Source organism: Myodes glareolus, chromosome 9 (assembly GCF_982192425.1).
Source record: "Myodes glareolus chromosome 9, mMyoGla1.1, whole genome shotgun sequence".
NCBI lineage: Eukaryota > Metazoa > Chordata > Mammalia > Rodentia > Cricetidae > Myodes > Myodes glareolus.
Window position 1 is genome coordinate 53,932,692 of NC_142034.1, and position 139,238 is coordinate 54,071,929.

Below are 139,238 nucleotides of genomic sequence, written 5' to 3' on the forward strand. Positions count from 1 at the left end.
CTCTTGCCTTTGAAGAAAATGAACTTTTGCTGGACCCTGCAGACACGTTAACAATATATTTTGAGATCACTGAAGACTATATACTTAACCCACTGTTCTACTGTGTACTTAGATTGTTAATCTGCCTTTAAGAGAACACTATAACCATAGGCTGCTGCTGGTGCACGCCATTAGTCCCAGCACTCAGGAGGCAGAGGTAAGCAGATCTCTGTGAGTTCAAGGTCAGCTTGGTCTGCAGAGCAAGTTCCAGGACAGCCAGAGCTACACAGAGAAATCCTGTCTTGAAAAATGAAAAACAAAAAAGAAGAACAATGTAACCAACCTACTATGCCTTGGATTTCTCTGCAAATCAGCGTTTACAACTTAAGACAAATGCATTGCCTTAATGTTAGTTAAATACTCTTCCATGCCACTGACCCAGAGTAACCTATGTGTGCATAGGTTAATTTAATGTGTAATCATTTGCTGAAAATAGCCAACAGGTTGGAATAAACCTTAAGAGCAAACATCCCACAGATATTGAAAGCGACATGGGATATAGGCAGACCTCCCTGTTTGCAGCTTCGAGTGGCTTCTGTATCATTTGGGTTAGTAATGGCTTTCCTTGTAAAACTCCTTAAAGATTCTGTGTGGAATCCTTCATCCCTTCCCCATGCCATGCTTCCTGTGCTGCTCAACTGATACAGAGCAAAGCCCTTTGCTAGAGACAGGAGGCACAGGAGAGGTGAAGTATTCAAACCGGCTCACACTGGATCAAACCAGCCCAAGAGGAAGTTCCTGTTTTCATTCTTCAGTGTGTTGCTGGTGAACTTCTTGAACTGGTTCATATTTACCTAGGAGCATTTAAAATTTGTTCTGACTTATTCTTTGATACAAGCATGTACAGATGTGTGTATTACATATATACACACATTTACTCATATACTTCATATTTTATGTGATAGACGTAAGAAAAAATATATTGATGAAGTAGTTAATCTTTGTTTGGCCATCAGTTTTTGAAGAATGTGAAGATAAAGGGCTCTCCAATCAGAAACAGTACATTTACAGGAAATTTGTATGCAGTTTCAGAAGATCCACAAATCTTTTGAAATCAGCTATGAACAAGAGGGTGTTTGGGATCAATACTGAAAACTTAGCTGTGAAGTCTGTGGGTGCAAAGTCTACATTTGTAGGAGCTACTTTACAAGGGCATGACTTGTTTTTTATAAAGATTTATTTATTTATTATGTATGCAGTGTTCTGGTGCCTGCAGGCCAGAAGAGGGTACAGATCTCACTACAGATGGTTGGGAGCCACCATGTGGGTGCTGGGAATTGAACTCAGGACCTCTGAAAGAGCAGCCAGCGCTCTTAACCACAGAGCCATCTCGCCAGCCCGGGCATGGCTTAAAAACCAAGGGTCAGGCGCTTATTTTCTTCTCTTTGAGACCCAGGGTGACCGTACAACAGACCCACAGATCACAAGACAGTCAGCTGGAGCAGCATGCTTCCAGTAGGCATGGGGTTACACAGGGCCAGTCTCTTAAAACAGGACAGCACAGAAAACCAGGAGATTTGACAGTGATACTAAACTAAAAATTTCTCTGAAACTATTTTAGACGATAATAAAAAGAATTCTGCTTATGCATCCAGTAAGGACAGAATCCACTCGCTGACCTGGGAGTGGCTGCCAAGCAACTCAGCAGTTCCTCCATGGGCTAGATCCCAACAACTCTGAGTGGAACCAATGGTAGTACTTTTGTTTGCATAGTCCATCTGACCTGAACAGAAGAAATGGGCAGCCTAGGACGGGGCAGTTCCGATGCCCATTCCCTATGGTGGGATGCCACGCTCAGCCTTAATGCAGAGGGGAGGGACTTGGTCCTGTCCCAACTTAATGTCCCATGAGAGTCCTTACCCGTTGGGAGGACTGAATGAAGGAGTGGGTTGGGGGGCTGAAGTGGGAGGGTGGGAGGAAGGGGGGAGAACTGTGGATGGAATGTAAAACGAAATTTAAAAAGAAAATTAAAAAAAACTAAAGTAGCCAGGCAGTGTTGGCACATGACTTTAATCCCAGCACTTGGGAGGCAAAGGCAAGCATGTCTCTGTGAGTTCGAGACCAGCCTGATCTTCAGTCAGTTTCAGGACAGCTGAGGCTACACAGAGAAACCCAATATCCAAAAACTACAAAGAAAGGAAAAAAGGAAGGAAGGAAGGAAGGAAGGAAGGAAGGAAGGAAGGAAGGAAGGAAGGAAAACAAACAGATTTCTATTGTCTACTTAATTTTTCTGTTAACTTAAGTTTTTCTCTGAAGAGAAATGAAGAACAAAAGTGTTGTCTGCTAAATGGTTATAAACTACGTGACATCTTATCTTAACTCACAGGGACAAACTAGGCAAGACTCACTTTGAGAAGAAAGGCAAGAATGGCATCCTCCGCTGGAGGTGAATCACTGCTCCCGGCTGGGCAAAGCAGGAGGAAGTGAAACTGAGCGAGTACTGGGGAAAACCAGGCTCCTTTGAGAAAGGACCTACTAACCTGTTTTATTTGTTTACTAGTTTCTTGGCCTTCTCATGCAGAGTCTCACCGTGTAGCTCAGGCTGGACTGGAACACACGGTTCTCTGGCCTCACTGCTGGGTTCCAGGTGTGTGCTGCCATGTCTGACTAAGACACACTCTTTTTGAACTCAACTGATCATAACCGAGACGTAGACCAAAGTGGGGGTAGGTATTGTTCACAGAAGTACTTTAAAGTAGCTTTGGTTTTACATGGTTAATTTAACTGCCCTGAGTGGAAAAGCGGTTGTCTTAGGGTCTTGGCTATGTATTGCAGCGTTGACTGTATATGTGATTACTCTTAAGCAAGAAAAAGACATAAACATCTGTGGGTGTTTTAAAAGGATTTGTTTGTTTGTTTGGTTTTGGTTTTTTGAGATTGGGCTTCTCTGTAGCTTTGGGGCCTGTCGTGGAACTAGCTCTTGTAGACCAGGCTGGCCTCAAATTCACAGAGATCCGTCCGCCTCTGCCTCCCCAGTGCTAGGACTAAAGGTGTGCGCCGCCACCACCACCACCACCACTACCCCCAGCCAGGATTTGTTTATTTATTGTATTGTATTTATTTTATTGTATTGTATGGGTGTTTTCATCTGCATGAATTTCTGTGTACCACATCCATGCAGTGCCTGTGGAGGCCAGAAGAGGGCGATGGCTATCCTCTGGGATCATGTGGGTGCTGGGAATGAAACCCTGGTCTCTGTAAGAGCAACAAGTGCCTTTACCTGCTGAGCTACATCTCCAGCCCCAACTACTGCATTTTTTTCCACCTTACCAAATGTCTAAAGAAACCCATCTGTCCATCAGCCTGTTTAAACCCGTTTTCCATGCAGATGCCAGTTTGATACCTCAAACCTTTGACACCAGTCACCCTGTTCAGAACCTTGTCGTGGTGCCTCTAAAATTGTCTCTGGAAACGTGAAAGGCAATCATGACCTAGAATTTTTACAAAGGGGGTAAAATTTTAAGAGAAAGAAATCTGGAGCTGCCACTTTGGCCCAGCAGGTAGGATGCTTTCTATGCAAGCTTTATAACCTGCGTCTGATTCCCAGAACAAGCTAAAGGAAAGAATCAACGCCATGGGTGGTCCTCTGATCACACGTGCACAGGCCCCAGTCCCACACAATGATGATGATGATGATGATGATGATGATGATGGTGAAATGGTAATAAGAAACAACCTTTGAAAGAATTACATAGTAACATGTCATCTATAGGGTGTTCTCAAATATTTGAGTGACTTGAAGCCACTGAGAAGGATAAACCAACCTGACTCTTTTTCCTCCCAGACCTGTTTTCTCAAATTTTTCTGTTATTTCAAGAAAATGTCATTATATATGTGCGCATTGCTTCAATGAGACATTTACTCAAGATGGAAATTGGAAAAAAAGACAATAAAACAATTAACAAGGAGATTTCTGCCAAGATATCTTGGGGGTAGTTCAGTGCTAAAGCAGGACTTCCCAGCATGCATAAGGCTCCAGAGTCCATCCCCAGCACAGCGTAAACGTGTGTGCCTGTCATCTACTAAGAGCCATCTGGGCGAGTTCTCTACCTCCGCCATTGTGAGTGTCATAAAAGGTTATGGGCATGGTGTCACACACATTCTTTTCAACACTGAAGATACAGAAGCTAACAGATCTCTGTGAGTTCCAGATGTGCACACACGCACGCGCGCGCACACACACACACACACACACATACACAATGACATGAAAGGAGAGGGAAGGGATATGTGGGGGAATGAAGGGAGGAAACAGTCAAGAGTAGACAGTGGGTGGGGGAGACAAATACCATGTTTCCTTCACATGCAGAATCTAGATTTAATTATATAGTATGTATTCCATATATATATATGGAATGAAAGAAGTGGGAAAACCAAGAAGGGTATCTGAGTCTAGTGATCATTGGTTGACTCTGTAGGTTTTCTTTTTGCTCTTATTATTTCTAAGAGTTCACTTAATCTCCAGAAAAGTCTTATTCATGTAGCTCGGTTTGAGCCACACACACATGCTGCTTGATCTTTCTCAGAACTCTCTACTCATTTTTTCTCAGTTCTAATCCCTGCTTCAGCTACTTTAATAATGCATCTTTAAATTCTTTATTTGGCAAAGCTCATGAAAATACTTGATTCTATATCATATTGTTCATAGTTGATACACATGTTCTCATAGGAACCAGTGTGGCTCTCATGGGTCTTGGGCCTTGCCTATTCGTGGGGTCTAGTGATCATATGAAAACCCAGACAACGACAGCCCTCCCTTGAGAAGTCCATGCCTTGCTCATAGAGGTGTATGCCCCTTTGCCTTAAGTCTCTCTCTCCCAATGATATGTTTAAATCCATGTTAAAACTGTTCCTTTTAAAAACTGTTTTTTAAGAGTTAACTTTTTTAAAAAATTAAATTTTTAAAAATCATGTGTATTTGTATGTGGGTAGTGGATGTGCACATAGGTGCAGGTGTCTACATAGGCCAAACCAAGACCCTGGAACTGGAATTGCAGGCTCTTGCAAGGTGCCTGGTGTGGGTGCTAGGACCTGAACTCAGGACCCCAGGAGGAGCAGCACATGCTCTTAACCACTGAGCCGTCTCCTTATCTCCTTAAAACTGTTTCTTAATGAACTCCTCCTTTGCTTCATTAAGAACTAACAAACAAAGAAGCCGTCATCTGGGAGCCACATGTCCCAACACCCTTTGCTATGACAGTGTCAGGTTCTTAAAAACTATTATGTGATGACGTATCTCAGCACACAGCAGTAGAAGCATTACTCCCATGTGGCTTCTTTGGAACCAGCTCTTGTAGACCAGGCTGGCCTCGAACTCACAGAGATCCGCCTGCTTCAGCCTCCCGAGTGCTGGGATTAAAGGTGTGCGCCCCCTTGTGACTTCTTATAATGACTGTTAACCCCTGCTGCATTCTGAACGAGAAGAAAGACCACTACCTAGACTCATCAGTCAAATTAAGAAAGCTCTATCTCCTGTCAGACAGGGCTATTCCTATAAAGCAGGGGTTGAGAAAATGGCTTTGAACACAGGAGAAGGTGGGGTTTATATAGCCCAAAATAACTGCAAGGCTAGGGAGTTTTCAAGGGTTTTTGGTTGTGTAGGAATTTGGCTGAGAATCTCAAGATTATTTAGCAGAAAATCTAATCCTGGGGTGGAAGTCAGGATGTTGGGTGTTGAACATGTCAAATTCCAGACTATTGATCAAGACATGGTCAAACCCAGGTTTTACAGAAAACAGGAATGAACTTATTTTGACCTTGTAATAAGATGGCTTCTAGTGTTGATATGAGGTCAGGCTGGTCCGTCACGACCCTCTTGCTTGTCCACTTTAGAACATTTAATGGCCAGAATGCTTTTATGAGAGTGGACTGCTTCTGAATTGCCTGGTAGGGCTTTCTGTGCATAGCAGGTGTAGTATTCTTCTTCACTGATTTACCAAATAGAGCATGACAGTAATTTTCCTGTAAGAATAAATACTTATTTTATTAGACATATATTTAAAAATTATACTACCCTAAAATTAATCTCTTTTGAATTTTTGGGTATTTATGAAACTGGAAAGAAGCCCAATAGTGCTCGGTGTGTCTTATAAAAGATTCCCCTTTTATGGCCCTGGCACTTATGTGGCTGTATTTCATGGCCTGTGACCCTATCCCACAAGACGTGTGGATTGGGACATGCTGGCTACATACCTGTCTTAGTCATGGTTTAGTCATGAGAACAGACACCTCCCTTGGTTTTTTAAGACAAATAAAGAAGAGCTTTAATAAGGAAAAGTGTTTCACGGGAAAGCTGTGACCCAAGCACAGGAGGATGAGGTAATGGAGAGGTTAGGCACTCAGAGGCAAGTCCTACCCCAGAGCTGAAGGGACAAGAAAGTAGTTTTTTTGAAGTGAAGTTGTGGCCAATCAAAAGGAACAGAGCTGAGAAGGGGAATTTCGTAACTGTAGCTGGAACCCACAGGGAGGGTCTGATTAATGGGTTCCTAGGCACTCAGGAGAAACAGCCACAGTTGAGGACTCCAGAGGAAACAGAATAACCCAGCCCAGAACTGTCTAAGGCGGTCAGTCACTACTGTCGCTGTAAACGCTAAAACACAATGTGAGGAAGATCCGGGGCGTGGCTTAGTTGGTGGAGTGCTTACCCAGCACACTGGAGACCCAGGGCTCTGTCTCCAGCCCCGAATAACCAGGGACTGGTGGCACATGCTGGCAAGAGGGTCAAGATCATTTTCAGCTACAGAGTAGGTTTGAGGCCAGCCTGGGCTACATGAGATCCTATCTTTTAGAAAAAAAGACTTGTACAAAGCAACTTGCCTGCAACCTTCCAAATTGTTAAGGTCAAAAAAGAGGAAAAAGACTAAAGAACTTACCTAAGCTAAAGGTCACCGGGGAGAGATGGCAATTGATTTCAATACAAGAAATATCGCAGGCGGGCTCAGAAAAAGAATCCTATACAAAGGTTATATTACGGACAATCATAAAAACAAGAATATAACTACAGCATCATTATATTATACATAAAGGTTAAATTTCTTGAGAGGGATCATTTGTTTGTGGTTGTGTTAGATAACACCCCTGTTCTCAGGAGAAAGATCTGAAGAATTTGAAGGTACAGAAACAACACCATGCTCCGTCCAGTCAGCTCCATGTAGGTGAGTGGAGAGGGAGACTGTGAGACCAAACGAGCACTGAGATCAGCAAACACAGCAGACGGCATGGATGTGTGCGGTACTGCATCCACAGCTGGCCTGGGGGCTTAATGTTCTCACCCTAAAAAGCAGGAGAAAGAGGCTGAAATCAAGTCTTCAGTTCCTGGCATGGCATGAAGGGGAAGAGACTAAATTAGCTCATTCTTGGGAATTTGACACTGAAAATTCATAAAGGATTTGCTAGCTAGCGACAGAATTTGGAGATAACAGGAAAAAAAAAGTAGAGATGGGCAATAGCAAGTTAAACTTCTTGCAAACCTAATTGGTCAACTGAAAGAGCGACAAAAACCCAGCAAACTGTTGGATAAGTCGCCTCAGACCTGCTGCTTCTCCGGTCAAGAATAAAGTCTGTTTCGAGCCAGCCCTGTGGCTTGCTTGGACCGGCAGAATTGGCCACGTGCTGGTTCCTAATCAATCATTTGGAAGTCTGACATCTACTTTTGCTCTCTTGGAGTCTGAGCTGCCCTCTGAAGAAGGCTGTCTTCCTGGAGAGACTGAGGTTAGTGTCTTTAGCTGCTCACACATCTCAACCAAAGCAAGATCCCTCCACTCCCATCCCAATCAAGCCAACCCAGCCATCACTTCATGAGCAAACACAAGGTGTTTTTGCCAATCTCTCTCAAATTACAGCGTCATGTACCAATAAGCGAAGGATGCTTGCTATTTAAACCAGCGAATGGTGGGGAGATTTGTGATACAGCCAATAGCCAAACAGAGCAGACAGATGCATAGAAATGCCTGGGAGGCAAGTGGAAAAGTCTTTTATCTTCTAGACAATCCTCTGTTTTGGCTCAAGACAGCTCCTTGGTGTGTGTGTGTGTGTGTGTGTGTGTGTGTGTGTGTGTGGTATTGTTTGCTTGTTTTTTGTTTTTGTTTTTTTTTTTTGAGACAGGATTTCTCTGTGTAACAGCCTTGGCTATCCTGGAACTCACTTTGTAGACTCAGCTGGCCTTGAACCTACAGAGATCTGCCTGCCTCTGCCTCCAGAGTGCTGGGATTAAAGGTATGAACACTTCCCATTTCTTCTTGTCCTCTGCTTACTCCCCTTGCACTGACTTTAAAATGATGTGCTATGGCGTGCACCACACCGATAGGAGGGAAGTGAAGCCAGTGGCAGCATTTACGCATGACAGGAGGGGTCGTGATAGGGCTTCTACCCACTCCGTTTAGAGGGCATGACAGCTCGTTAGAAGCGCTCAGTCCTCCTCAGCTACTGTCACTGTACCGTTGGGACCTCTGTGCCAAGTCACTGCCATTTTTCCTTTTCAGACAATAGAGCACTTAATTTTACAAAACTGGGTGGAAAGCAGTGACCTAGGAGAGGAAGGTAGGAAGCTCACACTGTCAGAGGAAGGCTAGGAACGGGGCAGCTAAACTAGCCAGCAGTCTCTGGGTGGTTGTCTGGCTTGGCCTTCTCAACATTCATTAGAGGCTTTTATGGGAAAGGTGTTGAGCAAGCCAGTGAGTAACTCCGGGAGACAGGGCTTGGCACCATGGAGACACGCAGTGACACAGGAGCCCGGGCCAGGCTTCAGATGTTTGGCTAGGCACAGTCAGAGAGACTTCCCTCTACCTGCCAGGAGAGGCCAGATCTGCATATTTCTAGACAATACACCCAGCCTGGATGAAAGGCGGGGACCTTGTATTAGTGCAGAGAAAATCCTGGCTCACACTCTAGGCATATTGACCTAGATTTAAAAGTTAAAATGATGAACTCAGAATGGCGGTATGTGCCTGTAAGACCAGCACTCAAGGAGAGGAAGGGCCACGAGTTCAAGGACAGCCTGGGCTATGTAGTAAGGCCTTGGCTCAAAAAAAGAAGAAGAAAAAAAGGAAAAAGAAAGCGAGCATAGCAATAGTGGGAGAAATGGTGATGGGAGGGGGGAGGGGCCTTCCCTCCTCCCTATACCCCACACACGCCTGGAACCCTGGGAGTCTGAGCCATCTCTCTCTGAGGGGTGTCCTCACTGCCATCCTGTGAAGGATGTGCATGTGTTGTTTCCCAGGCTTTCTTCTGGTTTGCTCTCTCATCTGAAAGGTCCACCCTCTGAGACACTCTTGAGGAAGGCTACATGAGAAGCAACGCTTACATATGGGAATTGTGTTTTTATTTTGTCCTTATAGTTGATTGATAATTTAGCTAGGAACAAAATTCTAGGGAATTGTTCACCTTCAGGATTAGGATTTTGAAGGCGTTCTTCTTGCTTCCAGTGTTGTTTAAGTCTGCGTCCCCATCCTTTGTACGCCATCTCTATTCTCTTCCCGCAACGCTCTCCTTCTCTCTGTCCCTCCACCTCTCCTTCCCTCTGTCCCTCCGTCTCTCCTCTCTGTCCCTCCACCTCTCCTTCTCTCTGTCCCTCCGTCTCTCCTTCTCTCTGTCCCTCCGTCTCTCCTTCTCTCTGTCCCTCCACCTCTCCTTCTCTCTGTCCCTCCATCTCTCCTCTCTGTCCCTCCACCTCTCCTTCTCTCTGTCCCTCCACCTCTCCTTCTCTCTGTCCCTCCATCTCTCCTTCTCTCTATCCCTCCGTCTCTCCTTCTCTCTGTCCCTCCATCTCTCCTTCTCTCTGTCCCTCCACCTCTCCTTCTCTCTGTCCCTCCACCTCTCCTTCTCTCTGTCCCTCCATCTCTCCATCCCTCTGTCCCTCCATCTCTCCTTCTCTCTGTCCCTCCGTCTCTCCATCCCTCTGTCCCTCCATCTCTCCTTCTCTCTATCCCTCCGTCTCTCCTTCTCTCTGTCCCTCCATCTCTCCTTCTCTCTGTCCCTCCACCTCTCCTTCTCTCTGTCCCTCCACCTCTTCTTCTCTCTGTCCCTCCGTCTCTCCATCCCTCTGTCCCTCCACCTCTCCTTCTCTCTGTCCCTCCACCTCTTCTTCTCTCTGTCCCTCCGTCTCTCCATCCCTCTGTCCCTCCACCTCTCCTTCTCTCTGTCCCTCCACCTCTTCTTCTCTCTGTCCCTCCGTCTCTCCATCCCTCTGTCCCTCCACCTCTCCTTCTCTCTGTCCCTCCACCTCTTCTTCTCTCTGTCCCTCCGTCTCTCCATCCCTCTGTCCCTCCACCTCTTCTTCTCTCTGTCCCTCCGTCTCTCCATCCCTCTGTCCCTCCACCTCTCCTTCTCTCTGTCCCTCCACCTCTCCTTCTCTCTGTCCCTCCACCTCTCCATTCCTCTGTCCATCTCTCCATCCCTCTGTCCCTCCATCTCTCCTTCTCTCTGTCCCTCCACCTCTCCTTCTCTCTGTCCCTCCACCTCTCCATCCCTCTGTCCCTTAATCTCTCCATCCCTCTGTCCCTCCGTCTCTCCATCCCTCTGTCCCTCCACCTCTCCATTCCTCTGTCCATCTCTCCATCCCTCTGTCCCTCCATCTCTCCTTCTCTCTGTCCCTCCACCTCTCCTTCTCTCTGTCCCTCCACCTCTCCATCCCTCTGTCCCTCCGTCTCTCCATCCCTCTGTCCCTCCCTCCCTCTCTCTTCCGCTGGCCCATTAAGATCTCCTAGAAGAGGAGATTCTGAAGTTTCATAACAATACATCTAGATGAGCTATTACCGTTCATTTTTCTCGGCCTTTCACAGAAAGGTCATTTCTGGGATGGTCTCTCTCTCTCTCTCTCTCTCTCTCTTTCCCTCCCTCCCTCCCTCCTGGGTTTTGTTGTTGTGTGGCTCCTTCCTGTTCTCTTTCTTGAACACCTGTCATTCAGCTATTAGTCCTTTCTCTCCATGTCCCTTCTGTCTTCTAGATTTCTTCAAGTAGTTCCTCCAGCTACTACTATTATTATTACTCGTGCGTGCTGTGGAAAATACGTGGAAGTCAGAGGCCAATTTGCAGGCGTCAGTTCTGTCTCCCATCGTGGGTTGCGGGGATCACCTTGTAGACCTGGCCTGCAGCCCTCCTGTTACACTTCCCGGCTCTGTTATCCTGCTTTAATAGTAAAGGATGGCTTTCCCCTCTCCATCACAATCTTGTCCTGTTGTCACAGATGTAGGTCATTCTCTTTCCTTTTCTGAGATTTTTAGCACTATGTTTAGCAACTGGGGGTTTTGCTTTTATTAGGGGCTCTATCTTCATCGTCTGAAGCAACACCTGGTCTCTTTGAAGACCTGCTACGTCTCACATTCTCAGTTCACAGGGTGAACTCACCATTCGCTGATTCTTTTATCTTTATAACATACTTGACCTGCATGGGCTTCAGATTCTTCACCAATAAAACAAGGATGATAGAAGCTGTTTCACGAGGGTTGCCCAAGTTCTTCCCTACATCATGGACTTCAGACTCATAACTGGATACAACTGGCTCAATAAATTCCACTGTCGTCAGCACCACATAGTTCAGTGGCATTCATAGCGCCTCTCAGCCAAGAAGAGGGGCAAATGGTCCATGGCTGATGAGTCAGAAAGAAAGTCTTGTTGGCTTTCTGTCAGTTCATTAAACTGGTAAAAACACAACCCCAGATTGGGGCCATGGTGGTGCATGCTTTTAATCCCAGCACTCGGGTGGCAGAGGCAGGCAGATCTCTGTGAGTTCAAGGCCAGCCTGGTCTACGTTGTGAGCTCCAGGAAAGTCAGAACTACATGAGAGACCCTGTTTCATGAACACAAACAAACAAAACCTCAAGCCCAGAACTGCTGACAGCCGCCTTTACAGCACTTATGGAAAGTCTATTAAGAGCAAAACCAACATAAATAAAATCGAGCCAAAGGCTGGGGACATAGCTTACAGGCAGGTATGAGGGACGCTGCTCAACTAGAGGGCGGTATTAGAGTGGGGGCTGCAGAATCAGGATCTACTCTTGCTGAAGGCATTATGACCCCTGAACTTTCCCAAACTATAGGTCAATACATCCCTTTTCTTTCTCTTTCTTAAGCCATTTTTAGTTGAGTTTTCAAGTTTGCTATAAGAAGAATCTTTTCGTAGTACTAAAAAAAAAATCAAGAACATACATTTAAAGGCTATGTATTTAATTTGATATGATCATATTCTCATATTATTAAAATTAATCTTCAACATTATTATCTGTCTGGGATTTTGCCTTATGATGCCCATATTAACGGGCAGATAATTTATTAAAATTTTAATGCTATAAATGAGGATGTTACTGAATTTCTGTGCATGGCATCATTGTTTCCTGAAAACAAAACTCCCCAAGGTGAACCTTCCAGGACAAAAGCTGCACAGGATACTAAGAGTTTGGCTACATGGAGAAAACTTGGCACCATTCCCCTGGAAAGGGAAACCTGCTTCGCCCTCGGGCTGTGAGCATAAGAGAACACCTGTTTTCTCTGTCATTGCCTGCTGTGGTTAATACCTTCCTTCCGCTCTGCCGGATAATCATATACACAGTGAAACTGTATCTCATTCTACTTCATGTTTCACTATTATGTGAATCACCAGCCGTGCCTAGATCTGTACTGCTGGTTAACCAAGGTGACCTGGCAATTCGTTCTGGCATTCTGTTTGCTGTGGTTTCTTAGGCTTTATTCTAGTCCTGCGAAAATAGAAACACAGAATTTAAATGTGAACAAAGGTGGACTGAAGCTTGAGTTCCATATGTGACTCTGGCCAACCTAACCCTAATCCTAGAACGGCTGAGCCTGTGGGGCAGGGGTTGAGGATCCTGCAAAGGGTGATATATGAAGCCCAAACCAAAGGAGATGCTAGAAAGGGTGCAATGAAGGGCTATGTCCCCTAAGTACCCCCTACAATCCCATTCAGGCTAAAACCTTTCCCAAGCAAAAGGCAAGCGATTTGTTCTTGGGAAGAGGGAGATGATCTAAGCTTGGAGAAATTGCAGCAGAAGGAATAGGATGAGCTATGGGGCCGACTACAAGAAGACTGAGTGAAATTCTATACTCTGAATGTGCAGCCCCCAGTCTTGCCCCAGGCTACCCCATGACTTGTCTGCAGCTCACGCTACTGTAATGTGAAGTTGGGAGCGTAACCCCAGACCCTGGCATCCATCCTAATATCTCAAGCAAGGAGTAGTTACTTAAAAATAAATAAGTAAAACTGCTGAGCTACCAAGCTTCTCCTCGCCGTACTTTAAACGACAATGGCCATCAAATAATAACTCAACTCCCATAATAAAAGACAATGAGGGAAGGAGGGAGGAAATGAGTGAGTGAAAGGCAGAATCTTCCTGCATCCCCCCTGTACCCCCCTTAACACTGCCTATTTTAGCCCTAAGTAAGCCAACCCCATCAATTCCAGCCTTGGTTTGACTTGGTTTCCCTTCCACTAACCTGTACCTAATATTTTAGGATAAAAGGGACATTTACAAGTCACAAGTCACAAGCTTTTCCTCCCTATAATAGTCTCTCATTTGTCATATGCTAAAGCAGAGCAAACACGGGGAGGAAAGGGTTTATTTGGCTTATAGGTTAGAGTCCATTATCAGGGGAAATCGAGGCAGGAACTGAAGCAGAGGCCATGGAGGAATGTTGTCTACTGTCTTGTTCCCTATGGCTCACTCAGCTTACTTTTTTAGACAACACAAGACCGCAAACCTATGGGATGACACCACCCACAGTGGGCTGGGCCCTCCTGCATCAATCACCAATCAAGAAAATACCTCCATGGGGCTGGAGAGATGGCTCAGAGGTTAAGAATGCTGACTGTTCTTCCAGAGGTCCTGAGTTCTGTTCCCAGCAACCACATGGTGGCTCATAGCCATCTGTAATGAGATCTGGTGCCCTCTTCTGGCATGCAGGCACACATGGAGGAAGAAGAAATACCTCCACAGCCAAGCTGAAGGGAGTTGTTTTCGCACTAAACCGAAGTTCCCTCTTCCCAGATGACCCTAACTTGTGTCAAATTGACAAAAACAAACACACAAACGAACAAACAAAACTAACCAACTGTGGAGAGCTGCATGGAGCTGCACCCTAAAGATGGTGCTGGCTTCTGCCTCCCGCTATCCCGAAAGCGAGTGCTCTCCGTGGTAAACAACACCATATTTGGCCAAGGCCAGGCTCATGCGTTAATCACGCAATGATCGTAAGCTGCTTGAGTATAAGTGGACCTATGGACAGTGCCCACGTGGCAATCCAGGATTGGCGGCCCAGGCCTACTTAAGGGCTGGGAGGGGCTTGCCCGGAGAGACAAGCCATTGTAACAAGGTCCTGAATAAACTGCTTGCGAGAAGAGCACCGGTGTTGCGTCTTCCTTGCTGGTCGAGGTGGTCGTGACAACCAACACAAAGTTTATTGAAAAAAATCAACAGTCCCAAGTTTGTAACTTACCAGTTCTAAACAACATTTCCCTGAGCTGAAACCTGTCTTACTTCCAAATCCTGAACTGCTGCTCACCTCCGAAGCAATCAGCTACAGAAAGGTGTGAGCCTGGCTCTTTTCTTCCACTTGTCAACTCCCCTGCAGAGGACGGCAGAAGTCCTGGGGGAGGTGACAAAGGAATGGATGGGCAGTTCCTTTGGATGCTTGGGAGACCTTAAGACTCAAATATCAAACTTAAGAATGGAACAAAAGTAGGGGAGGGACTGACTTCTCCATTTGACCAAATGTTCGGGGCACTCCTTTTGGGATGAATGAGGCTGGAATTTGCTCTTAGAATTAACACACATTCTGACTATTTCTACATCTACCAGCCATCTGTATATAGCCCATACCTGGGGACTACACCTCAATCATCGGCTCTCTTCCCTACCCCTGGAGAAGTGCCTCAGCCACTCTCTCTGTGCTGACAGCTGTATTAGGGTTCACTGTGCGGCAAGAATACCATTGACTGAATCCAGCCATAAGAATCCTGAACCTTTACTATGAGGCTTGCCTGAGTGTGGTGGGTTAAAGACTGTGGGCAAACGTGGATTTTGTCATAATCTCTGGGCTGCTTTGGCATGAGAAAAGAGATACAAGATGTAGAGGAACTAAAGGATCCAACAAACATATAAGAGATAAGATTGGAGCTCAAGAAATGGCTCGGTGGTAAGAGCGCTGTCTACAGAAGGCTGGGGTCCAGTTCCCAGCACCCACATGGCTCACAACATCTGTAATTCCAGTTCCAGGGAGTCTGATGGCCTCTTCTGACATCAGGCACACAGGTGGTGCACATATATTTACGCAGGCAAAACACTCGTACACATAAATACAAAGCAAAAAGAAGTAAGATTCACAAAGCCTGGAAAGGGGAGGCATGGATGACTCCTGTCTAGCTAGATGTATGGTGGAAGTGACTCAGACTATTGGGGGATGCTGGGATAAGGTTAGGTTTGAGCAGGAAGATCATGACTGTAGGCTAAATGTTTAAGTCTGAAGTGGTTTTTAATATTTTCAAAATAAATTTTGACATAGTGTTGTGTACCTGTGATCCCAGCACTTGGGGGTTGAGCTTGGAGGATGGTGAGTTCAAGGCCAGCCTGGGCTACAGGACAAGAGGCTGTCTCAAAAACTAGAATGAATAGCTAAGAAGATGACATGCATGAGGGGTCTGATCTTTGAAGCAGAGGTCTGGGCTGGAGGGAAATGAGGAAAGTCTCTTAATTCCCTTCCCCAGGTAATGTTGTAATTCCACCTGAGGCTCCCAGTGGCCTCTTGACAGACAGAGACTCCCTGGTCTCCTCTAGTCTTCAGCCACAGCAGAAGCAGTGAATTTCTACCAACTCATTCTGCCAATTTTAAGATAAAAAGTTCCCAGCAAGACATAGAGAACTACACTCTCCCAGCAGTAACAGAGCAGATCACAGTCAGCTTGAAACTGCTGCGAACAGGCAGCCCTTGGCAACAGACGATCAGAAAGACACTTCATTGGAATTCTCCACTGCCTTCAAACCTGTGCGTCCGGACTGCATCGCAATCTGTGTCTTTATTTTAAAGTTTTATTAAAATAAAGCTCCAAAGCTACATGGAGAAACCCTATCTCAGAAAATCAAAATTATTATTATTATTATTAAAAAATTTAAAATTAATATAAATAATATATACACAGAAAGCTGCCCATATCTTTTGTATACAACTCAATAAATATTCAAAAGCTTAATATAATTGTATAATTAACATCAAAGACCCAAAGCTCTTCATGTTGTTTTGGCTATTAGAACAATGAAAATTTCAAGTTTAAAAGTTCTCATTAAACCAGACATGATGGCACATACCTGTAATCCCGGTAATAGGAAAAGAAACGGGAGAATCAGTAGGTCAGGGCTGGAGACCGTCAGCGGATAAGGGCACTTGTGGGTCTCCTAGAGGACCTGGGTTCCATTCCCAGTGCCCTCATGGTGGCTCACAACCATCTATAGTGGGATCTGATGCCCTCTTCTGATCTCTGTGGGCACCAAGCCTGGACATAATGCATATACATACATGCAGGCAAAACACCCAGACATAAAACTTTAAAATCTCAAAAAAAAAACACATTCAAGGCCATCCTTGGCTACAGGAGACCCTGTCTCAAAATAAACAAGAGAAAGACTCTCATCCAATTGCTTAATCCATTATCAGACTTTTATTTCTCATTCCATTCAGAACTTCCCCAGAGCAGGCCTGACTGACATTCAGAACCTTGTAAAGGGGAATCCAGAGGAAGAGGTCTGGGTCTTTAATGTTTTTCTTCATTTCCTTTCTTCTATTCCTCCATTTATCAACGTTCTCTGTCTCCTTCAGAGTGAGCATGGAAGGGTGGCCAGGGAAGGGATGAATGTCGGGTGTCACCCTGAGTCTCAGTCCCCACAATGTAGTTCAAACTGCATGAGCCTTTTGTTTGACTTGTTTCATTGGCTCCACTGGCATCCAGCATCCAGAGAAGCCAAGTCTCCTCCCACGAGGCACCTTAACTTTTCTAGACTGTTTCTAGCCCGCTTAACTTGACCATGTTGAGCTACTGACTCCCACAAAGAATACTTAACACTCTCTTTCTAACTAATCCCTTTACTCTGTTAAATAGTCCAAAACTTACCCAGCCATACTTTTAAAGTATAGTACGGAAGACTTTACGCAAGACCATTACAGTAAGTACAGGGGCCACTGCAATGGGGTCTCACGGTGGCAGAGGGACGGGGCTCAATTTCAAATACAGGACAGATGGGAAGTAGAAATCTGTATCCAAAAAGCAGTATTGGAGTCTGTGAGTCAAAAGTCACTAAGAGGAAACATTAGTGTTTTGGGGGGTTCTGGCTAAATTATCCTAACAGGATTTTTGATGAAGCTACGCCAGGGTGAGCAGACGTCACTTGAGCCATGGTGGGGATGCTTGGGCAAGATCTCTGGCAGCATCCGTAGGCAGGCTCTGATTCCAGGGAGGTTCCATGAGCTGACTAGCAGAGTCTGTGGTGGGCTACTAAGAACTCACCATGCTGGTTGCTGTGTACCTCCCCTTCTCCCTGCTCTCGACAATAAATCGTGTTCTGTCATGCCCAAGCAGCTTATGCACGAGCCCCAGCTGTGTGTCTGGCCCCTGTGCATAGGCTCCAACACGCCTCCATGCATGACCCACAACACGCCTCCATGCATGACCCACAACACGCCTCCATGCATGACCCACAGCTGCTCCCTCAGACGTCAGAAAAACTTCATCAGCAGGTAGACTTTTTCTCTTCACTTTCCCTCTTTGTTTTTGATTGACTGGTGGACTGGATGATTGATTGATTAATTGGTTGCTTGGTTGCTTGGTTGATTTTGAGGTGGAGCCTTACTCCATAGTCCAGCCTGACCTTGGGATTCCTAAATGCCAGAGTGACAGATACATGCCACTGTGCCCGCTTAGGATCTTGACAACTACCTCAGCCTTGCAGATTGAAAAGAAAATGCAAAACTTCCAAATTTCAGAGAGCCACTCTGGGGACTGTAAACTGGAGGCTCTGCACACCATCCTTGACTTCCCGAGAGTGAGAAAATGCACACAGTTCTAAGGGACAGACAGTAAAGAAACAGGTTGGTCCAGAGACGTTCACCTGGATCTCAAGCTGAGTTTACTGACAACGATCTTTGCTGTGGCCGGTCAGTGAAGGCTGGAGGACATAGCTATTTCTTAATATGTGAAGTAGTTGGGTGGTGGTGGTGGTGGCATGTGCTTTTAATCCCAGCATTTGGAAGGCAGAGGCAAGCGGATCTCTGTGAGTTTGAAGCCAGCCTGGTCTACAGAGCGAGTTCCAGGAACGTCAAGATCCTGGAACAAGATCCTGACACAGAGAAACCCTGTCTCAGAAAGACAAACAAAAGAGTGTGTGTGCGTGCGTGCATGCGTGCATGCGTGCGTGCGTGCGTGCGTGCGTGTGTGTGTGTGTGTGTGCGTGCACTTTTTCTACCTCCCCTGACCTGGAAACTTGGGATACGCATAGCTAAGGCATCTGGGAACCACTAGGAGGAGGGAAAGAGGACAGAGTTCAGGATGCTAACTTCAAGGACCATGAAGAATCAAGGCAATATGGCACCACAGAAGGGAGAAAATTCAAATCCAGTGGTTCACCCTTATGAATTTCCCAAAAAGAGACTCAAAATAGTTGACATTTTAAAAGCCCAATGAGCTACAACTTGGAAAAACAGCTCCATGAAAGCAGAAAATTAACACATAAGCAACAGAGGACACTCACAGAGGCAGACACTGAGCCAGACATGGCTGAAAGGCCTGGAAGCCCGGCTACTCAGGAAACTGAGGCAGCAGAATGAGAAGTTTGAGGCCAGGCTGAGCAACAGACACAAAGAGAGAGGTGGGGGAAGACAGGTCCCCGCATCATGAGCCTTCTACTCTGAGTTCCTCAATTATATATGCCTTTTTATATGTATTTATTTATTCTGTGTCTCCGTGTGTGTGCATACCAGCATATGCACCAGGCGTGCATTTAGCCAGAGGACAACCTGTGGGAGTCAGGCCTCTCTTTCCACCATGTGGGTCATGAAGATTTGAACTCAGAACATCAGGCTTGGCAGCAAGTACCTTTACTCAGTGAGCCATCTCACTGGCCCTAGAATTCTTATGCATTTCACTTTTCTTGTGACTGCAGAACAAGAAAAGACACATCAATGCCCCCTCTAAATTTAGCTGTATTTACACATCTTGATCCCTGCAGGCAAGTTATGCACTAGAGTCACTGCATACAAATGGCTCCCCATATGCTACTCTAATTCCTCAAAGATACTGATCTGTAACCCCGAAACCATTAGATAGGGGTACTATTATTTTTTTCATGCGGAAGTGAAGAAGTGGAGGCCCAAGGTGACACATCTACTGGGAGCGTAGACAGAGTCTTTGTTTAAGTCGGCTGTGTGCCTCCACGTAGGAGGACTGTGCCTTTGGCTGCAACCTCTGCTAATTTTATTTTAAGACTAGCCAAATTTGTTTGTCTTTATAACATGTTTTAAGACGTATTAAATTGAGGACATGCCAGTGGGGATCAAGGTGTGTAAATATAGCCTTATTAAAAGTGTGGGGGGGGGACTAATGGAGGGAAGCATTTTTAAACAGAGGGAATTAGATAAGAAGAGAAGAGAAAACTGATCTTAAAAATCACACATACACACACAAACACACATACATACACACACACACACACACACACACAAAGAGAGAGAGAGAGAGAGAGAGAGAGAGAGAGAGAGAGAGAGAGACCTTAACTGAAAACCATTCTACAAAACACTAATAAATAGAACACTTAAGAGGACCAGAAAGCCCTGTAAATTCCCAGTTCCCCCCAAATGGGTCTGTGGACAAACACAACAGTCAAAATCCGATGAACAAGAGAATCTCAATTTTTAAAGAAGAAGGCAAAGAATCTAAAAGACCCAAAACAGCCACACTACCTGACCTCCAGACCTGCAGAGAGCTGGCAAATTTTATTAGTCTGTGAACATACAGCAATATGGCATCTGAACTATGTGCACAGCAAGGGATATCACCACCAGTGTAATTCTGATGTAACAGACCCTTAGGTTAACGGAACAGAGTCCAAAACTAGACCCACATACACAGTCAACTGAGATTCAAAAGGCCCTGGAGTGACCACATGGAAAGTACAAAGCACTGAGCTTAACCCCCACCTCACCACACAGTCAGTCAGAGCGGCTTACAAGCCTCAATACATGGGCCAAGCCTATAAAACTTTCAGACAGAAATGTTGTGACTTCAGCTTTGATCGTGTTTTCTTAGAACATAAAAATACGAACCATAAAAGAAAAATTAATAAAACACACTTCATAAAAATTCTAACAAAGGCCACTATCAGGACAATGAAGATGCAAGGCGTAGACTGAGGTAAAATATTGTAAAACCTGAATCTAATTTAAAAAGTTGTATTTCAGGGGGCTGGAGAGATGGCTCAGTGGTTAAGAGTTCTGACTGCTCTTCCAGAGGACCTGGGTTCAATTCCCAGCACCCACATGGCAGCTCACAACTGTCTGAATATCCAGTTGCAGGGGATCTGACACCTTCACACCAATGCACATAAAATAAAGTTAAATAAACCATAAAAAAGTTGTATTCCAAATACATAAAGAACTTTTGCAACTCTATAGCAAGAAGGCAAACAATCCAATTTAAAAACAACTAAGCCAAACATTTTAACAATAGACACTTCGCCAACGAAGATATGGAAGTGCAAATTAGTTAAAGAGATATTTAACATTATCAGCCACCAGGGAAATACAAATAAAAACTAGAATGATTAAAATATAAGAGACTGGCAAAGGCAAAAGCTGCTGAGGCTGTAGTTTATCTAGAACTCAGCAGGTGGGAAAGACAGACAGACATCTGTAGAAAAAAGCTTGACCGTTTCTCATAAAGTTCACCATGATTGCCATGTGACTCAGTGATTCCACTCGTAGGTGTTTACCCAACAGAAATGAAAACATGCCCACAAGAAGATCTGATGACATATATTCATAACAGCATTAAACTGTGTTCAAAGCAGCAGTATTTCATAAAGCTCAAATTTGGAAACAGTCCAAATGCTCCTAATAGGTAAACGGATAGACAAACTGCAGTATGTCTATATGATCAAATAATGCTCATCTATATAAGGAACGAATGTGATGGGCCTGGCGCCACAGGCCTGTAATCCCAGCTACTTAAGAGACTAAGGCAGGAGGATCACGATCATGTTCAAGGCCTGCCTAAGATACAGAGCAAGTCTTGGGCATCTGAGTGAGGACCCAACATCTTCTTCTGATCTCTACGGCCAATAAACACATGGTACACATACATAAACGCAGGCAAAACGCTCACACATAAAGTGAAAAAGTGAAATAAAAGCATCTAAAACATTTTAAGAGTTAATTGTGGTGGTGTACAACTTAATCTCATCAGCTTGAGGTGCAGAGACAAGCAGATCTGTGTAAGTTCAAGGCCAGCCTGGTCTACAGAGTAAATTCCAATCAAGCCATGGCTATATAATGAGACCTGTTATCAAAACAGATAGATAGATAAATAGATAGATAGATAGATAGATAGATAGATAGATAGATGAATAATAGATGGATGGATGGATAGATAGATAGATAGACATAGATGATAGATACATAGAGAGATGATAGACAGATAGATGATAGACAGATGATATATTGATAGATAGATGATAGATAGATAGATAGAGATAGATAGATAGATAGATAGATAGATAGATAGATAGATAGACAGACAGATATAATTTAGGAAGCAGGGAAATGAACACGAATAAGCTTTAAGTGAAATCAAAGCACTCCTTCCTAACTCTGCCACTAATATAACTTAAAGCTAGAGACATTATAGTAGAGAGGAAACTAGGCATGATGCTACACACCTTAACTATAGAATTTAGGAGGTTATAGCAGGGAGATAAATCACCCTTGGCTACATGTGAATTCTAGGCCACCCTGGTCTATGTAGACTGTGACCAAAAAAAAGTTCTTTAATTTTTTTTTTTTTTGAGACAGGGTTTCTCTGTCCAACAGCCCTGGCTATCCTGGAACTCACTTTGTAGACCAGGCTGCCTCTGCCTCAAGAGTACTGGAATTAAAGGCGTGCACCACCACACCCAGCCTTTTTATATTTTTGTCTAGTTGTTTGTTTTGTTGGTTGTTGCTGTTGTTTAAATTTGAATGGCTTATTGCCTATTCCACAGATTTATTAGTATCTACTTCACCTTTGAACTGTATACAGAGCAGGTAATCATTAAATGTTTGTTCATATATTAGAGGATTTTTAGTTTTTTATTTGTGTGTGTGCGTGTGCACATGCTATTATGCATGTGTCCACAGATGCCAGAAGAAGAGCTAGATCCCTTGGAGCTGGAGGTATAGGTGGTTCTGAGCCACTGGAAGTTGATGCTAGAAACCAAACTTGGATCCTCTGGAAGGGCAGCAAACATTCTTAACAAGGGAATTCTCTCTCCAGTTCTTTGTCTGGGCCCTATATATCCAGGTTTGGATGTTAGAGATGTTTCTGTAGACACCAGTGATCAGTACACACAAGCAAAAGTTCCCAGAAACTTTCTCAGGTCAGCAGACCAGAAAAGGGAGAGTCTAACAAGACAAAACCTTTCAGACATGTTCAATAGTGCAATAGTGGTTTGAATGTTACAGGAGCAACCAACCTCAAATTTCCATTGGATTTAAGGTCCACACCACAGGACAGAACCAAGCTTGGAACTGAGAACCCTGCCTAGAAACCATGGCTGGGAGGAGGACCTGCTACTGTTATTTTTGCTAAATGAGCCCACTATCAAATAGCCTTCTCAATACTTGTTTTGACATCCATAGATTAAAGTGGCTCTCAACCCTCATCAGGAGAGCTTCCTGATTTGAACTGAGTTCCAATTCATTCAGAGCCCTGCATATGAGCAGGGTGCAGAAGGGTGTAGGGTGTGGAACAAGTCAAAATCTAGGACATGGGTCAAGACCTGATCTAAGTCAATTTTACAGAAAATGGGAATGAGCTTATTTTGAATTTTAATCTTAAGATGGAGTCAGGTTGGCCAATCAGAGTTTCGGCAATTGAAGTCTTCTGGGGTTGGGAGAGTCAGTTTTGATCAAAGAACCTCTGCCGGGCATTCACGCTCCCATAGATGGTCCTGCACCCATGCACATAAAGATAACACTGGACTCAGTGAGTTCTCAAAAGAAAACATGAAGTTGAGAGGAGAATGTGGGGGAATGCTGGGGAGGAATTGGAGGTATGGGAGGTTTGATATGATCAAAATAGGTGTATGAAATTCTCAAATAAAGATTTAAAAACAAAACCTTTTAGACAATAATCACCCTATGTCAGCAAATACCAGAAACCAGCCCCAGCCTGTTACCCCATCAGCCAGGGCTTAGTGGGGTGTCAGACTCCTGCCACCTATGACAAACCATATGTGACATTTTCTTGTCAGGGTGATATCAGGAAGACTCAGTGGGTATCCAGCACTTCATCCTAACGTTGCAGTGATGAGGATCATCCCTCAAACTTCCGAGATCCCACGTGGCAGTGATGAGGACCATCCTCCAAACATCCGGAATCCCACGTGGCAGTGATGAGGGTCATCCTTCAAACATCCAGGATTCCATGTGGTAGAGATGAGGATCATCCTTCAGACATCTGGGATCCCACGTGGTAGAGATGAGGATCATCCTTCAAACATCCGGGATCCCATGTGGTAGTAATGAGGCTCGTCCCTCAAACGTCCAGGGAAACCCCTTGGGGATCCCTGGCTTCCATTCCCATGAAGCAGGAAGAAGGTGCTTTCCCTTCTCATAGAAGTCAGAGGCGGTCCCGTGGGAAGCTGACCCTTTCATCTGCCCCAAGGCCTCTTCCAATGCATTGCGGCATCAGTGGAGGCCATGAGAGAGCAGTGACCAGGTACTTTTCCATCTCCAGACAGATTGACATCAGAGAGGCTTATTGTTGAGTTGGGGATATATAGCATTTGCCTGTTTTGCATGAAGCTGGTGGTGGGGGAGAGAGGATATAAAAAATGTAAGTTTTAGACCATAACACATAATAAACTAGATTTAAAAAAATTTTTTTTTTGTTTTTTCGTTTTTTGTTTTTCGAGACAGGGTCTCCCTGGAACTAACTCTTGTAGATCAGGCTGATCTCAAACTCACAGAGATCCATCCGCCTGCCTCTGCCTCCCGAGTGCTGGAATTAAAGGTGTGCACCATCACTGCCTGGCTAATAGCCTAGATCTAATATATAAGAAAACATCAAACTTCACACAGAATAAACTCAAAGAAATCTATATCAAGACATAAAATGATCTAATCCTTAAAAACTAAACACAATATGTTTAAAACAATGAGAGAGAGAAAGAGAGTGTGTGTGAAGAGAAGAGAATTATGCATACAAAGTAATTTGAGAGTGGATTTTTTTCTTTTCATCAGCAACCACAGGTGTCAGAAAAGAAAGCAGCACTTTTTTCATATACTAAAATAATATAGCTGGGGAAATGGGCAAAATGCTTGCTGCACAAGAGTGAGGACCTAAGTTCACATCCCCAGAACCCCTATAAAAGCTAAGCGTGACAGAACATGTCTGCAACACTGGTACACATCTGGAGAGATGTGGAATTCCCAGAAGCTCATAGGCCAGCTAGCCTGGCCTACACAGCAGCCAACAGCAAAGAAACCCTGTCTCAAACAAGAGGGCAAGGATCAAACCGGAGATGGTCTTGACTCTCACTCAGTGTGCTATGGGATAGGTGCAGGCCCACACTCATTCACAACTGGAAATGAATACACACATGGTGCAAACACATCACACATAGAAAGAAAAGAAAGAAGGCATGGGGAAGGAAGGATGGTGGGAGAGCAGCCTGAACTATATCCTATCCGGTAAAATTCTCCTTTAGAAATTAAGGAGAGATAAAAACGTTGTTAGAAAAATTAGATGGAGTCTCATTACACAGCCCTGACTGGCCAGGAACTTGCTGGGCAAACCAGGCTGGCCTCAAACTCAGAGACCTGTCTGTGTCTGCCCACCTGAGTGCATAAGTTCAGGTGCTCCGGCCTTGAGACCCCCAACCTGGAGACTATCCCCCATCCTGGAGACTATCCCCCATCCTGGAGACTAACCCCCCAGCCTGGAGACTATCCCCCCAGCCTGGAGACTATCCCTCAGCCTGGAGACTATCCCTCAGCCTGGAGACTGTCCCCCCATCCTGGAGACTATCCCCCATCCTGGAGACTAACCCCCCAGCCTGGAGACTGTCCCCCCAGCCTGGAGACTATCCCCCCAGCCTGGAGACTATCCCCCCAGCCTGGAGACTTTCCTCCCAGTCTGGAGACTATTCCCCCATCCTGGAGACTATCCCCCATCCTGAAGACTATCCCCCCAGCCTGGAGACTATCCCCCCAGCCTGGAGACTATCCCCCATCCTGAAGACTATCCCCCCCAGCCTGGAGACTATCCCCCTATCCCCTCTCCCCCACCCCCTGCCTGGAGACTATCCCCCTGGAAACTATCCCCCATTCTGGAGACTATCCCCCCAGCCTGGAGACTATCCCCCCAGCCTGGAGACTATCCCCCATCCCTGGAGACTATCCCCCAGCCTGGAGACTATCCCCCATCCCTGGAGACTATCCCCCAGCCTGGAGACTATCCCCCCAGCCTGGAGACTATCCCCCCATCCCTGGAGACTATCCCCCTGGAGACTATCCCCCTGGAAACTATCCCCCATTCTGGAGACTATCCCCCTGGAAACTATCCCCCATTCTGGAGACTATCCCCGCACCCCCAGCCTGGAGACTATCCCCAGCCTTATTACTCTAATTGTCCACAGCTCTAATGTGTGTGTAACAGAGTGGATGCCAAGGGAATGTTTTATAAAAGGCGTGTACTGATTTCTGTGACTTAAAAGGTTGGGGCTGGCCTGAATGCAGGTACAGCTAGATCAAGGGGTTTAAATGGTGTCACCTCCTCCCTCTCCCCCTCCTTCCCTCTCCGATTTATTTCCCCCCACTTTAAAATGTCAGAGGGAAACCACACGGGGCTCCTAGACATCTATTTCCACTAAAGCAAAGGACAAGGTACCAGTCTTGCTTCTGGCGGAATCAGGGGAGGATGTTAGGCCTTTTCTCTGTGCCCCTGATAGGCCTCTCTCCAACTTCTCCTCTTTTTCCACATTTTCTGTCCGCTCTGGTAGGTTCTGAGCAGGGTGAGTCAACTGGACTCAAGAAGTCCACAGCTGAAACAAAGACTGCATTCTATTTGCATCAGAGGTCCAGAAAAGCCCTCTTTGGCTCTAGTTAACCCCTCTGGTCACGTGTCCATCACCTTATACTATCCAAGAGGGTGGGGCACCTACATCACTAGTTTCTGTGGGTTGCTGAGCAGGAGGTGAACAAATCCACCAAGCAACCTGAGTGTCATCAGCAACACCAAGGAGGACTCTCTGCTGGTTGAGTGGATCTTCAGACTCCACTGTCCCCAAGATAAGGACAAGTACCTCTCCATTAAACCTCATAAGATGCCCTGATGAGCCTGTCATGGGTTAATACTGTTCAAAATCACTTAAAAGATTGTCTGACTTGGCCAGGAACAGTGGCAAATGCCTTTGATCACCAACAGATCTCTGCTAGTTTACGGTCACACTGGTGCATATGAGCTCCAGGATAGTCAGGGCTACATAGTGAGGTCCTGACTCAAAGAGTCTGACTCAAAATAAGCGTCCGTAGAACTGGGGCCTGCAGCACGGATGAAGGGTCCTGGAGAAAGGAAGAGGCATATCCTAAGAGGGAGAGTGGAGGGCTGAACAGATTCAATGCTAAAAGGAGTGTGACCTGATTTGTACCAAACTGGTAAAACAAGACACACTGGTGGAACTCCTTTTTGCTGTTTTGATTCATAGTCTAATAACCACAAGACTGTTTTGAAGTGTCTGCTTAATCAGGAGTACAGACTGGGAGGGAACAAATCCTTAATACTGGTTACAAGACAAACTGGACACCAAATTCTAACTATAAAGACAAGAGGGCCTGGAGAGATGGCTCAGTGGTCAAGAGTACTTACTGCTCTTGCAGAGGACCTGTGTTCGGCTCCCGGTATCCATGACAGATGGTAGCTCACAGCTGCCTATAATTCCAGCTTCAGGGGACCCTCTGGACCCCAGCAAGCATCCAAACACACAGACACGAATTTTTTTAAAAAAATTTTAAAAATAATTAACCACAAAAAGACTATTATTAGCGAGTTGATCATGTGCTGCCAAATAGAGCTGCCTCTTGGAAGTCATCTAGATGAGGATGACAGGGAGCTGAGGCCTCTCACATCAAAGGGAAGACTTCCTGCTTGGCCAGGAACAGGACTGTGCCCTGGGGCACAGTAGCCACAGAGGCCCTGCCCACAGGGAAGAAGGGACATTTGTACCTGGCACACAAACTCCCCAAGTATCTCACAGCACAACCTACCCAGGGCCAGCATTCATTGGAAACATAGATGGTGTGAAAACCAGAGGGCAGGGTCGCCCCCTCCACCCACTTAGGCCGTGAAGAACAAGACAGTATTTAAAATTGCATCAGCCAAGACAGGAGAAGGAGAGCTTTCTCTCTCTCTCCAGAAAGGATGTGGAGGGGGAAATTTTTCCCACGTCCCCTCCCCCTCGCCCCTAGACAAAGACTTACTGGCAGTTACTGACTGCTGGGAGAGGAAGAATGAGCCTCTTCCAGGGGTGAGCCCGCTTATTGATTATCCAATACAAAGTGGTCAGCCCTGAAATCACATACATGCAAACAACAAAATTGGACTCAGGAGGTTGTAGTTAAATATTTCTGAACACATATACACATACATACATGTACGTAACAATAAAAATCAAAGAGACTATCAATTTGAGAGAGGGACATGCGAAGGGGCCGACTAAAAATCAAATGTCCATCATCCCATCGGGTCAGCCAATTCCTCCTCCTCTGCTATGGGATAATCCTTCTGTACACTGTGCATATGTTGCTCATTGGTTGATAGCAAAACTGCTTTGACCGACAGCAAGGCAGAATATAGCTAGGCAGGAAAGTCAAACTGATACAGAGAGAAGGAAGGGTGGAGTTGAGGGAGGCCTGAGTCAGTCACCCAAGAAGCAAGATGCTTGCTAACCAGTTAAAGCCATGGTCATGTGGCAATACATAGATTAATAGAGATGGGTTAATTTAAAAGTAAGAGCTAGTAAGTAATAAGCCTGAACTATACAGCCAAACATTCTGTAATTAATATTAAGCCTCTGAGTAAATATTCAGAAGGGGCTACAGGACGGGGCTGGGTAGAGGAACTTCCTCCACAGAAGACTAGAAGTTTATCCTCTGATACAGAAGAGCTGAACTGCACACATTAGCAGATGTGTCCTGTTAAACGCATAGAACCCAAGGAAGGCCACATGCTGATGGTTGAGTTCTCAGTCCTCTGCTTCCTAGGGCTGATGGTCAAACTTCTGTGACCCAAACAGGCATCTAGAAAGTTGATCTCTGGATAAACCACATGTTCCAGTAAAAGTACCTGCTGATCCTGGCCACAAATGGTATCCCACCAAATGACCGGATCCCTGTCCCAGTCCCCGTGACCTCCAGATACTGTTCTCTGTGTCTCATTCTTAGATGCACAGAGAATGTTATGAATCACCAGACAGTAAAGAGAGCCAGAAGAGCACTCAGGAGACAGGAATCATTTTTAACCTAACTAGTCTACTATCCAGCCTACTTTTAACCTATAGGCAGAACTATTAGGGAAGACTTATCATGTTCCTGATAGAACAGCGGAGTTTAAAACAGCACAAGACAAGACAGAGGAGATTTCATAACATAATCAATAAAAATCAACAGAAAAGATAGGCAAAGACAGGTGTAGATTAAAAGAAGTAACGACAGTACGGGAACTATACCATGAGTCTAAGTTGCTATATTTTAAAGCTCTCTTGTTAAAAAGCTTCACCTACACTTTCACCTATAAAGTTACCTTCCAAACTCTGAGTGAATTTTACTTCCCACCCACAGTCCTCTTTCTTTCATACAAAATTGCCAATAAAACATGGGTTGAATAAAAGCACATTCAAATATGAAAGATCTCAAAATGACCTCTGTAAGCATTTCTCTCAAAGAAATTACTAGAGAAAATGTCAATACCAAGCTTCAGGTGCAACGGTTGCCTGAAGAACACAGATGTAAACAATACTTCATCTCCCAATATGTATTGTTCTTCCTATTAATTAGGAAGCCATCATGCTTTGTACAGGCCAGTGATGTGGGATGTCCTGTGTACGTGTTTCTTTTATTGGTGGATGGATAAAGCTGTTTCAGCCAATGGACAGGCAAAATATAGTGGGAAGTCCAAAGATGAGGGGAGAGAGAAGGTGGAGCTTGGGAGACACCATGTAGCCATCCAAGAAGAGAGACGCCAACAGCACCCTAAGAAAAAGATGCCAGAACAGAGGCAACACCACCACCATATGACACACAGATCAGTAGAAATCTGTTAACTTATATAAGAGAGAGCTAGCCAATAAGAAGCCTAAGTCATTGGCCAAACAATTGTAAATGATAATAAGCCTCTGAGTGGGGACCCAGTGAGCAGAGGAACCTGCCAAGTAGGACCAGGCTAGATGGAAAAGAGCCTTCCGTCTACAGTCCAGTGAATTTTTTTGTCATAAGATTTTAAACATATCATTTATACATGGGCTGGAGAGATGGCTTAGAAGTTAAGAACACTTGTTGTTCTTGCAGAGGACCCAGGTTCAATGCCCAATACTCACACAGTGGCTCATGAACACACAGTTACCCTCTGTAACTCCACTTCCAGGGTATCTGTTGTCTTCTCTGGCCTCTGTGGACACCAGGCCCACAGTGGTGCACAGATATATATGTAGGCAAAACACTTACACACCTAGAACAATTTTTAATTACTCATTTATACATATAGGGGCCTACAGAAAGTATATTTTTCTGAGACCCTACACACCCTAGGGATAGTTTTAGGCAAAGGGAATTTTTAAATTTATTTTAATTTTGTGGGTATGAGTATTTCACCTGAGTGTATGTATGTGCACCACATGTATATCTGGTGTCTGTGGAGGCCAGAAAATAATGTGAGCATCAGATCCCTTGGAACTGGAGTTATAGATAGTCGTTAGCAACCATGTTGGAATTGAATGTGGTTCCTCTGCAAGAGCAGTCAGTGCTCTTATCCACTGAGTCATTTCTCCAGCCCTGGCAAAGGGACTTTTAACAAGACTGCCTAAAAAATAAGAACTGGTGAGGATCCCATTACTTTGTATGCTGACCTGAAAAATTACTTTTAAAACTGAGAAACTTCGGAATAAGCTTAGGAGTAGATTCATGACAGTGGCAGGACGGAAAGCAGCACTGAAGAGTTACAGGCAGAATTGTTGAAAACCATCCGACAGTGTGAGGATTGAGGAGAGAAACAGACGAGAGACAGAAGATGGAGTCGGGAGGGCATCAGGGAACACTGTATCCACCCAAATCACGTCTCATAGCCCTGATACACCCCAAACAAAAGGGGAGGGCAAAAGACACGGCACAGGAACAAGTGAGTGGAATTACTTCCTCAATTCTCAAAGCATCCAGTAACCATGCTTTAGATCAGACATCCTGTTTTCTGGCCTTGAGGATCAAGAATAGGTTTGAACTCTGACTTTAAGTCAAGCTGGAACAGAGTCAAATCTGTGGGTTCTCACAATTCCCTCTTTTAAGTTATTTATTAATGCCTGCACTTCTGCCACAGGACAGATGACTGTGTCTGTTTTAAGTTGTTTTCCTCAACCTTCCAGACTTACCCATCATTGGTACACACACATTCCATCATGTGTGTTCTGTCTTAGGTTAACTGGAGGCAGAAAGATATTACTCATCTCTGACTACCAACCTCTGTTTATAAAAGGTTAAGGGAGAGTGCGAAGCTTGACGCCACACACCTTTGAGCCAACTTTCCATTGAGAGTTCACAAGTAACTTACTCGGTAATCATAGGCAAGCAGATAATACTTAGTATTGCACATGCTTCTGCGACTGCAATACCTCCTAGTAAAGAAGTGCAGGACGACCAAGACATAACGGCCTCTTTAAATTGGTCCAGGATGTCTCCAGCAGTTTTAGCTGCATCAAAATCCAAATCTGACTTTTTAGTTGCACTGAATTCAAGGATTCATTAACATCATGCCAAATCCCTCTCAGATGAGTTCTAACCTTTTTTCCATCCATTAATACTTTCAATGTGAACAGAAGTGGTCAATACCATAATTCTAGTATGATAATTAACAATGGACACACAATTGGTTGAATTGCAACTCTTATAACTTTGTTCTAATCACAGGAAATGTTTTTGTGGTGAGGTATGAGTCTTTTTCCTCTCCTCAAGTCCAATGCATTGCAGCTACCAGCTTCCAAAGGCGTTTGAGCTGCTTCAGGTCCCCAGTACCGAATGCCAACAGCAAAGCTTTTATTCCACTCCTCGTATACTGAAGAGGGGCTTTAGTCACACATCACCTTCATAATAGCGTTTGATTGGATGATGTGAATCAAACTCTCGGCAGTGTCTAAGCTGTTCTACCCTTGTGTTGTGCATTTTTGACAGAATTCCTTCTTTGAGCTTTAGTGTCTGAGTATAAACTTGGGATAATAACTTCTCAGAAATTTGTAGGAGTAAATTAGACACATTGATTGTCTTAGTCAAACACATCTTAGTTCAAATGTGTGATTTTATTTGCTTGTTTTTCAGATATGATCTCAAGCCCAGGCTGGCCTTGAACTGCTGATTTTCCTAGCTCTGCCTCCCAAGCCCGGGGATTACAGGCAAGCCCCACCACCCCCTGTCTTGTTCAGTTATAGACACTGAAAGAATTTGACACCGGAGAATTTGATTTTGGAAAATCATTGGTTTAGCTGTTGTAGATGGCCTATATTTAACTTACCTTGAAGGCCATCTTGGTTTTGGAAACATGGGAAGCAAGGTAGACCTTAAAAAAGAAATAAGATTGTTTAAAAAGTAAGTTTTTTGACATAATAAAGTAATATTAGGACTTGGGTATAGTTTAGTGATAGAGTACCTGTTTAGCTTTCATGAGGCTGTGGGTTTGGTTCCTAGCACCAAAAGAGAGAGAGGCAGAGACGGGGGGGGGGGGGAGGAGAAAGAGAGAAAGAGAGAAGAGAAAGAGAGAGAGAGGGACAGAGGGAGGGAGGGAGGGAGGAAGAAAGAGAATATTAACTGCCTTCAATTATGCCATTACTGAGGAGAAGGCCTGGAAATAAACAAGACAAAGCAAAGCATTTTCAGGACATGGCATCTATAGTGTGGGGAATGTGGGTGTTGTAGATCAAATCAGCCATAGGGACATTTCTGATTACAGGAATGAGTCAAAACATTTTAAGAATATAAATGGCAGCTGGGCATGGTGTCACTTCCTTGCTGTCAATTTCACACGGAAAAAAAAAAAAAAACACCCAAGCCACCTGACAGCTTACAAGAGCTCACACCTGATTTCCTGTCTACTGCCATTCTTGGGTAATCCCTTTGCTTCCCTGTCACAGGGGAGGTGGCGTCTCCCCTGCTATTTAGGGTCACGTTTCTCTGCTCCTGGAGTCTTTAAGACATTATTTTCTAATTGCTACCTGTTCCTCATAAAAATTTAACACCTTCAACACGTTTACCTACTGTGCTCTTTGGGGGGGGCACAGACTACGGGAATAGCTAAGATGCTTTGACCTGCTCCCTTAGATGAGAAGACATTACAGAGAGCCCATTCTTCTTCCACCTATCCTCAGAATTTTCTCTCCTCCTACAGCAGTGGTTCTCAACCTGCGAGTCGCAACCCCTTTGGTGCTGAACAATCCTTTAGTAAGTATCAGCTATCCTATATATCATATGTACGTCATGATTCATAACAATAGCAAAATTACAGTTAGAAGAAGCATCAGTGGAAATTATTTTATGGTTGGGGGCCACCACAACATGAGGAACTGTATTAAAGGGTCCCAGCAATCGGAAGGTGGAGAACCGTTGCGCGACAGGGTCTTCCACCCCTTCTGCCTCTTGCTCGTCCTCCCGAGCGCCCTCTCCAGCTCTCCTCCTGTCTTCATCGTGGACTTACTTCCTGGAAGGCTCACTGCGCGTCTGCCTGCCCTTTGCCTCTGTCTCCACCAAACTGTCCTTCACCATGCACGGAAGAGCTCAGAGCTCTGCATCGCCTTCACAGACTCGTCCATCTGCACTCCCAGGTGAAAGAATGTTAGCTGTGTGTTAGCCCGGTGAAAGCAAAACCAGGTGACAAATGAAACTCTGCCCCTGCTCTGTGGAGGCATGATGGGAAAATGAAAGTTGTGTATTTTAATAGGGCATGTGTGATGGTTATGTACACGTTGTGAAATTATTGCTGTAATCAAAATAATGAACACATCTACATATCATCTAGCAGTCATTTTATTCTTTGTATACCTGTTATTATTTATATTATGCTTATTTTAAAATGAATACTGATTCCTTATGAGAACACCTAAACCCCGAGTGCTGGTTAGCTTTTTTCAATGTGACACAAAGTAGAATCACCTAGGAAGGGGACTACAGTTGAAGAGTTGCCTCCATCAGACTGTCCTTTGGGGCATTTCCTATTTTTATTTTCTTTCTTTCTTTCTTTCTTTCTTTCTTTCTTTCTTTCTTTCTCTCTCTCTCTCTCTCTTTCTTTCTTTCTTTCTTTCTTTCTCTCTTTTTTGTCTCCTTCTTCTTTTTGGTTTGTTGAGACATGGTCCTGGCTGTCCTTTGACTCAGTCTGTAGACCACGCCTCTGGGGCATGCTTTTTTTATTGCTAACTTTGCTGTAGGAGGGCTCAGTCCACTCTAGGCAGTGCTGCTCCTAGGCAGGTGAACCTGGGGTCTACACAAACGAGCTGAGGAAGGCCCAGAAAGCGACCCAGTGAGCAGCTTGCCTCCTTGGTTTCTGCCTCTGCTCCTGCTTGAGTTCCAGCTCTGCCTCCCCTCAGTGCTGGCTATGATCAGGGTAAATAAGCAACAAATAAACAAACAAAAAAAAAAACAAAAAAGAAAGAAAGTCCCTTTCTTCCTCAAGTTGCTTTGTCTCAGTGTTCCATCATAGCAGTGTAAATCAGACAAGGACATGCTAGCTCCCAGGAACCATTTTACTGTTAGTTCAACTTTTCTTTAGGTTCCATATAAGGTGGAAAGCAACTAATGAAGTCATCAGTGTCTACCTCTGCCCCCCACAGACACACATACACACACACCAACCAACCAACCGATTAACAAAAAAGAAGGAGTCAGATCTGTAGCTACAGAACTCCAAAGACTGCTGTGAGACGAGTCAGGCCACACACACCCCTTTGTCTTCGAGACAAGGTTTTACTATACAGCTTAGCCCGGCCCTGAACTCATAGACATAGGCCTGCCTCTGCCTCCCAAGTACTGGAATTAAAAGTATGAACCAACCATGCTCTCTAAGAAAGCTACAGGAAAAAAGTACACAGTATAGCACAGTTTTTTTTCTTTCTCTTTCTTTTTTCTTCCATGTTCACCATTTTACTTATTCATCTCTCATATATTACATCCTGACTGCAGTTTCCCCTCTCTTCTCCTCCTAGCCCCCCTCCCCCATCTACTCCTCCTCCATTTTCCCTCAGAAAAGGACAGGTCTCCCAGGGATATCAACTAAACATGTCTGAACCAAGCTTTTTCTTTTGGGCCACCAACCCGCTCCCAAATCATGACACAGAAACCCATCAATAGCTGCTAATGTTCGGCCTAGCTTAGACACATTTCCAGCTAACTCTTTTAACTTAAATTAACCTGTTTCTCTTTACCTTTTACTCGGAGCTTATTACCTTTCTTATTTCTGTATATCTTACACTGCTTCTCTATGTCTGGCTGGCTGGCAGTTGCCTAGCTTCTTGACCCAGGCCTGTCTGGCTTGTCCGGCATGTCCCTCGTTCTCTTTCTTTTCTCGTTCTTCCTCTTCTCTCTTCTTTGGAGCCTAGATTTCTCTTATTTATTCTCTCTGCCTAGCAGCCCTGCCTATCCCTCTTCTGCCTACTTATTTGTTGTTCAGCTTTTTATTAGAGCAATTGGGTGTTTTATATAACTAAGCAAATGCAGCATGAACAAAAGTAACACACCTTTACACTTAAAGTGATATAACACAGCTTTGCCTAGTTAAAATAACCGCCTAAAACACACGGCATATCAAGTTGCAATAAGACTAGGTACCCTCTCTTGTATTAAGGTTAGGTGAGGTAACCCAGCGGGAGGATAAGTGTCCCAAACGCAGGCAAAAGAGTCAGAGACCACCGGGCAGTGGTGGCGTGCACCTTTAATCCCAGCACTCGGGAGGTAAAGGCAGGCAGATCTCTGTGAGTTCGAGGCCAGCCTGGTCTACAAGAGCTAGTTCCAGGATAGGCTCCAAAGCTACAGAGAAACCCTATCTTGAAAAACAAAAACAAAAACAACAACAACAAAAAAAAGTCAGAGACCACCACCACTCCCACTATCAGGAGTTCCACACGAGCACCAAGCTAAACAAACATATAAAATAATTAAAAAACAACCCTCCTGGTCTCTTCCCTGGGACTTGAGAGTCCCCCTTGTTTACCCCTCCAAAGGCACACAGTGCCCTCCTTCCTGGTCCTTCCTTTTCCATGTCCTCTTCTCCACTCCAACACTCCCATCACATAGAGTCAAGTGTGAAGGAAAATGGAAGAAATCTTCTACATTGTACAATATTAAGTCCTCTCCAAAAGACTGAGACGGTCTCAGGAGAGGGCCGCATCGGCAGAAGAGCACCCATGATCCCAAGGGAGAACCCTCCACAGCTAGACTCAACTCCAGCTCAGGACACTGTCGGAAACCAGCCGACCTGTTCGAACGTGCCTGAAAGGGGGTGTAAGGATTGAGGAAAGAAATAGACAAGAGACAGAAGACAGAGTTGGAAGGGCGTCCAGTGAATACTGTATCTACCCAAACTTATTTCTCATAGCTCATATACACCCCAAGCCAAAGGGGGGGGGGCAAAAGACCTTCCTACCATACACAAAGAACAAACAAGTGTTTGCTAATTTCTTAATTCTCAGAACATCTAATAACCACACCCTAAATCAAACATCCTGTTATTTGACCTTAAGGATCAAGAATAGATTTGAACTCTCTGACCGTAAGTCAAGATGGAACCGAGTCAAATCTGTGGGCTCCCACAACACTGTGGATGGATGGACAGAACCTTGGCACAGCCACCTAGTGCCACAGTCACGCTTGGGGATCCTGTTCAAACTCGTGTGAACCCAGAGTTTGGAAGCTCCGGTTTGTGTCTCTGCTGTGGCCTATTCAAGGCATCCCAGAAGCACTAGGGATTTCACAGGGCAAAGTTTCCCCTGCCACACCACCAGACACCAGATACCAACGACCACACTCGGAGAGGGGAATTATGGTTGTCCTGCAAGTAGAGACAGGTGGGTATCCAAATTAGTAATTAGAAAAGTAAATGGTACATTATCTGCTTTGAAATCATATCCTATGGTCACACGCTTAAAATTACATGGTTAATAATGACTTTCTTATGAGCAAATGCCTCAAGAAGCTAATATGAGTTTATATAGCCCATTGCCATACATGAACTCCAAGGAACAATACAGCAAAGACAATAGAGGCATCATCCCCACCCCCCCAGAACTGACTGCAAAGTGAGGCACACTGGCACGGGAGAGAGAACAAGGATGGGACTCTTGTGTTTGGAAAAAGCTTTAAGAAGCATCTTTGGCTATAGATTCAAGGGTCACCCTGCTCGTCCACATTCCCGGGGCATAACCCAGTGAAAGAAGCTTTGATCAAGAAGTTAAAAGTTGCAGAGACAGGTCATGGGAATGTAGGAGTTGGCTTTTGGCGCAGACAGCAGGCACTGAAAGTCTGGACCAAGAGTTTAGCTTTGAAGTGTACACCTGTGCCAACGTGAACTTCCCACTGCAAAGGGCCAGACCAAACCAAGGCCTTGATCCTTCTTGTGCCAAATGTAGGTAGATCATAGCATCAGAGGACAGATTTCAAATATGGTGCTGAATTCTCTCCATTAAAAAGTAAGGAAAGGAGCTGAGCATGGGTGGCGCACACCTTTAAGCCCAGCACTCCGGAGGCAGAGGCAGACAGATCTCTGTGAGTTCAAGGCCAGCCTGGTCTATGAAGTAAAACTCTCTCAAATAAATAAATAATAAACAAACAAACAAACAAATAAATGGAATGGGCAGGAGAGAGGAAGGGAAGGAGGGAAGCATCTGAAAGGATGTATTGAAAAGTTCTTTTCTATTTCTGAGGAAGTCGTGTGAATCTACGAATCTCTACAAGTCTAGAGCCAGCTTCATTACTCAGGAATGTGCGTCTCAAGGACCTGGTAGATTTGCAGTATGCATGCAAAGGAAGACAGGACCTCTGTGTCTAAGCTTTGTTTGAGGGAGTGAGATCCTACCTAACTCAGACAGGCACTTTCTTTGCTCTGTGAACTAGTCTTCTCTCAGAAATTAAGGAGTTTGTTTTTCTCGTTACTCCATCTAGGCAGACACAGATGCTCACCCCAGTTCCCAAGTGGGTCTAGGATGTGCTGTGTATGACACCGGGCACCGTCAAGTCCTCGTCTTGTACCTGAGGCTTGGGCAAGGGGTTCATCTGTCTTGTTTAAAATTTGTTATTTGTTTGTTTATTTTAAACTTTGTTTTTATTTTATGTGCATGAGTATTTTGCTTACATGAATAGCTGTGTACCGTGTGTGTGCCTGGTGTCCACAGAAGCCAGAAGAGGGCATCAGATCCCCTAGGAGTAGAGTTGTAGATGATTATGAACCATCCTGGGGGTGATGGGAATCGAACCCAGGTCCTCTGCAAGAGCATCCAGTGCTCCCAACCTCTGAGCATCTCTCCAGCACCTGTTTGTTTTTGAATTAGGATCTTGCTCTGTAACCCAGACCAGCCTGGAATTCCCTATGTAACATGAGCTGTCTTTGAAATGTTGACAACCCTCCTGCCTTAGCCTTTCAAATATTGGCTTTCTATGTGGGGTAGTTGTCATTTCTTTTGGGGACTGCAGTGGGCTGTACCTGTGTGTCTGTATGAAGTTCCTCTCGTCTTAGCAATTTCTTCACCTGTGATGTACATCACACTCCCGTTTAAGGCTCACTCGGTAAATAAAGTTGTCTTCTTCCTCTGCTACTGTTGTGGAGAGGTTTCGAGGGTTGGGAAAAGATTTTAATATACGTGCTCCTTGACTTGAGACGTAGCTCAGTGGTAGGATGTCTGCGTAGCATACACGAGGTTCTGATTCCATACTCAGCACTACAAAAACAATTACAACTTGAACGTATCTTCCCAATCTACCACATTGCTTGAAAACCATTGAAAAATGAAGGCAGGAGCAGGACTTGAGAAATGAGGATCCTAGAAGGAGGCGGGGCCGGTGGAGGAAGCAGTGGGTGTAAGAAGTGGAAGGGACTTCTCAGAGGGATGCTGGCAGCACACAGTGAATGATAATAAGTTAGTACAGAGAGGGCTGCGTGTCAGACATTGCGCTAAGTGTTTGCACATATTAACTCACCATGCCTATGCAGCAGCTCAGATTCTCTCTCTCTGCATGCGACCTCATAGCACATGAAAGCAGCAGAAAACTGGCCCCAAAGCATTAGAGAAGCAGTTTTGAATCAAGGAATCATCTAGTAGATGCGAATCAAACTCTTCGAGAAGGCAAAACGGAATCTATAAAATGTATGTGGAAGAGGACCACATCCTGCAGGTATGAACCATGGGGAATGTACAGAAAAGGTGATACCAGACATTGAAAAAGGAGGGGGGGAGGCTGTCACTTGACAGACACCCAGTCCAGAACACAGAACGTATAAACAGAAATGGGCCTAGATGTGGAACGGTAATCTACCAAGGACCAGACATGCTTTAAGGTCTGGAGGCTAGAACCCCTGCAGACTGTCTCCACAATCAGCATGCCAGGTCCAGGAAATGGATCTGCCTGGCCCTAGCCTATCCCAAGCCACCAAACTATAGCAAAGAATTCCCAGCAGCATCGCCCTAAGTTCACGGCTTTCTGAGACCCAAGACCAGGACACAACTTGGGAAGAAAATCCAACCTGGGATCCACTGAAGAGGGCTTGCTTTCTTTACCTGAGAGGAATAAATTCACCCACCCACACCTGCTGGATGCCAGACCGCGGTTCTTGGGTGCCTGTCCTTTTCGGCACCCACTGTCTGGATGTTGACATTTGTTGTCTCTGGTCTCCCTTGAGATGTCTGGCCCATGATATCTGGCCTATTTGAAATCTTAAAGTCTTGATTGATAGTCAGGTGAGTGGGGGAGAAGCTGAGGGTGGGGGAAGAAGGAAGGGGTGGGATTTTAAGTCTGGAAGTGCTGTCTTTTCAGGCTCCAGGCAGCCTGGGGATCCCTGGGAATTTATTGAAGGGCAGATTTCAAAAGCAGTAGAGAGCAGGGACCGGGGGTGTTGGAGAACCGCAGCTGGCCTAGCAACTGGGGCGCTCCCCCAGATCCTCCCAGGTTCACCTTCTAGAAGCATTCCTCTGGTTTCAGCCCAGAAAAGAGACATTTCCCTCCTCCATTTGAAAACTGGGTTCAACCCCTCTGAAAGTTCTCCTAAAGACCCAGAGGCCTTGAGGAAGGCTCCTAAGCCTTCTTAGCTCCAGTCAGGATGCTCCAGCCCTGAGAATCCCCTATAAGTCTAGGGCAGCAGTCTTTAACTCGAGTAGCAACCCCTTTGAAGACGCTTTCACAGGAGTCGCCTAAGACCATTGGAAAACAAGATATTTACATTACAGTTCATAACAGTAGCAAACTTAGAGTTATGAAGTAGCAACAAAAATAACTTTATGGTTGGTGGTCACCACAACATGAGGAAAGTTGAGAACCACTGATCTAGAGAGTCCCCTGTCATAGTTAACTCTGGCCCCCCTAACACGCGCGCGCGCGCACACACACACACACACACACACACACACACACACACACTGCCAGAGCACCTTCAATTTCTCTCACACCATAGCTAACTCAAAGGCATAGCCCTTCCCCAAAGCCTGCTAGACTAGCAGGTTCAGGCTAGTCTAGGGCGGGGACTAGGGAGGAGTGCCTAGAAGCTGTGAGGGCGGGGACACAAATCCATCTTTTGAAGCCTCGGAATTGGCCCTGAGGCGACGGTGGCCCTGGGCGGTCTTCGAATTGAGCTTCACTTGGGTTGCCTCCGGAGTGGCCAGAGGGCGCCATGGGCCGCTACCGCATCCGTGTGGTCACTGGGGCCTGGCTCTTCTCGGGATCCCTCAACCGAGTGGAGCTGTGGCTGGTTGGAGCGCATCGGGAGGTGAAGCTGGAGCTGCCGCTGAGGCCCGCGCGGGGCAAGGTTAGCGGGCAAGAGCTGGGTCCCCCCAGTGTCCGGGCTGGGCGTGGGAGGTTGGCAAGGGACAGGAGACTAGGGGCTGTGACCTCACGACCGCAGTGGAGTTCCGTGGAGGTAGGACGCCGGGAGTGAGGTCAACCGCTGGCCTGGGTGGTCTCCTTTCCCGGACCCTGACCCAGGCAGCCTCTGATTCCTCCTGCATAAAGCGACCCAGAGCCGATGTAAATACAGGGCTTGTGGTCAGTCATAAAGCTCTTCAGAGCTCCAGTACGGTGGGAGCTCAGCGAACAGAAGGAGACAGGTGATGATGATGATGCTCTCTGGTCAGCGCACTGTCGGCTCTGGTCTCCCCACAGAAACCGAATGCCTTAGACCCACCAGACAGGTTAGGGGTGGGAGAGGGAGGGAGAACGGGAATGAGAGGTGTTTGACGGCTGCGGTAAACTGAGGCTCCCCACAAAGCGCGGCTCCGTCTCTGAAAGGCTTCTCCCAGTTTCTGCTACTAAGTCTGGCGAATCTGGTCCCCACAGGAGGAAGAGTTTGACTTCGATGTTACTGAGGACTTGGGGCCACTACAGTTTGTGAAGCTGCACAAACAGCACACAGTGGTGGACGACGCCTGGTTCTGCAACCTCATTACAGTTCAGGGGCCCGGAACAAGTGCAGAGGCGGTGTTCCCCTGCTACCGCTGGGTGCAGGGAAACGGAGAACTGAGCTTGCCGGAGGGTACAGGTGAGCAGGCAGCAATTCATCTTGGGCAGTGGGCAAAGACCTGAGGGAAAAGGCAGTGATGGAGGTGATGGGAGGAGGGGGGAAGGGAAGGCGGGGTAAGGGGTAAGCAGGGAAGAAGAACCTCAAGAAAGGATGGACAGGCGCTGGCTGGTACAGTGAGTTTCCGGGATGCAAGGGAGGAAATGGGAAGAAGTTATGAATTCCCCAAGGGTCTCCCAGAATAAGTGGTGTTGCACTTGAATTAAAGAGGGTACTACGCGATCTGGAGACCCTGTTTTCCTAAATAGGAAGTAGGTCACACAAAGAGAAGCAAAGAGCAGACGAGTTCTGAGATTTAGAACAAGTTAGGGCAGGGACAGGTGAAGAGCTCACAGAACAGGAGACTGCCAGCGAGCAACAGACAGCTAGGAAGGGATGACGGGCCCCTGGTTTGATTGGAGTAGTGGGGACTACCTGGCAGCTGAGGGCATGCATAAGAGTCACAAAATTTCAAATATTTACCATGGGAAACAAGAGAAAGAGAGGAAGGAAACCTAGGGTGGTATGGGTGAAAACGGGAAACAGCACGTTGAGACAGGTGGATCTAATCGAGGTGGCAGCAGGGACGAGTCAGTAACTGGAGAGTGGTGATCGGGTCCCGAAAAGTGAAGCCAGGCAAAGGAAGCAAGGGTGAAGGTGTCTGGATGCTTGCCGTGCGAGGTCAACCAGCCAGAGCAACAGATAGCTATGGTGTCGGGGACCAAGATTTTTATCACCTTAATTAGGGTGATTTCCCCCAATTCTAGACATTGATGAAATAAGGTCAGGAAGGAGATTATGGGCTTAAGGTACAAGGAAACATGGCAGATAGCTGGTCTGGAATGAAGATGTGGGTTGAAGTCAGTGAAACTGTGAGCCCAGGCAAGACCCGGATGAATGCCTGGGGATCAGTCAAATGAGGCAAAGCCAGAGATAAAGACAACAGAAGCCAACAGAAAACACGGACTGGCTACAAAAAGAGGGCAGGAGACAAGCGGAAGCGTGCTCAGAACCAGACAAGAAGTATGGCTAATTCTGACTTTCCCCAGCCCGCCTGGCAGGAGACAATGCTTTGGATGTCTTCCAGAAGCATCGAGAAAAGGAACTGAAGGAAAGACAACAGACCTACTGGTGACTCTCAACCCACAGCCTCCCAAGTGCCCCCACCGCTGCTCCCTGCCCCACCCCCACCGCTCATCTCAACCCTCCCCCTAAAGCGTTGTCCCCAACTTCTAGCTGGGCCACCTGGAAGGAAGGCTTACCCCAGACAATAGCCGCAGACTGTAAGGACGACCTACCTCTGAATATGAGATTCCATGAGGACAAGAGGCTGGACTTCGAATGGGCACTGAAGGCGGGGTAAGGAAAGGGCTAGGAAGCTTAGGGCATGGGAGCAGGGAGACCCAAGTGCGGTGGGTGGTATTTAGTGAGAAGCTAAGGGTCAGATGATGGGGTCATGTCTTAACACCTGTCCTAGGGTTCTGGAAATGGGTCTCAAACGTGTTTACACCCTCCTGAGAAGCTGGAACCGTCTGGAAGACTTTGATCAGATCTTCTGGGGCCAGAAGAGTGCCTTGGCTGGTGGGTGGCTTCCCCAGATCTCCATAATCTCCCAGTGGTCCCTTTTCATTACGATGCATGGTTCCCGGAGCTCCTTGGCAAATTAAAATATATTTCGCCTGATATTCTCACAGAGGCCCCCAAAAATGACAAAAATAAAAATGGCTGAGCGTAGGATATTCTAAATCCCCGAGGTCCAATGGGAAGAACGGAGACATCTAGGCTGCAGTAAATTTCCTCCTTTCTGTGCCCCACCCCTGCACACAGAGAAGGTTCACCGGTGCTGGCAGGACGACGAGCTTTTTGGCTATCAGTTCCTCAATGGTGCCAACCCCATGCTGTTGAGACGCTCTAGCTCTCTGCCCTCCAGGCTGGTACTGCCCTCTGGGACAGAGGAGCTCCAAGCGCAGTTGGAAAAAGAACTCCAGGTATTGTCCCCCTGCCTGGCATTGCTTTCTCATCACTAGTGGGGAAGACCTAGTGAGGTTGAGATGCCAACATCAGATGGCAGAAAAGAAGGGACCCCTTGGTGCATGCCTTTTGCTAGGAAAGAAAAGTGTCTGAAGAAGGGTGATGTCACATAAAAGCCACAAGGAACTCCCGTATGAATGGGGGAGATAGATGGATCCCTAGGACACAGACTGGGTCCAGAGATGTTAAAAGGAATAATAATACACTTGCTGCTATCATTTTTCTGAATTCCAGTGATCTTGGCAGGGGAAAGACTGACCACCTGCACAGGGGTCAGGGTGCTAGTGCTTGTGAGACAGACTGGACTGCGCATGCCTACTCCGAACCCAGATCTGCTACACATATCCCCACACAGGGTGTCTACCCTCATCGGGGTGCTTTGTGTCCTTAGGATTAGAAGAACTAGACCAACCAGACACTGTAGCTATGACAACAGGACTCTGGAACTGATGGACATCAACGACAAGAAGCTGGTGTGTGACCTTTGAACTCTAAGAACAGATGCATTCCTTTCTCCAGAATGGTTCCCTGTTTGAAGTTGACTTCATTCTGCTGGATGGGATTCCAGCCAATGTGATCCGGGGAGAGCAGCAGTACCTGGCTGCCCCTCTTGTCATGCTGAGGATGGACCCCAGTGGGAAGCTGCTGCCCATGGCTATCCAGGTAAGGCTCCCTAAGTACCTCATTGCTAATGCTGGTCTCTGTCACTTAAACCTCTGCATCGAGAAACCCGATTTCTAGGTGCTTGGCTCCTCGGTCCTGTCTCTTCTGAGAGACACCCTCCTTTCACACCCTAGTCCCCCCCGACTCATCCAAACGGAAGTGCTTGCCCATGAGTCACTGAAGCTGCGGGGTGTGGTGGTGTATACCCATAATCCCAATACTCTAGAAGCAGAAGGATCATGAGTTCAAGACTGTCCAAAGATAGATGACAAGTTTGGGGCCAGCCTGAGCTATATAGTAAGATCTTTAAACAAATAACAAACAAATGGCCTCTTGAGTTCTCATCCTATCCCTAACAGTGCTCAAATATCAGCGTGCGTCTCAATCACCTCAGGTACTTGTGAAAAGCACAGGTTTCCGGGCTGTGTGTAGATCAGTGCACAGCACTTACTGCACAAGGCATGCCAGGTGGGGCAGAAGGGGGACGGAAGTGTGTTAAGTCCCACCCCCAGAGTTTCTGGTTCAGTGTATCTGAGATGGATCTAAGAAAGTGCTTTCCTTACAAGTTCCAAATTAATGCTAAGATTAAGTAGCTGAGGACCACACTGAGAACCATTCTTTAACCTCAGTGTCCTCTGCTTCTAAATATCCATTGTTGCTTGACTCTTTCGCCTACTCCCATCAATCATTGACGAGCACTGTTCGGGTCTGTTGTTCTTTGAGACGGTCTCACTATATAGTTGAGTGGCCTGGACTTTCCCACGTAAACCAGACTTGAAACTACAGAGATCCACCTGCCGCTGCTTCCTGAGTACAGAAGATCAGAGAGGAACCACCACCCCTGGCTCCCATCCTCGCAGCTTTCGCTCTCCACATCATCACCCGCTCTCTGAGCCTCACGTTTCCCCCACACCACTGCTAGGACCTCCTTTCTGGACCCCTGCTTCCCATCTGTCCTGCATTCAGCCTGCCCACCATGGCACGACAGTCAGCAGAGCAGAATGACAGGTTTCTCGTTCCTTCCACTTGAGTGTGAGGCACTGGAAGGAACCAGTTTTGCTTAGTCAAGGGTTTCTCCAGGAACTGTGGCCATGCCATTCACAGAGGGGGAGTTCCATCAATACTCAATTTCTATTTCTCCCAGATTCAGCCTCCCAGTCCCAGCTCCCCAGTTCCAACATTGTTCCTGCCCTCAGATCCTCCACTTGCCTGGCTCTTGGCTAAGATATGGGTCCGAAGTTCAGATTTCCAGCTGCAGGAGCTCCAGTTCCACTTGCTGAACACTCATCTGGTGGCTGAGGTCATCGCTGTTGCCACCATGAGGTGCCTTCCTGGACTGCACCCTATCTTCAAGGTACAGACTCCACCCTCTGTCCCACCTCCCTTAGAACCCAAATGGGACGTTCTGAGACAAAGTCTCTAACTGGGCTGGAGCTCACCATTGTGGCTAGGCTGGCTGGCCAGCAAGTCTGGGGCATCTGCCTGTCTCCACCCTCCACAACTCAAAAGAGGTAGATACAACAGCAAAACTCGTCAGAGCAATCGCTGAGTGAAAAGCAGGGGACAGAAACTGTACCAACACCTTGGAACTTATTTTAATTAAGCTGAGTCATTTGACACCTCTTAAGGACCATTATGAGGGAGATCCCTGAAATTCTCAAACATCTGGCAGTGTCACTGTGGGCTTACAACATAGCGGAGACACGGTCAGTTGGGAGTGGAGGGAGCCAAGTGGGGGTGGGGGAGACGGCCAGTGGATAAAAGGTTTGCTGCTCAAGCATGAGGACCTGAGTTTGAATCCCCAGCACCCATACAAAACCCAAGCACGGTGGCTCACCTATAGCCTGAGCAGCTGGTGGTGGGAGGACAAAGGAAACCAATTCCAAAGGTTGTCCTCCGACCTCCACAGGGGCACAGCGACACACAGGGGACAATACACACATAGTCACAGGCAAACAAAATAATGTCATCAAAATAAAAAGATTTGAAAAATCTTGATAACATTTCACATACAGAGATCACAAAACTGCAAGCATATAAAAGGGGGTGATTGTCAGGGCTAGCGTAAAGGAAAACGGGGTGTCTGTTTTAGCTACATGGTGTAAGGGGGTGATTGTCAGGGCTAGTGTAAAGGAAAACGGGGTGTCTGTTTTAGCTACATGGTGTAAGGGGGTGATTGTCAGGGCTAGTGTAAAGGAAAACGGGGTGTCTATTTTAGCTACATGGTGTATAAAGCACTGTTGGAGTATTCAAGGTAGGAACGTGGTAAGGAAGACAATTAAGTCCCAAGCCTGGCCAGTCTAGCTGTGACCCCTTCGGGTAACACAGGCTGATTAATAGTATCCTGGATTCCATTTCCTCCATGATGCCACCTGCACCTGCATCTTCTAGTCTGTGTGTACAGTTAAAACCTGTATTCACACTTGACACCTTCCCCTCTGGCTCGGTCTCCTTCAGTTTTCATCCGCCCTAACGAGTACATCCCATGGCAAACTGCTGTCTGTCACGGGACACACAGCAGGGCTAAATGCGCCGATGTCCCAGGGGTACCTTACTTTGACAGTCAGGGTCTAAGTCCTAAATCATACCTTGATATTTTCCTAATGTCCATTTTCTTGTTTTGTTTTGGTTTTGAGATGGGGTCTCACACAACTCAGGCTGGCCTCCAGCTCTCTATATCCAAAGACCTCCACGATCCTCCTCTGTCCACCTCCCTCATGCTTGGATCAGAGGCATGCACACCACACCCAGGTTATGGAATGCTAGGAATTGAGCCCAGAGACTTTGTCCATGCCACCCAAGCATTTTGCTAACCAGGTTACATCTCCAGCCCGGCTGTGCACATTTTAAACTGTGAAGAGGGTCTGTTGGGTTGGTAAAGGACAAACGGCACAGGCTGTAACGTGACACGTGCTAAATGCTATCTAAAAAGTCCCTGAAATTTTTGTTTGGAGTTGTTCCCAGTCATCTTTTCTTCTCATGTGACTTGGGGCATTCTGTGACACTCAGAATCTTGTGTGAGTTGCTTTTGTATCTCAAAATCAAAGAGTTTTGATTTTGAGTCGTCCCTGTGTTTGGCTTGAGCAATTCAGATAAACACCAAAATTAGATGAAATATGAATATTAACTGTGTAAGAAAGAAGACAAAAAAGGATGTATGAGAATGAGGTGGAGGTTTATAAGAGCCAAGGAAAAGGAGAGAGGAGACTCAACAGTACCATCAAGGCTGGGGGACAGAATGGATGCTGAGACCTCTGCTGTGCAAGCAGATAGCTTCAGATACCCTCCCCACAAGCCACTCCCAAAGAAACCCAAGCGTCAAATAACCAAAGAATGGAGGTGCAGTTTTGATAAGGAATATACAGGCTAATTTAAGCTATGAGGATACAAATGACAGAATATAAGAAAATCAAAAGGCGCTGAGAGCTCCTAAAAACACCCACACTCAGGGTGGAAATAAAGAGAATGAATAACAACTACTTTTAGGTATTACAAACACATCACCTACATATTCATACACATGGGAGCAGCTCCCTCGGATAAGAGCCTACTGTTGCCCCCTGTTGGCAGGTTGGAATATTGCATACTAAACAGTAATAACTTGGTACCAGAGTGGTAAGGTGTGGTCTGAAATCCTAGTCACCTCGGCTCTAGAGGACAACTCCTGAGGAATTTAGAGAATGTGAATAAGTGACCAGAGAAGTAAGAGTCCAGCCTGCCAAGGCCTCAGCATGAACGAAAGCATCAAGAGGACAGTAGGACTTTATACTTGGTGTCAGTTCCTACAAGGAAGGTCTCGAGTACAGCCCCCTTTAATCTCCACCCCAGCTCCTAGTTCCTCACATCCGTTACACTATGGAAATCAACACACGAAGCCGGACCCAGCTCATCTCAGATGGGGGAATATTTGATCAGGTAAGGGTAGGGGGGTATGGTGCCACCTCATCGCCTGGCTTCCGTTGATGGTCTGAACACTTGGGGATGCCAGACCAACTTTGGTGAAATCTCAGCCTTAACCTATGAGTCCTGTCCATTCATATATGTGACTTCAAATCTGAAAATTCCGTGCCTGAGCACCATACAGCTCCTGGCTTTCTATCCCCGCTTTCACCCATCAGGACTTGTCAACTTTCTTGTCCCAGGTAGTGAGCACAGGTGGAGGCGGCCATGTTCAGTTGCTCACTCGGGCAATGGCCCAACTGACTTACTGCTCCCTCTGTCCCCCTGATGACCTGGCCAACCGAGGCCTGCTGAGAATCCCAAGTGCTCTCTATGCTCAGGATGCTTTACAGCTCTGGAAAGTCACTTCCAGGTGAGATCTGACTTGGGACAAAAAGTGTCTCCCCGGAGAGAGGGATGAGGAACAGGTGGAGTTAGTTGTCGGGTTTAAAAGGAGACTAGACTAGGGACAGGACACAGGCGCGGAAGGTTGTCAGAGTGGAGGCTGGGGATCTGGAAGGACCAGGGTTTTGTCCGGAGTGACTAGCAGTCATGGGCAGTTAGAATGACTAACTTTCACCACTTTTCCTTACATCAATATACCTGAGCCCTGGGTGTTACTCAATCACAGGATGCTTGCTTAGCACGAGCAAACCCTTCATTTTGATCCCTAATGCTGCAATAAATTAATTACTTGAATTTTTAAATGAAAATTAAAACTTCAAAACACAAATGTGGTAGGATCCAACCCGGGCACAGTGAGAGCCAGCTGAGAGGTGCAGAGGCGAGAGGTTGGAGCCCGTGTTCTCAGCTCAGCTTCCTTCTTTGGGCAGGTACGTGGAAGGGATGGTCCACCTCTTCTACCAGAGTGATGAGATTGTGAGGGGAGACCCAGAGCTGCAGGCCTGGTGTTGGGAGATCACTGAGGTGGGACTATGCCATGCCCAGGACAGAGGTAAGATCTGTCCCAGCGACAAGGGCCCCTCCCCAGACCTGGGGGACAGAAATCCCAGTCACACCCGCCCTTCCATTCATGACAGCATCCTCCATGCCTCCAAACACCCAGAAGCATCCTATATACCTCGGTTGTTCTTCTAAAGAGGCCCCAGCCATCGGCTCATACTCATATCTATAACCTTCCATAGTTCTATATTAGACTCAGCTAGAGCAGAACCACAGCCAGTGAGTTCTTCCCAGTCCCTGCTGGGGTTTATGGAGTTCTGTATTGATGGTTCCCTATTTTCCTACCTGGAGATATAAATGGAAAAAAAATCACACCAAAGCCCATCATGTCTCACAGTGGCTATTCCTTTCCCTCCTGCCTGCTACTGTCCACACACAGAGGGTTCTGGCATGCTGTACATTTGCCAAACTGCGATGTCATTCTCGATGCCATGACAACACTATCTGCACGCTATGGCTCAGATCTGAATTCAGGGTCCTGATTCTTGGGGCTCAGGTTTCTTTGGTTAATCTGGTCCTCGCTCTCCATCACCCCTCTCACCAGTCAGGGTGCAGCCACTGCTTGCAGTCAACTTCCATCCTCCTCCCTTAGCTCCGGAAAGAACTAGGCTTTCCTGGGCTAAACAGAAGGCCGCCTCCTCTCCGGCTCTGAGGCTTCTCCAGTCACTGCCCCTCCACACTTCAGGCTACCACCTTGAATCCCGTTCACTGCTTCTTAATGGCACAGTGGAACCACCATGGCCAGACCCTGTCATGCAGCAAACACGTGTGCCCTGAAGAAAGCCTCTTCTTGAGGAAGCATGAAGCTCACTAGCCCTACTCTTGCAGGACCAAGCTCTTTCTAGTTTCTCAGTCCTGATCCTTTGGCTTCAGATGTCCAGAAAGACCCTTCTCCCTTGCCAGCCCCTCAAGCAGTATCTACATCTTGAAATTCACAATAAATATTCAACGTCTCAGTCTGCTGGGATTGAAATAATGCAGCGGAACAGACAGCGTGGCTTACACATTAGAAGTTTATTTCTCACCATTCTGGAGGCTGAAAGTCTCAGGTCGGAGCAGCATGTTTTGGCTCTGGTGGGTGCTCTTCCAGGTGACACAGGTCACTCTCTCAGCACCACGTGGCAGAGAAAGAACAAACTAGATCTCTGTCCTGTCTCACAAGGACACCGCCATCACTCAGGAGAGCTCTAACCTCACGACCTTATACACTTCCAAAGCCTCCTCATGTCCACACCTCATCACACAGGTCAGCAATTTCAGAATAATAACTTAGGAGTGGAAACACATTCATTCCATACCATAAATATTAGCTTTATCCTCACAAGCAGCTTCTCGGCCCCTCCTCTCTCTGTTCTCTCTCAACTCACAGCTCACTTTTGCCGAAGGTGCTGCTCCAGTTAGAGGAAGTGTGCTAAAACTAACACAGGTGACAGGAGTGCCGTCGGGAACTGCGTTCAGAGTCCGTCTTTCTCCCCACTGGATAACCTCCACAAGCATTTAACCTCCCTTTGATGTTCTTATCTAGAAAGCAGATGTAATTATATGGACCAGCTCGAAGCAAAGTTCCCACACACACTGCAAAATAATTGGCATGAGGCAAACTCAGAAGTTTGTTTAGTTTTGTTGTTGGTTTTTTTTTTTTCCAAGACAGGGTTTCTCTGTAAATTCTAGTTGTCCTGGAACTAGCTCTGTAGATCACCCAGTCTAGCCTCGAACTTACAGAGATCTACCCACCTCTGCCTCCTGAGTGCTGGAATTAAAGGCGCATGCCACCACCATCAGGCACATCATTGATTCTTTTTTTTTAATTGATTTATTATGTATACAGTGTTCTGCCTGCATGTATCCCTGCAGACCAGAAGAGGGCACCAAATCTCATTACAGATGGTTGTGAGCCACCACGTAGGTATTGGGAATTGAACTCAGGACTGCTGGAAGAGCAACCCATGCTTTTAACTGCTGAGCCATCTCTCCAGCCCCTACATTAACAGACTAGGGATGACTGATTGCCCAGCCCTTAATCTTCCACAATAACAGTATCTATTATTTGCTGAGCACTATTTAAAAACAGATCATTTTGATGCTTTTTTGTTATTTGTTTGTTTGTTTAAAGACAGGATCTCACTGTGTAGTCCAGACAGTGGTGTGGGATGGCCAGGAACTCACGAGCCTCCTGCCTCTGAGCTGGGATTACATCACGCATCACTGCATTCACACTCTCGAGTGTGGAGAGGTCAGGTGACCAGTCTAAAGCAGTGGCCCCCAGTCTTCCTGACACTGTGACCCTTTAATGCAGTTCCTATGTTCTGTAACCCCCGACCACAGAATTATTTTGTTGCTACTTCATAACTGTAATTTTACTACTGTCATAAACCAAAATGTAAATATTTGACATGCAGGGCATCTGATACGGGACCCCTGTAGGGGTTGAAACCCACAGGCTGAGAACCTCTGATCTAAAGTAACCAAGATGGAAGAAATCAGGCCAGTGCTGAAACCTATATCTGATACAAATATAGTTACGTAAATTTAAACACACACACACACATCCGTTCTAAAATACAGAGCATCCTGTGTTTCTTTCCTCTTACTCTGTCTCCTTTAAGTCCTGTTCTTTCCCTGGCCAGGTTTCCCTGTCTCCTTCCAGACCCGGGCTCAGCTCTGCCATTTCCTTACGATGTGTGTCTTCACATGCACGTCTCAACACGCCGCCATCAACCAGGGCCAGGTATGGAGCTCAGGGCCCAGGGCCCGGAAAGCACGTGTCTGGACCTTGAGCTATTCAAGGGAGAGGTGGGAATTCAAATCCTAATACCTGGGTGCTAGAGTTAGTTTCTTTCCCCAGCTGGACTGGTATGGCTGGGTACCTAATGCTCCATGCACCATGAGGATGCCTCCACCCACCAACAAGGAAGATGTGACTATGGAGATGGTGATGGGGTCGCTACCTGATATTGAGAAATCCTGTCTTCAAATGACCATCACATGGCATCTGGGTCGCCTCCAGCCAGACATGGTGAGTAAGGGCCAAGGAGAGGGAAGTAACAACTGGGGAAAAGGGTGTCTTCAGGCTGGAAGCTGAATGATCCATTCTGTCTCAGGTACCTCTAGGACAACACAAAGAAAAATATTTCTCAGACCCCAGAACCAAAACTGTGCTCAGTCGATTTCAAGCAGATCTGGGAAATTTGGAAAGAGAGATCATAGCCCGAAATGAGCAACTCGACTTGCCCTATGAATACCTCAAACCCAGCCGCATAGAGAACAGCATCACCATCTGAGCCCGAGCTGCCAGCACTCAGAACAATCCCATCAGCACCAGGGCTGCCACTGCCTTCTTGATTCTGTGCCTTTTTATGTCTGCTGCTAAGATTAATTTCTCCCTCAACTAAACACACTCCACATCAGTATTCTGCCACAGGGCACTAGATGTTCTGCTGTAAAGAGGAACAATTTAGTCTCTGTAGGTCATCCACGTTCTACCACCCTTAACTAGCTCTCTCCCTGTACCACTAAAGCGGTCACTGACATTATGAGCGTGACTATGTTCCAATAAAACTGTGTGTGGACACTGAGATGTGAACCTCACAAGTCACCAGAGAGGATTTTGGCTTGTTTTCCTTCAGCCATTTATAAGCAAAAACAACGTCAGGTGGTGGTGGTGATCAGCTTTAATCCCAGCACTATGGAGGCAGAGGCGGGCAGACCTCTGAGTTCGAGGCCAGCCTGGTCTACAGAGAAAGTTACAGGGCAGCCAGAGCTGTTACACAGAGAAATCCTGTCTCAAAAACAAAACAAAAACAAAACAAAAAACAAGCAAACGGATGAAGATAAAAGCACTTTGAGGGACATGCACAATTTCAGATTAGATCTGGTCTAACCTCATATAGGCCTCAGGCCTATATGAAAAAAAAAAAAGCATCCAAGAGGCTGAGGAGAGGAAAATGATATTTCTGGGTGAAGTCAAACTAGTACAGCTAAGTCTCCTCTGCCAGGAACCAGCCCTCATGTTTGATGGCCAACATGCAAATTCCTGACTCTCTTGACAATTTCCCCTCCACCCCTACTTTTCCAGTTGGAACACATACCCCGAATATCCCTAAATAAGGGTGTTACTGGCCCCAAATAAAAAGCTTTCTCCGATAGCTTCCCTCCCCAACAGTCACAAGGAGAAGCAGAAAACCCTTGTCTCGGGCTGCTAACACCCAGCAATCACTGTGTTTCCCAAGTTATCTTTCACAACCATTTTGAGACCAATATCCACAAAATAAATTTTAAAAATGCCACAAGATTCTAGTCCATGACAGTGTTCCCCAGTTTGGTCCTGGAGTCTTGAGATTAAAATGTATTCTCGCAATCATTCTGTGACTATTGTCCTTACTAGCATGGGTACACCAATCTTGGTGCAAAAGTTTTTACTCATCAGTGGTTTTGAGCTTGAACCCCAGCCCTGGAGAGGAGAGAGTGTTTTTTAAACATCTAATTACCCCAAATAATTACTATAAATTAAAAGCTAGTGAGTGTTACCAAATTTGTTTTGGAAAGGCCTTTTTTTTGTTCTTTTGTTTTGTTTTGTTTTTTGTTTTTCGAGACAGGGTTTCTTTGCAGCTTTGGAGCCTGTCCTGGAACTAGCTCTTGTAGACCAGGCTAGCCTTGAACTCACAGAGATCCTCCTGCCTCTGCTTCCTGGAGTGCTGGGATTAAAGGCGTGCGCCACCACCGCCCAGCCTTATTCATATGTTTATATCTTCTGATGGTTTGGATGAGATGGCTCCATAGGATCATGTATTTCTGGTCACCAGGGAGTGGAACTGTTTGAAAGGATTACAAGGATTAGCAGGTGTGGCCCTGACAGAGGAAGTGTGTCACTGGGGTGGGCTCTGGTTTAAAAAGCCCATGCCAGGCCCAGTCAGTCCTGCCCTCAGATCAGGATATCTCTCTCAGCTATGGCTCCAGGCCATACCATGTGTGCTGTCACGCTCCCCACCATGATAATAATGGACTCGACTTCTGAAACTGTAAGCAAGCCCAGTTCAATGCTTCTTAAGCGGTGCCTTGGTCATGGTGTCTCCTCCCAGCATTGAACAGTGACCAAGACACATTCATCTTACATATTGTCTTACTCGGTGTGCCTGCAGCGTTTTTAGCGGAGAGGCAACAGCGACTTCTTTGTGTCTTTCCTCCTTTCTCCCCCACGCTTAGCAATTCCGCTTGCCTTCATAATGTGTCCACTGAGTCTGCTTTTCCTAGCCCCATATTTTTCCTGAACGTGACGTCTGGAACGATACTGTATTGCAAGGGAAGCATTTCCAGGGTCAAGAAGTCCGCGACTATTGAAAAGCATTCCTTCAAGCAGGATGCTCAGGCTCAAGAAGGGGCTCCTCTTCTTTCCTCTCAAAGTGTCAAAGCATCTTTCAATAGGGAGACCTGGATAGAGGCGATGGACCTGCCCGCGGAGTAATTTCACCGTCTCGCTTACCGTTTTCCTCACCACAGTAGACCACCGGAGACTAAGGTATGTGTGCGTAGGATGTGGAATTAGACGAACCCGAGCTTCTCGATCTAACGAAACAGTCCCTTACTGAAGTCAGCAGGCCCCTATTCCGATTAGATTCTTTCCAGAGGCCAGGTTAAAGCTAGTTCCTGGTCATGTGACCTGTCAAGTCGGTCACGTGAGATGCCCGCGCCTTCCATTCCAAGACGGGGTAGGTGAAGAGGAAGAATCATCAGGCCCTAGTTCTTGCATCACTCACGTCCCTGTCACTTAGGGCAGGGAGGACTTGTAGAATTGCTGCTTTGGATTCTGACACCGCGTCCTCCGCCTGAGGCTCGGCCCGCCGCGTGGCGCAGCGCTCTCTTCCAGCCGCCCCCCTCGGAGTGGTCCACGCCTAAGGCCACGCCCCCGCCGCTTGGTGCCGCGCAAGTCCCCGAATCCAGCTCCCTGTCCCCGGCGTCTCCAGGCTTCCCTCTCGCCGCTTCTGCGCCTTGCTCAGCCTCTAGCGATCCCTCCCTCTCTCCTCCATGGCGTCGCTCCTGTGCTGTGGGCCTAAGCTGGCCGCCTGTGGCATCGTCCTCAGCGCCTGGGGCGTGATCATGTTGGTGAGCGGGCTGCCCCGCGAGGATCGGAGCGGGCCTGCGGGGCTCCGGGGTTGACGGGTTGGGAGGCCAGGAACCCCCAGGGCTTTGGAAGTGACAGATAGATTAAGGGTCTGGCTAATGAGTCGCTGGGAAAGGAGACGGAACTTAGATCGAAAAAATTGAGAACTAGAGCGAAAGGGTGATGGGGCAGGACCCTGGGAATGGGTGCCAGCGCCGGTAAATTTGCGGACCCCTTGAGGTAAGCAAGAGCTAGGCCCCTGAGACATGCTTGAGTTAGATGGAGGTGAGGAAGAAGTGTGCTTGCTCCCGAAAATGCTAGCTGAGGCCTTGCTTCTCCGGGGCTCACCGGGCTTCACTTTGGAAATATAAAGTGCAGGGTTCCCCTCTTCTCTTCCGCCTAGTCCCATGATAATGACGCGTCTTGGAGAGCTGCTAGCTATGCCTCCTTGAACCCAGCCCCTCTTTCCAGTGTCCCACCTGACGCCCTATTCCAGATGGTTTTGAGGCCTCCGAAACCAGCTACAACCACCCTGCTCCTAACCCTTTCTACTGTTGTGTTGAGCCAACATTAGAAATGGGAGGAGCTTAGGGAGCGACCAAGAAGTAAGGTACCAGAATTTGATAACCTGCCTATTCTTTTGTTCTTCCAGATAATGCTCGGGATATTTTTCAATGTCCACTCCGCTGTGTTAATCGAGGATGTTCCCTTCACAGAGAAAGATTTTGAGTGAGTGATCGGGTACTTAGGCGAGGCTGGGTGCAAATGAGAGGGAGCCAGGTGTAGCCAGAATTATGTGGGGGGGACACTGCTGAAGGTCGGGGAACTGCAAGAGGAGAGCTGCCCTCTATAAAGCAGTTCCGTGGCAAACTGCTTAACATGCAAGGTCCTAGTTTCAGTCCCCAGCACTAAACCGTTTTAACAAAATGAGCAGTCTTGCAAGCCAGGCTTCCGTGGCCTCTTCCAATATTCTGCCTGCTTGCACCTTAATCTATCTCTGCAAAATGGATCCCATGATAGAGTTCGCCCGGTATGATTGTCAGGAAGTCTAAGAGAAGTCAAAGCGTTTAGCGTGGTGTGTGGCGCGCGGGACGTGCGCACTGGTGCTCTGGGTGACTGACATTTCCCTGCTTGACTCGCCACCCCCAGGAACGGCCCTCAGAACATATACAGCCTGTACGAGCAAGTCAGCTACAACTGCTTCATCGCCGCCGGCCTCTACCTCCTCCTCGGCGGCTTCTCCTTCTGCCAAGTTCGGCTCAATAAGCGAAAGGAATACATGGTGCGCTAGAGCGCAGCCCGGCTCTCCCTCCCACCCGCTTCCCCTATTTAAAGACTCCTCAGCCCGTCTGTCCCACCCATCTGGCGTCCCCTAGGACCTGCAAATTCTGCTCCGGGCCCGAGCGCGCCCTGGACTACAATAAAAAGAAGCGATTCTCCTAAGCCTGGTGTCCGTGTTTGTAAGGAGGGGGCGGGCCTGGGCTTTGAAAGGCTGAGCTTAGCCTCAACGAGCAGTCCCGACCCTTCGACGGAAGTGGACTGAAGCCAGCCGGAAGTGAGGCGACGTCTTCCATCTCGTCTTCCTCCGCGTAGCGAGGCGACGCGAGTGACGGGGGAGAAGTCGGATTTCGGCCAATCGGCTGCGAGGAGGGCGGGACTTCCTGCGCGGGAGCCTAGCGGCCGGCCGCCCGGCTCTCCGTGGTTTCCAGCTCGCGTGGTGGTGGCGGCGGAGCGTCTCCGTGAGGAGGTGCGCGGGGCCATGACGTCAGCGTCCACCAAGGTTCGACCTCCCTCGCGGACTGCGCTCCCTGGCGGCCACGGGAGGGTGGGCCCCCTGCCTGGTTCCCGGCTGGTGCGCGCTGGGCGGGGGGCGGGCGGATCCGAGGCTGGGCTGGGACGGCGCGCTGCCGGCCCCCCGTAATGCTGCTCCGCCCCCAGGTTGGAGAGATCTTCTCCGCAGCCGGCGCCGCCTTCACGAAGCTCGGGGAGCTGACTATGCAGCTGCATCCAGTGTCGGACTCTTCCCCTGCCGGGTACGTGAGACCAGCCTAGGACCTGGACGCCGAGAGCAGACGCTTGGATTCAGTCACAGACACGACCCTCTCTAGATCTGGGAGCTGTATTAAACCCCGTGTGCCAGCGCGGTGTAGTTGCTAGTCATTGTTGAGTTAGTGAATGGCAGGTGACGATACTGCCAGGTCCACAATCCCCCACTGCAGACCGACATACTGTCTCCCACCCACCCCGAGCCGTGTGGAATCCCTCGCTGCTGCTACACATCTTTCAAGGGTTCCGTTTGTAAGGCCCCTACTTGTTGCATTGGTTTCCGTGGGTTGTTTATAGCAGCTGTTACGTGATGAATGGAGAGAGATGTTTTTCAGGTGGCTCTGGATGCAATTTCATGTGGCTAGCGATTGTCTCCAGGGCTTTTCTTAGGGAGCTCCTCTTTACGAATCTCTGAAAGGTGCCCAGAGACTAGGGGAAAGAGGCTGCTTGGCTGTGGACGGAATAGCCTGTGGGCTGCCTCCACACACTCCTCCTTCCGTTTTTGCTATCACCCTTCTCCCCTTCCGACAGCGCCAAGTGGACCGAGACGGAGATAGAGATGCTGAGGGCTGCTGTCAAGCGATTTGGGGACGATCTTAATCACATCAGCTGTGTCATCAAGGAACGGACAGTGTGAGGGAGGGTGGCTGGCAGAGAAAGGGGAGGGGCGGGCAACTTTCTTCTCCTTACCCATTGTTCTTTCTCCGACTCCCCAGCTCAGCATCTTTCCTACTTTGTTGCTAGTTTCGTTAGCATTTCCTTGAAGACTGAAAGACTATAATAATTGTGGCAATTGCTCGGAAGTTCAGGAAATGCAATGGTAATTAGGACCTTCAGAGAACTTTCTTTTCAGGTGCCCAGATACTCAATGGGTGTAGTTGATGAGGGTTCCCTGGCTATTTCTATAAATCCGTTGAGACTAGCATTTCCAGGATTGCATTCTGAACCGGCTAACTGGTCAGGATCCACGAAAAAGTCTCAATCTGCCTTTATTTCACCACAACATACCTGGGGGGGGGGGCGGCCCTACACATCCATATATCTTTTCAGAGGTTCATGAAAAGGGCTTTTCTGGCTGCTCTGTTCAGGGAGGCCATTCTTCATAACCCTGAGTGGGCCCAGAGCTGCTGAGGCCCTTATTACACATGGATTAGGGCCTTGATCTGGATACTTTTGAAGAAACTCGTAGAATTCCTTCAGAGTGGCCCATTACTCCCTCCCCCCCCTTCCCTCAGTTTCTCTGATGACCGCCTCCCTAATCTGCTTCCTCTTCTCTTTAGGGCTCAGATAAAGACCACTGTAAAGCGAAAAGTATATGAAGACTCTGGCGTCCCTCTGACAACCGAGTCCCCCAAGAAAGGGCCCAAGAAGATGACATCCGGGGTCCTCTCGCCTCCAGCCGCCCCTCCACCCAGCAGCTCCAGTGTCCCTGAAGCTGGGGGTCCTCCCCTAAAGAAACAGAAGGCTGGTGAGGGCTGTGGAGTTGCTGCCTAGGGTAGGGGCTGAAGGTCCTATTTGAGATTCAATGAGAACTGGGCCTGGGTCAGAGAAGGACAGGTGGTGCTTCTGTACTCTGGTGATCCCAAAACGGGCAGAGGGCTGTGTAGAGCATGAAGCTTTGGAAGACTGGGAGGAGGGAAAGCAGTCAGGAGACCTAGAACCTAGCCTATGCCCCTCCCAGATGTGACACTCAGTGCTCTGAACGACTCCGATGCCAACAGTGACCTGGTGGATGTAGAAGGGCTAGGAGAAACTCCTCCAGCCAAGAAACTCAACTTTGACCAGGGTAGGAGTCCTCCTCCTCCCACACTGGCTGGGGTGGGGAAGAAGTACTCACCTGGACGGTAGGGGAGGGGCCAGCAGAAACCCGGTTCTCGTGCAAGGGCTTCAGAAGGGAAGGTACTCAGTGCAGGGGTCGGGTCAGTTAGTAATGATGCTTGAGAAGGTGAGGGTTTTCTCAGAGACACACTCCGTGCTTGCTCCATCCCGGTCCATTTCCTCCCTGTTCCAGACAGCCTGACCCTAGACTCTGGCCTTCTCTCCACCTCTGCTGATGCTCCTCTCCTCTCCTGCTGAGCCTTCCGACTCTGACCCTCACTGTTCAGCGTGGACCTGTGGATCACCTGGGACTCTAAGCAAGGACTGCATGAGAGAGGGTCAGAAAGCCACCAGAGCTGGCGCCCTGTTCCTGATAAACCTGTGCCCTCACCCTCTGACCTCCGTCTGCCGATGGACATTTTTATACAGAAAATTATAATAAAAAAACTCTCTCAGAATGGTGCTGCCAGCTGCTGTTCCCTCTCCTCTGCTTCGCCTTGAGGGCCAGCCCCTTCTCGGTAGCTCTCAGCACCCTGCCTGGAGCAGCACAGCCAATACTGGCAGACTCGCTTCCCAGTGCCAATATTTCTGTGCTGCTAGAGCCAGGAGAGCTGGGTGTGGGCAACAAAGACTCTACTTTGCTCTGGAGGCCGGAACTTATTCCCAGGGTTGCTGACAGCTAACATGAGACTACCTGGGGGTTTAGAGGGGCTCTTTCCATGTTTCATACCCCCCCAACCCTTGCCAGGACCCCATCACTACCACAGATGGGTTTTCTTGTGCGGCTTCTCCAGGGTGGCCTCCCAGGGCCAGGCCTCAGCGGTGCCTCCCCCACCCTCGCTCTAACACCACAGTGTGGTTTGGACGTGGCCACAGTGCCGTACAAACCACAGTGTGCTGCTGGGGCGGGAGCAGGACTTGGATGGGTTGAGAGGAAGACGGCACAAGACAGTGCCATGAAGACCCCCACCAAGAGTGAGAAGATGGAGAAAGTGTGAATGGCAAACATGGCCCCAAACAGGGTTGGAAAAAACCGGGAATCTCCAATAGCTTAACAGGCAATAGGGAGGCTAGGGTTCAGTCTGATAAGCTTGACTTCTGTAGGAATTTAGCTCAGGTTAGGGGCAGAAGAAATAGGGGTGACTAGGGAAGACCAACAAACTGCCTCCCGACAGAGGCAGGGACCTAAGACTTCCTGTGTCCATTCCTCCCTCGCTAGGTCAGAACCCAAGAGAAATGCTAGAAGAGACGGGGCCAAGGACAGCAGGGTTGGGAGTTGGCAGTCCAGAGGTGGTGGGGCTGGAACACGGTTGAGAGAGGGGGGCCGGAAGTCACCCTGGGCCCTGGGCCTGCCACAAGATGGAGGCCAAAGGCAGGAAATGGAGGCCAGGGAGAAAGAGGGGCAGCAGAGCCCAGGAAGAGGCCCATCTGAACCTAAGGGCCAAGAATTCAACCCCAAGTGCTGCCTTTACTCCCCATGGTCCCCCCAAGACCCACGCCCCACCCCCACAGCAACACTCATTAGCCCATTCACCAGGCCCAGGCAGGCAGGCCCACCCCTGAGAGCCACGTTTAAGCAAAGACAAACATGTCTCTCCCCACCCCCAACCCTAGGCCTTTCCTTAGCCTTTTCCTTCTGTCCAAGATTTGATTTTAAAAAGAACCTCCCAGAAGGCAAAAGTTTCTTCTGGAAATTAAAAACAAAAAACTCTGTAATACCCAAATATTAACCTCCCATCTCTCATCCCACCCTTTACCACCAGCACCACCAAGCTTCCGACACACCCCCCAAAACTCTTAGCAATCAAAAAATCTAAGATGGTGAGTGTAAGCAGTCTTTTTAGGCCCCCTGAGGATGCCAGACCCTCTCCAAGACTACTACCTGTCCTATATCCATCCCTGCCAAGGCCTCCTGCTCCTTACACCTTCTAGAGCCCCCCAAACAAGTGCTGCCCCAGCTCCCATCCCTGCAAAGCTTTTGTGGGGGTAAAAAAATCAAACACTATCCTAATGTCTGGAGATATTGGGGGGTCTCTCAAGTCTCAGGCTTTGGTTTCAATCTGGGGGACTACATCTTAGGGGTACAAGAGAAAGGTTCTCTGGTCATCCCCCCAATTTCAAGAGTTACAGAGCCCAACCCCACCCCAGCACGCACCTCCAAACCTCCCCCCAACCGCCACGTCTCTCCTGAAAACAGGGGACACTTTCCTCCCCACTTACCTCAGCTACTCTCCCCTGAGATCCTGGTCCCCTATTTTGAAAGGAGCAAATTTGGGGGTGCATCCCTCACATTTGGGGTGCAGGAAAAAAAGAGCCGCCCCAGTCGCATCGCTGGCCTCCTTCCTCTCAGCTGGCTCAAGGACTGGGGTGTGCCCTGGGGAGGGGGACCCCCACAAGAGAGCTCTGGAGGGGTTCCTCCACTCCCAGTCAGAACTGGGGACACCCCCCCAAAACCCGTCCCAGCCCATCCGTCTCCAACTCGGCGGGAGAGGCAGCTGCAATGCCCCAGTCAGATTCCCCCAACACTACATTCCTCACCCCATCTAGAGGAGTCCCGGGGCCCCCAAAAAATCCCAAAAAAATCTAGGATGTTGGGAAGACGGTCCTGGACTAGCTACCCAAATTTGGGGTCCTTAGATACCCCCGTTTTTTCAGGAAAATTCTGTCTTTCTTCTGCCTCCCGCCAGCCCTGCTCTGTCCCGATGCCAATTTTGGAAGTCACTCCCTCCTTCCTCCTCCCCGTTTCTCCAGGCCCCCCCGCTTGGGGGCTAGGGTCCAGGACACCTGGCTTCCAGACCGGGGGACACTCTTTAGAGGGCTAGGGGCCAAGAGGTCAAGCTCATTGCCCCTGTCTCAAGGAAGCAGGAAAGCCCGATTCTCCCCTCCCCTCCCCTCCCCCCTGGCTGGTCTCGGTGGTGGTTTAGGAAAGCCTGGAGGACTGGAATCTGCCATTGCTATTGCACAGGCAGTTTTTTTTTTCCTTGGGTTGGGGGGGTGGGCGGTGGGAGGGAGAGAGGGGAGGAGAGCCGAAGAGAACAGGGACCTAGGCGGGAATATCTGGCCTGGCTTACCCTCTAGCCCCTGCTGCCGTTGGGAACCCCTCCCCCCCTCAGTTCACCCTCATTCCTAGTCCTCTGTCTGCTTTCTGTTTGGGGCTTTTATCCTAAAAAATCAGGGTGCAAGAATCCCCTCCTGATAGCCCTCTACAGTTTTAGCAGTTGCCAGTTTTAGCAGCACTACATTGATCAGAAGCACCCACTTTAACAAGAGACACCCCATTTTCTTCCACAGATTTTTTTCTTTCATAAGAAATTGGGGTTCAGAGTGTAAAGCCACCTTCCCCCCTCAGCTCCATTAGCCACGTACTAATAATTCTATGATGACGCAAACTGCTTTTTCCAGGCTTCTCCCTTCAAATTCTTGGCTTATTTGGGGGTTCACTAAAATAGAACTTTCTGAAATCTGGGGCAAGAGGGGGCTATCAGCAAAAAATAACCTAAACTAGAAATGCACCCTAGAATAGGTGAGCTTCCAAATCAATCTCAATTTACAATCCATCTCCGCTTCATCAAGTGTGGCCAATGACAAAACACCCCAAAGTTGGACACCCCCAAACAATCCTACGAGGGAGGGGTTCTCATAGTCTCTCCTCTGTTAGCGCTCCATACCTAAGCATGTATACAGGAATATCCTTCCCTCAAAAAGAGTTTCCACAAGATTCAAATATAAAACTTTGCCCCCCCATCAAGTTCTCAACTATAAAAGTCTTCGAACTTGCTCCTAGCACCCTGCTCTGCCTCCAACTTAATGTAATTTTGTTTCCTAAAGGTTCCAAGTTCAATTTTATGCCCCCAAACAATCTCATCTAAACTTTGAAACAGAGAGCACCTGGAAGACTCTCCCAGTAGACCAAAAGAACAGAGAAGGACAGTCTCAAAATCATGGTCATCAGAACCCCCTCCCCAAACCTGTAAGACCAGTCCCACACTTCCAGCTTGCTCTTAGCTCTCAAGACTAAAAATCAGGCCCCCATGGACTCTATTAGCATCCTATGGCAGGTAGCACCCCAAAACTGACCACATACCTAATTCCAAGAGAACATCAAAGGGAGCCCTTGATGTTTACACCTCAAAATTGGAGGTAAAAAAAAATGGATAGAGAACAAAATAACCCTGATAAAGTAAGGGGAAGACACATCTCCATCCCGAATCCTTAGGTTATCCCCAATTCTCAGCTGGTCTGCTGTTTTGCTTGTTGTGTGTCTGCTCAAAAACAACAAACAATAAGACAAACAAAAAAGTTCCCTGGAACAGAAGCGAGAGGTCTCAGGCCAAATGCTGCTCCATGGTCAGCGTTCCCTCGTTCTTGGCCAGCTGCGTAGACTCCTGACCCCATAACCCTGGGCTCAGCTCTGACCTCTCTTCTTCAAATGAACCGAACCTTATCTTTCCACCACAAGGCTCCCCAAACAAAATCTAAGGGTGTGGTTCCTGCCTATCTCCTGGATGGAGTACTTAAAATAAGGGTACCGGGTTCTTCCTGCCTTTCTCCTCCGTCCTCTTGTTTACTCCACCCGATATTCAATTAATGTTCACTAAAAACTCTACAGACATCTGGATAGCAGTGTCTATCCAATTAGAAAAAGATAACCCGGTGTTCCCAGGCTCAAGACCCCACTCCTTGTCCCAATCTCCCCCCTCATTCCAAGGTCAATTCCACACGAGTTCCAACTCGAGTTTCCTTCGGAGACCCTAACTCTCCTGTCCTCTACCTAGTGCCGCACTAAGAGACAGAGGTGCAGAGTAAACTCTTCGCCAAGAGAAGGCAGCAGAAGGTTACGGTAGCCCAAACTGAACGCATTCAGCTCTCTGGTCTGAGCACTTCCCCAGCCGGGAGGAGACCTAGGGGAGAAGCAAGGCTAGTGCTCGTCCGCCCCCTCGTGGAAGGATGCAGACATTGCCGAGCTTTGCCTACTTGCCGCGCTGGACCCCGGCGTCCCGCCAGACTCTAAGCGCAGCCGACCGGCGGGAGCTCGAGGCCCTAGTGAGCTAGGACTGACGGAGAGCAGCAAGGCTTTGGGCGGGAGTCTGTCTTTCTGGATTCCTAAAAGGGTTCAGAAGAGAATCGGGAGTAAGAGACCGGACGCCTAGGTCTCCCGAGCGTCTCTCGGTCCCCACCCGGGGCTTTCCCCACCTCCTCGAGGGGAAGCAGCTGCAGGAGCCGTCCGGTTGCAGGACAATGGAAGGAAACGAACTAGAAATCATATCCGCCCTCTTCTTACTCCGCCTGGTCAGCCCCCCCCCCACTTTGCGGACCCTGCCTGTCAATCACGCCTCCTCCCACTGTCTGAGACCCCATCGGGAATCCACTACCGCCTGCCCAAACCCGAGAGCTTAGGCTCTCTATTTGCTCCCTGAATTCAGGACATTAGAAAGGGAAGGTTTACAGTATTCCCTTTCTCCTTCAACAGGCTTTTCGCACCCTCTTCCAAAAGCCAAAGCTCAATTCTCGCTGTCCCAGGTCCTCCGACGACACAAGGCTCCCACTTTCCATATCACTAATCTCCTCCCCAATTCTAATACCCTCATTCTCGGGTACCCATTTAACGAACCAAAACCCCCTATGATACGACCACCCCGCGATTCTGAGATACAGAGTTTGAGACAGAGACCCCGCCCCGGGCTCACCATCTGGAGAGCGAAAGAGGAAGGAAGGATACGAACCCACGGGTTCACCCCACCTCTACCCCCGCCCCCGACATCCCGGCCGGATAAAGGAGCCGAGGTCGAAAGAGAAGAGAGACCCCGCCCCCCTCGAGGAGAGAAGCCGCAGCCCCTGCAGGACAGGGGTAAGAACCAGACCTTGAAAAACTCAGACTTCTGGGTCCCCAAAGTGGGTAGGGGGTTGTTGATGGTAATAAGACTTGAATCCCAGAAATTGTTCTAAAAAGAGATTGGGGAGTATGGGACCTAGCAATGGGAGTCGCATGGGCATGGAAGGGTGTGGGCTGCAGATCATATGAGGTCCCCGGGCAAGGCCTGATACCTGTGACCCAGGCGCCCCAGAAAGCAGGGAAAAGGAAGGTAGTTGATGAGGTAGCTAGAGTCGAACCAACGCGCGGCGTGTGGGAGTGCGGGGGCCCTCGCGCCCATCCTCCAGGAGGAGGCACGAGAATTTCTAACTTGCTCTAAGAACTCTGCGATCCAGCAAAGGGAAGGAAGCTACCGCTGAAGGCAGAATGAACGAGATGAATTAAGTGGGGCTGTTGATATCTGATGGCGTTGGCTCTATGGACGCCCCGGAAAGAAAACATCAGCAGAAAAGGGATTGTGTTCTAGGCATGCCTGGATCCCCTAACTTTTTTCGTGGCTGGCGCAGGCCTGGGTCGCTATGGGTTCCACAGCGGCCCCAGAGGGAGCGCTGGGCTATGTCCGAGAGTTCACGCGCCACTCCTCCGATGTGCTTGGCAATCTGAATGAGCTGCGCCTGCGCGGGATCCTCACTGATGTCACGCTGCTGGTTGGCGGGCAACCCCTAAGAGCGCACAAGGCAGTTCTTATTGCTTGCAGGTTCGAGGGGGTAGGGCTCCTGGGGCTAACTGGGTAGAGAACAGAGTCAGAAGGCCGTTGAGAGGCAATCCCAATGCGGGAGGGAAGTTAGGAATAATGGTCCGCACCTGTAATCCAGAACTGGGGGCGGAATGTGGGAAAGAAGGAAAGAGAAGCATGGGAGAGCATCCAAGAACTGGGGTAGCAGTGCTAGTGGGGAGGCAAGACTCTAAGGCATCCTGTGTCTCCTTCGGTCTCCCACCTCCTAACATGTCCCAATTGTCCTTTCTCCAGTGGCTTCTTCTATTCAATCTTCCGAGGCAGAGCAGGAGTCGGAGTGGATGTTCTCTCTCTGCCCGGCGGGCCAGAAGCCAGAGGCTTTGCCCCTCTTCTGGACTTCATGTACACTTCAAGGCTTCGCCTCTCTCCAGCCACTGCTCCAGCCGTCCTGGCGGCTGCTACCTATTTACAGATGGAACATGTAGTCCAGGCATGCCACCGCTTCATCCAAGCCAGGTGAAGGAACCATGGGTTTTTGTGTTCTCTGTGGAAATGGTGCTCCGGGTATTATGGGCAAAAGCAACGATTAGGAAACGGTGTTAATGACTGTTATGCTTTTTCTAGCTACGAACCTCTAGGCATCTCCCTACGACCCTTGGAAGCAGAACCCCAAAGCCCCCCGACAGCCCCTCCACCAGGCAGCCCCAGGCGCTCCGAAGGACACCCAGACCCTCCTACTGAATCTCGAAGCTGCAGTCAAGGCTCCCCAAGCGCAGCTAGCCCAGACCCCAAGGCCTGCAACTGGAAAAAGTACAAATTTATTGTGCTGAATTCTCAGGCTTCACAAGCAGGGAGCGTGGCTGGGGAGAGTTCTAGTCAACCCTGCCCCCAAGCCAGGCTCCCCAGCGGAGATGAAGCCTCCAGCAACAGCAGCAGTGAAGAAGGCCCCATGCCTGGTCTCCAAAGCAGGTAAAGACTGTAACTCCCAAGAGTTTTAGAGGCTGGCCTCCTCTAGGAGGCAGAGCCATTATCGCGCTACCTGGGGAAGGGTTTCAGAGGAACTAATCCACTTTAGGGACTTGACCAATGGCCAGAGGGGATGTGACTTATTGGTCAATATTAGTTCCCTTCCAGAAGATATAGGTCCATATTTTCCAGGAAAAATGCACCCCACCCCCATGTGTGTATATATGTGCCTCCTAACCTTTTCCATGGCTCCTACCGTCTGCCTAGACTATCTCTAGCTACTGCCACTGCACAATTCAAATGTGGAGCTCCAGCAAATACCTCCTACCTCTTCACACCCCGGGCTCAAGAAACTTCTGGATCCACTTCTAAGCAGGCTCACCCACCACAAGGTCAGAGCCCTTCTTTCTTTCTCTTCTGGCTTCTCTCCTGTTCCAGGTCAACCTGGATCAGAAAACCTCAGAAAAGACCTGTTTAAAAGTTCCCAAACTTGACTGCATATTTGACCCTTTTGTGAAGTTTTCATCCTATCAGTCAGAATATCCGAGAGTGGGGACCAATCATTAAATAAATAAATAAAAATAAGATCTCCGTGTCCTTCCAAAGAGCAGCACAGTTTGGGAATTTCTGGCCTAGCCCAATCCAGGCCTGAATAATCTGCCCAGAGTTTGGCAGGGCCTCTCTGGCAGTCCTGTCACCCAGAGTGAGGCAAGAAGGGAGAGAAACAGAAAGCTCCACCCACTTGCCAGAACCTCCACATAGTGTCACCACCATCGACAATTCTAAACATACTACTGAATCAAACACCACTTACTGACTGTACGGCTGTGAGTAAACCAAGTGAGTCCCCAAAAGCCTTCACAGGAAATTGGGGGTTAAAAGGCACACAAATCCTACTAGAGTACTGTTGTGGATTTACTGGTACCTGGGAAGTCCTTAATAACTAAGGTCATTGCTCTCCATCCTTCCCAGAAGGTGAGTTTTTCAGCTGCCAGAACTGTGAAGCTGTGGCAGGGTGCTCATCGGGGCTGGACCCCTTAGCCCCGGGGGACGAGGACAAGCCCTATAAATGCCAGCTGTGTCGATCCGCCTTCCGCTATAAGGGGAACCTGGCTAGTCACCGCACAGTGCACACAGGTAGAAGGGGGTCTTGGTCTTCGTGCCCTTCGTTCTCTTAGGACGCTCTGACTGTCTTCCTCCCTACTTGCAGGGGAAAAACCCTACCGCTGCGCCATCTGCGGAGCACGTTTTAACCGACCAGCTAACCTAAAAACGCACAGCCGCATCCATTCTGGAGAGAAACCGTACAAGTGCGAGACCTGTGGCTCGCGTTTCGTTCAGGTAAGGAGAGGGCAGGAAGGCAAGTGGGAGGAGCGGAGAGGGTTCTGGCCCTCCCCGAGGCGATCTCAAGGCTCCGCCCCTCCTCAGGTGGCACACCTCCGCGCGCACGTGCTGATACACACCGGAGAGAAGCCCTACCCGTGCCCCACCTGCGGAACCCGCTTCCGCCACCTCCAGACCCTCAAAAGCCACGTTCGCATCCACACGGGGGAGAAGCCATACCACGTGGGTACCCTACAGGGCCTAATTATTATCCCCCCTACACGCAGGCAGGACCAGGTCTTGCCACCGCTGCTAGATTTCTAAAAAGTCCAAGTGAGTCAGGGACTTGGACTGGGGAGAGGGGAAAGGATAATTATATTCTCGGACTAGGCACTGTTGTCCCAAGGGGCTAACAAGTGTTAATGTTTTTATTAAGTAAGGCAAGGCCCATCTCCTGGGCGCCCCAAAGGAATTAGGGGCGTGAATGCTAAAGGGCTGATCATCAGGGAGAGCTGGACAATTTCCCCTTCCCATCCCAACTAAAAGGTGGTTGGGGGAAGGGTAGGGACCTAACCGACCTGTCCTCCCACAGTGCGACCCCTGCGGCCTGCATTTTCGGCACAAGAGTCAACTACGGCTGCACCTGCGTCAGAAACACGGGGCTGCTACCAATACTAAAGTGCGCTACCACATCCTCGGGGGACCATAGCTGAATCCCCCACGAAAACCACACTTGCTCCCTGGGGGCTGCAAAAGCTGCAGGCCCAGGCTTGGCTTCCCTGGCGGTCTTGATATGGGAGTGTGCCAGGCCACTCTGGTATTATGAACTCATCACTTTAATTTTGTACTGGGGAGAGCAGGGGTGGCAGATCCTGGCTAGATCTGCCTCTGTTTTGCTGGTCAAAACCTCTTCCTCACAATCCAGATTGGATAGCTAGGGGCTGGGGAAAAGGAGAGATGCAAGGGACTTGCTCTCTTCCAGGGAACTTGTCCCTACTTTCCTCCCCCATTCCAAATGGTTTATCTGTAAATATAATTTATTAAGGCCCGTGGGTGGCCCCAGGGCCTTCCTTCTGCTTGCATTTCCGACTTCCCTGTTCCACAAGTGTGATGAAAAGTGGCCCGAGACACGGAAGGTGAGGGCCCCGCTCTGCTGGCAGGGCATCCTAGCACTTGGCTCTCTACTTTGACGTGAGTCTCACGTTGTTTTTCTTGTAGCCTTTCTCTCTGGAATCGTCCCTTTTCTATTTGTTTGCTTGGTTTGTCCCTTCAGTTCTAGGACGGCGACCTTTTGCTTTCCTGGGGCAGACCCTGAGAATATGTAAGGCTGGGTAAGGAATCCTCTCTGGTATTCTGGATGGTGCAAGTCCTGTGGCAGGCTAGACATGGAAAGAAAACGTTCAGCTCTTCGAGGGTGATGGGAACCTTTTGATATGAACACAAAATGTGGATAATTAATTCCTCCTGAAGGCTGGGAAAGTGGGGCCTAGATTCCTCATCATTCTAAATAGAGGTGGGTAGTCTTTCTGGCAAGAAAGCATAGCAGCTAAACTGTACCATTGCTCTTTCTACCTGGGGTTGAACGCACTTTGCCCATCTCTCAGACAGAGTCTGCCTCAGGGTCTGAGCTGAGCCCGTGATCCTCCCACTGAGGTTGAATTAGTATTTTCATGGGGAGAGAGCTAAAGATCTGTACCAGAGATTATAGAACCTGTTCTTATCTGTCCAGTTTCTGAGAATGTTATGACCTAGGGAAAATTTACGACATTCCTTACCTTGACTACCAGTCTGACCCATCCTTTGCTGCACGAGAAGTTGCAGCAAATGTTCCTTGGGGTTCAATATGCCCTTCGTCTTTGAATGTGTTTTTTGTTTTGCTTGATTTTGGTTTTGGACAGCTTCTGGAAAGTGACCAGATTCTAAAAATTTCCTGTTTCACGGGTGCTTGGTAATCCTCTTACCTGAGAGTCTGGGTCTGTGACTCAGTCTTCCTCCACTATGTTCCTGTCTGTGACATTGGACTTTACACGGGAGACAAAGGGGCTGAGTTCCATGCTGGTCATGGAGGGTTGTCATTGGAATTACATGCTTCCGAGCTTGAAAAGCCTGGTTGATGGGTTGGCCAAAGACCCCTCCCATGTGAACAGGTTGCCAGATGGTGCATGAGGTTAGCTGAGGGCTGCAACTTCAGATGTAGGACCATGCAGATAAAAATGGTAGGGATGGAGTTCCTTGGTTAGATGGAGTGTCTGGAATGTTAGATGATATTCGGGAGCCTCGGTTTGTAGTCCTGCTTCTTGCTGCCCCAGGACCTATTTGATGATAGGACTTGGGTAAGAAGACTTGAATCTGTAAGGCAGAACTTCTGGAATTAAGACCATAAGCTGGGGGCTGACGAGAAAGCCATTCCCTTCCCCTCCCCATCACCTGAATAAGGAATCAAAGAGGGGGGAACAGAGGAGGGATTGTGGAAGTGTTACAGTTTCTGCTCAGCTGACTGGATGGGCATGTGGGAAGTGCTGGGGTGAGATGTTCGATCCTGCGAGATTAGATCCACGGAATAAAGAAGCCTCTCTTGCCCTCTGTGCGTCCTAGCTTGTTTGTGGGGGGAGGGTCACCTGGGAACTTGGAAAGCGGTCCAAAAAAAAAAAAAAATAACAACTTGGATTCTGTGTTCATTTCACTGTTCTGTCCCACTAGCCCTCTTCAATGGTCCTTATTCTCCCTTCCCTGCCCTAGCCTTCCGGCTCATTGTGTAGGAACCAGTGACTTCATGAAGCTTATCCGGAGCCACCTGCATCCTGCTGGTCTGAAGTCACTTCCTGGCCGAGGTGTGGAGGCTGCAGAGAGAAAGTAGGAAAGCAAGAACCTAGGAAATGCATCTGTGCAAACACGGGTTCTTAACACTTGTGACCCAGCCTCCCCCTCACATAACCATCACCAGAGAAAATGGGTAGGGCTTGGGTCCCCTAAGAACAACAGAGGTGAGTTAGAACAGCTAGGAGAAGGCAGAGCGTGTTAGCGCCCGTGTGCCTGCTCCATCTCCCATCTCTAATATCTTGGGATCTATCTAATGTCCAACACACGAGTCTTTTCTCCCAACTTGTGTGTCCAGGGTGCACAGGTGTGTTCTAGTCCAAGGCTAAAAGACACTGATTCTAATGCTGCCTCCCTCTGGACTTTCTCACCTGTGACAAAGGTGAATGTGGTTGTGCTTCTTCCGTCTGGTGTTCTCCCTGATAATCTAGTTTAGTGACTGCTTGAGTTTCTTTTTTCTTTTTTCTAACAAGTCCATAACCTAGGTTATATTTGAAAAATAAAAATACTAAGCAAAAGTCCCCATCACCTTCCATTCTAGCTTGTCCCCCAATGAAAATAAGGCCAGCTACTATTACTTACTGCCTATTGAATGCCAGGTCCTAAATAAAGCATTCTAGTGCACAGACTTACTAATTTAGCCTCTGGCAGCCCTAAAAAGTAGGGAGTATTCTTCCCCAGTTTACAGATGAGGAAACCAACTGAAAAGTTATCTATTTTGACCAAGTAATAAGTCAAAGTCTGGCTGGAGAGAATGCTCAGAGGTTAAGAACACTGACTGTTCTTCCAGAGGGCCTGAGTTCAATTCCCAGTGACCACATGGTGGCTCACAACCATCTGTAATGAGCTCTGGTGCCCTCTTCTGGCGGGCAGAACACTGTATACATAATAGATAAGTAAATAAATGAAAAGAAAACCTATTTTAAAAAAATAAGTCATATGAGCTGGAGAGATGGCTCAGAGGTTAAGAGCACTGGCTGCTTTTCCAGAGGTCCTGAGTTCAGTTCCCAGCAACTACATGGTGGCTCACAACCATCTGTAATGAGATCTGGTGCTATCTTCTGACCTGCAAGTGTGCATGGAAGCAGAACACTGTATATGTAGTAAATAAATAAATCTAAAAAAACAAAATAGGTCATAAAGTCAAGGTTGGGACTGTGCCCTGGATCTAGAGATCTCAAGACTGGACTCTTGACTCCTAAGATCTGACTATTTCCTATACCACTGGCAGATCCCTTCTTATGAGTCTACTTATAACAAGACTGCAGACCCATAGTGTTTTGGCATAGTTATTTCATTTTCCATCTATGCAACTGAAAAAAATATGGTTTGGTTTGGTTTTGCTTGGTGCAAAGGATTGAACCTGGGGACTTCCACATGTTAAATCAAAAAACTCTTGGATTTAGGAAGGGGGTTTTTAGTTTTATAAATTTAATGAGCTAATTTATTATTGTGCATATGTGTATGTTGTTTTTGTGTACATGTACATGATGTACACAGCATGTGTACATATGAAGGTCAGAGGACAACTTTGTGGAGTCAGTTCTTTCTTTCCATGTTTCTGTATGTTCCAGGGATTGAACTCAGGACATCAGCCTCCCAAAGCAAGTACTTTATCTGCTAAACCATCTCTCCAGCCCCTCCCTGGGTTTTTGAGACAGACTTATGTCCCTCAGGCTGGCCTTTACGTCCCTCTGTAGTCGGGGCAAGCCTTGAGCTTGCTATCCTCTGGGGTTGCAGGCAGGCCTGTGCAATCAAACTTGGTTTATATGCTTATTTTTATGTGCATGAGTTTCTTTGCCTCTGTGAATTTAAGTGACCCACATGGGTACAGTGCCTGTCGAGGCCAGAAGAGGGTGTCAGATTCCCCTGGAACAAGAGTTACAGGGCACTGTGTTGACCAGTGTGGGTGCAGGCAAGAATTGAACCCTGCTGCTTTGAAAAGCCTGAAGAGCCATGTCTCCAGCCCTTACAGTATGATTTCTGAGAAGCACAGTTCCTTGGCCCATGACCCTCTTTTGCCTCCTTCCCCACTGGTCTGGGTATGAATTCTGAACCCAAGGTTTCAAGGTCAGAGTCCTGGGGAGCCCGAGGTATATAATAAAGGAAGAGAAAAGCCCAAGCCATTGCTGTCACGAGGTGAGGGCGTGCTTGCTAGTGGCCTGGAGAACCGTAGGAGGCTGACTGACTGCTCCAGTAACCGGGGTTATGGCTTGTCTCTTGTGTACATCAGTATGAGATCAAAAACTGGTTAGGAAATGGCCATTACTAGAAGGCAGAGGGAAAGCTTCCAGCACTGCGGAGGTAAGGGTAGGTGGTACTGGGCAACTCTGGATGGTCTGATGGTCGCCCTTCCTCTCCCCAGTTATTTTTGGTCTCAGTGACGTGCAAGTTTCCTGTTCGGTGGGTACAGAAACTGAAGGAACGAATCCTCATTACTGAAATGAATGCCAGGAGTCCAACAAGTTTGCTTCCCCCGCCCCCCACCAACATAGCACTAGGGATTGAACCAGGATCTACACAAAACTGTATACCCCCTTTAATTATTCTAAAATTTTGGGACAGGATTTAGCTAAATTGCCCACGCTGACCCATGAGTTTGCCTCTGCCTCGGAGGCTGGGCTCTCCGGTCTTCCCTCTGCCTCTGCTCCTCTCGGATCCAGCGGTCTAGAATTTTCAAAGCGTTGCTAGCCGCCCCAGGTGCTATCAGTTTTACTCTTACCTCATAACCTATCCCTTCGTACCAACGCTCCCTGGCAATTCTTGGATCCCTCACTAAGCAATTGAGTTCCTGCCTGGCCAGGACCAGTTTATCCACCACCAGCTCTTAGATGCAAATCTTGAAAAGTGAATGGTCCCAGCACCCGCAGAACTCTCCCGGCAGGTCCCGTGTCACGTGGGGCCTATCTTCGTCTAGTCCCTCCTTACGCATGCGCCCCTCTCACTGCAGGTTCAGAACAATGCTGTAAATCCCTCCCACCCTCTCCGGGTCCACCCCCTGCTCCGGAGACCTGCATCCTAATTGGCGAGTTTGGGGTTGGATGTTGGCCCACTTAGGCAGGTGCTGAATCCTCAAAGATAACACTATCCCTAAGCAGACTCTCTCCTCGAGGTTGTGGCTCGAACCCAGTTCTATTCTCTGGCTTCTAAAGAAATCATCTGGCACGGGTCTGGATTCTAGCTGCGGGCTAATCGGTGGCAGTGGCAGGTCCCAGCTCGTAGGCCTCCCTCCTCTTGAGGGAAAGGCGCAGGCGCCCCATGCTTTCTCAGTAACTTCCTAGCGACCAGCCACATTTCGGCGCCCGAGCGTCCTGCGGGGTGGGTCGGTCAAAGTGGGCGGTTTGAAGCCTTGATCTCTCAAGGGCTCCCAGGGGCTGCAGCTTTGTTCGTTCCCGAATGGCGCGCAGGGCTGAGCCCCCCGACGGGGGCTGGGGATGGATGGTGGTGCTCTCAGCGTTCTTCCAGTCGGCGCTCGTATTTGGGGTGCTCCGTTCCTTCGGTGTCTTCTTCGTGGAATTTGTGGCGACGTTTGAGGAACAGGCAGCCAGAGTCTCCTGGATCGCTTCCATAGGGATCGCGGTGCAGCAGTTTGGGAGTGAGTGCTGCGCCTGGGTGCGGTGGCCTACGACCCTCGGAAAAGAGGGAATTTGGGAACCAGAAGAGGGAAAGGCGAAGGGTCGGGAGGATGCTGAGGGAGGACGGCGGAGACCACCTCGCAGAACCCCTTCCAATTCCCCAGGCCCAATAGGCAGTGCCCTGAGCACGAAGTTGGGGCCCAGGCCTGTGGTGATGACTGGGGGCATCTTGGCTGCGCTGGGAATGCTGCTTGCTTCATTTGCTACCTCCTTGACCCACCTATACCTGAGTATTGGGCTGCTGTCAGGTGAGACCCTGGGCCAAGGCAAAAGTCCAAGGCCTAGATCTTAAGCCTCCGGATTTTCACCTTCTTCCACCTCTTTCCAGAAAGGCTTAGGGAGAACCTGTGCCCTGAAGGGAATTCTTAAGTTGAATGACTAAGTCAAAGATAATGAATTCAGAAACTACTACAAGCCCAAACCCATCGGAATGGAGTGTAGTGGAGGAATTTCTTTAAGATTGTGCTAGGTATCGACTGAAATAGAGATGCCATTGGCCTATTTTTAATAATAATAATAATAATGCTTTTAATGCTTTTCAATGTTTATACATCTGGGCAAAGGAAGTTTAACACAGCCGGAAATGGTAGAGATGGGGCTCTAATTCCAAAGCTCTGTTTTTGTTATTTTAGGAGCATTATCTCTTGTCTTCCCAGACCCCATAAAGCAGTGGTTCTCAACCTGTCGGTCGTGCCCCCCTTGAGAGTTGAACGACCCTTTCACAAGGGCTGCATTCAGATATCCTGCATATCAGATATTTACATTACGATTCATAACAGTAGTAAAATAAGTTAATGAAGTAGCAACGAAAATAATTTTATGGTTGGGAGGATCACCACCATATGAGGAACTGGGTTAAAGGGTCACAGAATTAGGAAGGTTGAGAACCACTGCCTAAAGTGTGTTAACCCCATTTTGCAGCTAAAGTGATTGAGCCTGGGAGATTAAGCAGAACAGGCAAGTTCTGCCTGTTAAGAACAGCTAGAAAGTAGCAAAACCAGCACTAAAGTACCCAGGTCTGTGGAGTCCAAAGCAGGAGCTGGGCTTCTGCTAGGTAGGATTGGGATTACTGGCTGTCCTGGGCACCCCCAAAGTCCACAACCACCTCTCCCCTTTTTTTTCTTTTTGACAGGCTCTGGCTGGGCCCTGACCTTCACTCCAACCCTGGCCTGCCTCTCGCGTTACTTCTCTCGACGTAGATCTCTGGCCATGGGGCTGGCATTGACTGGAGTGGGCCTCTCTTCTTTTGCGTTTGCCCCCCTCTTCCAGTGGCTGATAAACAACTATGCCTGGAGGGGAGCCCTCTTGCTAGTATCTGCTCTCTCCCTACACCTGATGGCCTGCGGTGCTCTCCTCCGCCCACTCTCCCTGACCGAAGACACTTCCGTGGGTGGCCCTGGAGCCCAGCTCACCTCCCTCCTCCATCATGGCCCCTTCCTCCGTTACACTATTGCCCTTACTCTGATCAACACTGGCTACTTCATTCCCTATGTCCATCTGGTGGCCCATCTGCAGGACCTGGGCTGGGACCCACTGCCTGCTGCCTTCCTACTCTCGGTGGCTGCGATTTCTGACCTCGTGGGCCGGGTCGCCTCTGGTTGGCTGGGAGATGCAGTTCCAGGGCCTGTGGCGCGACTGCTGATGCTTTGGACTACCCTGACTGGGGTGTCACTGGCCCTGTTCCCTGTGGCTCAGGCTCCCACAACCCTGGTGGTTCTGGCTGTGGCCTACGGCTTCACGTCAGGGGCCCTGACCCCAGTGGCCTTCTCTGTGCTTCCTGAGCTGGTGGGGACTGCAAGGATTTACTGTGGCCTGGGACTGGTACAGATGGTAGAGAGTATCGGGGGGCTATTGGGAGCGCCTCTCTCAGGTAAGGGGGATGGGGTTGCCACCTGGGCCAGGGATGTCATGCTGCGTAATTGGAGGAACTATTCCCACATATTAACATATGGCATATGTTAATATTACCCTCTAGTATGTTACAGTATACAGCCTGCAGAGCCAGTCATAACAGTCCCGAGGTGGGTTCGCAGGAGGACAGAACTTGGGTCTGAGAAGGTCTGAGTGGGAAGACAAAAAGCAACCCAATGACACTTGAGGCTGGGTTTTTAGAAGACCTAGCCTGACCTAACATTGTCTTTTTTTTTCCCTTTGGCCCACTGGGCCCCTGACCAAATGTCTGGTTAAAGGTCTCCATGCTCAAGATGCTAGAACCTTCTGATCTTTAAACACCTCCCTCTTAACTATTAACTGAAGGTTTAGAAAAGCCACTGCTGCAAGAAGAAACCACACAGATACACCTGACTTAATATGGCTCACCAAATACCTACAGGCTGGTCTACCTACAGGGAGGCTGGTAGCTGAGAAACCGTTTGAGGCTGCTGAGAAACCAGAGTCTCATATTCATTCAGTCTTACCTTGGGAATTGCGTCTCTTCTAAGACAATGGATCTTCCTTTGCCCCCAAGTGAGATCTAGGCCATTAGCCCCAGTGTGCAGGTCACCCATGTGTATTTCTTTTTCTCTCTTGGACCCAGGCTACCTCCGGGATGTGACAGGCAACTACATGGCTTCTTTCATGGTGGCTGGGGCCTTCCTTCTTGCAGGGAGCGGAGTTCTTATCACCTTGCCCCATTTCTTCTCCTGCATCTCAGCTTCTACCTCCAGACCCCAGGACCTTGTAATAGAGGCACCGGAGACGAAAATTCCCCTGCCCAAGGAGGAGGGCTTGGGAGAGGACTGAACTCCACCAGGAGGCAGTGGTCATGGAAAGCCGGAGCTTGGCAGCACCAGGTTTTCTGCCCCGTCAAGGCGTCCGCAGAAGCACAGTGCCTTAGGATTCTTGATCTGCCTCCACCAGAGCAGACCTGGGGTTCCTGCGATTTATGTGCCAACCCTCTGTATTTTGTTGATGACTTTCACATCACCTCCTTTGTTCTCCCCAACTTTTCTGAAGGATCCAGGAGATCTCAGCCCACTGAGTTCTGAATCAAATCTGAAAATCAAAGGCCAAGAGTCTTCTCATGTTTTATCTGTGCTTTCTGGTGTAGCTTGGACATAAAACAAATAAGGAAACTGAGCAATAATTGTAACCTCAAAAAGAACTGGAGGTCCAGGTGCTTGGGGCAGCTGACAGGTCACAGCTGAACAAACGAGCGGAGACCCAGAGTTCTTCCCTCTCGTCTATCCCCTCCCTCTTCCCCACCGTTCCTGTGACACAGAGGGAAGAAAACGAAAAGTCTGTGTGTGGAGGAAGGTGGCTTGGGAGCAGAAGCTGCAACCTAAGATTCTTGTACTTTTGAGACAGAGCCTCACCATGTAGCTCAGGCTGCTCTTGAACTTGAAACCTGGCCTCCACCCAAGTAATGGGATTACAGGTGCTCACAACCATCCCGATGGATTTTTGTTTCTCTTAGGCTAACAAAGGCAGATCAAAATGCAAGAAAAAGCATGAAGTTTGGGAGCTGGAATAAAAATAAGCTCCGCAGTGAAAAGCACTTCCTGCTCTTCCAGAGGGCCAAAGCCACCCACACATGGTGGCTCACAACCACCGATTAATCCAGATCCAGGGGATCCGATGTCCTCTTCTGGCTTCTGTGAACACCCACAGATATGTGGTGTACATTCACACAAACACACACACATAGCATAAATAAAAATCAATCTTTTTTTTCCCTCCCCCTCTGCCTCGTCCAAAATCAATCTTTTTAAAAGTAGGTCTGGAGAGAGAACTCAGCAGATTGCTGCTCCTCGTGGTGACCTGTTTGGCTCGGGGCATTCACACCAGGCAGCTCATAATTGCCTGTAGTTCAGCTCCAAGATCTCCAAGAGATCTGGCCACCACAAACCCACATAAATAAACATTTGAAGTATGAGATTTAGATATGCCCGCTTGCAAACTGAAACTGACAAGCTCATAACTTCTCAAAGACCCTCTTAAGGCAAGGATTTGAGCAAAGGAAAACTGACTGGACAGGTATCTCCCTCACCACCAGGGCCGCTGGGGTCCTGTTGCTTTCAGATGGTTTTTTGTTGTTGCTTTTCAACAGAGTCAGATAAAAAGCCTTTATTAGGGAAGGGGCTCAAACAAGAAAACGATCAACAAGTGGTTTCCCTGGTGGGATCAGCGCCCCCTGCCGAGAGCAGGGACGCCTGTGGAACGGGGAGCAGCTCCCCTCTCTCAGGGGGAGGGGTAGGTGGAGGTGAGACTGGACGGCAGGTTGGGAGGGCTCTGGGCAGCCCCATGTAGATGAAGCTGCCAGAGAGGATGAAAGAGCTGCACACCAGGAAAGAGGCACTGAAGTCTCCTGTCTTATCCCTTAGGAAACCTGAGAAGAGGGATAAAGGAATTTAGAGGCCTGTCGTCCCAGGGGCAGACGTCTTGAGCGAATCTTCAGACGCAAGCCCTTACCTGACAGGGGAGGGCCCAGGAGTCCCCCGAGGCTCATCAGCATCATCACCAGCCCTGTAGCCTGTACCACACCTCCAATGCCCACCAGCCCCGGGAGCACACCGAAAACCAGTGGGGCATAACTCCCGGCGCTCAGGCCATAGGCCCCAGCCGCGGCTAGCAGGGGAGCCCCCCAACCCTCCTCCGTCTCCACAGTGGGCACGAGTCCCACTGCCAGTACCCCTAACCCAGTCAGAGACCCAAACACAACCAGAAGGCGCGGAAGGGGCACCCAGCCCTGGTCTGCAAGCCATCCGCTGACCAGTCGGGCACTCGCATCTCCCACTGCAGCGACAGCCACCACCAGTGCTGCCCCGTAACCCCCCATACCCTGATCTAAAGCGTGCGGACCCAAGTGCACGTAGGGGACGAAGTATCCGCCCCCAATCAAGGCGGTGCCCAAAGCAAAGATTGTAAAGGCTCGGCGCCTGAAGAGACCTAGGCCAAGGGCAGCTAAGGGAGTTCGAGGTGGGGCTAGGGGGTCACCAGAAAGAGCCAAAGGTCGTAGCAAGGCGCCACAGGGTGTGAGGTGGAGGGTGACAGCGCCAAGGAGGAGCAAGGCACCCCGCCAGCCAAAAGTATCAAGGAGGAACTGCAAGGCAGGTGCCAGGAGCAGCGAGGATGCCCCATTACCGGTGAGCGCCAACCCTACCGCCAACACCCGACGGCGGGAGAAGTACCGAGAGAGTGTACCCAGGGAAGGGGCGAACACCAGGGCCCAGCCGGAACCTGCAAATGGATAGGACAGGATAGGGGTACGAGGATGGTTTTCTTAGCATTCTTTAGACCCGCTTCTCTCCTCCATGCGCACGAACACACACACACACACACACACACACACAGCCTTGTTCGGTCCCCTACCCCACAAGAAGCTCCTGTCCGCATTATCATCCCTGAAGCATATGAGCAATCCCTTTCTTCTTACCAGCGAGGAGGCCCAGGCCGAGGTAGAGGTGTAGGAGGCTTCGGGCGAAAGCCGAGAAGACCAAGCCAAGCGAGGTTAGGACGCCCCCAACCATCACCACGGGGCGTGCCCCCCAGCGAGTGCTCAGGGCGCTGCCCACTGGGCCTAGAAGGGGGCGAAGTCAACGAAGACATGCCCCGGGATCCCCAAACTATCTCCAATACTTCTCATTGGCTGTTTTGCTTGGCCTGGTAACTCCTCCCTTTGACCTCAAGACCCACTCTTCTAGAACTTGGCTCCACCAGTAGCTCTCAGGTTGTCTGGTAATCAAGTCTCCCATCACTACCTTCACGGCCTCTCCACCCTGTTCCCGCCTCCCACCTCCGGGGCCCCCCCTCACTGGCTGCCTGCTGCACGGCCAAGGCCAGGGCGCTGACCCACGCAGTGTCCTGGGCGCTTCGTTCAAAGTGCTCCGCGAGGTCGGGGAGGGCAAGGCCCAGGGAGCGTAAGAGCCCGTAGGAGAGCCCGTTCACGGCGAATGCTGCGGCCGCCACCACCCAGCCCCAGCCCCCGTCCGGGGGTCCGGCCGGCTTGGGGGTCATCGCCGTCTGCTGGGGTGGGGAAACACCTGTGAATGAAGTCTCCACGCCTGGGCCTCCGCTAGGGAGCTGACGTCCCTGAGATCCAGCCTCGGGCTGCTCGCCCAGGGTGGGCACGTCGCCCCGAGCATGGGCGCGGGAACCAGGCCTAGGGATAGAAGTCTTGGGTGCGCGTGAGGTCCTGGAATGGGGGAACAGCAGGATCCCCCAGGCCAGGGTTCCTCCTTCCCGCACCCTCTTTCTCTTACCCGACCTCTCCCGGCGTTGGGAGTAGGGAAAGGGCGAAGGTGTGTTCGGCCGGTTTTTCTCCGCGCGTTCCTGGCAGGCAGGGTTCTGCCGAGCCGCCAGCCAGTGCAGAGATGGAGCCCAACTTGGACCCGCTCTCTCCGTAAACAGAGATCACCACAGGGGCCCAAGCCACCTGGGACACGGGGTGGGGGTGGGGGGTGAGTACCGAGGGCGGGGGCAAGCGAGACAGCCAATCCACCGAGCCTGGGCCGAGGCCTGACGCCGAGTCCCACGGGGATTGAATTATCCACACGCAACCTCCAGTCCTGGATAGGGAACCGCGAGGAATGAGTAGCCTCGCCCCGCCCCTCCCCGCGCCTCTCGGCGCCGCGGGGCTCACGCCCACGCACCTGCAGCCGACTGCGCACGCAAGAAGAGCCGGGTTGCAATCCGTGCTCGGCCGGCTACCCACGCGTGAAAATAGCGGTGGTCTCTAAAGCCTGAAAGAGTTCTTCCATTCTCGGATTTGATGTTGAGGATCCTGTAAACCTCTGACATCAAATCACTGGGCCTCCAATGGACAATACTAGCAAGCCTTCACGGGGAATATGACTTCCCACAACCAAGACCTGTGATGTTCCAGGCAATCTTCATACACACACACACTTTGTCATTTCATTCTTACAATAGCCCTATGACGAAGTTGCTATTCCACTTTATAAATGGATGGAGTAATTGATGCTTAAAGACGTTAGCTGACATACGCCAAAATCGTTCAGCTTCAAAAAAGAAAGTGGAAATATTTGAATTTAGGTTTAGCCTACCGTGGGAGGATACAGGGCGAACAGACCTAGGAGTGGAAACAGGGCCTGCGCCAGCCGAGGGAAATAGCCTGGAGATAGATTGATGTGAACTGCCCTGGAAGGGGCAGCGTCTATGCAGAGCCACCATGCGTAGGATTCTAAACCAACCGTGGCTGGGAGTAGATGACATCTTTGCCACCAGGATCGCTAAAGGCTTAGGCTAGATTTTTAAAAGCGAAGTCAGAGTTCAGAGCGCTGAATCCAGGTGTTTTTCCGTTTGTTTGTTTGTTCTTTGAAGACTCCAGTGAGCATCCTTCTTTACAAGGTCACTCTGGCTTTTCTTCAGCCAGTGGACTCAATAGGTGTGCTCTTTTGGTTTAATCATTAAACAATGCCATTGAAATTTCAGCAATTTGCAGGTTGGAGCATGTATCAACGCATAGCCACAGGATGGCAGTGTTTCCTAATTGATGAGAAAGCATCTGCCTAGAAAGGGAAGAAAAATAGCTCCAAAGTTGTGAAACTGGAAGACTGACTAGAAGGCAGACTGACTCTCAGCAGCACACCCTTGTGGGTAAGGCCCCCAGTCACCAAGGGCAAGCCGAGCTACTTTTCCATCCCACCCTCCCACCCTGGGGAATTAGCTTCCTCCCTACTCCCGTCTACTCTTTTCTCAGCTCTGGGTTTTAGCTAAGTCATTTTTATCTGCTGAAATGACCTAGTCCAGTAGGCCTTAGGAAAGCAGCCTCACTGGTTTCACCAGCCAGGGTCACCAGGGAGGCAGGGAACTGGTTTTCCAAGAAGGCTGCCGAGGACTCTGCTGTAAGTTGAATCAGGCCAAGGGAAAGAAATGGTTCTCTCCATGGTGAAGTAGAAATATAGCTAGGGGGGGGAGACTGGGGCCTCGGGGTCTGGGTTGTGCCAGGTAATGCTGTGCACCTTGGCAGGACGAGAGACCCAGAAGCCTGAGATTATCAGTTGTGGAAGGGCACTTTCCTCTTCTGCCTGACGTTTTTAGCGGGAGAGGTGTGTTGTTTGTGGGGGTAATATAGCATTGGAAAAGCAAACCCACAGCAAGACTTACTGAGCCTGACTCTCAACTCTCTCGCTTAGCTATCTGATTGCAAACAAGAGTCTGTTTCCTTGTTTTCTTTTAAATGATTATAATAATAGTTACCTGATAGGGTTGTTATGAGGATTAAATTTGTCATGGTGTGTGCATGCGCAAGAGACTTAGAACAGTGTCTGAATGTGATCTGTGCTAGCCCCACCGTCAACACAGTAACTCAGGGCAACTTGACTGGGCTCCACAACATCGTTTTCCTTTGCCAGGTGGTTACTACGGACTCAAACTGTTCTAGTAAATTCAAGGTCAATGAACCACATCAATCCGGCGAGCTTTGGTAGAATCACATGGGTTATAAAGCATGAATATTTATAGGAAAATTAGATGGAAACTGTGACACCTTTCCTGGGGCGGGAGGGGGGGGGGAAGGCAGGGGCTCATGAAGCCCAGGCTGACCTCAAGTTCACTGCATAGCAAAGGATGACTTTGAACTTCTGCTACCTCCCACGTGGATCAATAGAAAACCCCACATCTGGCCGTTTCTCCTTCCAAGCAAAACATATGACCATTGTCCGTTCTGTCCACTGTAAGGATTTCCCTTTACCTGTGCCCTTTAAGGCCCCTTAGTCCCAGACAGAGGCAGGAAGGCTGCAGCTGTCTACTTTTCAGTGGTGCCTGCACAGCATGCATAGTCTGTAAACCAGAGCCTAGTCTTCTCTTCCTTAATCAACAAGCATAAGGCACACCCCATGAAGCTGTAGGGTGTGCTTGGGACAGAAAGCATTGTAAAAGAAGCAGAAAGCAGAGGCATCATGGAACTTGCTTGTGCCTTCAGTGCTCACTCGATCCCAATTATATATACCACTTCCATTTGATAATGGATGGCATTTGTGTTTATCCAGCTTTGTGGCTTGGTGGGCCAGATAACAGGCAGCTTGTGATGACCAGCTCAGGCCACATGGTAATCTGGTAGTCCATCATTAACAGTTTAGTTTCTGGGGCTAGAGAGATGTCTTAGGAGTGAAGAGCACTAGCTACTCTTCCAGAGGACCTGGGTTCAATTCCCAGCACCCACTGTCTGTGATTACAACTCTAGGAGTTCTGACACCTTCACACAGACACACGTGCAGGCAAAACAGCAATGGGTATAAAATAAAAAGTTATATATATATATATATATATATATATATATATATATATATATATATTTAAAGTTGAATTTCCACTAAGGCTCAGTAGCAGGCCAACAGTTGTTCGCAGATGATGGAGAGCCGTGCTCCAAAATCCCAAGGGCCTCCACTGTGATTCACCTGCCAAAGGCTCCAAACCACATCCCTATCTGCCACTGCCACCTGAAGTACCATCAGGGCTGCTGGATCATATGGTTCAAGTGATAGAGCAGCCAGCACAGCAGCCTGGACCTATTAAAAAAGCCTTCTCCTGTTCTAGGCCCCACACAAAGCTAGCAGCTTTCCAAGTCAGTTGGTCCATGGGCCGGAGTAACACACCCAAATGAGGAATGTGCTGTGTCCTGAATCCAAATCGGCCTGCTAAACGTTGTGCTTCTGTCTAGGTGGTAGGAGGGGCCAGGTGCAGTTACTTACCCTTCACCTTAGAAGGAATGTCTCTGCAGGCCCCACACTGGACTCCTAAAAAATTCACTAAGGTAGAAGACCCTTGAGTTTTGTTTGGATTTATTTCCCATCCTCTGATTTGCATATGTTACCAATGAGTTCAAAGTGGTTGCTACCCTCTGCTTACTTGACTCAAACAGCATAATATTGCCAATATAGAGGACCATTTTGTGGAAGGAAAATGTGATCAAGATCGCTTTGAACGAGGCTAGAGAATCAATATACCTTTGAGGAATGTCTGTAAAGGTGTACTACTGGCCTTGTTAGATGAAAGCAGTCTAGCGGTCCTCATGTACATGAGCTAAGAGAAAGCATCTTCTAGGTCACTTCACTACCTGCATCCTCGGTGCCAGGAGATGTGTTAATTTGTGCAAATAAGAACACTCACATCTAACAGCAATTACAGCTGGAATCTTTGCTTGGTTAGGTTTGTGATATTCAACTGCCGTTCTTCATGATCTGTCTTCTGCACAGATCAAATGGGAGAGTTAAAGGGAGGTGTAAGGACCGCCACCCCTGCATCTTTCAAGTCTTTGATGGTGGCATTCATTTCTGTCACCCCCATCAAGATGTGCTGTTGGTTTTGGTTTGCTTTTGCAGTGCTGAGGATGAAACCTGAGACTTCGTGGACATCACCTCCATTCCACAGAATCATCGTTACACACACACATATGAATGCGTGTGTTTATTCTGTTCCTCCAGAGACCCCTGCTTGATACAGAGAATTTTGCTTTTATCATTGTGACGATTTTGTTTTCCTCACATTTTCCAAGTTTGTGAGAACCTTGATGACTTCCTTATCTTGACTCTAAAACCAAAAGAGAAGTCAAAATAATCTGTATTCATTTTTATAAAAGGTATCTATAGAGTAGTAATATACACCTATAATCCTAGCACTCAGGTGGTAGGGACAGAGGGGTCACAAGTTCAAGGCCAGCCTGAGCTACACAAATAGTTCCAGGGCAGCTGTCTTGTTGTAGAACGCTGTCCTTAAAGGATGACATGGCCATTACCACCTTCGACACCAGAGTAGCTAGGGCAACCTGTGTGAGAGGCACACTGGCATTTCCTTATGGACGGGCGAGGGCTCGCAAAGTTCACATGGAGACATGGGTAGATCACCGGGAGGCACCATGGCAGTGCGCGAGATACTCATAAGGCCGCAACACCTCTTGAGAACATACAAGGGCCGAGTCACTGCCACAGAGAAAGGTCCTTCGCTGCTAATGCTGCTGCCCTTTCACCCCTTCAGGGCGTGTGTTGCAGGCTTGAGTTTGTTTTTGCAGTGATGAAGATAAAACCTGAGCTTTCTTAAATTCTTTCTCAACCATGCTTCTGTAAATAATCCCAATTAAATTCATTGACTCGCCAAGCTAGATTTCAATGGGGTAGGGGGGTGGGTATGACAATAGAATCTTGCCATGTAACTCTGACTGGCCTGGAATCTGCCTATGTAGTAGGCTGTGCCAGCCTCAGATTCACAGAGCTCCATCTGACGATGAAACCAGATTTAAAGTATTTGGGCTAAAGGTGTTTACCGCCATGCCTGACTAAAACGTTTCTTTTGTCTGTCCTGAGTGTCCTATTAGGGGCGAACAGAATTTTTTTTTTAACATCTCCCCTGGAAAATTATTTCTAGTTGGCAGCCAAATAACCATATGGAATAACCAAAGAGGTCCCCACTCTGGTGGTGCGGCGCACAACTGAAGATACTTACTGTTTGCAGGTGGAGCGGTTTCAGAGGTGACCCCGACATAAGCGCCCTTCTCTGCTTAGTATGTCGTGGTACCCTTCTTGGCTGTAGCAGCAGTTGTGCTGTTGCTGTCATGCAGCTAGGACTGTGTCCTCCGGAGGCGAAGTGTCTGTGGAAGGGATCCCAGCATGGCCGCCCTCCTCCAGGTGGCATGAATGACACCCCTCCTTGATGAGTGGAGGCTGCCACATAAGTATGAGAATCATTGCCCGACACCATCAAATGGTTGACGGTAGAAAATATTTTGCAATCCCCTAAAATAAGTTCCTAAGAAGGCTTTGGGATCAGTCGTGTGACCTTTGCTCTGACAATAAGGCATGAGGATCCTGAAAGACAGCTCATTGGGTAGACACTTGTCACCATGCATGATGATCTGAGCTCGATCCCCTACACCCACATGGTTGAAGGAGAAAACTGATTCCCACAAGCTCTCCTCTGACTACATATGTGTGCATGCATGCGTAAGTGTGGGGAGTGGAGGGAAGACGTACATGCAACTGTGGCTCAACTGTCTGCCCAGGAAGAACTTGCTCATCTAAGGGAGAAACTGCAACCTGAAAACCATGTTTGGATTCTATCGTTTTTAATAGCCTCTTAATTGGCAGGAAATGTGGAAAACAAGAGGGAAGAAGAGAAAGCATTGGCTTGCTGCTGCTTGGGGTGGGGCGTGTGAAGAATAGAAGGGAAAGAGAATACAAATTAGATCTGTTAAATAGTCCCTCCTGAGATCCAAGAACTTGGAACCCATAGGAACAATCTGACAGTGGGCGGGGTGGAAGGAGAACAGAAAATGCCCTTCAGGGCCAACCTTTAATACAGAGGAAGAGAAAACCCATAATTCAGCAAGCAGCTAGAGACCTTACACATGATTCAGTGCAAAAAAAACACTGACAATTGCAGACTCCTCTGAACTGCTTTAACTAGAAAAGACTTCACCAAAAAATCATACAGTGCCTGCAACCTTAGCTGGAGAGAATATGGAACGTGGGGGTGGGTGGGGTCAGTTCGAATGCTGTGGACGCAAGGAAACCGAGTAAGACAGCTAGCGACACCTGCATCCTTGACTCAGAGGTTGCGTGTCTGAGATGATATGAGAGAAGCCAGTCCTGTTAGGGGCATTTGATTATTACTGACTCAGGTCCGGTGAATATCGAGGCTGGAAGATCATGGAAGGAGGAGGAGCATTACTGAGGCACTTGGGTGTAGGAGAGGCAGTGTTTGTGGTTAAGCTCCCTTGACCTGATAGGGCTGTGTGCACAGGGGAGCCAGGAAAGAAGCTGGTGAGCGGGGACCTCAGGCCTGTGGTGCCTAGTGGTTTTGCCGAACGCTGTGGTGAGCTGTTTTCTTTAGAAGATAGGAGGAGCCCTGGTGGGTCTGAGTGACTGTTGCTGGCGCGTAAATCATGCCCATGAAGTGCTAAAGCAAGCAATGCAGGACTAGAAAAAGGAAAAGCAGACCCAGAGATTTTCCAGGTCTCAAAAGCGAATGTGGCAAGATTTTTGTGGAGTTGGAGTTCCTAGAGGGAAAAACTGTCAGAAAGCCAGAGTCAGCGCTTGCGAGCCTCCTTGGGGGTATCAGGAGTGAATGGCAGCACAGTAAATGTGAAACGGAGTAAGTTGTTCCCAGGGGTGGGCAATTCTCTCCCCAGATGACGCTGAATACGTTTTTTCCCCCTCCGAGGGCGGAGGTTACTCACCAAGCCCAGGCAAATGTGACCAATAGGAAGGAAGCAACCACTTTAGAGCTTGTCAGAGCAGGAAGCCAGGATCTGTGTGGCAAACGATAGTGCAGTTCCACTCCCGATGGCCTCATAGTGGATGAAGCAGTGGGAGCCAGACTTACTAAGCCCTTCTGGAGTGAGGACATGTGTGGGGACATTGCCTCCGCATCCGAGGTGGGGAAATGGATTAATGGAGAATGGCCCTCGGTATAGAATCCTAAATCAGACCACGCCTCTCATCCATGACGCCACAACCCGCACTGCTCTTTGGAGGGAACAGCTGGTGCAAAGCGACGAGATGTTTTCAAGCAGCTGTGAACTCACTAGCTAACGTTATTTTCTAGCATCACCTTCGCTGCCAAATCTCAAGATCAGTTGGCGCTTGCTTGAAATGGTTGGTGGTGGGGCATCGGAGATCCTGCCCACCCTTCGCACAAAGGTTTCGTTATCTGATGCTCAATGTGTTTTACAGGTTTAGAAACGCATTGAGAGTGGAGTAAGCACCCAAAGGAGCAAGGGTGGGAAACAGTTCACACAGGGTGCAAGGGCCAGGCATCATGGTGGTATTCAGGGGGTTTATGGTTGCCTAAGATGTAAGTGACATCCAACAGGATGATTGACAAGAATCCTACAACCGGTGCCTATAACATAAAATAATGGTTAAAGACTTTGAATTAAGGTACCTTGCCTGAATGGGAAAAAACACTCCCAGAAACTATAAGGGTCTTTTTGGTTTGGTTTGGTTTTTGGTTTTGGTTTTTTTTTTTTCAGACAGGGTTTCTCTGTGTATCCCTGGCTGTCCTGAAACTAGCTCTTATAGACCAGGCTGGCCTTGAACTTGGCGATCTGCCTGCCTCTGCCTCCCGAGATCTGGGATTAAAGGTCTGCGCCACCACCGCCAGGTGCTGTAAGATTATTGAGTGAAAATCTCAGTGCCAGAAATGGACCTCCATCTTATGAGATGTTGGTCAGAGATGTCCTTGAGGCCCCCTACACAAGACTGGCTATTACCACTGTCTTTGAGTGCATGCCAGCACTGGACTTGGAGACCCTGAAGAGACCACACACTTTAGTTGCAAGATATGGAGAAATCAGACTGGAGTTGACCTCAGAGATCCTTCCTTGATCCTTGGCTGTTGTGGGTGCCAGAAGGAACTCTGCAGACGGCTGCGAGGAAAACTGTCATCCACGATCTTGTTCGGTAAGGACTCTGCATGCGATACTATGACATGCCAGGCAAGATGTGTCCACTGGCACAACAGGAGCACACCTGTTATGAGAGCAACCACCTGCTTTCTAGTTGAATCTCAGGCCCACTTTCCAGAAAAGGACACATGCTTGGTGTCTTAGGACAGATGTCCCTAGTGGAGAAGTTACTGCGGTTGTCTCACGAAATGACTATGACAGGCCTGTCCGTCTGCCTTCTAAGCATTGTGTTTACACCCTGGGTTACTGCTCCTGTGGTTCTTGGCCACGGAAGCGTCTTTGTAGAGAGGTGGAGGTTACTGCTGAGAGTATGAATGGTATAGTGGAACCATGCTCAGCTTTAAGTGAGGAAAAGCAACCCACGTTCATATCATCTCCAAGGCTCAGGGAACGTGGCAGGAGAGAGAGTGGAGAAATGTAACAGCCGGAGAGAAGAGTGGAGTGTTGGGTAACTGTGTGCTCGGGGCACTGTGTGCTCAGGGAACTGTGCGCTCAGGGCACGACAGGCTGCCTCTGTCTTGGAACGGCATGACTGCATGAGGCATTCACATGGTTGGGCCACTAATAACCCCCATGCGGAAGTGCGCAGAGCTCACAGAGGTCACGAGGTAGCATGAGTGGTGTGTGAGGGACTCATGAGATGTCTCCGGCGCCCATCCTTCCTTGGGGACACAGAAGTGGCTAATAATTGCTAGGGAGGGAGATGCTTTTCCATAGTGTCACCCGTAGCTTGCCTATGCTCCTGTAAATAACCCCAGCTGAACTCATCATTTCCCCACACGAGATTGTTTTCTTAGCTCTGTCATCATTGCACCGTTCTGGGGGTGAATAGGAGTTTATTCACACTTCCCCAGGGAAGTGTGAATATATAGGCCTACATACAAAAGGCCCTGGCTGAATAACTGTGGTGTGTGTGTGTGTGTGTGTGTGTGTTGTTTTTCTTTTCTTTTTTTAAAAAGATTTATTTATTTATTATGTATACAGTGTTCTGTCTGTCTGTATGCTTCCTGGCCAGAAGAGGGCACCAGATCTCATTACAGATGGTCATGAGCCACCATGTGGTTGCTGGGAATTGAACTCAGGACCTCTGGAAGAACTGTCAGTGCTCTTAACCTCTGAGCCATCTCTCCAGCCCCCAGTGTGTGTGTGTGTGTGTGTGTGTTTATAGACATCTATCATATCCATCACTGGGCTTAGGAGTAAGGATATATGCATGAATAATAATTAAGTCTTCCCTCTCCCAGCTCCCACAATCAAGTCAGAGGAATGGTCATAGAAAAAAAGTCTCAGCACAAGGAAGACAAAGAAAACTACTCTGGAGTAGCACACGGAGAAACTGATTCATTTAGCTTGGGCCTGCTTGGAGGCGGCACAGAAGAGGATCCCTTGAGCAAGGCCTTGAAGGATGAGTAGGAGTTTGCCAGATGAATGTGGCAGCAGGAAGTAATCCAGGCAAATGGCACTGCTTAGAGAGAACCAAGACCTGTGAAGTAGCTGGGCATATTGTTTTGGTTTGTAGAGCTATGAAAAGTCACTTTGTAGGGCAATGGTGATAGGACAGTCTTGGGGCAGGGAGGCCTGTCTGAAAGACCTTGAGACCAAGAAAAGGAATGTCAATGTTTCCCAAGAGATATGTGCCTCTAATTTCCAGGGAAGGATGAGTCACTAAAATGGGAAGCTGGACATGTGAGAGAGGAGTCATGCCACAGTCAGAGGAGTGAAAATATGGAGGATAGGTTTTTACACACGAGAAACTTCTCAAAACGTCATGTTTAATGTTGAAACGTCAGAGGAAATTTTACATTTTCCTTTGATGAATATTTATAGTAAACTAATACTTCTCACTGTCTCCTCCTTTCTTCAAGAAAAAGAAAACTCCAGGAAGATGTCCACATTTGTTTCAAGCTTTTGTTTGCCCTGGCACGCTGCCATTAGGGTGACATACCCATAGATGAAGCAGAAGGACTCCTCTAGGAAGTCTCCCCAGGCCACACCTGCACCAAATCTGCCTATCGCAGTGGCTCTCAACCTTCCTAATGCTGTGATCCTTTAATACAGTACCTCAGGTTGTGGTGACCCCCAATCATGAAATTACTTCATAACTGTAATTTTGCTGCTGTTAAGAATCATAATGTAAATACCTGTGTTTTCGAATGGTTTTAGGCGGTCCCTGTGAAAAGGCCATTTGACAGTTGCCCCCATAAGGTCTCAACCCACAGGTTGAGAACTGTTGGCCTGCTATATTTGTTTGTTTGCTTAAGACAGGGTCTTGTTGTGTAACCGTGGCTGCTCTGAAACTCACCTTGTAATCCAGGCTGGCCTCAAACTCGTGATCCTCCTGCCTTAGCCTCCTGTGTGCTGGGATTATTGGTATCACCAGCAGGCACTGGCTTAGCCTGCCTGTGTTAACCTCCTTCAGAACCCTTCTAGCCCGCCAGGAAACTGCTTTTGTCTTTGTCTTTGTTCTCCTATGTTATGTTGTTTCTACAACACGGGGCCCTGGAGGTTGGACCTCAGATTCTCAACCTCTGGGTCGCTCACATGTGAAGACGGTAAAGGTGAAGGGTGAGTTGCTGAATGGAACAAGACCCTGAAAAGGAGTGACTGAGTGGGTGGGTGGGCTCGGTGTCTGAAGTGCCGCAGCCTGTGGAGAAAGCACAGAGCTAGCTGAGGAGCCCGACAAGGGCTTTAGGAAAGCCACAGGTAAGATCAAGGACTGTATAGGCATTATTTATTTTGGAGTCACAGGATCTAGGAGCATGACTGCATTAGTGAACTCTAAAATGGCTTTCATAGGAACCCTGTGAATTCTTAAGGCCTTCTGCCTGCAGCCTCTGCGAAGCCCCGTGCAGCCCAGCTCTTCCTGTGCCCACGTACCAGGGCCGCGATCTGCAGAAGTGGCTGGGAGTCGAAGAGCAGGCATGCGTGCCATCCACAAGAAACACAAAAAAGACAAGATTGGCTTGGCTAATCTGGCTTTCTAGAACTTAACGGAGGTGCCTCTCCCCTCCTTCCCCTGTCGTCCCCACCCCACCACCTTCCCCAACTCATTCAGTGACCAGGCCACAGGGAGTCAGCATGGAATTCAAACTTGAGATACACAGCCTACAGAAGAACATGGCCTGGGAAGGAGGTAAGGCCATATTGGCCCAGGTTTCAGGTTCAGGAGCACAGGAACACCACTGAGATAGGGAACAGTGCAGGATGGTTGTGGGACCCATTGTGCACAGGCGCAAATCTGTCTGATGACTACATGAATTAGCTGGATAGAAAACCACATTGAGTCCCCTGAGCCTTTGGTGTGTGTGTGTGTGTGTGTGTGTGTGTGTGTGTGTGTTGGGTGGGGGGTGTTGTTGATTGGGTTGGCCAAAGCCTATGCTGGGACAGCAGCCCTACCCTGTGTGTCCACCCTCTCAGCTCCTTTATCAAATCTGTTGCTATCGCCTCTTCCCACCCAGGCCCCATCCGTTTCCCTCTGTCACTCCCCCCTCCCTTCCCACCCCGATTAACATGCTAACAGTTTGTTCGAAGGAGCCGTGTTCTGAATTCCTCATGAAGGCAATCTCTGCTCCAACTTCACTTCTTTGAAATATTTTGTTTGGTTCTAGGACTTTGGCCAATGTCTGTGTTAGAGTTTAAGGTCTGTGTCAGGTCGTTAAAAATCCATGGACCGGGTTGGAGAGCTGGTTCAGTGCTCTTGCAAGAGGGCGGGTTCCCAGCACCCACATCAAGCAGAGCACAACCAGCTGGAACTCCAATTTCAGGGGATCTGACACCCTCTTCTGGTCTCCCCAGGCACCTGCGTGCATGTGCTGCACATAAACTCACACGGGTACTCACACATACACATACAGATAAATCCTTTTAAAAACCCATAGATACAAACTCTAACATCGTTCATGAACAACATGATGGCTACTCACAAAACCACCAAGAAGGCTGCAGACATAGGTCTGGCAGGATGGGCCTGGCACAAGACTAAGCCACCGCGAGGACACTAGGTGTCGCTGCTGGCAGCCGGCTGCAAACACCGCATCTCACGACCTTTGCTACTCTTTGGAAATAAATGTTCTTTGCTTTTTGGCAGAGGAACTCCCAAATTCAAGTTCAAAGCCATGGCCCTGGCCCTTTTGGCCTTAGTCCTGCGTGCTCCTCCTCGGTCGATAGAGCACCAGGAAGGCAAACACATGTGTTCCGTGTCTGCAGATAGATGGTTCTGCCTCCTATTAAACTAAGGTAGAGCCCCACACGGAAGTGCGCACCTGTCGATCCAGCTGCTCTGGAGTCCGAGACTGGAGAACAGGTTAAGTCAGGAGCTTAGGGCCAGAGTAGGAAACACAGCAAGACATTTTCTCTGAGAATTAAATGGATTAAAGACAAACAGATGTAACAAACAAGAAAACTAACAAAAACGTCATGAGGTGTATGCCTGTGATTCCAGGACTCAGGAGGCTGAGAAGGCGGGGTGGGGCGGGGGAGTTCCCAAGGCCAGCCTGGGCTACATGATAAGATCTTGTCTTAAAAAGAAAACACAAAAAGCTGAACAATAGGTGGGGGTTTTCTACAAGAAAGGGGCTCAGATTCAAGGCAGCTTACGATGTCTTTTAACTGTTTTAGTCCAAGTAAACAGATTGTCTCAATCTGAGGAACGGAGGCCTCTGAATCCTGGCAACAGCATATGTGCATCTTGCAATGGCATCCGGGACCTGGTGACTTATGAAGAGTATTGTTCCTGACTCCCACAGTTCCTTGGCATCTCTAAAAGCAGGTTAACCTAGGATGGCCCTCTAGTGGAAGGAAACGTAAGGGCCCCATCACAAGCCCAGGTGCACAGGTAGGGTCACCACTTCCTAGTATGGACGACCTTCAGTTCATTTCACCCTAATTTTCTCTCTACCACTTCCCACCCCCTACATCGCCCCCCAGTTCTCTCCCTGCCCCAGGCTGGCTTCTCCTGTTTGAAATGAGAAGGGCGTCAGACTAGAAGGGGCCAAGGAGTGGGCCAAGGATGGGCCCTCTCTGCTGGGCCCATCTTTTCGGTTACCCCTGGGCTTTCTGTGCCTATTTATCTACCCTACCTTTCCAGTCCCAAACCAGCACCTCAGCACCTAACTTTCTTGGTCCTTAGAGGATGTGTTTAGGTAAACCTTAGATAACCCCACTGGGGTGCAGGGGCTCGGCCTGGCCAGTATCTCTACTTAGCTGAGTCATGTCAACCAGGACTAGAAGCCAGAAGTGGGAGGAGACAGGGAGTCGGGTAACAGGTTTCCCTGCAGCTGTGGGAATGTAAACGAGGCACCCTGTGGGCGCTGACAAACCAGAATACGCCCGAGGTCAGTCAGCCCGGCTCAAAATAACAATACTCCAGGCAAAAACATGCCTAGTCCAACACACCAACCAAACAAGTGCACAAAGCTCTCCAGGACCAAGGAAGCAGGGGACCCTGCTTTCTTCATCGAGGCAGAGGCCTGCCTGGGTGAAATTGGAGCATTGACTAACCTGGGAAAGTCCCCAGTCCGCAGGTTTCAAGACCTGGAGGCGGTTACACCCTCTTTTTATTTATCTACAGGATGATCTTTTCCCTTTCGACACTCTTGCTCCTGAACTGAGTTCCTCTTATCTGCCACAGATCTCCTTTGTCCTTGTCCGACCTGGTGCTATTACCTCTGAAAGCTTCCTCCTGCCCGCTCTGTTTTTCAACCTTGCAAATACCCTGGCAGCCACCCTCCCTAGAGATCCCTTCCCTCTAGCACATTCGGACAAATGGCTTTACAAGCTTTATGTAACCGAATCTCACACTCGCTCCGCGGTGGGCAATGCTCTCTGCTGGAGCCCTAACCAGGAGTCATTTGCATGGAGGCTGCCCCTCAGTCAAAACATATTCATGAGGCTGGTGTCTTGATCTTACCTGGAGGTGAGGTGAGGCAAGGCATTTGGCAACTGGAGACATTCTGGTTTATAGGAAATGCGCTTACACCTCACTGGATCTAGGGATTTGGGAGATAAGAAGTTGATGCCACAGGCTTTGGAGCAGTTGGAGTGGGGCCAGAGAGGTCTCAGAACACTGACTCAAGCGTGGCTAAGAGTCTATACTGAACACCACCGTAAATGAAGCCTGCTAGCTAGCCTTTCTTTTTTCCTCCTTTCTTCCTTCCTTCCTTTCTCTCTTCCTCCTCCTCTCCCTTCTTTTTGGAGGGAAGGTCTCACTGTGTTGCCTAAGCTGACCCCAAACTTCTGGGTTCAAATGATCCTCAACTTCATGAGTAGCTGGAACCTCCAGGTGTGTGCCACCTCCCCTGACTTCTTGGTGGCTCTTGGGAGGCTTGTGGTTTCTGAGTTTATTTCCTTGTTGTCCTTAAGCAGAAGTGACTTGTCCCTTGGGTAATCAGGGCTTAGAGTTAACCTTTCTCCAGTGTTTACAGAGCTAACCTTTCTCCAGTGTTTACATAAATGCTTGAGGGGTGGACACCTTTATGGGTTCCAAAATATGGAAAGGAAAATTCTAAAATATTGCACGCTTAGATATGTGTCTACAAAACACAACAGTAGCCCATCAACACCTTTGGTAGATTCTGTGTTTCTAAAGTGTCCACTTTGGAAAGTTACTTAAAGGCTGAATTTCTTTTCTCATTGTCCAAGACTCCACTTCATTACGATCCATAATGATTGATGAGAAATCAGTCAATGCTAGGCTCAGGGAGCTCTCTGTAAACAAATGTGTTTTTTAATAATACATGTCTTTTCAAAAACTTAACAGCCGCTGAGCTGGGCAGTGCAGGCTGATAAGTCTAGTTACTTGAGAGCCCAAGCAGGAAAATTAACATTTAAGACTTGCCTGGGCTACAGAGTGAGCTCCAGGTCAGCCTGGGCAATTTAGTAAACCTTTGTCCCCAGATAAAAGGTAAAAAGAGCCAGGCGTGATGGTGCATGCCTTTAATCCCAGCACTCTGGAGATTGTAACTGGATGGCAGTGTGGTCTACATACTGAACTCCAGGCCAGCCAGGGCTACACACTGAGACCCTGTCTCAAACAAGCAAAAGTAAAAGGCCCAGAGAGACAGCTTGGTAGTGGAGTTTAAGGTGTGTAAGGTGTGCGAGGCTCCGGGTGCCACAGGAAATACATTAGCAGTAAAAATATTATAGTCAGCATGGAATATGGGTTTTAATACACGCAGTCAGTGGTACTGTTGAGTGGTGGTTAGAACATGAATCCAGAAAGGAGGTCAGCTGGCTTCCGGCTCTGTCTTAGTCAATTAGCGGCGGTATGAATGAGAGGAAGTAGTTACTCATACTGGGTCACAGTTCCCTAAATCCATGAAAAAAGGATGGTAAGTTCTGTGATCTGAATGTCTGCATCCCTCCAAACCCCACGTGCTGAGATCTAATCCCCAGCAAGTATCAAGTAGTATCAAGAAGTGAGAGCAGGTGAATGACATTACTGTCTTTGTAAAAGGTCTGGGAGCTTGTGACACCTCCTGCTATGTGAGTCCTTAGCTCGAAGGTATCATTTGTGAAACAGAGAGATGGCTCTCGCGAGACACTGACCCTGCCGGCTTCTCGGCCTCCAGATTGGTGCTTATGACAGTTCCATCATTTATAAGTTATTTTCTACAGTATTGTGCTATAGCATCTCAAATGGGTGGGACAATAGCTTCTTTGTTTTTAATTTTTATTGACTCGTGGGTTTTGCACAGTGCATTCTAATTCCACTTATCTACCCCTCATCCCTCCCTCACAATCCACTTATCTACCCCACTCCCGTCTCCTCACAATCCACCCTCTACCCTTGGCGCCGAGATCCTGCCATTTTGAATCTGTAGGTTCATCCCCTTCACATGCTTCAACAGTTCATAGATTCAGTGGATGCTGGGGTGGGCCAACTCCCAGCAGTGGTTCTGGGCCTGGGCGGTAGCTGGGTTGGTCAGCCTCCGGCTCCTCCTCATCATCACTGTCTGGGCAAGCTCTCCCGCGCTGCCTCAGCTAGCTCACACAGCGCAGCCTACAGCAAGGGGCGGCCTGTTCTGCTCTCAGGTCCTCAGATCTGGGTCACCCACACTTGCACCACCAGGGCCAACTCCACTGTTTAGTCCAGGCAGAGTGCAAGGCCTTCTCTCCTGATTACTACTGGGGTGGGGGGGATGGGGGATTTGGGGAGGGGATCAACTTTCCTGTTCTCATGCCCTCAGGACTGGCTGGCTTGTGCCCTCTGATAGCAGGGTCGGTTCTAGTGTGGCGCCCAAGTAGGCCCACTCTCCTGTGTGCTGCAGCTGGTGAGGGGCAGGGCTAGTTCCCTCACTCTCAGGACCCTGGGGCCAGCTCTCTCTTTCTCCTGCCACAGGTCCCAAGGAGAGTAGGGGAGGGTATTTTTCCTCCACCCATGCCACCTACCGCATGGCAGGTGAGGGTGTGTGGGATCAACTTTGTTGCTCTCAAACCCTCAGGGCTAGCTCACCTGCGTCCCCAACACCAGGGTCAGCTCTAGTGTGCTGCCCAGGGTCAGTGAAGGCTGGGTATGCTCAGCACAGCATGGTTTCAATGACCCCCAGGCTAACACGGACGGTGGGACATCACCACTGACCCCAGCTGCAGCAGGACCACGGACCCAGACGTCATGGCCCTCAGCAGCAGCTCAGGCCCAGATGCCGCCCTTGATTCTGTGGCAGCCCAGGCCACCCAGATCAGCATGTCCCCAAGGCACCCGCAGGGTCCCAGGTGGGTAACCAAATCCGGGGCATCCACTGAGCCCTCGGTGGAAACAAGAGCCACTCCAGCCCCCAGTCGCCAGGATGAGTTTCAACAGTCATAGTCTAACTAAAAGAACAAACCTGCAGAGGCTGGAGAGAAGGCTCAGTGGGTAAGAGCACTGGCTGCTCTTGGAAAGGACCCACGTTTGGTTCCCAGCATCTACATGGCAGCTCACAGCCATCTGTGACTCCAGGTTCCAGGGGATCTGATGCCCTCTTCTGTCCCTCGTGGGCACTGCACATGTGTGGTCCATGGATGCACATTCAGACAAGACAAGCACATAAAATTAAATAAATCTAATGAATCTTTTAAAACATTTTTAGTAAGAAAAGAGTAAAACTAAAGAAAATAGTCCTGACCAGTGGTGCTGACACACGCCGTTAGTCCCTGCTCTCAGGAGGCAGAGGCAGGCGGCTCTCTGTGAAGTCAAGGCCAGGCCAGCCTGGTCTATAGAGCAAGTTCCAGGACAGCTAGCGCAACACAGAGAAATCCTGTTTCAAAAGCAAACAAACAAGCAAAATAGGCTTATTAGGAAATTTATTAAATTAATAGAGGTCATTTCTTTAGAAAGTTAAAAAGAAAAATTTCTAAAGAGAAAAATTACCAAATCTAATAAATTTAAACAGAAAATAAGCAAGATATTCCACATAGATTTTAGTTGTCAGATTTCTAGAAATTCTAGGAAGAACCAAAAGAAAGTACATGATTATAGACTAAACACCTAGAAAATATGAAAACATTAGGATAAAATAGCAGAATTAATAATAAAATTTGGCAAGATGGCTGGATACAGGTTATAGAGGTGAAAACCACACCTTTAACTTCCCGTTCATAGCAGGCCAGTTAACTACATTTCTTAGAGCCGGTCCAGCACAGAACTATTGAAAAGTAATTAGAAAGTAAGAACAAAAAATATCATTTAAGTTAGCAACTGAGCTATAAAGAGAATAATGATTTTTTTAAAATCTAATTTGTGAATCATAAGACGCAAATGAGTGCTGAGTGCACAAGGGATCAACGCACACAGTGGAGTCGAGGGACATTCCCGTGTGGATCATGAGAGACTTAGGGTGGAAGGCAGGACTGTGACCGTAGGCTCCGACAAGACCACAAAGTACGCAAAAAGAAACCTGGTTTGTCTTATCCCCACCTCTGAGCAGAGAAGAAAGAAGCATCTCAGAAAAACTCAGAATGAGCACTGGATAAGGAGGCATGTGCTTCTAACCCTTGCACTTGGGAAGGAGGGGTAGGCATGTGTCTGTGAATTTGAAGCCAGCCTGGTCTACCTAAAGTACCTAGGAACTTTATAGTCAGTCAAGGATACATAGTGAAACTGTCTCAAAACAAACTAATGAATGAATGAAATAATCAGAAATGCCTGCTCCCAATCAGTGCAGACACACGGATACACACACACACACCACACCTGAGGTCCAAGATCCCCACAGCCAAGCATTCATAGTAAAGAACTGGCAGATTGGACAGGCCCCAGACCTTGGCTGAAGCAAACGCAGGCCTTCTCTGGAGGAAGAGACCATCAAATCATTCCACTGGAAACGTGAAGAAAAGAGATTATTGTCAAAACAGCAAGTTTTCTAGTTAGGACCATCTACCACGACTCCTTCTATCTCAGGTCCAATACATGGGTCTGGGGCCAGTACTGGCCCTCATCGTGTGAGACCAGTGGGGCCAGGTGCCAATGGCGGCTAAGCATGGCCTGCGAATGGGTACATAGTGGGCCACTTTCGCTTAGAGGAGTTGGGGTTCCTCAGGTCTCATACAGAAGACCAAGAGTGTGACTCATTGCCTGCTATGCTGGCTTTCATAAAAGGCACAATTCAGACATTACAAAGTCAGGAAGCCCAGCTTCTGAATCCAGGCAAGGAAGCTCATGTGAGTCTCAAATAGGAAGAGTTAGAGAATGTGCAACTTTGTTTGGCTTTGCTGTTCCCCACCCCCTAACTTTTTCCTTCCTTCCTTCCTTCCTTCCTTCCTTCCTTCCTTCCTTCCTTCCTTCCTTCCTTCCTTCCTCGCTCCCTCCCTTCCTTCCTTCTTTTCTTCCCTTCTTCTTTCCTTCCTTCCTTCCTTTTCTTTCTTCTGAGTTAGGGTCTTTTTGTGTAGTCCTTCCTGTCCTGGAGCTGCAGTGTAGACCAGGCTGGCCTCGAACTCAGAGAGATCCTCTTGGCTGTGCCTCCTGAGTGCTGGGATTAAGAGAAGGGACCGCCACACCTGGCTTCCTCTCTGCCTGTAGTAAAGGAAGCAAGATTGGGCAGGAGAGGTGGCTCAGTGGTTTACAGCACTTGCTCCTCTTGCAGAGGACTTGGGTTCGAGTCCCAGGATCCACATGAAGTCTCATACAACCATCCCAACTCCCGTTCCAGGGGGTTCTGCCCTCCACAGACACCAGGCATGTGCTCACGGTGCACACACATGCAGGCCAAGAGTTCATACACATAAAATTAAATAATCGCTCAGGGAAAGAAAGATCTGCTGTGTGTGGTGGCAGAGCACAGGCAGGGAAAAGAGGGAGGATTCCAACCCCTATATTGAGCCTTACATTGAGACCTCTGTCTGGACTCTGTTGGCCCTGAGTCTGAACTGGTAGAGGTAGTGTGGTAACCTGAGTGGTGAAGGGTACAGACATCACTTCCTAGTCACTCCCACCCCTTTGCCGCAGCAGAGCCCCAGGAGGAAGAAGTGCAACAGCTTGGCTGATAGAAAGGAACAGTGGGGTTTTCATTTCCGAACTGATGTTACAGTTTTTCTACCAAGGTCAAAAGCCGCCTGGTTTGTATGTGTTCTCTTTGTGGCTTTCTGGAACAGACCCTCTCCATTCCTAGTTCCAGTTCTTGGTGCTCTGGTTATTCCCCAGGGTGTGTGTGTGTGCTCCTTGGACTTGGCTGGTTTTCGTGGTAGTGGCTGTGCCTTTGTGTTCTGAAAGGGTAGTGCATTGGTTCGTTTACTTTTGCTTTAACGTGGTGTCCGAGCCTGGTAGCTTTATACGGTATAGAGTCCTACTTAGCTCATGGTTTATAGGCTCAAGGACAAAGTGTGGCTATCGGCTCAGCTTTTGTGAAGGACCGTGACAGATGAAATCATGGTGGTGTGGCCCCGTGAAAGAGCAATCACATGGTAATACTGGAAGCCAGAGCAGTGCAGAGGTCAGGCCTGCTCCTCATTGTTCAACAACAGCATTAATCTTTTCTAGGGCAGCGCCTTCAACGGCCTACCTGCCATCTACTTGACACCACCTCTTAAATGTCCAACCACCTTAGGGACCAAGCCTGAGTCCTTGGGGAACACAATTGAGCAATAATCAAAGCATAACAGATGGTTTTCTTGCCCCCCTCAGTGCAAATCAACCTGGAGAACACTGGTGGTGCTGGGGGGGGAAGAGGTACCCCCGCTTGTTGTGTTTGGTTAATGGCTCTCTTCTCTCATTCAGCAGCCAGTCTGTCAAACGGCGGTGGATTGTTCCTGTCCACCCCCGTGAAGTAATCAGGCACCCTGTGAGTAACACACAATAGAATTGCTTTTTAACTTAGAAAACATGGCCAGCTATGACTCATGCTCACATTTCAAAGCCTCAGAATTCCGGTGGCATCAGAGCGATTTGTCTTCCTTTCTACCCAGTGATTCATACGTTTTCCTTAGATTCTGTTAACCCATGTCGTTCCTCTCTGCTGAGCCTGTTATGAACAGTGACAGAGAGACATACGTGTAATTCTTATTACAGGCGAGAGGCAGGATGCTCAAGGCTCTTTGTTCAGTGACTGCCCTGAGGCTGGGAGTGGACCGGTTAGACAACCAAGCACTCAAATGTCTGCCTTTCCTGTGGGTAGGGGATCAAACCCGGGCCTCCTGCTTGCTAGGGAGTGTCTACTGCTGAGACACACCTCTTCCTGGACCTTTCCCCTTTCATCACAAAAGAAAATCTTGGCCTGCAGAGATGGCTCAGCAGTTAAGAGCACTGGGTGTTCTTCTAGAAGACCCAGGTTTGGTGCCCAGCACACATGTCCAGCATCTTACAACCATCTGTAACTCCAGTTCCTGAGGATCCAGCACCCTTCTGGCCTCCATGTGTGCGTGTGCACACATGCACACACTCACTATTTCTTTTGTACAGAAGCTTCAGGAGATAGTTTCAAGTGTCACTTGCTAGTACATGGATACTCCTATAATAATCAAGGGTAAAAAAGAGAAGGCAAATCCTAGTGGACTTCAACCCATACAGTTTTAGCGCTCAGAAGTGGAGAGGGGAGGGGCTAGTTGCAGCAAGGAAAAGGAAATGGCCACCAAGAGTGTTTGTCAATGAGATAGAGAAGGGTGGTCTGCAGTGGGGAGCACAGCAGGGGTCGTCCCTACCCCAGCGTTGTCTCCCAAGGCTGCTTTAACCCACTACCGCCACTAGGTAGGTGGCTTAAAACAACAGAGCTGTCCTCTTACTAGAGCCTGGACATCGGCAGTCATGATCTGGGCAAAGCCACGCTTGAGAAGATGCAGGGGAGAACCTTTCCTTACTTCTCAGCTTCCTGCTTAGCTTCCAGTTACAACACTCGAGGCTGAGGCTGGAGTTCCACAGTAGAGAACATTCTAGTGCTTTGGAGGCTCTGGGCCAACTCGTCTAGGCTCTTGACATTGCGTTGCTTTGTCCCCGCCCCATCCCGTGTGTGTGTGTGTGTGTGTGTGTGTGTGTGTGTGTCTGTGTGTCTGTGTGTCTCTGTGTGTCTGTTCTCTCTCTCTCTCTCTTACTCTTTTCTTCTTAGAAGGGCATCAGTTATATTGGATCAAGGGTCCAGTTTGCTATAACACCACCTAATTTGTCACATCAGCAATGGCCATGTCCAAGTAATGTCTTCCTGCCTCCAGAGCAACTTAGAAACAAAGAGTGGTTTGTCTCCTTCAGGAAAAAGGGGTGGGTTCAAGAGAAGAGGGTCTTAAGTAACTTGGGAGGTTTCTTTGCATAATTAAAGAGCTTGTCGGAGATGTTTCCTAAAATTGAAACTTTAGGGTTTTGTTGTCTTGTGAAAATGTAGCTGTAGCTGGAGGTTTCTCTCCGATCGGCCAGTTCTGGAATATCCACTCTGAGGTTCAATATTAATTTCAATCTGTTTGGCTGATAGCTCAGGTCTATTACTAACTAACTTTTACATCTTAAACGAATCCATTTCTATTCATCAATGTACTGCCATGTGGCCATGGTTTTACTTCACATCTTGCTTCTCTGGCAGCTGCTGGCATCTCCCAGACTCCACCTTCTTTTTTCTGTATCTCTGCTTGGATTTCCTGCCTAGCTATATTCTGCCTGGCTATTGGCCAAATCAGCTTTTTTATTAACCAGTGGTAATAAGACATATTCACAGCATACAGAGGGACATCCCACAGCATGTAGCTTTTTCAAGTCCCTCTTTTCCATGCAGCCTGTGAGCACCCCTGTGCGTCAGCCATGCTGTGTGCCTTGTGTTTCTGTTTAGTTCCCGCCCCATTTTCTAGATATTGATATCACAGGCTAGAATTTGTCACCAACTAAATAGATTGTCACACACTCTAATCTTTCCCAACTATATCCTAGCGTTTCTGAATTTTTCTACATGGATAGCCTCCCTTTGAAGGCCTGAGACCTTCCCTAATCAGGCTAGAGTTGTTGGGTTTTGTTTTTGCCGTTGCTGTGATCAGTATAGCGTGAACTTGGAGGGACTGCATGGTTTGGGAGAAGTTCCCAATGTTTTCCAACATCGTTGCTCATCTTCATCTTTGTTGTGCATACGTGGAATGGGTATGTATATGTGCATATATGGTATGCATGTTCACGTGTGTGGGGGCATGTGAGTGTGTGTAGAGGCCTGAGGCTGATGTCTTCCTCAATGGCTCTTCACCCAGAAGTCAGCAATTGTCCATTCTAGTGCAATGGTTAGTTTTAGTTATCAATTGCACACAACACAACCTAGAAATGCCTGGGAAATGAGTCTCAATGAGGGACTGCCTCCATTGATTGGCTTGTGGGCTTGTTTGTAGGGGATTGTCTCAAGTAAGCTGATTGATGGAGGAAGACTTAACCCATTATGGATGGCACCATTCCTTAGGCAGGGGGCCCTGAAGTTTGTCAGGATGGAAAAGCTGAACCAAGCACAGCAAACACACGAGTGGGTGTGCACAGATTCCTTTCTGCTGCCCTGACCAGGACGTTCTAGCTGCTTTAGCCATTGCCACCTTGATTTCCCTGCTAGGACGGACTATAACCTGGGACTAAGTGTGAAATAAACTCTCCCCATGTTGCTTTTTGTCAGGCTGTTTTATCACAGCAACAGAAAGGAAGCTAGGACTTTTAGCTAGCCAGCTTGCTCTGAAGCTCCCCTGTCTTTGCTTTCTGAATCCTAGACAAACAGGCAGGCCTCTGTGCTCTCCCAGCATTGACATAGATTCTAGGGATCTGGATTCTGGTCATCCTGCAAACCCAGCAAACATTTTATTCCCTGAACCATCTCCCTAGTCCCCCACCCCCAGTGTGTGTGTATGTGTGTGTGTGTGTGTGTGTGTGTGTGTGTGTGTGTGTATTATGTATGTGCAGGTACCCATGAAGACCAGAAGAGGGCATCAGATCCCCTAGAACTGTGCTTAGGTGGTTGTAAGCTGCCTGATGTGGGTGCTGGGAACTGAATCCAGGTCTTCTGTAAGATAAGAATGCAGAAAGCACTCTTAATCAATGAGCCATCTCTTCCGCTCTATATTTTTATTTTATCCCATCCACTCCTCTGAGAGGGCAAGGCACATTGCTTTGGGGAAGGTCCAAGGCCCTTCCTACTATATCTAGGTTGAGCAAAGTATCCCTCTAAAGAGACTGGGTTCCAAAAAAGTCAGTACAAGTACTAGGGATAAATCCTGGTGCCACTACCAGTGGTCCCACAGTCTGCCCCAGCCATAAAACTGTCACCCACATTCAGAGGGTCTAGTTTGGTCCTATGCTGATTCCTTCCCTATCCAACTGGAGTTGGTGAGCTCCCATTAGCTCAGGTAATCTGTTTCAGTGGGTGTCCCATCATGGTCTTGACCTCTTTGCTCATATTCTCACTCCTCTCGTTCTTCAACTGGACTTTGGGAGCTCAGCCCAGTGCTCCAATGTGGGTCTCTGCCTCTGTTTCCATCAGTTGCTGGATGAAAGTTCTATGGTGACATTTAAGATAGTCATCAATCGCCGGGCGGTGGTGGCGCATGCCTTTAATCTCAGTACTCGAGAGGCAGAGGCAGGCAGATCTCTGTGGGTTCGAGACCAGCCTAGTCTATAAGAGCTAGTTCCAGGACAGTCACCAAAAGCTACAAAGAAACCTTGTCTCAAGAATCCAGAAAAAAAAAAAAAGATAGTTATCAATCTGACTACAGGGCAAGGCCAGTTTGGGCACCCTCTCCTCTATTGCTTAGGGCCTTAGCTGGGGTCATCCTTGTGGATTTCTGGGAATTTCTCTAGTGCCAGGTTTCTTGCTAGCCCAATAATGGCTCCCTTAATCAAAACATCTCTTTCCTTGCTCTCATTTCTGTCCTTCCTCCAACTTGACTATTCTGTTCCCTCAAGTTCTCCTCCCCTCTTCCCTTCTCCCCTTTCCTTCCCCTTCTGCCCTCCCTTCTCCCCCCCACCCCCATGCTCCCAATTTTGTTGGGTGATGTAGAAAACTGATTTGTAACAACATCAGGATTCATTTTAAAATCCGGTTTTTTTTAAAAAAAAATAAATGTTACATGAAAATTAAAACATAAATCCATGGCTTCCTCTTCAAGACAAAATTTCTTCAAAGTGTTTGATAATCAAAGCTCAGAGTCCTACACCAGTGAGGGAAACAAACAGACAAAAAAGACAGCCAATCTTTTGGCCCTTGCTCTCCAATATTTTGGACCCAGGGAGTGATGGGACCCCTCTCAAAGGAGCCCTGTTTCTCTTTACTCACACGTGATCTTCATTAGAGAGGCCATACGACCCTAGATGCCACACTCTAGTCAACACATGTCCTGCAGAAAAGAAACTCACATAAAGTGATATTTTATTTGTGCTTTAATAAATAATAAAGCTTTTCTGAAGATGAGAGTGCAAAGCTAGCACACTAGTCAGCCACATAGATCAGGCAGTGGTGGCACACACCTTTAATCCCAGCAGCCACACCAGTTAGCCATAGAAGCCAGGCAGTGGTGGTGCATGCCTTTAATCCCAGCACTAGAGAGGACTATCAGACAGGAGGAAAAAGGAGCTCAGAGCTCAGTCTGCAGCCTGAGGTTTGGTGGAGAGCATTGCAGTCTACAGTCACATTGAGTACAGGATCACCCCTTTGTTTGTCTGAGGTAAGAGCTCTCTAGTGGCGTGACTGCTTTGCTTTTCTGATCTTCAGCTTGAACTCCAGTATCTGTCTCCGGGTTTTTATTATTCGTGCTACATCACCCGAACTAGATAATGGTTGTCAGGAGGAGATGAGATTGAGCCTAAGCAGGGACAGATCAAAGGGACAGACCGAAAGTCACAAGCAAGCTACAGAAGCAAAGGTTCTACACTTCAGTCCCACCTACCACATCTTAACTGATTCCCTCTCCCTGGTTCCCAAGGGAAGAGGTTCTAGCTTCATCCCTTTGGGTCTGCTTGGAGTTTGGATCCAACCAGATAGGACTATATTCTAACCATATTGAGGGATGGTTCTATAAGAGAGAATGTGGTCTCAGTGGATGCAGTACACCAAGCCATCCACTTCCATTCTGTGTGTAAGAAACCGTGGTGTGAAGTAGGAGTATATGTCAGTCCTTGGTACAACAGTTGAGAGACCCATAATTCTAAGAAATAAAAGAAACAATTGGGACAGGGGAGTTCTTTCTTGTCCAGTTCCCCCTCCCAGATGTTGAAAATAAGGAAGTTCATGTTGGCAATCATGCGGAGAAAGGGGAACAGTTGAGCATTATTGAAGTATAAGTCACACACAAATGTACAGATTTTACAGAAAACCAATTAAAAATAGAACCACATGTGACCTAGAAAATCCACTACTTTTCTGTATCCAAAAGAACAAAGCCAGTGTTTGGAAGAACTATCCTCACTCTCGTGTTTGTTGCAGGCTTGTCACAATACCAACAAAATGGAAGCAGCCCAAGTGTCGCTCACCTGCGAAACTAAGTGTGTACACATCATGGATCATTTTCAGCCAGAAAAAAGTGAAATTCTGTCATTTGGGGCTGGAAAGATGGCTTAGTGGTTAAGGGCACTCGCTACTCTGCCAAGGAACACAAATTCAGCTCCAAGCATCCAGGCCAAGAGGATCAAAATCACCTGTAGCTTCAGCTCCAGGGGATCCAGTGTCCCGTTCTAGACCCACAGGAACCTACACACATTTGAAATGATACACACACCACACACATCGAGAGACACATTCAAATACATAGAGAGACAAACACATGCACATATGTACATACATACCTACATATATACACACATACATACAATACACATACACACAGAGAGACACACAAAGATATATACATGAACACACACACACATATATATACACACATTGCACACAGACAGACACATTCACACACACACAGACGCACACACACATTTTAAAAACGAAGTACCATTATTTCAAGCCCATGGGTGGAGCTGTTAGGTTGCAAGAAATAAGCCAGGACCACATGATGTCTCATACCTGGGATGAGAGAATAATCTCCTAGAAGCTGAGTTCATTTCTTTGTTTTAAAAAAATGTGCTTTAGAAAACTACTCAAAAAATGTTAAAAAATATTTAGGCACTAATCTGTTAAAGCCCTATCCTATAAGCATGCACCATACCAGAAAAGGCAAGACTGGTAAGTCTGTGTTAAATGTGTGGCTGGCCGCCAAATCAAATCTCTTATGTTCTTTTTATTTCTTTTCTACTTCATTAAAATATCTTCCGTGGCATTTTTTTTCTGGGAGTCTCTCATCCATTTTAGGCATCTCTCTTGGCTTTACCTATTTGGTCCTCACTCCAGGTCATTTTGGGATTATGCCCCCTGTGGTAGTCTGTGCATAGCAACTGTAGACCAACAGCTTCTCCTTATCAGTTGTCATTGTCACCAATATCCCGAGGGAACCACGGAGTGAAGGATGAGGACAGTGGCAGGGACGCTGGTGGAGATGCTGAAGGACTCTTGATGGGAATGACTGTTGGCAATGCCACCCACTGGGTTCAGTGATCATAGGACATCACCTCCTAAGCCATGGTTTTCTTACATACAACGCTAGATGTTAACAGCACCTGCCTGAACTGGCTTGTTGCACCCTCTGCATCCTGGCAAAGAGATCATATGATCAGTCCCAGCCATCTCAACAGACTCATCAGTTACTAAGGGAACTGGTTTCCCTGAGAACCACTTTCCACAATCACCCCCACCTCCCCAAAACACAGGACTGAAATCTATACCCTGACTTAGGAGAGTGAGGAGGGCTTGCATGGGGCTCTGGGCTGGGACAGATCCGGGTACAGAGGTTGACTCCTAAGTTCCAATCCTCTGTCTTCTGGGCCACACCTTGCAATAAACAACACTATTTATGAAAACTGAGGTAAAGAATTTTAAGCAGAAACCAGAAGGGAGTGAGAGACACGCTAGTCTCCCAGAGTGTGTAGGCAGGAACAACTTCTTGGGCTGAGCCGCCTGCACCTCTAGCCTGCAGTTTGAACTCAAAGGTGGTTTCCATGGAGAGATGGCTGGAGGAAAAGAGTCAGGAACCCAAAGTAGGTCAAGTGCTTGTGCTCCTACGCCTGGGCACGGCATGCATAGGAGTGAGGGAGGTTCCTCGGCTGGGCTCCGCAGGGCACATGTGCTGCAGGGACACCCTGAGAAGAGAGAACACCAAGTTCCCTGCCCTTACTCTCATCCTTGTGTATCAGATCAATTGTTACGATGCTGCAAATCCAGCAGTGGGTGACCTGAGATCCTTGGTTTACCACGTGACTGATCTTAAGAGCGAAGATAAGGAGGATTATGGGTATAGCTGGTCCCACTTCTTGTCCATGGCCTACTAGGAAGAGCCTCCACTTTTTTTTATCCTCTCTTGTGCCATCAGACTCTGAAAGAATCCGCTGTCCCATTAATTGGCGGAATTATAAAGGCAGCTGCTGCTGTGTTTTTCAAAGACGTGCTGGTCGGAAGCAGCAAGCCCTGGCAATTGAAGAACGCCGACCTCGTGGTGATTACTCCCAGGAGGACAGGTAGGGGCTTCTGACTTTTGGTTCCCAAGACTTGCTGCATTTATGGGAATGGCCCTCAACCTTGCTTCACATTAGAGTGACCCTGGGAGCTTTAGGAACCCTGACCAGCTACACTGACCTTAAGCATTGTAATGGGGTTGAGTAATGGGGTTGAGCACGGAAACTAATGGTGTTCAGAACCCTTGGCTGTGCAGTCGGTAGAACGGGAGACTTCGCCGTGGTCTTTCCACCAGTCCAAGATTTGTAGGCTCCTTATGTATCTGGCAGGCCTCTATGGCCCTGAACGAGTCTGAAAATGGGTGGATAGGAGGGACTTCCTGTGTCGCATGGCCTTCATCAGGTCTGTTCTTTGGGGATCTGGCCTAGATGGCTCTCATCTGAGACTTGAATTCTGTGTACTTGACCGGCCCCTCCCAGCGTGCTCTTCTTGTTCGGGAACTAGATGACAGAGCAGTCAGACAACAGGCAAGGGTGTGAGCCGGTGTGGGTGAGGACTGCCCCCGCTTCTACCCCTGTACCCAGCAGAGCCACAGTGACTGATAGATGCCCCGCTGGTGGGTCTACAAGGCAAGCCAGGAGTCACTGAGAGAGACGGCAGGGTGCACGCGTTTCGTCTTCAGAGGCCTCCGAAGACATCTGTGGGAGAAGAATCCCCAGGAAAGTGAAAGCTCTGGCATTATTTTGAAATTTTTCTCCTTTAACTTTATGAAAGGATGATGTACTAGAACTCCTAAGATGTCATCTCCGCCCCCAGCCTTCCGAGGAATCATAGCAGCACAATAAAGCCTTGGGCGTGATCGTTCCTGAGTTGTTTTTGCTGTTTGCTGGAACTGCTTCCGCTCTTCTTCAGCTTAGTGACTTTCCTTAACTAGTTACGAAAACATCTGCGTTTGTTGCCACTGCTGACTCGGAGTCCTTAGCTTTGTGGCCCTCTGCTTGAGTTTTCTGTTGCAGGGTCAAAACACCATGGCCAAGGCAACTAACAGAAGAGTTTATCTGGGTTGTGGTCGCAGAGGGTAAGACTCCACCCCGACCGGGAGGTATAACGGCAGGAACAGGATGCTGAGCGACCACATTCTTAACCACAGCACGGAGCAGAAAGAACACTGGAAGTGGATGAGGCTCCAAACTCTCATGCCCATGCCCAGTGACGCATTTACCTTCAGCAAGGCCACACCTACGAACCTCCAGTCTTAGGCTTTCTACTGCTGTCATAAAACCCAGTGATCAAAAGCATGGGATTAAAGGGCTTGTTCCATCTTACAACTCCATCATCGAGGGAAGCCAGGGCAGGAACTCAAGGCGCAGAAGCTGTGGAGGAGCAGTGTTTGCTGGCTTGCTCAGCCTGCTTTCTTATACAACCAGGACCAAGAGCCCAGTGTTGGCACCACCCACAGTGGTCTGGACCTTCCCACATCAATCATTAGTCAAGAAAATGACAGGCAGGGCTGGAGAGATGGCTCAGTGGTTAAGAGCATTGCCTGCTCTACCAGAGGTTCTGAGTTCAATTCCCAGCAACCACATGGTGGCTCACAACCATCTGTAATGAGGTCTGGTGCCCTCTTCTGGCCTGCAGACATACACACAGACAGAATATTGTATACATAATAAATAAATAAATATTAAAAAAATGACAGCCTTTGCCCCTATGTTTATCTTATGGAGAGTGGTTTTCAATCGAGAGCCCCTCTTCCCAAATGACTTTAGATTGTGTCAAGTGGACAAAACACTAACCAGCACACCTCTCCAAGGACTGGAAACCAAGTGTCGAAGTGTCTGAGTCTGTGGGGGGCTCTTTTTTCATGTAAACCATCACAGGATCTAATGGCTAATTGTGTATGTTCTTTTAAAACTTAATATATTTTAATATAGCCTTACAGGTGAAAATTAATGAATCTAAAACAACATTTTCATATATGTGTATTACATACCTCAATCATATCCGCCCTCAAAAAAGATCTTTTGTTTATTGGTGTCTGTGTTAGTGAGTATAGTGCACACGCGTGTGTGAGAGCGTGTGCTGTGTACACACATGGGCCCCAAAGAGGACATGGAGTGTGATCCTCTATGACTCTCTGCCTATTCCTTTGAGGCGAGGTTTCTCCCTGATCCGAGGGCTCTGTCTTCTCAGCCCCAGCAATCCTCCTGTCTCTGCCTCCCTCAGAGCTGAGGTTACTTCCGGTCTGACTTCCGGTGTCATGGTTATCCAGCAAATGTTACAGCAAGAAGAGGAATCAAGATTTAATCGTGAAAGAGTTTTAAAAACAAAAACACAATAAAAAGCAATACTAAAAATGCTATCAAAAGGAGATGTGGAGGTAAAAATTAATGAATACTTGAATTATTCCCGCGTTAGACGGCCTGGAGGAGCCCTGGCGAGTGAGCGCTGGGTCTCTTGCAGCCCCCACTGTGGAGGGGGTACACACAGCTATACACAGCTGGTTTGAGCTGGTCCAGGGTCCGTCTCCACTTCAGGGCTGCGTTCTCTTAAGCTCTGGTACTGGAAGCTGCTGCTGGCCCTGAGAACCTTTGTGGCCAGAGTCTCAGAGAGCAGTTTCCTCTCACTTCTGAGGCTCACCATTTTGTTTGCCCAGGGGTTGTGAAGGTCCTAGCTTAGGAATGTCCCCTGAGTGTATCAGAGAGAGCTGGGGAAGTAAACATTCAGTCCCCACTCAGCAATGCGCTGCCCTGCGGGAGGGGAAAAGCCAGAGAAACTGGGCAGTTCTCTGCACCTGTGTTCAGAGCCCCTTGTCCCTGCGAGCAAAGCCTGGTGACAGAGAGGCAGTTTCAGAAGCCATGTGCTCCATCTCTGTAGGCCTCTGGTGGTAGCGCTGGCTCCGTGTCACAGAGCTCAGAGCCACCGAGCGCCATAGCCCAAACTTCTGATTGCGTAAACTCAGCAGATCTGTGCAGGATCCACTCCCTTGCCACAACCTCCTCCTGACCCCTTCCACCCCGTGCTGTAGTAGATTAACCAAGGCGCACTGGGTGGCAACTGATCCTCGTGTTTAGGTCTTAGGAGCAGCCCTGTCTGGGGTGGGAGAGATGGCTCAGCAGTTGACATCAACTGCTGCTCTTGCAGAGGACCAGAGTTCATTTCCTGGCACTCAGAGGATGGCTCACAACCATCTGTAACCCCAGCTCTAGGGATTCTGGGGTCCCCTGCTAGGCTCGATGGGAGTAAGCACACACACACACCACACACACACACACACACACACCACACGCACATGCGTGTACCCACTTACATACACACCACAGACACACACACACCACACCACAACACACACACACACCACACACACACATCACACACACACACCACACATACACCACACACACTACACACACCACACACATACCACAATCATACCACACACACCACACACAACAGACACACACACACACCACACACCACACACACCACACACACGTTCACGCACACACACCACAGGCATGCATGTGCACACACACACCACACACACCACCACCACCACCACCACTTGGTTTAAGGTTTACAGTAACTGCAGGCGTCTGCTTCAGCTAGGACTGCCACTCTGTTGTCTCCAGGCTGGTTTACCTCCTGGCTGTGGCTGTGGCTTTCCCCTCCTGCTGGGGTTGGAACAGTAGGGACTGGGACTTAGTTTTCTCTTTCTTGGTGACTTCCAGCTGTCCTGTCACCTCCTTCTTGATCCCCAACATCCTTTTCTTGATCTCCCTTTGGACTACAATGTGTCTTTGTTTCCCTCACTGTCCTCACTCACAGGGCCTACGATCACACCCTTCACAAGGCCACACAGGAACACGTCTAACGTAGTCATCCTTCACAGGGCCACATAAGGGCATGTCTAAACAACCATCACAGCCTTCACAGAGCCATATGGGGACACGTCTCACCCACCATTATACCCTTCACGGGGGCCACACGGGGACACGTCTCACCTACCATGGCACCCTCACAGGGCCACAACATTCAGTTGTACCCTGTCCTAGCTACTTGATAGAATACACGAGAAAAAAAAATCATCTCAAACTGAACATTTTCTTTGTCAGAAGTTTTCAAATTATAAACTCATTCTAAATTCATATAAACCTGCTCGGACTCCCTGTTTCTTTTGGATCTGGTTCCAGTAATGTGTACTTTTTAAGAAATTCATCCACTTCACCTCATTTATTGATAATTTTTTGCCAAAAGATTGTTCATACTTTTCCTTTCCCTGAGCCGAAGATCTATAACAGTATCTCTCCTTTAATACTTACCATGACTATTTGATTTTCACATTATTTATTTATTTATAGTTTTGTTTGTTTGTTTGTTTGTTTTTTGAGATAGGGAGTCTCTACACAACCCTGGCTGTCCTGAAACTCACTGTGTAGACCAGGCTGACCTTGAACTCCAGAGATCTGCCAGCCTGAAAATCGAACCCGAGCCCTCTGGAAGAGTAGCAAGTGCTCTCAAGCCGCTGAGCCACCTTTCCAGCCCCTCCTCCTTTTGATTCATTGCTTTCTGCTCGTCAGTGTGTTCTCCGCTTTCCTGTTTTACACGTGCATGCTTCCCTCTCTGGTCTGTTAATAAAAATCTTGGAAGTTTTTATTTGGAGCCTTCTTCTCACCTAATTAGCTGTGTTCTCAGGGACTCTGCCCACATGGATTTCGTCAAGGGAGAACCAAAAATGTTTTGAAAAATTAGCACTGTACCAAGCATATGCAGGCTCTTTTCTTACTGCTTATCTGGCATTAAACTGTGCAGTAAGCATTTATAGTAATATAAAAATAAATTACAAAAGAGAATGTGTGGAGGTCATATACAAATGGGACACGTTTTATACGTGGAACTTGCCCATCTGAAGATTCTGACATCCACAGTCAAGGACCTGGAGCTAACTTCCTACATTACCCAAAGATGGCTCACTACATCTGAGGTTGTAAAGCCCTGTGATCAATCTTTTGATATACCATTTTCTCATTTTTTCATCTAGTTCAAAACATTATTTATCTTTGATTTCTTTCTTGATCCGGGGTGATTTAGAGGTGAGCTGCATGATCTCAGCCTATGTGGAGCGTCTTTCCGGTATCTTTTTATTATTAATTTAATGTTTAATATTTAATTCCATTCTGATCATAGGACATTTATTATTTTAAGCCTTCAAACTTTAATTGAGGGCTTCTGGTTCCAGGTAAGACGGAATACCACGTGACAACAATGAAATATAGTTGGAACATATGCATCAATTCTTTGAAGACTTTGAGAAATAAACTTCAATAAAATCATTGAAGGCAAAGAAACCCCCCCCAAAAAAAAAAAAACCCAAACACCAGAATGTTGTATGTGGTGGTGCACTTTCTTATTCTCAGCATGGAGAGGCAGAAGCAGGTGGATCTTCAAGACCAGCCTAGTCTGCACAGTAAGTTCAGGCCAGCCAGGGCTACATAGTGAAACTTGTCTAAACAAACTAGCAACATTCACCAGAATCTGCCAGTGTTTGTTATGCGAGGCCCCCCATCCCTTTGTTTCTCCAGACAGTGACAGACCAGTGTCCTCCAGTCTAAGCGGCACACAATCTGAAACCCAGAAATCCGCGCAAGCTCAGAGGGGGCTCCCGAGGAAGCCTGCCAACTCTCATGTCAGAACTCAGCAGGAACTTCTAAAACCCCAAAGAAATATGGAAATAATATGCGCTCCTCCCTCTTTTTTCTTGTACTCAAACCCACAAGCATCTCACGGCAGAATGGCAGCAGTGGCCCAACTAGGGCCAGCTCGGGTTTAGGATTAGCCTTCCGCAGTTCCAGTAGAATAGGGAAACCATTGCTCATTCTTCGGCCCTCTCTCCACGTAGACCCAGTGAGAACACAATCTGTTCATGTTGCCATGGAATGCTGAGCCCTAATCTTGTTTATAGACTCCAGGACAACCATCAGAGTGGGGCAGGCACCGACCTAATCCTCTGCAGACCGAGGACTGAACTCATGCGAAAGCTACTGTCAGTATCTCAGACCTACCACTGGGTGGCGTACAACTAAAGCTAAGGATGAAAAAGCCTAAGGCGAGGGTTTGTGCTCAAGGGACAAATACTCCGTCGATTGCCTCCGCACATCGATTTCTCACACAGCATGCAGATTCATCTCTACATTGTTGTAGGGGAAATTCCATGAATTGTGTCTTGAAATGTGTGGGTTTGGTGTCCGTGTCTGTAGTTTTTGTCCGTTTTTACCTGCACAAACCACATTACATTCGGCACATGCTGAAGCTCTTTCACAAGTCTCACATATATTGGGTCACTTTTTTTCTTACTTATAGCCTTTGGGTTTTGTTTTGCTTTGCTTTCGAGGGTATATGTATATAGGCGGTATATGAACGGATATGTTCGTGTTCATATGTGTGTGCATGTTTCTACACATGTGGAGGTCAAAAGTTGACATCAGATGTCTCCCTAGATCTCTGTCCGTTTTACCGACCGAGGTGAGATGTCTTGCCAAGTCTGGGGCTCACCGACTCGGCCAGTCTAGCTCTCCAGCTATCTCCTGAGTGCTGGGATTATAGTGGGCCTCTGTGCGCCGCAGCTTTGCGGGAGTTCTGGCGAGCTGAACTCTAGTCCTGACCCTCATGCGGCAGGTACTCTCCCCACGGAGCGGTCCCCTCACCTTTCATCCTTTCCCGATGTCTTCCACTGATGTGTGTCTCTCCCACTTCTTCAGTTTCGTCTCCGTTTTTCCAGCGTCTATGACTTCCCCGTTCCTTTCTGAAACTGTGAGATCACACCTCATCTGCTCGTGTCCCACAATCCCCTTCAGGAGTTCTTAACTTTCTGCGTTGTGATTTTTGCCTTCATCAGGTAATTCCCTAATTAATTTTCAAAATTCGTACCCAACATTTCATCACAATATTAAATTGCTCCATGACGAGTGTATGTCCTGGCAAATACACTTCCTCCGCTGGCAGCGGCTCCCGCTTCTGCCACAGTTGCTTCTTCCCTGACGTATCTCGCCAGCCTTCGTTACTCACTTGGGCTTGTCACCCAACAGGGAGGTGTTCCCGGCCAGCTGTTGCTACACTTGCCATCCCGGCATCCCCAAACCAAAGCGTCCCCCTCCTCTGTGCAAGACTTAACTCTGACTCTCTCTCTTAGTAGACAGCAGTGAGCAGGACAGTCTCCAGCTCTGCTCACTACGGTTCCTGCCACCACTCCACCCCCCAGTACCGGGCAGAACTTCGCAGCTTCAGGAAATGGTTTGGTGTTTTCAGAAGAATAATTCAGTTTATACGGAACTATGATACAGCACTGATTTGATGACCTGACAGTTTTAGCTTTTGCATCTAAACGCTGGTCCAGTTGACCTTCTGGTGTTCATTCATTACACTGAAGCCCCCAAACAAGAGGTCTCTTTAATGCTTCAGCAGAGTTTGTTTCAGTACACCGGAATAAAAATCTAAAACCCATCAGAGAACTCAGCTCTAGAAAATACACCTCATTGTGTCACTGCAGTACCTGTAAGGGCGTCAGCAATCTTTGATGCTAGGGGCTTATGGGAAAGGGATTCAAGATACAATTGGTACTGATGTGCCCCCCCCATGTGTGTGTGTGTGTGTGTGTGTGTATGTGTGTGCATGTGCAGTATGCACATGTGTGTGTGTGTGTGTGATATGTGTGGTATGTGTTGGGTGTGTGTATGTGTGGTATAAGTCGTGTGAATGTATGGGTGGTGTGTGTGTGGTATGTGTATATGTTGTGTGTAGTATGTATGGTATGTGTATATGTTGTGTGTAGTATGTGTGAGTGTGTGGTATGGTGTGTGGCAGGTGTAGGGGGTTTCTGTGTATAAAATATAAAGCAAGGGCACTGGATAAGTCACATGAGCACTCTTTAAAATGTCAACACTCTCAAGAGTAAACGGACAGAAATTCCTGGGAAAGTAACTAGTACCAGCCTCCAGGCTCCAAAGCTTTCCACAGGAGCCATGGTCAGGGCTGTGAGTGTGTTTTTGAAATGTGTATGTGTGGGTGTTTTGCCTGTAAACATGTCTGTGCAGTGTGCATGCAGCGCCCATGAAGGCCAGAATCCCCTGAGATTGCGTTACAGAAGTCTGTGACTTACCATATGGGTGCTGGACTCGAACCTGGGTCCTCTGCATAAGCAGCCAGTGCTCTTAACCACTAAGCCGTCTCTCCAGCCCTGGGACTAGTTCTGATGTTCTGAAAGTTGAGCTGCACTATTTGTCACACTTTTAAACTTTTTTTAAAAAAAGATTTATTTATTTATTATGTATACAACATTCTGCCTCCATGTATGCCCACATGCCAGAAGAGGGCATCAGATTTCATTACAGATGGTTGTGAGCCACCATGTAGTTGCTGGGAATTGAACTCATGACCTCTGGAAGAGCAGCCAGTGCTCTTAACCACTGAGCCATCTCTCCAGCCCCCACTTTTGAACTTTTGAAGAAAAAGAATTTCTTCTTTTCTTCATCTCCTAAAAACTTAAACTGGATTTTCCGCCACATTTTCTGTAAGACTGGTTTCCATTCTGTATCAGAAATGACCGTTCTTCAAATTCCAGGTTTTAAATGTGTGTGCCTTTCTTCTTCCCACAAAGCAGGTATTGTTTACATGTTATTATTAACAGAGGGTATGCTGGAATAGAGTGTTTTTCCCTTGAAAAACTCAAGGTACAGATCAATGGGAAATGATTTTCATCAAAGAATATTACATTTTCTTCCCCCACACATCCCACTTTGTATTAGAAAATGACATTGCGATCCATTTCACCACAGGTCAAATACTATGAAACAGTTACAGAGAAAATACCAATACTAACTCAAACACAAAGATCAAGATGATATGAATTAGGATGGGGCGGGGTGCTTTTGTTTTCAGAAGTGTCTGCTCGAGTGCCCATAGCACAGACGAAGAGAGTCGAAACAAGTAACGAAGAGTCTCTGTGACTAATTCCAAAGCAGTGGAGAAGGGGACAAAGGGTAGAGACGATAGTGTTGGAGAGAAGGGACGCTGGCAGCCTTTCTCAGATACCCACTCTGCTCTGAGCAAACGTTTCCTCCGTGAAGTAAAGTCTAAGCAAATCTAAACTCTAGGATCTTCTTCAAACTGAAGAAAATATCCAGAGAGGCTCAATCCCAGTTTCCTGTTTCACAAACCAGCTTGGTTCTGACATCAGAAGCTGGCATAGCAGGTCTCCAAGATCGCTCATAGACACCATCCTTAGCTTGTACTGAGATAGACAGAAGGGCCGTATTTGTGGGGCTGGGGGATGCCTTGGTGAGAGGCTTGATGGAATTGTCCCTTAGCTTTCTTTGGAGAGCACGGGTAACCCCATCAGTCTCTTGACATACTCTTCACACAGTGGGCACGGATGAACCCATCTCTGTCCCAGAGTTAGTCATCTGTGGGTCGGCACTGTTGGTTGGCCACCTTTCTTCTTTCTCAGTGGTGGCTGCATTCATACCATCTGCCTTAGGTCACTGAGTTAAGTTTGCTGGAGCACTTAGCATCCCTAGTTCCACAAGGGAGCTGGTGGGAGAAGCCCACCAGGGGCAGGTCTGAGTGGAGACCCCAAAAGAGAGCACATCATTCCAGGACAAGATGGGTGAACACTTGGAGGTGCAGAGGGATGTAGCCTTGGTGAGGCTCTTGGAGGAGGGAGTGCTAAGGAGGAGATGTGGATGAACCTGAAAGAGAGCCAAGAGGTCAGCGCAGTGGTAGAAGTTTTCCCAAGAGCCATCCATTCCCCGAATCCCAGGTAGTCTCAGGAGTGGAGAGTGTCGGGGACCAGCCTCAACAAAAATACCACTTGGCAGGGCAGAGGTGTGGGGATCAGAAAAATAGTAAAGAGGACGAGATGAGAATAAAATAATAAAACAGAAAACACAGGATAGTATGGGGAGGGAGTTCCAGTGAGTACTGAAATGGCCCGCCTTTAATTTTCCATATGCTTTTATACCCCAACACAAAATGGGGAAGAAGGCAACCAAAGACTTCTTTAACATGACACAAAGGACAATTTGCTTCAACACTTTGCGACACCAAGTCATCAGCATTTAGGCAGTGAAGTCACCTTAGACCAAGTATCCTAAAGGCAGCCGCTCCCCAGGTAACCTCCTATTACAAAAGAAGGAGCAGAAGTATGCTTGCACATTCTGACCATCTGTCAGGATGGAGTGGATCGACCTGTATGTGTCATCTTAATGTCAAAAGCACCAAGTCTCCACATCCTGATGTAGAATGAGTAGCCTTGATTGTTGTCATCAAATCTGAGCAACTTCCAAACTCTCTGACCCTCAGATGAGGTGGAAATAGGCTCACATTTTTGGGCCTCTCCAGGAGAGGCCCCAGAAGTCATTCAGATGGCCACGGAGGTGGGGCAAGTGGTAGTCAGAGAGAAGCTTTGGGAGCGGGTGTGGGAGGTGTTTCTATCTGAGGAGGAGTCAGCGGTGGGTGCCTGCTGCTGCTATGGAGACACAAATGGGCTGTCAGAACAGCATCCCCGTCATCGTACCTTTGTGACCACTTTTCTGCTCAGAACCGTCATCTTCTTCAGGATCCTCTGAAAAGCCGCTCTCTCCTTCCTTCCTTCCTCAGGACTGTTCCGGCCTGATGGCCAAAGCATCGAGGCTTGGAGTCATCTTGTTCTTTTCTTCCTTGGCTCTGCAGGCACACCTGCAAGTTGTGTGCTAGCTCTGGATGTTTTCTCCTCAGGGTCATTTCACGCACCATCACCACTAGGAGCAAATTCACTCCTTTGCTTTCTCTAACTGGTTTGCGTTGTGACTACTGCCACTGCTGTCACTGTGCTTGTCTTTTTTAATGTGTGTGTGTCTTAGTCACAGTTGTGTTGCTGTCACAAGACACCATGGCCAAGGTGACTTACAAAAAGAAGCCCTTGACTTAGTCAAACTTGCTCATAGTTTCAGAGGGTTGGTCCATGACCACCGTGGAGGGAAGCATGACGCAAGCAGGCAGGTACGGCACTGAAGCAGTGGCTGAGAACTTAGATCCTGATCTGAAGGTGAGGGGGGGAGAGAAAAAGAGAGAGAGAGAGAGAGAGAGAGAGAGAGAGAGAGAGAGAGAGAGAGACTGGGACACGGATTTTTTTTTTTAGTTTTTTCTTTTTTTGGACAGGGTTTCTTTGTGTAGCTCAGGCTGGCCTGGAACCTGCTCTATAGACCAGGCTGGCCTTGATTTCACAGAGATTAGGATTTGTATTTTTATACTTTAAAGCCCAACCCTAGTGACATACCTCCTCCAACAAGGCCATACCTCCGAATCCTTCCCAAACAGTTCCACCAACTGGGAACCAAGTATTTAAATGTATGAGCCTAGGAGCACTGGACTGAGCCCCCAAGGTCTAAATGAGGAGCAGAAGGAGGGAGAACATGAACAAGAAAGGCAGGACCGTGAGGAGTGCGTTCACCCACTGATACAAGGGGACTGATCTAATGAGAGTTCACCAAGGCCAGTTGGACTGGGACTGAACGAGCACATGATCCAACCAGAGTCTCTGAATGTGGCCGGATTCTCTGAATGTGGCCTGATTCTCTGAATGAGGCTGGCATGGGGTCTTTCTGAAAAGCCATTGACAATGACACTGGGACTTGTTTTCTCTGCATATACTGGATTTTTGGGATCCAGTCTATTTGGATGCTCACCTTCCTGGACCTGGACCCCCTGGGAGGGGGGAGGAACTTGAACTTCCCACAGGGCAGGAAACCCTGACTGCTCTTAGGGATGGAGAGGGAGGAGGAGAGGGAATGAGGGGAGTGGGAGGGTGTTGGGGGGAGGGGCGGAAATGGAAACTTTTATAAATTAATAAACTTTTATAAATTAAAAAAATAAATGTATGAGCCTATGAAAGCCATTCTCATTCAAACTACCACAGAAACCTAGAGCCAAAATAGATCTTTGCCCTGTAAGGGTTCCTACAGACTTTTGTTATTGACTAAGGGGGTGGGGTGTCTCTATCCTTTCTCAATCTTTTGTGAGTTAAAAACACTTATTCTACTTCATTCTTATGATGACATGCAGTTCCTCCTGTGAACCGCTTTGTACCAGCCCACAGTTTCAGTTTGCTGGGCTTGCATTGTTCACATCTAGACCACTGGCATTTTCTTTAGCATTTCCTCTTAAGCCCAAAATTAATTAGAGAGGTGGTAAAGTAATATACATCGATGCAGGTTTTTAAAGGATGTACTTAAATGCTCATTTCTGTTTTATCACGGCCACAGTATTTTCTTTTTTGTTCTTAGCTGAAGCCTTCCTTATGGGCAAATACTTGACCCCATTTCATTAATAATCTCATAAGTATCAGTAATACCCAGTTGGTTTGCCGTCAACCCTGTCTTTAGGTATTGATTCTGTTAATATTAGTGCTTCTCATCTTTAACAGAAAGAACAGAGAGAACAGAAATCTCGAGGTGTCAAGATACCGGGCCTCAACTTATACTAAGAGCTACAGAGACAAAGCTAGCACGATACCAGTGAGAAGTCCCAGAGATCAGCCCACACAGCTGCGGTCCCCTCATACTTGACACAGCTGTCAAAATCATTCACTAGAAGAAAGACAGCCTATTTAATACACGGTGACGGCAAGACTGGATGTCCACTTTTAGAAGAACAAAGTTGTATCTGTACAAGAGTCAGTTCAAAGTGGATCAGATTTAAATTAAAACCAGGAACACGGAAATTGCTACAGGAAAACAGAGAGAGCCCTTCAGGATACAGATATAATCAAATGATTTCTAAACATGATTCCAATAATACAGGAACTAGTGACGAAAATTAATAAACGGGGCTGCAGAAGACAAAATGTTTTTGCATCACAAAGGGAACCACTGAGGTAGCAGAGCAAACAGCTCACAAAATAAAAATATCTTATCCATCTAGACAGGGGTTAATATTTAGGATAGATCTTTATCTGTCTAACCACAAAAATGGAACACTAAAACAAAATAAAACTGTCAATCAACAAAAGATCTCACGAAAAAATGAACAAAAGAAGAAACATAAATAGCAAATAGGTATTTTAAAACGTTCAGTGTCCTTAGCCATCAGGAAAATGCAAATTAAAACTATTTTGAGGTTCCATCAGAATAGCTATTATCAAGAAAAGAGGAGCTATTATCAAGAAAAGGTGGGCATGGTGGGCATGCACACCTTTAATCCAGCACTCAGGAGGCAGAGATAGACAGATCCTGTGAGTTCAAAGCCAGGCTGGTCTACAGAGAAAGTTCCAGTGCTACACAGTGGGTCCCTGTTTCACAGAAAGATAAGGAAGGAAGGAAGGAAGGAAGGAAGGAAGGAAGGAAGGAAGGAAGGAAGGAAGGAAGGAAGGAAGGAAGGGAGAGAGAGCAGCAAATGCTGGTGAGGATGTAAGGAAGTAGAAACCTTTAAATCAGGCTTGGAGGGAGTAGCGCATGCCTTTAATCCGAGCACTCAGGAGACAGATGCAGGAGAATCTCTGTGAGTAAATAAGCCAGCATGGCCTACAGAGCTAGTTCCCAGACAGCCTGGGCTGTTACACAGAGAAACCCTGTCTCAAAACAAAGCAAAGCAAAGACAACCAAACCTCATATAACAGCAGCAGCAGCAACCCCCTTAAGTACTGGTTGGACTCTTTTGTTTTGTCTTTCAACTTGACACAAGCTAGTTACTTGGGAAGAGGAACGTAAATTGAAAAATTGCCTCCCTAATTTTTACTGATGGGCAAGTCTCTCAGGCATTTTCTTGATTAATGATTGATGTGGGAGGGCCCAGCTGTGGGCAATGCCACTCCTGGACAGATGATACTGGATTGTATAAGAAGACTGAATAAGCCACGAGGAGCAAGCCAGTAAGCAGCACTCCTCCATGGCTTCCCACCAGGTTCCTGCCTTGAGTTCCTGCCCTGACTTCCCCCAGTGATGGAGTGTGTGACCTGACATCTGTCTGTAAGATGAAATGAACCCTTTCCTCCCCAAGTTGCTTTTGGTCACGGTGTCTTATCACAGCAATGTACATTCTAATTAAGACACCATGTCAGTGTTAGCAGCGTGTCAGCTAATGAAATCGGCATGGACGTGCCTGAAAATAAATGAATGAATGAATAAATAAATAAGTAAAACTTAGGACTTCCTATGTCCTCGCTGTCTCACTCATGGATGGATACTCAAGGGATGCTCTGTAACCGACCACAGAGCCACCTGAGCATCCGTGATAACTGCTGTCTTATTCACAAGCTCAAGGACATGGAGTCAGCCTAGCTGCTCGTCAGCTGATGGGAGGATAGTAAAAACGTGATATATACGCACAATGGAATTCTATTCATTGTGAAGAAAACAGAAACCATGAATTTTGTAGGAAAATGGATGGATTGGGAAAATATTGTTAAGTAAGGTGACCTAGACTCAGAAAAATAAAAATCATGTGTTCTCTTTCCATGAGGGTTGTAGTTCATCAAGTCTATAAATAGCTATATAAGTAGGGATAAGCATGGATAGAGAATCTGAAACTAGAAAGGAGGCCAGGAGAAGGGAGAGAGAGTTTGGGAGCAGGGTGGGCAACAGGACTATGTGATGTGAGACTCGAAAGAAAGCTACTGGATGGGGGGGCATTAAAAGAACACAAGGGGGCTAGAAGAGAAGCATGGGGGAGAAGATCAAACAAAAGCTAATCTTGTTTGAAAATTCCATGATGATTTTATAATTTTAGAGTGTTGCGCATATTAATTGAAAAGAGCTTCAGTTCCATGTAGTTAAGTCAGGACTTCTGTCCCGCAGTCTCTAGATCCTGGGTGGTTTGCTCATGGGATTTGCTGCTTGTCTGTGAATATGGCTTCTGTTTGTTCTGAGCGATGCCACACAGCAGTAAGTTTGCTTCCAGGATTTCTGAAGCACAGGCATTGATTGGTGGAGTCCCAGAAGTATAACCACAAGGATGCAACTCTGCTTTTTCTTTTCCCAGGATGGTTTACAAAGGTTCCTCCTGTTTCAGTTTTGAGACAGTGTCTCACCATGTAGCCCTAGCTGACCTGGAACTTATAGTGGAATCCAGACTAGCAGTGATCCTCCTGCCTCTTCCTTCCAGGAGCTGAAACTATGGATGTGAGACACTGTGTCCAGTTCCATAGTTTTCTTAACAGCGTGGTTATAGACCCAGCACAGTTGCTAAACATGGAGCCCTTGGGAACTCAACCAGAACGCTGAATGCTTTCTGTAAGTCTCTTGGGGAATATTAGGTTACCCACTCACATTCTGAGTTTGCTTTTATTCAGTCAAAGAGGGTAAATGCTAGATTGTGATCTATATAGTTTTTCATATTGTTATCCAATTTGATATGAATAAAACAACACAAAATCAACAAAAAGTATTTAATTTTTGTTACATTCAAAAGTTGGCTAAAAGAAACTTCACACTGCTCAAGCTATCACAGATTCCAATAGCCTCACCCTTGCGGTCACCACACTACCCGTCTCAAACGTAATCCTTTCTCCTTGCCTCAAAATTCTCAGTAAAAAGAAAACCTCCAAGGATGTCAAGACTGGGTAGGAGGATTCCAAACTCCAGGATTTAGCAGCTGAAGGCACTGAAGACATAAATTAGGTGAAGGGAGCTCCTAGCCGGCCTTGGCCAGCTCTGTCTCACAGACCCAGCGGAAGGACCTCTGGCAGACATCATCATTCCAGCGGCCAGTGGAGGTGAACTGAGCACAGTCCTCACCTCCTCCAAGCCGATGTCCGTACCAGTTATCTGGCTGCTCTGGGGCCCAGTTCCTATGAGCAGACACAGGGGTGAGTCTCCAGAAACCAGACTCTACCCCCTGCCCCAGGGCCAAAGCCTTGGGAGAAGAGGTGGTCCCTGGCCAAAGGCCACTAGATGAGGGCACAGTGCAACACACACTCACTTAAAGCCTTTCTCCAGTTCAGTTCCATCCACCCATTGCCAGGGCCCGTTTTGGTCTGTGAGGCCAATCCAAGTGACCACATGGGCTAACTTATCCTGTAAAAAATTCTGAAGAAAGAAGAGGGTGTGATAACCTCTCCCTTAGACCAGAGAGCCTCCCACAAAGAGCCTCCCCACCCAGACATCACCTGCTCCTCCATGGAGTTGACCACCACCAGGTGAGCATTCTCCAGCTGGCAGTACTTGTCAGCCTCAGGCCATGACTTCTCAGTTTGAGAGAACCAGTAGCAGCTGCCTTCGTGTTCTATCCAGTGAAGGGGGCAGCAGGTCCTTTCAGAGCCTATGAGGCATCAGAGAGGGTACAGGGGCTGAGGTGGGGCACAGGGTAGCATCGACCATAAACTACAGAGAAGTAGTCCCATCGCCATCCTCACCATTGTTCCTGAGGCTGGCCAGCTGGCACGACAGGGCCTTCAAGTCCTTCCCCAGCTGTTGGACACGCTCCATCATCTCAGAAAGATCTGGGGCACAGATGGACGTGAGAACGGCGCTCTGCTGTGGCAGCTGCTTGGCGAGTCCCCGGTGCTCAGGTGGCTGCACAGGGCTCAGCTAGGAACGCCACACGCTGCACACACACACACACACACACACACACCTCCTCCCAGGGTACAGGAAACCGAGGTCTAACCTGTTTTCAGGGCCTGTTCCTTTTTCTCCACTGTGCTCTCCAGAGAAGTCACCTTCTGCCTCAAGTCTCGGCCTGGAAGATGACGGTTCAGCTCCAGGGACCCATTTGCCCACACCCTCTGCTCACTCTTAGAGACCAGGGCCTCTCACCTGCCAGCAGTTCCTGCCTGTGATCGTCCACATCCACTTTCAGGGTCTTGATCCATCCTTGCAAGTTGTTACCTGCAGAGCAAGGGACTGCATCAGGACTCTGTCCTCCCTGCCCAGCCCACTCCTGCCCAGAACCCGGTCAGAGCCCAACTCACTGCTGGAATTCAGGGCCTGCAGTTCAGCCTTCAAGTAGGAGGTGAGGTTTTCTGAATTGGCTCTCAGGGTGCCTAGGTCCCTCCTTAACTGGGAATCTGATGGGGACGATAGAATGATCAGAACCAAGATTGCTCAGTCCCCTCTGTGCCAGCACTAAGCTGGACACTTTGCACGCAGAGGGGCATTCTGGGTCACACAGGGGCAGGCACTGTTGTTACCCAGGATTGCACTGGAGCAAACTGAGGCTTAGGAGGTGAGGTAATGGTAGTCACACGGCCAGCAGCCATCCCCTTCATGGGTCCTCTGTGTCCCCACCAGTGTCCCCACCACCGCTCCCCACACAGGTCTCTGTCCATCATGCGTCTCTGCTGTTAACCTTGTCATTGCCATGGTCCTCACTGCTATCCTTAGTGTTCTTTGCTCCCCTGGCTGCCTCCATCCACCCTGCCCACCAACACCCCTGTGATTCCTCTCTTCCCTGTGATGCTGAGAGCACCCACTTTGGGATCCAATCACGGAGACAACCACCAGCAGCAGGAAGCCGAGGCCCAGGGAGAAGAGGAGGAGGTGGGTCCATGAGAAGACATTCCACAGGAAGGACTTGGGGGGAGTCGCTGAAAGAAAAGAGGGAGTCAGGACTCAGGGGATCCGGATTGTAAGAGGGAGAGAGAAAGAAGGGAAGGGGTTTCTGGGGTGAGGAGACCGCTGAAGGCTTGTCACTGAAAGTGGAGTGGACATAGCTAGAGAATAGGGGGACTCTGGGTGCCCGGGCATTTGGTGCCTCCAAAGCATTGAACATTTGCAGTTCCTTGAACCTCTCACAGCCCTGAGGTCATGTTTAACACCCACTAGGAACTCACATGCATATAAGCACACAGAATCTAGCACGGTGCTAATGAGGTCTTGACATCAGAGTGGGGAGGATACCAATAGGGCACAAATAGGGACAGCCAGGTCCCTAACACATCTCTGCATGGTCAAATAAAGGAGTTCCGTTCCAAACCAAACTAACTGCATTGCACACTTCTCATCTCCCCGCAGAGCACAGGAAGCCAAATCACCAAGGTCTTCCTTGGTCCTGTCTTCTTGAGGACTTTGTATCTTACAACGGGCCGCTTGTGCTTAGTCCTGTCTCTACCAAAGTGAGGCACACAACAGTGTCCAGGGTGGATACATATACACAGACTATGGCAGCAGAAATCCTAGTGGACTGGCAGAGAGGAGGACCTGTTAGGAGTGTATGTCTGCTTTTCTCTCACCCTTTCCAGTCTCTGGGTTTTTCTCCTCGCTCCACGAGTTCTGGAAGTTCTCATACGTAACTGTCATGCTCGGACAAACACTAGGCCGTTGGGGCTGTCGGAACTGAAAGTGAGAGGACAGGGTCCAGGCTGATACAGAGCTGGGACCAAGGAGAAAGCTAGAAGCAGTACAGAACTGAGATAAAGACCGGAACTGAGATCAAATATGTCATGTGCACTAACTAGAATGAAAAGGGAGCCTGGCCAGGGCTGGAGAGAAGGTTCAGGAGTTAAGAGCACGTGCTTCTCTTTCAGAGGACCCAGATTCCGTTTCCAGCATCCACATGGTGGCTCACAACCATCCATAACTCTAGTTCCAGGAGATTGAATATGCCCTTCTGATCTCTGTGGGCATCAGGTACATACGTGGTACATTGATGTTCACAAAGATAAAACTCACATAAATAAGTAAATAAATAAATAGAAAAATTACAAAGGTGGGCAGCATGCAACTGAGTTAGAAATGAGGTCAGGATTGGACTAAGTACCACGGCTCAGCTGAGTTTGGAATTTGGAAGTAATGCCCAAAGCAAAACTTATTGCTATTGCTAGGTCTAAGAGGGGCCCATCTCGAGAGTGTGCCCTTTCCTTGGACTGGCACCTGCACTCAGACTTAAGCCATGGGAGGAACTGGGCCCAAGCTTGCAATGAAATTGGTAGCAGAATAGGGTTGATTTCAATCTTTGATCAAGGCTGATTCGAATATTCAAACTGGATCTAGGACCGAAACTGAGATTAGGGTAGGACTGGGGTTAGGGACGATGATTGGGCTGCCATTGAGCCACAGCTGGGCCTACATCTAGGCCTTTGGCTCACCTGGAATCCAATAAAGGGGACTGAGTCCCACACTATCCTCTTGTATCTCTTCCTCCTTAGGGCCACCAATGCCCAAAGTTCCCCCTCTCCCTGCCTCTTCTAACACATTCCCTGTCCCGCTGGTCTCCCCGGTGACCCCAGCCCAGTTACCTGTGTCTGGAGATTGTGACTCTTGGCTTCCCTGTGCAGCAATGACCAGGGATAGGAAGTCAGTCAGAGTGGAGAACTAGATCCCGGAGGGTTGATGTGGGAGGGACCAAGTCAGAAGCTGCTGGGACACATGACGGAGTCTTGCTGGGTTTTGTGCCCAGGGGTTTGTATTCTGGGACATCCAATCTCAACTTTTAACAACAAATAACACTGAGTGGATTGTAACTGTACACGTGCGGAGGTTATATGTAGGTGGGGTTGGGTTCGGGTTTGAGGCTAGCTTTGCACTTAATCTCAAGGGTGTGCCTTCTCCCATTCCTCTTTCTGGGAGCCCCCACGACTTCCTCATTTTTTAGAGTGTTGGGGTGGAGGTTGACCAGAAAGAACAGTCTGTTGTTTTCTCATATGCCTTATAGCTTCATCTGTTTCCTGCCTATGTATTTCCAAGAACTGTTGGCGTCTCCATCATTTACCCCAAGCCCAGAGCAGCCCATCCTCTCACCTTGCTCCTTCCTATCACGAGCCCACAGCATCTGACTCTCACCCATTGGCTAGCTAGGGGCTCCTTTGCTCTAGTCAGGTAGAAATCATCATGACTTGGCAAGAGGCAGACCTGGGCCCTTGGATGCTGAACATTCTTTGTCTGAGCCAAGAACTTCAAGCCTGAACCAGAGGCTTATGTTTCCAGATCCTAGAGGCCAGACTTATGGATCAGGCTGCTCAGATTGGAGGGGACTGTTGCTCTGGGGTTCGACTGCTAATGGCCAGGCACCTGGCAGCTCGTATAACTCTGACCTCTTAGAAGCAACCACTCACAGCAGGTGAGTGTGGCTAGTGTCACATCTCAAGCCTCAGGTGTCAGGACTCTTGGCCCTTTGGGTTTAGTAGCTCCATGTAATTCTCCCAGTGACTATGGCTTGCAGCCCCTTGCCTTTGTCATGTCACAGCCTTTCCTATAATACCTTGTCTTTTTGTTATCTGTGCCACCTCTGACCCCTGCCACCCTTGCCCCTGGCCATTCTTTGGAATCTTTCAACCACCTTCTTGCTGTCTCCCCCTCATGTTGCCAGTTCAGACCCTGTCTTACTCTCTGTGAAAATCAAAAGGAATCAAAGAAAAGGACATTTGGGTGAAACCTGTAGTTGGGCCTAAGTTTGCAACATCAGCAGCAGCTCTTTAGGGGCTTCTCCCCGCTAACTAGAAGAGAGAGCCAAATAGCCTGCTTCTTTAGCCAGGAAGGGGGCGTGGGAGAGTCATTTTAGCCAATCAAGACATAGTCCTTCATGCCAACCATGGGCTGTGGTTGCACCAACCATGCACTGTTTTCTAAGCTATCAGAAGTGGTCTCCCTCTGACCAGAGTGAAAATGGCTGCTAGGGCTAAGTGAGGCTTAAGGTGATAGAAAGTGTGGCGCAAGTTGTTTGAGTTAGTTAATACCTGCCTCTGAGAGCTGACCTTGACAAGCAATGTCAAGGTTGCATTGTAGATTTGTTAGGAAAAAAAATCTTGAGATGAATGGCTCCGCCAGTGCAAAGAGATTCAGTTAGATCAGATCAAACCAAATTAAAATGCCCATCGTTTCATTAAATATGGCGCTCTCGGGTGGCCAAGCATATGGCAGGGAGACAGAAAAGCGGGGAGCACATGCAAACCAGGAACCACGTGTTTCTCCTCTGGGAGCCCACTTAAATACCCTGCAGGAGTGGTTCTGACCCCTCCTGGAATGCTTGGATTTGGAGTCCAGACCAATGCAACTCCCAGGCCAGGAGGCTGGGATGGAAGCCAGGGGCTGGGGCTATGCTCCAGACTTAGCCGCTTTCTCAAGAAACCTGTGCAGTGTTCAAAGCAACCAGATCAGCGTGCGTGGCTGATAGTCCTCTATCAGAGATAGCCTGGATATCGGAGAGAGATCTGACACCTGTCGCTGTCACTTAAGAAGTTAAAATGCCATAACTGTCACCATAGCTTCTGGAAGAGGAAGAACAATTATGTCAATCACCAACAAGCAGAAGTTAATATAACACTTCTCTTATTAACAGGTCAATTCTTACAAGAAATGTGAGTGGCATTTGGGTGATGGATGTTTTGGGGTGTAGAACATTTTGTGACATATCCTAAATCAAAAGGCTCATCCAGGAGACAGACAGAAGTCAACCCCAATGTTACTGCTGCCCTGGCCTGGTTCTCTGAACGTGTTTCCAATCCATCCATTCTGTGTGCCCCGAAGAGGCTGTCTTGAATCCTTTCACACTTCCTTTTTAAATGGAGGGTAAGTGGGACGTGTTGGATCTTGTTCGTTAATTTAAGAAATAGATCAGAGATTTCCCTTTCTATCAGTTCATCAAGTGTGTTTTAGCAGCCTGTGTCTTATTTCATCACGTATACAATCATTTAAACATTTTCTTTGTTATTGTTGTTTAGTTTTATTTTCTGAAACAGGGCTTCTCTGTGTAGCTCTGGCTATCCTGAAACTCACTTGTAGACCAGGCTGAACTCAAACTCACAGAGCTCTGCCTGCCTCTGCCTCCTTAGTGCTGAGATTAAAGGTGTGTGCACTACCACCGCCCGGCTCTGAGTGCTGGGATTAAAGGCATGCCTGAGTCCCTTTTCTTATCGTAGAACATGTAGGTTGTTTCCAATTTGTTCCGGCTCTTGCTCTTGTTAGTGTTCTGATTAGCACGTTGTTAGTCAAAGATAAACACTATACTTTGGATCTGCAATGTCCCCCAAGCACCCTGTATTAGAGGCTGGGCCCCCAGCTTGATACTACAGGAAGACAGGGGGATGCCTAAGAGGGAAGACTACCAAGATGTCTTCTGGGCTTGGAGGACTTGAGGCTGAGGGGAGCGGGGAACAGGGTCATGCCCTCAAAGAAGAATCACAGGAACCCAATCTCTTCCCCTTTCACTTCCTGGTCATTAAGTGAGAAGTTTTGTCTACCATACCATCCCGCCATGATGACCCAGCTCACCACAGGCCCAAGGCAATGAGGCCAGTGAATCATGTACTGAATTCTCTATAAGTGTGGGTTAAGACACAGGCTAAACTAATCCCTTTCTCCTTATGAACTCTTTGCCCAAGCATTTGCTTTAGTGAGATAAAGCTGGCCAGTGCAGCCTGGCTTTTAGAAGCTAACAGTGAAACTGCATCCAGCTTCTGAGCCGCATATAACCGAGCATACCCGAAGCGGGGAGAGAAAGGAGCAAACGGAGGGAGCCCTGGCGCCGTTTCAGCTATCCATTCGGAGAGCTCGAGTGGTTCATGCGGTGTTTCCACACAAATTGTTCAGCACTGGGCTGACAGGGTGGGGTTCCTAGATATAAGGTTGCCCCTTCCCCAGGGTTGTTTGTTCTGCTCTTTTCTCCTCCTGCCGCCCTTTGGCTTAGCGGGTTTTCCCGACTTAACACAATTTGTATTTATTCTCGGGTATGGGCCTAATGTCTCTGGTTCCTTAGCTCAGTAGACAGCTAATGATGGAACAAAGAGAAATCTCCCAGTCTTTGCTCAGGAACTCTATGTGTGGGACACGCTGTCGGAATACTAGCGTGTGAAACCCTGCTGCAGTCTCCGCTTCCTGCCTGTGCAGCGCCTCAAGCTTAGGCAGCAGTGAGGAACCGTCAGGGTCCAGGCGCGTAGACAACTCAGTACACGTCCTTGGTCTTCTAGATCCCCCAGAATGCACTGCGACTTCTCTAGTCCCCTATGAAAACTGTAATAATCCACACGAGAAAAATACAGACAACCACATTTTGAGCCAATTAAAAATATATGAGTCTTTTATCAGACAGCAATGAAGACAAGGCTCATGCCTCAGAGTCTCTTGGTACCCAAGCTCAATAGTACAGTGTTTTAAAAGACAAAAATCACAAAAATCTCACAGCAAAGGCGTAAAAGAGTCAGAGCAACCTTGAAGTGTTCCTCCTGCCTGGCAAAATATAGTAATTATTTCAGACACAACATGACAATTATTTTTGACTAATACCTTTTTCAGTTATTTTGGGTTCCACAAATTGTTTTGGTTAATACGTGCAGATCATGATCAAGGCCGTGGGAATGCCCAATGTGTTGCTAAGACAGACGGGAGTGGTGGAGAGCTGAGGACTATCTAAGTAAACACAAAACGGAGTCGGCACAAGGTGGTGCTCCTTAGTCATTTCCCCATTTCTTTTGGTTCCTCTTAAATCTTTAATTTTTATGAAGGGTCAGGTCCTGGGTAACAATCAGTTAATTAATCAGGGCCCGATCGTTAGACCTCGGAAGAGGAGACGAGAACCCCTGGGATCAGTGAGTAAGGTGGGCGGCCATGGGATCCAATCAAACCAGCCATAAAACAAAGAATTGTCGGCCTTTGCAATTTATTATTTATAAGGGTAAACTGCTATTTAAATGTAAAATCAGGCATAGCTTATTAAATAAATTAGATAACTTTTTATAAACCTATTATTTAGATATAGCAGAGCCAATAAAATTTTGTGTTAGTGTCTAGCCCTGGGGAGCCATTAGCATTAGCCCTGTAGGAAGCATTTTGGCTCATATTACCATGAGCCCAAAGGGAGGAAGGGCATAATCCTGTCTCCAAATGTCTACACTTGAGTTCTTAAGCTTTGCAGTGCGAAGGTCCACGGGCTTCTGGGTTTCTAAGAGGAACCAGGGTGGAGAGCTGATCCCAGCTCATCTAAGGAGATGAGCTGAAGAGAGGCTGGTCTGGGTGGGCTTTCCTGGAGGGGGTCCACAGGATGACACCTGTCATTCAGTGTTCAAACGCGCGTCTGTACTTGAGTCTGCTGTGCTGAAGGCCCTGTGACAGGACCTCATCTTGTGTTATTTAAAACTCTCTTGGGGACTCTTTGCAGAATCAGGTAATTACTTCTCAGCCCTGAAATTAGCTAAGAGAGGAGAAGAATTGAAAGCCATGGTAGAGGGCACGGCCAATTGAACTAGCATGCAGGTCCCACACCAGTCAGGTGGCAGGTTAGGTACGAGGTTCCCCTGTTCACAGCAGCCTCACACGCCAGTTTGGGAGACACTGGCTCTTTGGCCCTGTTGTTTGAGACATGTAATACGTGGACTCTAAGATCCTCCCCTGAGTAAGAGAGTCCTTATCATGTGAGACATGAGGAGTAATTCACCTTTCCTGTAGACAAAGAAGACATTTTCCTGATTTGGCCTACGTGGCTAGAGTTGTCAGGCCCACACAGCCGGAGGCAGGAGCACCAGGAAATCAGGCAAGCCTTCTTTCCCTGTATCCTTCTCCTGTGATGAGGCTAGCATGCAGTTCACTGTGATGGGTCTCAGAGAGCTCTGGAGTCAAAGCAACGGATGATGGGTGCTATCAGTGGGAGTTTCTAGACAGGTCAAATGATGAAAATTCTGCTTCTCCAAGGAAAACTTCTGAGATTTGGTTTAAGAACAGTGAGTTTTCTAGTGTTTTTAATTTCTCTTTCCAAAATCCAAGGAACCTTTGAAACTAACCTTAGACCTTAGGGAAGGAGAGTAGAAGAGGTTCCAGAGAGCCATGGAGAGCAACCGTCCCTTTCAGGAAGAGGGGTTTTAATGACACCAGACCGCAGGGAGCTGAGGGTTTCAGTTCCATCAGTCACACGAGTGCACTCACAGGAAGAAAGAGATGTGCACCTCGAGGAAGCAGGCTTGAGGGCTGTTACTTACGGCACATGACATCCTCCTATAGACTCTGGGTATGGGAGTGGGGCTGGTGAATGCGTGATTGAAGTCAAGCTACCTTGGACCCATTCAGGAGGTTGGATTTCTTTCACGCCCTGCCCACAGCCTCTGCTCAGATGTGCTAACAGCCAATGGATAAGAAGCAGAGAGTTGACCGCTGGGGGGGAAGAAAAGGCTTGAAGTTAAGTCACCCCACTTAAGAGTTGTAGACTTCCCTCTTGGAGGAACCCAGTGTCCCCAAGTCTTAGCAGGCCCTGGAGCTCGACAGCACAAGGCTCACTGTCCTTCCGGATCTCCTGCTGTCCGCCAGCTGGGGCTCATAGGTCCGCTTGACCCTGTGCACCTGTGGGTAAGGGCCAGCCTCTGACCTTCTCCAATGACCAAGTTCTAGCAGAAATACAGCGTAACCACAGAGCAGTCTTGTTTGATCAGAAAGCTATATTTAAAATAACTTCGTGGCATTTTATTTCCTATGAACTTGAGGATGTCTGAGAAACGTCAACACTGCTGATGACAAAAGATCCCCCGTCACAGTGTCACAGTGACACAGCTCCCAGAGTCACAACCAGGTCTGAAGAAAAGCCTCGCCAACTAAGAGCAATGGCTGTTCTTCTAGGACCAGTGTTTGGTTCCCAGAACCCACCCCAGGGGACTCACAACCTCCTGTAACTAGTTCCAAGGGACATGAAGCCCTTTCCTTGCTTCTATGAAATGGACACCTGCATATCTGGGCACACACACACACACACACACACACACACACAGAGACAGAGACAGAGAGAGACAGAGACAGAGAGACAGAGAGACAGAGAGAGATACACATAAATAAAGAATAAATCTTTTAAAAATTTTTTGCAATTTAGCTGTTTTCGCTGGACAGACTGTGGAGTAGGAGCTTTGCTGAGACCAGCAACCCTTTGATGTATTAAAGTCTCTAAGCAACTGGAGCGATGGCTCAGCAGTTCAGAACACCTGCTGCTGCTCAGAGAACCTGGGTGTAGGGAGCAGTATTGGTTCAGGAGCCCCCCCAATACCAAGTTCTCAGTATGAAGGAGATTTATTTGTCCCAGAGAGACAAAGCGCAGGGGATAAGAGACAAAGACAGGAGATAGAGAATGAGGGAGAAGGGGAAGGGAACAAGGGAAAGGGGGAAAGGGTATGTGTCCCAGGGGACAAAGGAATCCCCTGGATAGAGAGGAGACAGACATGGCCCATAGGCAAATGGCAATTTATAAAGGTAAAGAGGGAAATCCCGTGTTAGGATGAGGTGTTTAATTTTAATTGGGTATGGTGAGCCAAAAGGGACTTTTGATTGCTGAACTTCAATATTTTGATAACTGGACCTCAGTAGGCAGCCTCAGAAGGAGGAAGTGGCTAAGTAAAGGACTAGACCTTTGTGGCCAGCTTTCGAATGTAATCTAACAGTTTTTAGAAAGGCAGAATGAATGGGGAAGAAGGGCAAGGCCATGTTTGCCATGCTCAGACTGGGTTTGATTCCCAGAATCCACACCAGATGGTTCACAACCACCTATATACAACTCCAGTTTTAGGGGATGCCCTCTTATGGCCTCTACAGGCACCCACATGCATGCTGTGCATATACAGATAAGCAGGTACATACACATATATTTTTTTAACTTGTAAATAATTTTCTCTTTAATTTTTCTAACTTAATTACATGTACCCTTTCCTTTCTACAAAGTTTACCCTTCATTGATCTTCTATAACTTTATTGGAACCTTAGGATTTCTACATCTTTCCAGTCAAGGATCAAAACCCTTCCTTTCCCAAATCCCTTCTGATTCTGTTGTTGTTTAGAGAAAGGATCTCACTGGCAGGGAACTCAATGCATCCACCAGGCTAGTCTTGAACTCGCAGAAATCCGCTTGCCTCTGCCTTCCCAGTGTTAGGATTAAGGGCATGCACCACCATGCCTGTCCCTTTCTGATTCTTAAACATTCTTTTTCTTTTTGTCTTTCAAAAAGATCCTCCCCCTTACCCTTAACCTCGTTCCCATCTCTCTTCCCACCTGCTTCGTCCTTCCTGCTTTGTTTCCTTCCTTTTAAATTTGAAAGTCTTTTAAAAAAAATCCTTCCCCTTTTCAACAAAATGCTTTCTGCTTCCTCCAAGTCTTATTCCAAACTACAGCTTCAGTTTCCTTCCTGTGCTGTCTTGCATTTATAATTGCACACATTCATTTAAGTGTTAACACTTCTGACAGACTCAGATACTGAGAAGCTTACAGTGTTTCCAATGAGCTTAAGCTTTTACCAAAAAGTAGACCCCCAGCTCGGGAAAGGGTATACATACTAACAGCTCTACTTTACCAAAAGATTTAAGTCGTGGCATCTGTCAAAACTGCCTTAGTCTCACGGACCATGGTCCGCGCTAACTTAACAGTCTTAATTTTATGTGCATGCGAACACAAAGTGTAGCTGATCTGAACAGAATTTCCCAGGGGGCTTTACGGGATATTCTATGGGTTGTGAAGAGTAACAACAGGCATCTTGTCAGAAGACTTGCCAGCCAGGAGGAAGATGGAAACCAAATGAATCATTTCTGATTCAGGCAGCTACAACTCCAAGGCTCCCACTGTCACTGCCTATAGAGAGATTTTTGTTCTCATTTGTTTTGTTTTGTTTTTAGGGGTGTGTGCATATGTGCATGAGTGCATGCGTGTGCATGTGTGTGTATGTACACTTGTGTGCATATATGTGTGCACACAGTGTGAGTATAGAGAGCAGAAGACAACTTGAAGGAGCTGGTGCTCTCCTTCCACCACGCAGGTCATCAAACTTGGCTACAGTGCTGTCACCCACTGAACTGTCTCATAGCCTTTGTCTCAGTCAAAGTCAAACACAAGGGCACTCGTTCACTGCTGGGGAGACTTAAAACTATTGCAGCCATGCTGAAAATCAGGCTAGAGAATTTTCACCATGCTGCACCATTCCCTGGCGTATGCCCAAAGGGCCAGACATGCTACCTACTTCACGGCTCGTTCAACCATGTTCCATTACAATGGCCAGGAAACGGAAATGACCTGAATGTCCTTCTGCTGGGAAATGGAGAGTGAAATTGCGGTGCATATGTACTATTAAGCTATAAAGAAAAACGAAACCATGAACGTTGCAGATAAACGTATGAAAAATTTTGTATTGAGTGAGGAGCCCAGACCCATAAAGACAAATGTCACATGTTCTCTCTTATTTATGAAACCTAGTTAAAATCTTCAGACATGCGTATATAACCTGGACTAACCACAGAAGCCAGGAAAGAATAAAGGGCCCCATGGTAGCTCTAGAGAGGGGTTAGTAGGACACAGGGACTGGGAAAGGAAAATGGGAAAAACCCGGGTTGAAAGTTAACTGGAAAGGGGTGAGAGAGGGCAATGCAGAGAGGGCCGTAGGAGGAGCGATAACAGTGAGGACGTTTTTAAAAGCAATAGGGAAGCACAAATAATTTTCATGTTTATTTAACTATATATGTGTATATATATATTCTTAAAGCACCCTATATGATATATATGTATATATGTGTATTTTTATGTTTACTTAAATATATATACATATGCTTAACACACACTATATGATATATGTGTGTGTGTATATCTGAGCGTGTGTGTGTGTGTGTGTGTGTACATTTTGAGTGAAGTTACCCTATTTGAGGTGACAATGCTGCCCCCAAGAGGCTCAGAGTATCTAACAAAAGCCCCAGTTCCAGGCATGAGCAACCCCCTTTGAGTCACTGATGAAGAATCCAAGAAGCTCCCAGAATAATCCAGGCCATTGCTTATTGCCCTTGGTTGCCATCCAGAGCTTGAAAGTAAGACCCTGTTGCTGAAGAGCCCATACACTTGGGACCCAGGAGGAAGTGACCCGGACTCCTCCCTGAGGACTAGCTCCCGCAGTATCTGAAGGTGTTCTGCAAGCTGCCGCGGGAGAAAAGAACAGCAGTCGCAGCTAGCTGGAAAGGCTGAGAATGACCCCCAGCATGGTGAAACATCCCAACAGTGCAGGATCTTGGGAGCAACCAACCTAAGGCCTCTCAGTAGGAGAGAGTTCATGCCTGGACTATAAATCTGGCCCATTACTCATGGCCAGTGAGGTGCTGGACCCTCAAGAGAACCTACTTCTGCCACTTTCCTGAATTGGTATAATTCCCACCTGCATGCTAGCTACCTGTCCCGATACCCACAGATAAGCGTAGCTCTCATCCCTCATCAAAGATGCGTCACTTTTCAAAATGTTGTGAGGAGCCAGCGATGGCTTTAGTTCAGTCAGCAGGGACTACGGGGAGGTATTCAGAGACCCAAGCGTAGCGCTGAGTGTCCGGAGCACAGGGTTTCCGAAGGCAGAACCCACCTTCTGGCATCTCACTCAGCAACTGCAGCAGCTGCTGGAGGGGAGCAGTGGTGGGGTCTCCGCTTTGCTTTAACCAGTAATTTGACAGAAGCTAAGATAAGCAGCTATCTCCAGTGGGGGCGGTTTGCACAGGCAGGCAGTTTGACAGAGGCTAAGGTAAGTTAGCTACGGTATCTTGATCTTGGGTTCCTACCATAAAACTGGGTAATTTTTCCCTGGACTCCTCTTCAAGATAATTTCTAAACCTGAAATGGCCTCAGCAAGAATACAAGATGGAGGAACCTCTGTGCCTGCCTTGCCCTGTCATAAAAATACAGAGAACAACTGATCATGGGGTGTTGAATCCCAGCTGATAAATCTACAGCGTAACTCCACACCTAAGGCTCAGAGAACATCGCAGAAGAGGAAGACAAGGGCAAATGATTGTGTGAGCCAGAGGACCAGCATGTCTACTGCAAGGCAGTGACACAAGGAAGCCGCACCCATGAAGTCTCAACAATGTGACTACCTGAACAGGACTGCCACAGCACCCATTGGCATACCAACATGTATGGAGACAATCTTATAGGGCCCTACTCCTAGATGAAGAGCTGTAATTAGTGGCTGCTGAGGGAGGGTGGTCGGTCTTCAACAGGGATGAGCCTCCTGATAGGTCATCCAGTCCCAAGCTGTCAGCCCTGAACAAATACACACATGAGACGCACTAAGTAGACACTGCAGGATGTCTTTATATAGAGCTATGTGTGTATATGTAAACATATGTATATATACATATATATGTATAAAATAATAGTTGAAGAGGTCATGAATTTGAGAGGAAGTTGGGGCATTGAAAGAGTTGGGGGGGAGAGGAAAGGGAAGAAATTACACACAGTTTTCATATATGCAATTCTCAAAAAAATTAATTATAAGAAATTACAATAATCTATTTTTTTTCTTTTTCTTTTTTTTATTTTTTTAAGACAGAGTTTCTCTGCATAGCTTTGGAGCCTGTTCTGACACTCACTCTGTAGACCAGGAACTCACAGAGATCTGTCTGCCTCTGTCTCCTGAATGCTGAGATTAAAGGCGTGCGCCACCACCGCCCAGCAATAATCTATTTTCTTAAAAGGCATATAATACATAACGTCTAGTATTAAATGATTGCTTTCCATCTTGATATTTCCTTTAACACTTGGGCCACATTTTCTGGACAAGTGAGTGCTCATTTTGTTTTGTTACGTCAAGGTGGCGCATGTCAGCATAGACTATATGCTGATACACATAGAAAACAGACATGAATCCGGGCGGTTGCCTTCAATTCCAGCCCTTGAGGGCAGACGCAAGGGGATCTCTGTGAGTTTGAGGCCAGCCTGGTCTGTAGAGTGAGTTCCAGGACAGCCAGGAGTATACAGAGAAACCTTGTCTTAGGGGGGAAGGAAAAGGAAGAAAAGAAAAGAAAGAGAAAAACAAGCATGAGAAAAAGGTGGATTGCCAGTGGCCGTGGCAGAGGAGCAACAGGTGGCAATTTAAGTTGGCACCGCTGGCACTGCTCTGAGGACCAACTGTCAACATCTCGGGATTGATGGGGAGCCACAGAGTGGGAAAACTAATCACCCAACTTGACTTTC

At 47.9% G+C, this 139,238-nt stretch overlaps 7 protein-coding genes and 5 long non-coding RNA genes across 21 annotated transcripts; 7 read left to right on the forward strand and 5 right to left on the reverse strand.

Moving 5' to 3' along the window:
• Positions 1–16,673: 16,673 nt before the first annotated feature.
• LOC148120912 (uncharacterized) lies at positions 16,674–27,752 on the reverse strand. The gene is made up of 2 exons (XR_015738830.1): positions 27,149–27,752; positions 16,674–24,084 (listed from the first exon to the last, which is right to left on the reverse strand). It is a non-coding gene; the product is annotated as an uncharacterized LOC148120912 (long non-coding RNA).
• A 12,550-nt stretch (positions 27,753–40,302) lies between these two features.
• On the forward strand, positions 40,303–53,231 carry LOC125409463 (polyunsaturated fatty acid lipoxygenase ALOX12). The gene is made up of 14 exons (XM_048448504.3): positions 40,303–40,528; positions 41,056–41,257; positions 42,325–42,406; positions 42,512–42,634; positions 42,753–42,856; positions 43,103–43,263; positions 43,826–43,969; positions 45,114–45,323; positions 47,798–47,884; positions 48,112–48,281; positions 48,742–48,863; positions 51,499–51,599; positions 51,717–51,887; positions 51,973–53,231. Exons 1-14 carry the CDS (start codon positions 40,394–40,396, stop codon positions 52,150–52,152), a joined length of 1,992 nt encoding a protein of 663 aa, XP_048304461.3. The 5' UTR covers positions 40,303–40,393; the 3' UTR covers positions 52,153–53,231.
• Positions 50,662–54,628, reverse strand: LOC125409466 (uncharacterized). The gene is made up of 3 exons (XR_007234792.3): positions 54,351–54,628; positions 51,820–51,978; positions 50,662–51,649 (listed from the first exon to the last, which is right to left on the reverse strand). It is a non-coding gene; the product is annotated as an uncharacterized LOC125409466 (long non-coding RNA).
• A 141-nt stretch (positions 54,629–54,769) lies between these two features.
• Rnasek (ribonuclease K) lies at positions 54,770–56,411 on the forward strand. Its single transcript, XM_048448513.3, has 3 exons — positions 54,770–54,970; positions 55,621–55,697; positions 56,118–56,411. Exons 1-3 carry the CDS (start codon positions 54,893–54,895, stop codon positions 56,257–56,259), a joined length of 297 nt encoding a protein of 98 aa, XP_048304470.2. The 5' UTR covers positions 54,770–54,892; the 3' UTR covers positions 56,260–56,411.
• Positions 56,412–56,575: 164 nt separating this feature from the next.
• Positions 56,576–59,290, forward strand: Bacc1 (BPTF associated chromatin complex component 1). 6 transcript variants are annotated; one of them, XM_048448505.3, is made up of 6 exons: positions 56,576–56,748; positions 56,907–57,001; positions 57,546–57,647; positions 58,295–58,482; positions 58,696–58,800; positions 59,026–59,290. In XM_048448505.3, exons 1-6 carry the CDS (start codon positions 56,728–56,730, stop codon positions 59,088–59,090), a joined length of 576 nt encoding a protein of 191 aa, XP_048304462.1. In that variant the 5' UTR covers positions 56,576–56,727; the 3' UTR covers positions 59,091–59,290. The 6 variants fall into 6 exon arrangements, with proteins under 6 accessions (XP_048304462.1, XP_048304463.1, XP_048304466.1 ...); XM_048448506.3 differs by having other exon boundaries at positions 59,030–59,290; XM_048448509.3 differs by lacking the exon at positions 58,696–58,800.
• A 5,293-nt stretch (positions 59,291–64,583) lies between these two features.
• Positions 64,584–70,249, forward strand: Bcl6b (BCL6B transcription repressor). 2 transcript variants are annotated; one of them, XM_048448501.3, is made up of 9 exons: positions 64,584–64,680; positions 65,211–65,401; positions 65,675–65,896; positions 66,005–66,349; positions 66,614–66,738; positions 67,319–67,483; positions 67,557–67,687; positions 67,775–67,912; positions 68,262–70,249. In XM_048448501.3, the coding sequence occupies exons 2-9, from the start codon at positions 65,223–65,225 to the stop codon at positions 68,376–68,378; spliced, it is 1,422 nt and encodes a 473-aa protein (XP_048304458.1). In that variant the 5' UTR covers positions 64,584–64,680; positions 65,211–65,222; the 3' UTR covers positions 68,379–70,249. The 2 variants fall into 2 exon arrangements, with proteins under 2 accessions (XP_048304458.1, XP_048304459.1); XM_048448502.3 differs by having other exon boundaries at positions 67,322–67,483.
• A 3,264-nt stretch (positions 70,250–73,513) lies between these two features.
• On the forward strand, positions 73,514–77,127 carry Slc16a13 (solute carrier family 16 member 13). The gene is made up of 4 exons (XM_048448500.3): positions 73,514–74,081; positions 74,226–74,369; positions 75,254–75,991; positions 76,658–77,127. The coding sequence occupies exons 1-4, from the start codon at positions 73,883–73,885 to the stop codon at positions 76,861–76,863; spliced, it is 1,287 nt and encodes a 428-aa protein (XP_048304457.1). The 5' UTR covers positions 73,514–73,882; the 3' UTR covers positions 76,864–77,127.
• Positions 77,128–78,171: 1,044 nt separating this feature from the next.
• Positions 78,172–80,521, reverse strand: Slc16a11 (solute carrier family 16 member 11). Of its 4 annotated transcripts, none has more exons than XM_048448497.3 (5): positions 80,322–80,521; positions 79,875–80,221; positions 79,496–79,639; positions 78,532–79,299; positions 78,172–78,448 (listed from the first exon to the last, which is right to left on the reverse strand). In XM_048448497.3, the coding sequence occupies exons 2-5, from the start codon at positions 80,074–80,076 to the stop codon at positions 78,219–78,221; spliced, it is 1,344 nt and encodes a 447-aa protein (XP_048304454.1). In that variant the 5' UTR covers positions 80,077–80,221; positions 80,322–80,521; the 3' UTR covers positions 78,172–78,218. The 4 variants fall into 4 exon arrangements, with proteins under 4 accessions (XP_048304454.1, XP_048304451.1, XP_048304452.1 ...); XM_048448494.3 differs by having other exon boundaries at positions 79,875–80,235; XM_048448495.3 differs by having other exon boundaries at positions 79,875–80,085; positions 80,322–80,455.
• Positions 80,522–83,847: 3,326 nt separating this feature from the next.
• LOC125409225 (uncharacterized) lies at positions 83,848–87,388 on the reverse strand. Its single transcript, XR_015003646.1, has 3 exons — positions 87,254–87,388; positions 85,522–85,739; positions 83,848–84,612 (listed from the first exon to the last, which is right to left on the reverse strand). It is a non-coding gene; the product is annotated as an uncharacterized LOC125409225 (long non-coding RNA).
• Positions 87,389–87,436: 48 nt separating this feature from the next.
• LOC125409224 (uncharacterized) lies at positions 87,437–90,827 on the forward strand. Its single transcript, XR_007234729.2, has 2 exons — positions 87,437–88,478; positions 89,728–90,827. It is a non-coding gene; the product is annotated as an uncharacterized LOC125409224 (long non-coding RNA).
• Positions 90,828–107,700: 16,873 nt separating this feature from the next.
• LOC146892971 (uncharacterized) lies at positions 107,701–109,245 on the forward strand. Its single transcript, XR_015003644.2, has 2 exons — positions 107,701–108,443; positions 108,966–109,245. It is a non-coding gene; the product is annotated as an uncharacterized LOC146892971 (long non-coding RNA).
• Positions 109,246–123,782: 14,537 nt separating this feature from the next.
• On the reverse strand, positions 123,783–127,816 carry LOC125409459 (C-type lectin domain family 10 member A-like). Its single transcript, XM_087910402.1, has 10 exons — positions 127,586–127,816; positions 126,581–126,683; positions 125,822–125,935; positions 125,321–125,416; positions 125,166–125,237; positions 125,017–125,088; positions 124,763–124,849; positions 124,517–124,668; positions 124,330–124,436; positions 123,783–124,198 (listed from the first exon to the last, which is right to left on the reverse strand). The coding sequence occupies exons 2-10, from the start codon at positions 126,645–126,647 to the stop codon at positions 124,042–124,044; spliced, it is 924 nt and encodes a 307-aa protein (XP_087766528.1). The 5' UTR covers positions 126,648–126,683; positions 127,586–127,816; the 3' UTR covers positions 123,783–124,041.
• Between the last annotated feature and the right edge of the window lie 11,422 nt (positions 127,817–139,238).

Bases quoted from the DNA above. Each gene is read 5' to 3' on its own strand.
- Bacc1 (XM_048448505.3), top strand. From the start codon at position 56,728: ATGACGTCAGCGTCCACCAAG. The intron at 56,749-56,906 runs GTTCGACCTCCC...CTCCGCCCCCAG, and splicing joins TGACGTCAGCGTCCACCAAG to GTTGGAGAGATCTTCTCCGC. The intron at 57,002-57,545 runs GTACGTGAGACC...CCCTTCCGACAG, and splicing joins TCGGACTCTTCCCCTGCCGG to CGCCAAGTGGACCGAGACGG.
- LOC125409463 (XM_048448504.3), top strand. From the start codon at position 40,394: ATGGGCCGCTACCGCATCCGTGTGGTCACTGGGGCCTGGCTCTTCTCG. The intron at 42,635-42,752 runs GTAAGGAAAGGG...CACCTGTCCTAG, and splicing joins GAATGGGCACTGAAGGCGGG to GGTTCTGGAAATGGGTCTCA. The intron at 47,885-48,111 runs GTAAGGGTAGGG...TTCTTGTCCCAG, and splicing joins ATGGGGGAATATTTGATCAG to GTAGTGAGCACAGGTGGAGG.
- LOC125409459 (XM_087910402.1), bottom strand. From the start codon at position 126,647: ATGACAGTTACGTATGAGAACTTCCAGAACTCGTGGAGCGAGGAGAAA. The intron at 125,089-125,165 runs GTGAGAGGCCCT...GTCATCTTCCAG, and splicing joins CAGGCAGGAACTGCTGGCAG to GCCGAGACTTGAGGCAGAAG. The intron at 124,199-124,329 runs GTGAGTGTGTGT...GTCTGCTCATAG, and splicing joins GAACTGGAGAAAGGCTTTAA to GAACTGGGCCCCAGAGCAGC.
- Bcl6b (XM_048448501.3), top strand. From the start codon at position 65,223: ATGGGTTCCACAGCGGCCCCAGAGGGAGCGCTGGGCTATGTCCGAGAG. The intron at 66,739-67,318 runs GTCAGAGCCCTT...CATCCTTCCCAG, and splicing joins GCAGGCTCACCCACCACAAG to AAGGTGAGTTTTTCAGCTGC. The intron at 67,484-67,556 runs GTAGAAGGGGGT...CCCTACTTGCAG, and splicing joins TCACCGCACAGTGCACACAG to GGGAAAAACCCTACCGCTGC.
- Slc16a13 (XM_048448500.3), top strand. From the start codon at position 73,883: ATGGCGCGCAGGGCTGAGCCCCCCGACGGGGGCTGGGGATGGATGGTG. The intron at 74,370-75,253 runs GTGAGACCCTGG...TCTTTTTGACAG, and splicing joins GAGTATTGGGCTGCTGTCAG to GCTCTGGCTGGGCCCTGACC. The intron at 75,992-76,657 runs GTAAGGGGGATG...TCTTGGACCCAG, and splicing joins ATTGGGAGCGCCTCTCTCAG to GCTACCTCCGGGATGTGACA.
- Slc16a11 (XM_048448497.3), bottom strand. From the start codon at position 80,076: ATGACCCCCAAGCCGGCCGGACCCCCGGACGGGGGCTGGGGCTGGGTG. The intron at 79,640-79,874 runs GTGAGGGGGGGC...GCCCCCTTCTAG, and splicing joins GGCCGTGCAGCAGGCAGCCA to GCCCAGTGGGCAGCGCCCTG. The intron at 79,300-79,495 runs GTAAGAAGAAAG...ATCCATTTGCAG, and splicing joins CGGCCTGGGCCTCCTCGCTG to GTTCCGGCTGGGCCCTGGTG.
- Rnasek (XM_048448513.3), top strand. From the start codon at position 54,893: ATGGCGTCGCTCCTGTGCTGTGGGCCTAAGCTGGCCGCCTGTGGCATC. The intron at 54,971-55,620 runs GTGAGCGGGCTG...TTGTTCTTCCAG, and splicing joins CCTGGGGCGTGATCATGTTG to ATAATGCTCGGGATATTTTT. The intron at 55,698-56,117 runs GTGAGTGATCGG...CGCCACCCCCAG, and splicing joins TTCACAGAGAAAGATTTTGA to GAACGGCCCTCAGAACATAT.